Raw genomic sequence first — 117,430 nt, forward strand, 5'->3', positions numbered from 1 at the left:
GAACGGATATACAAACTTTGGCCGTTGGAATCGGCCAAATAGCCAGAGGGTAATACCTATAGCTTTTCTTTTCGCTGGAGAAAGTACAAAAATAACAATTGTTCCATGGCAATGAGTGTACCTGCATATTCAGCGAAGAATCAAAGGATTACGTCAGTTTTACTGGTCCATGTGTGTACGTGCTTCGGTAGTCAACGTGCGATGCATTACCCAAAAAGATACACGTGATTTAGTTTCCATCTGACTGAGATGTTCGTTATTTTCTATATTCTTTTTTTACTAAATTTAATTATCGTAAAAAGAGCCTAAATTATTCAAACTATCAATGAAATAGATGTCATCGCACAAGATGCTTTTTATAACTAAAAAAAGACGCGATATAATTTTGAGAATATTCATAATTAACCTTCAGAGGGATAACCAATAAAATCGAGTAACTTGTTATCAAGTTGTTCCATGATTTGTTTCATTTTTTTTTCACAATTCGTTCCATGATTAGATTATTGTTTAAAAATGCTTAAAATATTAATCAAGTTCTAATACTATGAGATATTATGATACATTGAAATTTTTAATGTACAAATGAGCGAAAATCAATGGTTTATGAAAATGAACAACTAAAATTCCTTCAGAGGACGCGTTCATTGGTTAAGAAAAATTGACTCTGAACAGGCCCTGACTTTTCGACCCACGGCTCCACGGCACGATGACTCGTGGACCATTGATCGTTTCATGTTCTTATACCTTCATCCTTCGACTCTAACATATGGCCATTCTGTTGAAACTCACTCCATTTCGCAATTCTCGTCACAGAGTATCGCGTACTTGTAGAATTCTTCGCAAATTTTTGTTTGCAATACAAATTTTACTTCACCTTCTATTAATTAAATCGTTGTTTCGTTATCTTGCTATATTATTAAAATTCATGGTATCTTTGATTTTTAGTTGATAGGGTGATATACGCACTTAAATTGCAATTGTCATAAATTATCAATTGACTAAATATTTAAAAGAAAAAGATCATTCGTATATCGCCATAGAACCCTATCCTATCAAGTTGAACTATCGTAATTGAAAACAAAAGTAAATTACTAAACAAGAGGAGCTAAGTAGTTGAAACAACATATCACATAATAGTAACATCATCGCAAGTGTAATACTGCAGGTATTCTTATGATATACGTAAGTACGATTTGTTGTTAAAACATAGTAATATAAACCATTCGATCATATTGATTAATACATTCTATGATCAAATCGATTAATTTACACGGTGATTCTATTATGAAGATTCATTATCTATATATTCGTGTTTCTTTAAAATATGTACACACATACAGTTTAGAATAAGTTAAATCTCTATGAGTAAAATGTTGCAACGTTGTAAGACACAAATAATTTTCATAAAAAATGATACTCGATTTACAGTAATTGTTATTGTTATTTGCCATGCACTCTCAACCAGGGACGGATTAGCCATCGAGCAGTTTGGGGTAATTCCCGGTGGGCCGGTCGGGTTTTTGGGGCCGTTATACGTAAAATTTAATCAATGAACTAAGAATGGATGGCCGGTCATGTCGTTAATGTCCCGGTAAAAATTTACGTTCCAGTCCACCCCTGCTCTTAACCATACATTCTTCCGATACATACATATGTATATTTGCATACTCCGCTTATCTAACTATTTAAGGATTATCTTAGTTATTAACTATTTACTTCACTGCGTACTATTCGATATATTACTTCATTATCACACAAAGATTTACAGTACAAACTATTCTCTACCTGAGAAACTAAGAACAACTAGGAAGAAGAATATGTATGTTGATATAAAGTAGAAGATGTATAAAAAAGTAACTAACTGAGAATTACAATTGTAATAGTAATTATAAAATCATTGAATAAAAATTGAATTTTGAATTATTCATTGCTTTCGAAAATCTACATACGCTTTTAAGTATCTGTTTCAATCTTCTTCCTGCGTCAATAAACTTTGTGCATAGAGGAGGCTGGGCGCTCGGAATACAAAACTTTCACGCGCGTGCCAGCGTGACCGTTACACTCACGACGTTCCACTCGCGAACGCCTAAAAGAAACTGAAAGTCCTGCTTCTTCGTCATATAAACTCGACCCATTCGAGGGTCCCATTCTATCTTTCAACGTGTTATCACGTCCGGAATCACGTAACGAATAGACAAATTATCCATTTTACCTGCTGTTTGTGTTACCTAAATTAATTAAGCAGATACATACATTATTTTGCCACCTATAGCAAAATAAAATAAAGTTACAAAAGTTTTGTTTTTTATTTGATCTGATATGTTTTATACTATAAAACTTATAAAACTTTTAAATAAGATTCATTTAAAAAATAAAAATGATGATGATATTAGTGTAAATATTGATGTAAAGAAAATTGATGTATATTTGAAATGAATTATTCAATATGCTCTACGATATCTTTTTATTGTATGTATATATAAGTTGTAATTTCATAATAAAAACACTTTTGATCCTACTTACATATTTTATGTTCTAATTAATTAAAGCACTTTATTTTATTGAAAATTAAAAATTCTTTTATATTAAAAGTATGAAGTTTTAAATACATAATTTGTTGAAATTTTAAATTAATCGATAGTCGACCACTCTTTCGATATATTTAATAGTCGACCACTTTTTCGATATATTTAATAATCGATATAGAATGTCGATAGATGTAAACAGTAAGCTTTGTAAAGAATCTATGTAAATTGTGATCAGAGTATAAATTTATATTTGTAATGGCTAATTTTACCGAAGACTTGTTTGACGTTTTTGAAGAAACAGAAGATATAGAAGTGATTCCAACTCCAATAAAGCCAAGAAATGAAGATATAAACGCATCGTTAAACGAAAAGTTAGTATAAACGTTTACATAACCTCTTCGTAATATAAGTATGTATGTACTCTGAAAGTAAATTCAAGCAATTTGTTTAATTAAAAGAAATGATATGCACACAGGGGAACCAATGCAGAAGGTGGAACTAAACGAGAACTTGAAAATAATTCTGATGCATTTATTTCTAAAAAATTACGACCTGATCCTGTATTGGATGATTTAAAGTAAGATGCAAGGTGTTAAAAATAAGGGCTTATAGTATTTATCAAGAGCACTAAAAAGTGTCTATTCAATGCTTCCGTTAACTATACATCTAAATAATAAAAGTTAAATTTACATCGTAAGAATTGTTTTTAGAGTCTATGTTGATTAAACATCTTTCTACTTCTTTCAGTGAGTACTATAAGCTCTTTAAGTATTAAATACTTTTTTGCAAACAACCTGTACTGTAGTTGTTCCTCTAACCAAAAAGTTATTTGCAAAGTTTTATTTGGTTCGCTTAATAATTATCTTTGAATAATATATTTTCAAATTTTTATAGTATAGAAGAATTAACATCACGTATCAAAATACATACGATAGAAACGATTGAGTCATGTACACACGAAGTTGCAGTTCCACCAGATTATGAATATGTATCCCTGGAAAATAAACAAGGCAAACCAGCAAAAGAGTACAAATTTGTATTGGATCCTTTTCAAAAGGAAGCAATATTATGCATCGAGAATAATCAATCTGTTTTAGTTTCCGCACATACATCAGCTGGTAAAACTGTTGTTGCAGAGTATGTATTAGAATTTGAAAAAATGATATATTTTAAATAATCTATGTATTGTTAATAATAAATAATGTGCAAAATTTTGTAGGTATGCAATAGCGTGTTCGTTGAGAGATAAACAAAGAGTTATCTATACAACACCTATAAAGGCATTAAGTAATCAAAAATACAGAGAATTTTTTGAAGAGTTTGAGGATGCAGGTTTAGTAACTGGAGATGTTACAATTAATCCAACAGCAAGTGTGCTTATCATGACTACTGAGATTTTAAGGAATATGCTTTATCGAGGATCTGAGGTTTTTTAAAATATTTTTTAAATTTACATGTAAATAATATGCTTACCATCTAGAATCTCAATAGCACATTTAATATTTAGGTAATGCGGGAAGTTGGATGGGTAATTTTTGATGAAATTCATTATATGCGTGACAAAGAAAGAGGAGTTGTTTGGGAAGAAACATTAATATTATTACCAGACAATGTGCACTATGTATTTCTTTCTGCTACTATACCTAATGCCAGACAGTTTGTAGAATGGGTTGCACATTTACATAAGCAACCATGCCATGTTGTTTATACAGATTATAGACCAACTCCTTTACAACATTATATATTCCCTGTTGGAGGTGATGGTATCCACTTGGTTTGTAGACTGTAATAAACAAGTAGCCTGTGATGAAATAACCAGCATATATTTATATATTTATATTTATATGTAGGTTGTAGATGAAACGGGACAATTTAAAGAAGAAAATTTTAACAGAGCAATGGCTTGTTTGCATCATGGTGATGCAGCTAAAGGAGATACTAAAGGACGTAAAGGAGGTATTCGTCCATCGAATGCTGGGCAAACAAATATTTTTAAAATGGTTAAAATGATTATGGAAAGAAATTTCGCACCTGTAATTATATTTAGTTTTTCAAAAAAAGATTGTGAGATATATGCAATGCAATTGGCTAAATTAGATTTGAATACATTAGAAGAAAAGAAGTTAGTAGACGAGGTATTTAATAATGCTATGGATGTTCTTAACGAAGAAGATCGACGTTTGCCACAAGTTGAAAATGTATTACCGCTCTTAAGACGAGGTATAGGTATTCATCACGGTGGACTTTTACCTATTTTGAAAGAAACTGTGGAAATATTGTTTGGAGAAGGATTAATAAAAGCGCTCTTCGCGACAGAAACTTTTGCTATGGGATTAAATATGCCAGCACGGACAGTTCTATTTACATCATCGCGAAAATTTGATGGTAAAGACTTTCGTTGGATTACATCCGGAGAATACATACAAATGTCTGGTCGAGCAGGCAGAAGAGGTTTGGACGAGAAAGGAATAGTAATATTAATGATAGATGAACAAGTTAGTCCTGTCGTTGGTAAAGCAATTGTACAAGGAAAACCAGATCCTATTAATTCAGCATTTCATTTAACTTATAACATGGTTTTGAACCTTTTGAGAGTTGAAGAAATTAATCCGGAATATATGCTTGAGAGGAGTTTTTATCAATTTCAAAATCAAGCATCTATTCCAGACCTATATAACAGTAAGTGGATTATCTTTTCGCTTATTAAATATTATGATTTAGAATAAAATATTATTTCTGCATATCATTATAGAGGCGAAGGATTTGCAAATTGCATATAATGCAGTGACTATTGATAGATATAACCATATATCTTCTTATCATGATATACGTGAGCAACTTGACCATCTTAGCACTGAATTTAGGTCATTTTTGACAAAACCAGAATATTTGCTTCCTTTTTTACAACCTGGAAGATTAGTAAAAGTATGTATTTATATATATTATTTACATTTTAAATCATTTTTTTTTCATAATTATATCGATAATTGTAGGTAAAAAATGAAAATGAAATGTTTGATTGGGGTATTATTGTGAATTTTAAAAAGAAAAACCCTAAAAACCCAATGAAAGAAAGCACTGCTATTATTATTGATATATTACTTCATGTTTCTAAAGACTCCAAGGAAGGTTGCCCTATACCTTGTCATGAAGGAGAAGAAGGTGATGTGGAAGTAGTTCCTGTTATACACACATTAATTTCTCAAATTAGTTCACTTAGATTGTATTATCCAAGGGATTTAAGACCATCTGATAACAGGAAAAGTGTCCTAAAAACGATACAGGAAGTAAAGAAAAGATTTCCTGATGGACCACCATTATTGAATCCTATTACAGATATGCATATTGAAGACGAAGCTTTCAAAGATATTGTTAAAAAAATTGAAGTATTAGAAGAAAAATTATATGCTCATCCTTTGCATAAGGTAAAATAGTCATCTTTTGTTTTTACATATTTTTTCTTAGTTTTAATTCCTCACATTAATAATGAATATTTTACCTTCTGCTAATGTAGGATCCTGATGTAAATACTCTATATGAACAATTTTTACATAAAGAAGATTTAAGTAGTCAGCTAAAACAAGCTAAGCTAGAATTAAAACAAGCCAAATCAATACTTCAAATGGATGAACTAAAATGTAGGAAACGAGTATTGCGAAGAATGGCCTATTGTACAGCATCAGATGTGATAGAACTAAAAGGCAGAGTTGCTTGTGAGCTGAATGGAGCTGATGAATTGTTAATGACAGAAATGATTTTTAATGGTTTGTTTAATTCGCTAAGTGTTCCGCAAATGGTAGCGTTAATTAGTTGTTTTGTTTGTGATGACAAATCAAATGAGATGCCTAAGTGTACTGAAGAGTTAGGTGGTCCACTCAGGCAAATGCAAGATTTAGCTCGAAGGATAGCAAAGGTATCTACAGAAGCTAATTTAGAATTAGATGAAGACGCATATGTAGAACGATTCAAGCCGTATTTAATGGACGTTGTATACGCTTGGTGTAAAGGAGCTACCTTTTTGCAAATTTGCAAAATGACAGACATATTTGAAGGTATGTTTAGAATTGTTGTTCTTTTTTACTAGATTATCAAAGGCCTTTACATGTTATTTTTAGAGGATAATGCAATTTTAATTTATTTTAGGCTCTATCATAAGATGTATGCGTCGTTCGGAAGAAGTTCTTAGACAGTTATGTCAAGCAGCAAAAAACATTGGAAATACGGATTTAGAGAATAAATTTAGCGAAGCAATTAAACTTATAAAGCGTGATATCGTTTTTGCTGCATCTTTATATTTATAATATAAATTCTTAAAAAAATTAAATATTATTCAAAATATATCTTTTTATTACAAATTCCATTCATATTTGTTACAAATTGAACTCCTTTAATATATCTTTAATGCTTTTTGCAATCATGGTAACAACAAACAAAAGGCTACTTTTGTTTGAGGTTTTTTGAAATGTAATTTATTTTTAGGAATTTAAAATATACAATGCACATGCATGGAAAGAACCTTTTTTTATAATATAAGACTACATTTGTCGTACGAATGAATAGTACGAAAAAATACAGCATAAAAATGTAGTTACACAATAAACTGAACTCATACTAACTGATAACTATTCAAAACTTGTTAAATAAATAACACTTTCAGAATATTGCGATGTTTAACTTCTACATTTTAATTTAATTACAACAAGTTACTTATCGTTCTTCTAAAATTACTGTTTCTTGAGGACAGAATTTTAGATCCATAAGAGTTAATTTCGAATCCATAGAAGTTAACTGAAACAAATAAAAAAATAACATTAAATAAATTTTAACTTCACTATTACAAAGTAATGACACATATGTAAAAAGCTCATTTATCCACGTTTAATTCAATAAAATGAGAAGCACATTTACGTAGTGAGAACTCAAGTGCTTACATCATCTACTTACATCCCTTCGAGGCCAACTACATAGAACTTTGTATTCTTCTGTTGGGTAACCTTCCACAATAAGGAAATTAAGAAGCGTTTGTAATGGTGTATCAGACTGAAATCTACGTTCCAAAAATTTCCCAGCTGGGAGCCGCACTCGTACTTTTAGCACTCCATCACCAGTACTTTGTTGTGGTTCGGGAGGTAAACTTGATTCTACTGCTTGTCTATGAGCTTCTTTTCTCGCTTCTTCAGCCAACCTTTCATTTTCTGCTTGTTCTTTTCGTTGTTTTTCTAGCTCTTCTTGCATTTGTTTCGCTTCTTCTTTCGCTCTAGAATTATATCGAAATTAAAACAATTTGGATATATATATATATTTATCAAAATATTATATGTATATTTTTAATGTACCTGTCTGCAGCTAAACTTTCTTGATATGCTCTATCTTGCTCCTGTTTTACTCTTTCTCTAGCTTGTCTTTCTTCTTCAACACCAATATCGGTACGTCTTTGTTCCTATTTTGAAAAAATGTAATGCTAGAGATTATATTAACATCATATATTAATTTTCACTTACCTGAAATACTTCAACAACGTGAATTAAATTCGTTAATAGTTCATTTACTCCGACATTGGCATGTATTACTGTAAACATTTCTGTAATTGATCTAGCTCTCATTATAATTACAAGAGCAGGTAGAGTATCAACATCTATATTTTCCATAGCTAATGTTGCAAACGATCCTAATGTTTGTTTTACAGATGAAAGAAATCTGTAAATTAAAAGCATTTTGCAAGAAAAAGTTTTGATGTTATTAAGAAATTATCTTTTGTTGTTATATATACTTTTGCTTATTGGATTCAAATGTAATATCCCAACCCCATACAATGAAATTTGCTGAGAGAACTTGGAGTACTGCTTCACAACTTAATAACTGTGTGCAAAATACATTTGCTAATACACTATTATCATGATGCAAATATACAGCTAACAATTTTCTCTGTAACATTAAAAAATGATATTTTATATAAAATATTAATTAAAGTAAATAATTCTATCAATTACAAACCTCTTTCGCAGGCTTTAAACATGATTCTTTAACGGCATCTTTAAATGTACCAGTAAAAAATTCTGGATGTGCTGGTCCATACCGTTTTTCAAATTCTTCTGCAAAATGCATTGTACCTATTGTTTCATCTGTTACATTTTCTGGCACTAAAAATAAATTAAATAAATTATTGATAATGTAAAATTAAATTTAAAAAATTTAATGTACGTACTAAGACGTTGAGTTTTTGTAGATCTGACATTATCTACAAAAACATCATCTTCTATATCATCTTCATCTATAGAACTGTCACTTTCAACTAGGTCTATAACTTCCTGTAAGTACACAAGTATTATTTTAAAGCTATATATATTTGCAATTTAATTATTACTATACCTTTCTTTCTTTTTTTATGGGGATTTCATTAACAGATAGATCATGTTCTGGATAAGAAATTCCACTCTGAGCTAACATAACATTATCATTTTTTACTGAACTTGGCCAGCCTTTCCATTGTTGATTTCGAACTGGAACAGCTGTTAATGAATAAATGCCAGATTTTACATCCAAAATTGTATTGGTTCCAGGAAATTTCAAGTTATATGTTTCCTTATTTATTTCATTTTTAATGTTCAAAGTATATGTTTGAGTCATTCGATTTGATAAACTCACTCTACAAAAGTAATAAATATGTGTAATTATACATAAAATTGAAATATTTTATAGAATTAAACAGATTATTTTTTAGAAAATTTACTTACATATCAGTTGTTAAATCAACATCTTCTGTTGCAGGAGACATATACAATGTATTTTCTTTAGGTAAATCTAATGATTGTAACGATCTATAATCTGATTTTGGCTCTTTTTTCCACCCGTACAGACGTTGTTGGCAAGGTGGCACATTTGTTTGTACCCATATAAGCTGTTTGAGATCCTCTGAAAAGATATGTATGTGTAACTCCCATTTTAATTATTGTATACAAACAATATAATAAAGTGTTAACCACTTACTTAATGATGAAAATTCAGACAAATTTATTTTATATTCATTATTAAGATGGTTAATATGGAATGTAAGAGTTCTTTCTCTTTCGCAACTTTTAGGTTTACTTGTCCCTGGTTTTGAATTTTCTGTTACTTCTACTTTGGAATTACTTTTAGGATCACAATTGGTTTGGGATGATAATGAATGTGCCTGAGGCATTCTTTCAATTTCTTCTATCATTTCTATATCTGGACTTACTTCAGAAGGTAATTGTTGTGTAGCATGAAGCATAGCTTGATTTACTGCCACCTATATGATATGATATAATATCACTTAAGTTCTAATGCATTTTTAAATATAATACATAAATGAATTTATACAAAAAGTTACCAATAAATCCCAATTTGATTCTTCTAAATATTTAATAGCATCACCAACATCATCAATTCCTGTACATGCCTAAAAGAATAGTTTACATTTATTTATAATATTCACAAATAATTAATATAAATATTAATATAAAATAGAGAAAATATTTTTTGAATTAATTAACAACAGAATTCTTTTTTAAAGTTTGTTTCTGTACTTGTAATTTTACAGTCTTTGTTATCCGTTTTTATGATCTATAAATACAATAATACAAAAACAAAAAGAGTGTGAAAAGACGTTTAACAATATACAGAATTAAACATCATAGAATATTGTTTTAATATTAATAATATATGAAAATTGACCAATTTTTAAAATCATTCTTTTTTTTCTTTTTTCTTTTTTTTTTTTTTTTTTTAATAAAACGAACTGTGAGAATTTTTTGAAAATTCTCAGAGGAGAAAACTTCATACTAAATTTTTTACGTATTTTTTCTCATAGAATCGTTTTCTTTTTGGTTGTACTACGATTTTCAGTCCACCCTATATATGTGTATGCTTATCTTTTTATATACTTTAAAATATCGCTAAAATTTTGACAGATCGAAGACAAAACAAACGAAAATATTGTTTTATATTTATGCACTTTTTTTACTACTGTCAATGTCATTAATGCATACAGCATAACCTAAAATTCTATTTTGTATTTAATATTGGCGAATAATTAATCTTTCAATATATTACCTGAAAGTTAGCTAAAATCTCATCCCGGATCCCAGCCATCGTGTCGTCGTTTACTGTCACACTTAAAAAATACTTGCGGATCGCGAAACGCTACCTCGTTACTTTTTGATCGTTACAAGCAACATGCACAACTAATGTAAGCCATTGACGTCTTAAACCTCACTCTAATTCGAAACGAACATTGAACCATCTAGGTATATAGTGTTTATACATTTTCCCTTGTAGCAGCAAATAATTGTTCGTATATTCAACGATACCAAGAAAGATATATTCATTGCACGAATAAAGGTTTCCAATATATGTGAACTATTATGATTGGTAGAATCTCAAATCGTTACAAGCGATCTCCAATCATATTTGAACAACAAGAAATGCATGCGAAATACTTTTCTATACGTTTATGCTTATGATAACGTAATATAAACATTTGACATTCTACATCTTCAAATCATAATATATCTTACTTATTATAAGCGTTTAATAATAATAATAATTGATTTTCATAAATTGCTTTGTAGTTTATGTAATATTTAATCTTCAGTCTACGCTCCTCTAAATTATGAGGCACTAAATTAATTCAAAACTGATAAAATAAATTATTAATATTCCATAATCTACATTATTATAGGTAAATATCAAAAACATAATTGCAAAAAATTTGTCTTGATCGAAAAGAACTAATTATTTAATTTTGATTTGGAACATGTCACGTGCATATATGCATAAATGAAATACAGGCTTTACTGTATGAAAAATGGTACTTTAATACCGTGATCGTAACAGAATCGAGTTCTGTTCCGTCCACGTGAAACCAGTCGTAAATTTACAGTAGTTGTTTCCATTGTCAAAAAGTTTTGTTGCGTGCATCGTAGCTGCGCGCGTGGTCGATCGAGGAAGAAGACTTTTGTGCCTTCCACGCCGGGCACCGCCACTCTATCATGATCAAATTATTCTCATTAAAACAGGCGAAAAAGGATGGCGAGTCGCCGAAAGCTGGCACCCAAAAGAAGGCATCTGCAGCACAACTGAGAATCACAAAAGGTTTATTGATGGTTACTCATAGTCTCCTTTGCAATGTCTGTTGTATTTGTTACTATAAATCCAACTTAATATATAAAGACTAAAACGTATCGATTAAAAGCTGATTAAAAGTTTTGTTAAGATTCAACGTTGTAGTTAGTTTTAAATTTTGTAACAGTCAATATTTGTCCATTTTTATTGATACCATATTACGCGTATATTATATATTTAGTTCTTTGCTTTCATTTACCTTGCGTATACATATATGCAGAATTTACAAATTGATTTATTTCCGTATTTCTTGAAGATGTTGATTTGTGGACAAAAATGTTATAACTTGTTTATAAAATATTATTTACAACGTTTCGACAAATTAAGCTAACTTTAACTTAAAAATTTTTAAATTAACTTAACTTTAAAAAGTTAACTTAATAAATAATAGAAATATATGGTTATATCCAATGAAGCAACAAAGAATTATTTACAAGATTATTATAAAGAAAATTCCTTAATAAATAAGGTAATGTGATTTGATTTGTTTTTATATTTTTTGTTATTAATATTAATATTTGCATAATATTTAAGACTATCCTAGATTAAAAATATTTTGTTCACTATTTTGACCTTTAAATAACCTTATGTAATTTGAATAATTGAAATATATTTTTTCTTCTATTCTTTAACATGTACGTTAAGAAATTTTTATTTTATGTAGATATAAATGAACTTAATCTTCCAAAAACATGTGGGACGGAGTTTCCTGATCCAGATGACCTTCTCAGCTTTAAGCTAATTATTTGTCCAGATGAGGTAAGAACATTTTTCTTTTTATATATACAACTTGGTAATGATTTAAAAATTTTTTAGGGATTTTATAGAGGTGGCAGATTTGTCTTCAGCTTTAAAGTTGGACCAAATTATCCACATGAGCCGCCTAAAGTAAAATGTGAAACACAAGTTTATCATCCTAATATTGACTTGGATGGCAATGTGTGTCTAAATATTTTAAGAGAAGATTGGAAACCAGTCCTTACAATTAATTCTATTGTCTATGGATTACAATATCTTTTCTTGGTATTTAGTGTAACATAAAATTATTACATTTTCTTTAACAAAGTAGAGAATTTTCTACATAAATGCTTAATTATTTAATTTATATCAAATTCGTTATATGTTACATCTTTGTATATAGTTGAGCAAAGAAATTTTTATGAAAAGATATTATTTGTTTAGGAACCAAATCCAGAAGATCCATTGAATAAAGATGCTGCGGAGGTCCTGCAAAATAATAGGAGAGCGTTTGAGCAGAATGTAGCAAAAGCAATGAGAGGTGGTTATGTTGGCGCGTTTTATTTCGAACGGTGTCTCAAGTGACATTAACGTTCACTTTATCCGAGGACACATTGAGAAAAGAGATCGAGAGTAGAACTCCTTCATGCTCTAAACGTGTTCCTCTCATCCATCTCATTCGTTTTAACGGGCCTCTTTGCGTCTTCATGAGTGCTTCGTACCTTTGGTCAATAAACCATCGGTAAAAAATACCACCGATGTGCTGTTTTCTCGGAGTTGTGGGATACTTTTTTCCTTTCTGTACTTTTTTTTCTTTCAAATGTAACAAAGAATTGAAATTGTATTTACACTTGCAAGCTTTTTATTCAACTGTTAATTCGTTAGTATATATAATGAAAACAGAACATATTGCTAATAACGATTATTAAAGTTGTTTTTGAAAGTACGTCCATTAATGATTAGAAGTTACTGCTTTACTAGATACGCCTTTTGCAAGATTAAACATGAAAATAAGCGTATAATTATTTTGTATTTAAAAATTTATTTTTAACTACAATCTTCTATACGCAAATGAAAATTTCGTAGGATCTCTAAAACTGGAATTGTTTTAATCTTATTTTTAAAAATGTATGTGTATATATATATATATATATATATATATATATACATTTTTATAAATTATATATATATATATATGCGTATAGGCAACAGCAAATGTATCTACAATTTCAATCATCGCAGCTCCTCTTATAAATGTATCTCCGCCCTGAGGGTTACTTCGCAGGATATAAATTATTTTCCATAAATGGATATATGTATATATCCTGCTAAGTTCTTCATTTAAAATCACGTAACTTAACTTATGTATCGATCGAAAGTGGAATATAAGGCTGTTAACGAAAAAATTTTGCATTTTAATTGTTAGTCAATTCTGTTCCTAATTATACAACTTCCATTTTTCTAGTCAGATATGATAACCAATGTTACTATGCGGAACTGTTATCAAATTTTATTTTATTCCTTTAAATAAATGAATAAAAAATGGTTAATAAAGCATTATACAATTTTTACAAAACAGGACTTAGCTTAACTAATGTCTTTAAATTAGAAACTTAGTAAGTCATAAACTTTGTACATGACTTTTACTTGTAATATAATGTACAAAGTGATATAATTCTGCATCAATTTAAAAATGCTTCTTTTGAAAATATTATTACAATTAATGTTATTGAAATTAAGGCTGTTAAGTTCTTTAAGTCTTCATTTTTAATTAGCATTAATTTATTATACTCTAGTACATTGTTTAGGAAACTTATAAACTAGAGAAGCGTCCTAGCCTCGATCCAATTTGCTTTGTTTAAGTTAGGTCCCATCCGCGTCGAGCATGTTGAAGGCACTTTTTCGAGCGCTTCAAAAGCGATCGAACTACTTTCTCCTTTTTCGTCTGCTTTCCTCTTTCAAACACACACATACATACACGCGCTCTTTCTCTCTTTTCACCCTTCCATTTTTAGTTTCATACATATCTTTTTCTTTCTCGTACAAAAAAAAAGATTCGATCGCGCTGAACGATGGATTGGCGTGAGCTCGGCGAAGAAGCACAGTGATTTGGAAATCGAGATCAGAACATATTCCCTGGAATCTGGAAATCGAAATAACAATGATCAAAAATATCTTTCATATAAAAAAATACAAATTAGTATCTTTATTTATCCTAGATGCATTTTTCTACTATGAGAATTAATTACGTTTTACTATTATGTTATGAGAAGAAGCGTGCTTCTCCGCAGATTCCATCGTGGAATGGATTTCCAAACGCTCGAAAGGATGCTACCATTGTTGTATGTACCGAGATATAGTCATGAAAAGTCAAAAACGTGGAGAGAAAAAAACAAAAATGAGAGCTTTTTTCATGTTGAATTCAACTCGTGTGCAACTCGGTTTTAACGGAGTGGGAACATGTACTGCATTGTTAAGGATACTCGACTTGGATGCTTCACAATTTATTTACTTACTTAAGCTAAGAATATAAACGATCGGGTGTCTATCGGCTTAAAAGCGTTCCACCAAAATTGAACGATGTAGGTACAGTCTGTGAATGAAAGGCATAACCTAAAACGAAAATATTAAATATATGTATATTATTTTAGTGCAATGCATCTCAAAAGCACCTATATTATACCTATATTTTATATCAATAAAAGGGAGGCTTACCACCGCTCTGTTCGATTCTTTTACTTTCAAAGGCTGCTTTACGCTGATCTGCTAAAAGAATAATTTCCTGTAATGCCTTTTGCTGTTCTGCAGTTAAATGACCAGTCAATGCTCTATACCAAACTGTATCTGTTCTTTCAATATCTGTAAATAAAAAAGAGTTTGAGTATGTACTTCATTCAACAAATAGAAGGAGGTACAAATATGTGGGAAGCACAAGAATATAGTGATTACTCACTTTGCATTACTCCTTTGAAAATAATATACTCATCTTGATTCATATCATCTGAATCTAAAGGTGTGGCATAGTATTCAAGTGGAGTTTCCTCATTAGCATCATATTCTGAGTCATCACCATCATCATCTGATCTGTGATCACCATGTCCATCTTGAATTGAAGCTGATACATTAAAACCATGTTGTGTAGATGACCTTGTCACCTTCTCCTGCAACTTTTCTAAATATTCTTGACTAGCATCGTCGATTTCGTCTTCATCGGATGATAAAACCTCTATATAAACATATTGATAGCACTATTAGTTTTTGAAAATAAAAATGAATGAAAAGAGATATAGGAGGATAAATGGAAATTCCTACCTTCATCGATATCACTATCGTCCTCCTCATTTTCTTCGTCACCGGCGTCAGATGCTTTAGCTGCATAGGCTCTTTTCAGTCCATCAAAAAGTAGAATCAAAGATGGGATGATTTGCTGGGCGCATTCATTCACTGCTGGTGGTTTTGTAGGACCCAAACTGATTAAAGTACACAATCCAAGAACACAGAGCTTTCTATCATGCAACCTAAATAATGTAAACATTGTTTTTATAAAAATGTATCAATTAATATTTATAATATTTAATTATAGAACAAAAATGCAATCACTATTGAACAATTAAAATAATTTACCCTAAAAAGCAATCTGTATCGTGAATCCATTGTTTAATAAAGTGTGAAGCAATTGGTTCTGTCGACTGTCTAAAATTTCCTTGCAATCTAGCCATTGTGTCAAGACAAAGTGCAGGGTTATAATAAAGTGCTGCAATTACTACTTGCAAGCACATTGTTCTTAACTCAGATGTTTTAACTTCACGCATCAAACGTTCTAGTACTAATTGTACAAAGGAAGGTATGCACTAAAAGAATAACATTACATATGAAATTTGTCATATTCTTATAAAATAAAGTTAGGTTAAAATGCACATTAAAATATACATCTAGAGTGTAGCTTACTTGATCAATATGATCTTTACACTGCAAGATTATGACTTCCAATAATTTTGCGGCATGACATTCTGGATCTTCTCCAGCATCCCCTGTTAATACCTAGTATGTACAAATAAAAAATGAATTTTTAACAAAATAAATTAAAAACGTCTTTTTCAATTTTTATAAAAACATGATCAACGTACAGCTTTGCACATATTAAACATAGCCAATATATGATTTTCATTTGATAAGAATGCTGGAGTATCAACTGTAATATAATTATGAAGAGCAGGCATCATATCAGTAAAGTATTCAAAGCCATCTTTCTGGAATAACTGATATATCATTTCTAAAACTTTCCACATATCTTCTGATATTGTTTTTATCGTAAGATCATAAACTAATGAAAGAGATTCTTCATAGAATTCTAAAATAAAAAAATACATTACCAGTCATTTTAATAAAGTGTATATTACATTTAGTATCTATGCCTTCATTATTATTATTTGCCTTACCCATGACACTTTCTCCAAAGATATGAGCCACAACTTGAAGCACTGTTGGTTGCAATCGTAATATGATATCTGGTCGATTTTCCATTACACTTAATAAAGACTCTATTGTATTTAATAATCCCATGGCAGTAATAGCTTTTTCGTCGCTGCCTTCATCTGTTTCGAGCACTTGGCTGAAAGTCGCAGCCTAAAAAATATCAATAAGATTTTTTTTCAATATCTTAATTTATTTTGTAAAGGGAAGAAACAAAGGAATAATACTCACAAGATGTTGACATATCTCAACTGCGATTGGCATAAGTTGGTCTGGATATATATAAACAATTTTTTGAATAACAGTTGTTAAATCATCATTTTCTGTTTCTCGTACAATAGCTAATAATTCAAGGGTTATAGGCTTAATTAGAGGTTTTACATATTTTTTTGCTTTCTCTTGAGCAGAAAGAAGCATTTGCAAAGCAATAGCAGCTTCTACCTTAACAGGTAGATCTTGGTCCGTCAGAAGAACGTTCGTCGTCAATCGAACAGCCTCAACTAATATTTGTTCTTGCTTAAATTTTATTTCGGAGAAATAATGCAATACCCAGCATGCCTGGAGTGTAATAATTATAAAAGGATTACAAATCAAATAATCAATAAATTTTAATAAATAATAATATACGGATTACTTACTCTCGCTCGCATATGTCCATGAGGACTACTAAATTCTGGAAGAACATATTGTAGTAACATTTTATCCATTTGCTCCTTATAAACTTTCTTCTTTAATAATACATCCGCTAAACTCCCAATCTAAAGAAAACTGATTTTTAGAATATTTTATATTTTTTACTTTATAAAATACTTTTTCACATAAAGATAATTACCATATGCAATGCCCCATCCTTCTGTCTAGGGTCTGCATTTGGACTAGTTAGTACTTCCACACAAAATTGTATAGTTTCCTGGAGCATATCTTTACGTTTCTTACACGCAGAATATAATAAGGTCTGTGCTGCAGTTACTGGAGACACAAAGTCTTCAAAAATGTCTAGAAAGTAATAAATTATATCATTTATTAAAATAAAATAATAAAAGACAAAGTATACGCAAAGAGGATACACTTTATTTTTAAATAAATCATCTCACCAAATTTGACCCTAATATATTCATATGGATTATTATTCCAAAGTTCTTCATCTGCTGCAGAATATGAGAGTATTGGAAAGAGTACATCACGAATTATCTCAAACATGTGTGGTTTCAAAAACTTCCATGAATATGCATGGCTTACTCTATACATTAAAACAGAGAATTTTCAAACTGTAGCTTGCAACATAATAGAATTATTGTTTGAATTTATTGCTTACCCTTGATTAATATAATTAATTGATTGTTGAATCACTCTAGGTGATACATATATCTTTCTTCGATATTGGTCCAAAATTTTCAAAAGGACTTCAAGTATCCCTCCACTAAAAGTTCTTAAATACCACCCAGAAAACTCCTTGTACTCATGAGTTACATTTCCTGGACTTCCATATCTTTCAAACATTCTGCGTAAAATATGAAGAGCCCACTTCTTACATTTCCACCATGGCAATTCAGCTCGTTCATCGTCATCCAAATCTGGATTGTTGGTCTCAGGTGGAACAGGTCTATCAGCTACTTGTCGTACCACATCCATCCATTGAGAAAAAACCTCTTTTGAAATCAAATCTAAAGGAAGTGTATACTGAAAGAAGAATCATAAATTATAATGGAAATTAAAAAAGTGATTACATATACTTTTATACAGAATAATATGTTTAACATCTATAAAAGCAAAATGTATACCTGTGTAAGGGTGAAAAATATTTTTAATATCTGCTTTTGCAGCAATACTGATTGTTCTGAAGGATCTGGTAAAAGTCGTAATATCAATTGATAAATCATAGGAAACAAGAGATTCATTGCTTCATTTAATGGCCCTCTTTCTTCTGCCTTCTTATATCTAAAAAATATACCAGTAAATGTTTCTACTATTATCACTGCAATTTGAAACATATGTAATATGTCACGTTTTGGTAATAATTTTTTCTTTGAACAAGAAAGTCCAATAAGACATACTCAAAATTTTTGACAAGTTGATGGAGTGCAAGGAGAACACCTGGCCAGCAAGAAGCATCTGAATTCTGTAAATATATTGTGATCTTGTCCACTATTTGTGTCCATCTTCCAGGAAAGTCATGTTTAACTATATTACTAACACAAACACCCAATTGTACTCTAAATCGACAAAAGAATATATTGATTAAGATTACTTATAAAGATACCATGTTACATATATATATATATTGTATATTTTCTACAATTGAAAATGTGATTGTGATAGAAAAATTTACCTAATAAGTTCTGGTGCATGTACAAGAGCATCAACAATTGCATCACGGATCATTGCACGATCTTGTTCATGAATAGTAAACTTGACTGACCCATTTTCATCTTCCCTGTCAGCCCAATTTGTTGCAATTAGATTCTTCAAATATATAACACCTAAATTGGTATTAAGTTATCATTAGTTAACTAATTTTTTCTTTTTTTTTTTTTAAGCGATTAATCTTATTAATTACCAGCTTGTCTTACAGACATTTCCTCTGCAGTCATTAAAACTTGAAGTAGTGTTGGTGCAAAACCAATAATTTTGTGAATCTGAAAACATTATGGAATCCTCTAAATTATAAATCTAGTCTAGTGTAGTTATTATTGTATGTAAACCATTATATGTAACTATAATATAATCTTTTATAATTTGAAATATAAAATAATAGTTCATTTTTATTAATGTTCAACAGAGTATATAAACACTATGATGCATACATTCAATAGTACAAATGAAGAGAAAGAGCGTTAATAAATAATAGTATTAAATTATAACAAATTAGGTGTATCTTGTAAATGAAAAAGAATGTTTTTAAGTAATAATAATTAAGTAATAAGTAAATATCTCAGAATTGATAGACAGTAAAATAATGTTTTAAAATGTTAAAAAATTTATCTATGTTACTTCATGGAAGAATATATAACAAAAATTTCTAGATCCACATAATTATGAGTTTGGTTAAATGCCGTCCTCTCGAAAATTAAAATTAATAAAAAAATGAAATTGTTAGCTAACAAAGATAAAAAAATTTATTTTCCTGAATATGTTTTAGAAGAATGAATTATATATGTATACACATATACATAGGTGAATAATAATGAAGAAAATATAAAAGATGAATAATAATGAAGGAAAATGATAGGAATGGAGCACATGTTTCTGTTGGAGTATCGGTCATTCAAGCACGTTTTCAATAAGTTGACCGACCTGATTTAGCTGCTCCTCAGCTTGCTTCTGTTGCTCTGGGTCGATCGTGGCTCGTAATAATTCTGTCACTTTTCGTACATCCATCTTGTAATTGGTTTCGTAGTAGACGGTGATGTCCAAATTTTTAACTCTTCGTCACGAATTCGACCCGGCGCATTCACCTCGCTACTCCCTCATCACGTGACACAACAATATGGCAGCCAAAACTGATGTGCGTTATATCCGGCCATTAACTGTATAAGAGTTAGAAAGGGAACTGGCAAATTCATTACGTTGCAAGATTGTAGATAGCAAACTACGTTATAAACAGATACATGTGCAATAGCTATATTTGTTTATAGGTCATCGGTCGGTCAAAACATTGTAATCGTAATTGTATGCACCATAGTTAAAGCTGCACCATTTTTATTACTATTGCATTAAATTGAAAAAGATATAATTTAATAATATTTTTAAAATTTCACTTGAGTGAAAGTGTTAAGAATTTAATTAAAACAAGAACAGTGATATGTTGCAATTAATAAACCTGCCTGACATTGTTTTAGAGACAATTTTGTCTAACCTTTCGTACGATGATATTTCTCGATATAGAATTGTAAGATTATTTTTATCTTTCTTGTGTGTTATTGTTTGCTAAGACTTATATACTAAGTTTTTAAAAAAATTGTAACAGGTTTGTAAACAATTTGATCGGATATGTAAAAAGTTATTAAACCGAGGTTTCAATTTGATGGAAAAATATCACGCACAATGTTTGCGTGCAGTAAAAAGTCAATTACCACGAAGAGAATCAGAAAGAAGGAGTCATCCTTTGGCACGTCATTGTGATATATTAACAGCTATCGAAACAAGAATATCTATGTTATCCATGACTTTTATAAAATATGTGGATCTTAATTTGTGTTGTTTTATTCCTGGAAAGGTAGAGTATTAATAATTTCAGCTCTTTTGATATATGTTTAATTAATATATATTTTTGCATCAGGTAATCGATGAAATTTTTCGAGTTCTTCGTTTAATTCGGGATTCCAAAACTCCACCCAGGGCTCATGAAATACTTCAAGAGTTAAGAGATATTAGTAGCATGGCTATGGAACATTTCGATGAAAAGATTTTACCAGATCTAAAACACAGTATTTGTACTTCAGTTGTTAGTAACGTAGGTTCTTATGAATTGCCAAGTGGAAGTTTAATGATTTCTCATCATACTACAAGTTCAAACAGTGTAACACTGCCACACAATTTTAGTTCAGAAAGATTGAATCAGACTTTCAAGAAAATTTATAGTCGTGCTAAAAAGAATAAATTATCTGTTCTGTCTATAAAAGGTCAAATTAGTAAAATGAAACTTCGAATGAAAAGACAAGGCTTCCAAATGAGATTACAAAGCTTAAAATTACAAGAGCAGGCAAAGAAAATACATGATCAAGATACACAATTAGCTGAAATGAGAAAACATCTTGAAGAGTGGGAACAAAAAATGGTTGATTTAACAGCTGAACTAAGTCGTGCAAGAGAAGAAACACAAAAACCTGATTCTATAGAAACTTGCAAAAGAAAGCATATAGATATGATTAATCAACGAGAAACTGATACATTGCAAACAAAAGAACTGCAAGCAAAGAAACGTAAATTAATTGTAGAAAGAATATCATCTAACGATGCAAAGGATGTCAAATTTAAAAAATTTATGACCGACCTTCTTGCAGGTAATGCTATAGAAGCATATCCATCAACTTCACATTAATTTACTATTTGTACATAATGAGGTTGTATATCAAAAAAAAATTATTATTCTATGTGTATTTTGCATTTTGTATGTTATAACTGAATAAACTTAAATGTTTAAGCTTCTTCCATATTTAAATCAAATCTATACAACTGCTTTTACAATATAATTTAAAATTATTTGAAAATATAATAGCGAAATATTTAATAAAAATGTAGTATGCAAAAAATGATATGTTATTTTAAAGCGATACTGTGTTTAATAAATAAACATACAACCAAATCTTTTTAATTCAGATAGATAATATTGTACAATTTATACAATAGTCCTCGTTTAATAGAAGCACACTCCGAACCGCGTCGCGTCTATTACTATACTAAGGAAAGTAGATACGTATTGCTGGCTATTATCTGATTTTGGCTTGCACGCTTCTTAGATACTTACATATTTATATTAGAAACAAGAGTGACAAACAGAGTCTGAAAATCTGAGTGAAATGAAAGGAAAGATTCGATAGTTATTTTATGTTAAATTCATTCATATATGGTCGCGTTTTCAGCTATAATTTTCGCCAAAAACACTTCAGACATTTTATTAAGATAAATACGAAGTAAAAGATATAAAAATGTCACTTTTTTTTTATTTTGACGTTTCATTGTTTGTGGAAATAGCCTGATCACAGATCAAAAATGACGCGAACGCTCGCTCTATGTAAAAAATTACAAAAACTGGTGGAATAACATTGCGTCTATGAGCGGAAAATACTGTACATACAAACACATGAAAAATGAAATGTGTGATGTTCTCTATTTTGATGCAAGCATATTATTAAACAAAAAAAATATACGTATAAATATAACGAATTGTATATTAAATTATTGTAAAAATTTAAAATACAATTAATAAACATATTAAAATATATAATTGTACGCAGCATGATATGACTCATATGTTATTTTAAATGTATCATTAAAATGTAGATATTATCAACTAAAATATTAGCCCTTAACGCTGCGACTTTTAATTGTGAATATCGACCTGCAACTCCAACTTATTCTCATCATATTTCGACTTGCAAGTTTTTAAGTGTCAGATTTTAAATGCTACAATGACGTGTAAATAATAATATTAACCCATTTGCATCATGGCTCTACTTAAGTGTACGTAATTATATTTGTTCATGTGCCTTTACTCCCTGTTAATTGTGATTGTTTTTTTATTATCTATAACAATACAAAATAATTAAAGTGTCCTGTATTGTATTTTTGTTTTGTAAATATTATGTTGTGATACGTGGTTATATGCGAAAATACACTTGAGATAATACTCTACATAATTATTACAATATCTTTTGAAGGAATTACAAGTGTTCATTTTAATTCCGTATGTGTAATGTATATTATTGAACATATTTCTAACTAAAATAATGTAATATAACATGAAATAACAAAAGATCGAAAATAAAATATTCTAAGGAATAATAATATTTACTATAATTTTTTAAGATATTTAATTCTGTGATTCAATCTTTTTGCCATGTTTTTCTTCAGATTCTTTATCTAATAAACTTTTGTCTTCAACAAGTGGTAAATTGAATATCTCTTCATAAATTACAGCATGTGCATTCTGCAAATAAACTTGTTGCTTTTCTCTTATATTTTTTCGTACAGCAGTTCTTTCCACTTCAGGTAATACAAAATTATAAATCATATTAGCAACCATTTCTTCTTCTGATAATTTTGTTGCACTGAAATATAAAGCATTAGGAAATATAATATATTAGTCACAAAAATATTTTATAAAATGTATAATATTCATCATACTTGTTCTGCGCAGCTTTTGATATAATGTCTATTTTATCACACAATTCCGAAATATATACTTTAGTTGCTTCATCAGATATCCATTCAATGCCTTCTTTTATTATATCTTCTAAATAACTTTCCACAGATTCTTGATTAACTTTCATAGTTTGCCTAAACATTTCGTCAAATTCCCTGCGACGATTATATTCTAATTGACGTCTTCCAGCTTCTGCTGCTTCTCTCGTTGCTCTTTCTCTTTCAGCCAATAATGCAAAAGCATGTATTCGACGTTCATCCTCTAATCTTATTAATTCCTTAAAAATAAGAGTGAGAAATATTATAAAAATTGTATTTAATTATTTTTAATAATCGCAACTCAAAATGAATTGTACTTTGCTAAGAAAATCTAGCATTCCCGATATAGTCATTCCTTCTAAAGAATTAAGAATTTCATATAAACGATCTTCTTGCATAGATTTTTCACTTTGTAAATGTTGCAATTCTAACGTATGCGCTTTTTCTTCTTGATGTTGTTTTTTACTATGTTCTTCTAATCCATAAGATGATTGTAATTCTTCGATTAATTCCCTACATCTATTGCGGCCTTCGAACATCTAAAACATGATCACTTTTTTATCGAAATGTTTTATCGTATTAATCGAAATATCTTATTTAGTCTCATTTCATATCATTTAGTTTCTAATTATTACCATGCATTGAATGGCTCTTCCTTTAATTATTTTTTGAATAAGTATAGACAACTGATGCAGACGTTTATTTGTTATATCTTCTGTGCTTTTTCTATATGGTGTAGAAGGTAGAGATGGCAATTTATACTTGCGTTTCAATAATAGTGGTGCCTCTATTGTCTTAGTACTTGATCTATTTGCTTTCAGGTCACTATGTAATTGACTTAGCTTTTCTTTTGTCCATCTTGTTGCTCTGATACATAAATCAGCTGACTTAGATCTTGGCTTTAATGCACTTAATTCTTCATATGTTGGAAGCCAATTTGGCAATGTATTTATTTCAGTTACATCTAAAATAATTGATAAATATAATATAAAAAATATCATATACAGATATAATATTACTTAATATTAATATATATATTCTTTTTACTTTCGATACAGCCTTCTCCTAACAACTCTTTTTCTATTACTTCATGTCTTCTTTGAGGATGTTCGCCATAACGCATTTGTGGGGCATACAATTCAGAAGATGGATCATCATGTTCTTTAATAATATCACGTTTAAAAGGTTGCGATTTTTGTTGTTGTCTTTTATATAGTTTTCTCAATTCTCTTCTAAGCTTGTGTTTAATAGAGTTTATTTCTTTATCTCTACGTATAGATAAAAAATTTGTCCATCTATCCAAACGGCCTTGAATCTTTTTTTCTTTTTCATATTCTTGTGATTTAGATATTTCATTCATTAATTCAAGCCTATAATCCACTATTGCTTGAATTTCCTAAAATTAAAAAATTGTATTTATTAAGCATTTTATTCTAGAGATGAACATAATTACAGTCTATATTTTATGAATTAAGAAATATTTACTGATTCTCTAAATGCCCATTCATCTATTTCTAATGCATTTATTATAGCTGATCGCTTTTTTATGTTTGCTGGTGTATCCATAGGAGGAAGAACACCTTCCCATGCTCTTTTTCTTCTCATTCTATTAATGATTTCTAAATCATGAATTCCAATTTGTAATCCATGATTCCAAGATAAATGTGCTATTGATAATGCTTCAGGATAATGGCCTGGAAAATAATGTTAATATTCATCAACAGGCGAAAATATGAAGTATGTCTAATATATTATACCTGATTTAATTTTATACGGTGGATCCCAAGGTGCAGTTTGTGAGTCACTATCCCGATAATCTGTTTGGGTTCCTATATTTCTAAATGGTTTTAATTTAGGTGAAAATGTATAACATTGTTCTTGTGCATTTGTTACTATGTTACTTAAAATATCATGATTGAATCGTACAGGAATATTCATATTTTGTGATTTTGATACTAAAAATGGTACAACTGGTCGATAAAAACATTTAAAACTGTTACAGTATTCAATTTTGGTTAATTTATTATGTCCAGCCATTATCCTATAAGTATCAGACATAAAGCAATTGTATGTGCTCACACTCATTTCTTAATTATAACATAATGTATAAAAATATTGATTTTTAACTTATATAAATGGTTTACCTGTAAATTAAAAATTATAACATCAGTTTATTACTCTAAATCATTATTTAATATATTAACTTGCTTAAACTCTGCAATCCAATTTTCTTTTTCACTGTTACATTGTCCCTTCAAGCTATACTCTAAATTTTTTACTTCATTTTTATATATACGCACATCATTTTTGTATATGTTCTGCAAATTTATAAGTATGAAAGTTTGTACTACTATTATTTAACAGAAAAAACAGGAATAATATCATAAAGCAACTCACATCCATAAAAATGTTTTGCATGTCGGATGTTTGAAATTTTGGTTTATTAGTACATGCAGTATATGAAGATTCTGAATATATAAATATATAGCAAGATCATAGATCTTTAATTAATAACATATGTATTATAAAATATATAACTTACGGTTCAATATTTGTCTTCTAGGCATCTTTAGAATTAAACAGTTACATACTCTATTTTAAAATAAATTATTTTAGTATCTTAATTTTAATTAATTAAATAGTTCATATAAAAAATATACTATTGTTTTTTAAAAAGAAGTTGATATTAGCTGTTTAGGAAAAACTTCTATATCAAATGGATATTGATCAAACACCTAGCTTCAGACTTTTTAGAATCATATAGTAGAGTTTTATTCCGTTACTATATCAGTAATAAACAATATTTTTAGCAAGTTTTAATAAAACTACACTGGTTGTGATATCTGTTTCATATAATACCAGTATTTTACACATAATAACAACCGATAAGTTATTTTCCATATCATTATGTTAAACATTACAAATACCTTGGAAATAGAATATATTGTACATAAATTAATATTACAACAATTGACAATCTTATAACTTATACATATGTAAGTTATATAAATTATAGACACACATACGTACATATCATTATGTGACATATCAGTTAGGCAATAACATCGTATCTTTAGAATGTTAGCACCACATTGTAGGTACTACAATCTTGTATATATAATGATTTCTTTTATTACATAATAAATATATATTAAAAAAATAATAATATATATAGTTGTAGTTCATTGAATTCTGTTTATAATGTTAGTGTTTAAAATCTAATATTTCTGATAAATTTTATATATTCCTATAAAAAAGAAATATATATTTATTATTAAAAAATAAAATATAAAATAGTATTAATATTTTAATGGATTTAATGCTCTTTATGGAAAACATAACTATCTTATTTAAAAATTTGTTTTATAAAATGATTTAAAATATCCATTTCCATCTGAACCTAAATATTCAGGCCAATTCTGATGCAAAGATATATTTTTGCAACTTTGATTGGGTAACATATCTTCTGGACACATACATTCTAATTTCATCCTATATATTGTCATTTGTCCCAGGGAAATTTTTAAATCTTTTTTGTTGCTCGTTTCCAGATTTGCTTTATAATTGATACCTCGTTCACCTAAACATTCTTTAATAATATCATCATTTTGTTTATACTGAAAATTTTTTTCGGAAAGCAATGTTTTCCAATGAATACAATTAAAATCTTCTTGAACTAATATTACAGATGCCTCAGAAGACGGTAACCAAAATGTAGAGAATACTAAATCAATAGAACTTATTCCTTCTGTTTTTAAAATAGATGGTAATAATATTCCAGTTGGTGGTTGTTTTTGTATACCATGTACTGAATACATTTGATTGTTAGCTTTTATATCCCGCTTTTTTTTTTGTTTTTTTAATTTTGATCCAGATTTATATTCTAATTTTAATTTTAAATCTATGCCAGTATCCTTTTTCTCATTCTGACCTTCCAATGATCTTTGTTTAGGAATTTTTTTTATAGCAACAGCTTCTTCTTCTTCTTCTTCTTTTAGTGCAACATTAAAAATCTGACGAGTGTAGGTTTCTACATCCTAAAAAAAATTTTTCTGTATTTTTTTCCTATAAAATATCATTTTTAATAATCTTATTACAAATTAATAGTCTTACTATAAAAGTTTGATCAGTTGTTTCTTTTGTTTTATTTGCGTCATAATGCAACAAATTAATTGTTCTTTTACTTAATATTTTAGTTTCTCCATCACTTGCATTGTTTTCAATGTCTAAGTTATGAGAGGTTTCATGTGTACTTGTCTTACTATTCGTAATGTCCGTTTCATCATTGCGCATATTTTTTCGCATAGAATTATTTATTCTCTTATCAAATTGATTAGTAAATTTGAGATTATTGTCGCTTCTTTGTTCTCGTACTTCATCTTCTTGTTGGTAATCTATTGGCTGTTCTCTTTGTATGTTAATTTTATTATTCTCATCATATAACAAATCAAAATCTTTACTTGTTTGTATAATATTCTGAGTCCATTCATTCTCATTTTTCAAAACATTGTTTTGTCTACCAATAGGAGTAAATTTTTTCTGTTGTGTGTATTGTTCGTAAGTTTCATGAGAATCTTCCTGTTCTTGTTTGGAACTATCTTTTTTATTTTTATCTTCATATATTTTTGGCGATCGTTCAGATACAAAAGGTGTATTTTCAGGTAATTCTATTCTAACATTCATAGAATTATTATATTCTAATGACTTCCAGTCTTCAGAAAAATATAATGATATACCAGGTGGTCCAACATGTTGGCTTAAAGCATATAAATTTGTAATTAAAGTAGAGTTAAACCGTAGTTTACAAACATCAGCGCGTGATTCAGATATAAAATCTTCACTTCTTAAGAACTGATAATTTTCTTTAATTCCTTCATAGTTTAGACAATCAACTGACCAATATAAAAACCAATCATTTCCAAATCCTTCAACGGTAACAGATAGGCCAGACATTTCTCTACTTAAACTATCTTCTATTGGTTTTTCTAATAAAGATTTGCCAGTTTTTCCATCTATGATTGTTGCAACTGTGTAGTAATATGTTGGAAAACCCGAACCTATCTGATGTTTTACCATAAAGTCCGGAATATTATCATCATTATAGTAACCGGGAATCGGTATACTTATTATTTCAGAATTAGGTACTGTATAATTCCAAATAGGTTCAAAAGTTAATCCATTATAAACTATTATTGTAGAGTTAAACATAGCAGCAACAATATCTTCAATTCCATCTAATGTTACATCTACCAAAATTGGAGGTAGCAAAGTTCCTTTTCCTGTGTTATGGTGAAGTTTTTGTAGTTTCTATAACATACATATAATTGTATAATAATCTATTTATAAGTTATCTTTAAATATTTAAGGAACTTACCAAGTTATTATACATTAAATTCGCTTGAGAAATTACGTACAATCCACCCGATTGTTTTTTACTACTAGTAACAACGACAAAAATATTTTCTCCATCTGGATGGACTAATTTCTGAGGTGCTAAAAACAATTGCTCTGTATCTGGTAAAACTGAACTGTGTATAATATTTCCATTGATTCCTGATATCATAAGAATTTCACTTGAATGAATTTCTCTTGATTGTATAGTGTGTGATGCAATAATATCTCCAATGTCATCTCCATCAACATCAGCAATAAATTTAGCATCATAGATATCTGAGAGTTTCCATTCTTCTGAAACTGATAAATCTCGAACTGGTGTTTTCCATATACTAGCTCCATTATAGCCATTAACTGCATGAAGTATTCCACCTCGACCACATATAATACAATCTTTAATTTTGTCATTTGTTAAGTCTATACCACAATCAACTGAAAAAATAGCATGAGTCGTCCAATGTACCCAAAGGGTATCTCCTGTTTTTCCATTTAAAGCTAGAACTCCGCCAAAACATGGAACTTGTCCATCAAAGTAGAATGCACAAATATATTCTGAAATGTCCATCATATCCAGTCCTGTATATCAAAATAATGTTACTGTTTACTATAATTAAATGTAAATATTACAACTAGATATATTACAAAAATGATATACCTCAAAAACTGAAATATTTGGCAAAATCATAAAACTATAAATCTAAGACCTGTAAATCAAAAGGTAAATATACTAAAAATTTAATACTACTAAAACACATAAAAAATTATTTTAAGAAATTAAGCTGAAATACACTTGTTCAGAGATAAGAACCTGTACTAAATCCAATAATAATATCTTCAACTCCATCACCATTAACATCATTGCTTCTTATCGGTGATTCAGATGTTAATTTTGGAAATGATCTAGTCCATAAAATCTTTGATGCAAGAGATGTGCATGGTATTTCGTTAGATTCATGTAATGAATCTTTAAGATCACGTGATAACCAAGTTTTCAAGATTGACATTCGTCCAGGAATTATATTTATGGCATATATGCATAATATAATTAAGCCTAACAATATTATTAATCCCATAAGACCAAAGCCAGTCCTATTTAATAATCCATATGTCGCAAAATTATATGACCTTTTACGTCTTCTACGAGGTGCCATTAAAGGCTGTTTAACTCCTAAATCATCATCTAATTTGAAGCCATTTTTTCCATCTCTAATGAATACCTCATCATCAATATCTGTTAAATCTTCATCATCAAAACCATCTCGTTCAACCAATTTAGGTAAAATTGGATAAACAGCAGACATATTGTTCACCTATAAAATTTTTATATTCTTAAAAAACTACTTATAAATTATATAATAAAAACGTATATTTTTTCCAAATAGATGTAATATAATTAATAAAATGATAAAAGAAAATGCATTAACAATACACAACTATTTATGTTCCTGAATATTAAAGGCAAAAGATATTTACATTCGTTATTATATTTATAAATATACGATAGGAATACACTTATTAAAATAACAAAATGTGAGATTCAGTAAGTAAAATTAAAACATACTTTTTATTTACGTATTTTTGGAAGATTCTGGTTTCAAATAACAAGCAAATAAAATTTGTTCACTAAATTTTTCAGAGACGTCGTATGAGAATGATGCAATAAATATACATATTATACTTAAGGGTTATTCATACTCATATTCGTATTGAACATTAACATTGAGATACATTTACAATTTTAGTAATTGATAACTTGAAACATTATTAAGAAGCATAATTAATTTGTTGAATATTGTAATTTATACAAATAATCTATATAAGTTATACATGAAAAAGTTTATCAGTTAAGTAACGTTAATAGAACTTGTTATATTAAGAATTTTAAGATACATAAATTTGATCTTATAAATTAGAGAATTTATTCCAAAAGATTTAATTGATTAAATTAAAAAGCAGCTCTTAAAAAAAAAAAAAAAAAAAAAGACGGAATATTATGGAGTTATATTATACATATATCTTTAAATCTGAATTTAAATGGACCAAGAGGACAACTATTCATCTTTCCTATTATACCAATATATTAAACTATAATTAAAAAATTTAATTATAGTTATCATTCGTTCCTAGGGTATTAAATCTGATATAATATTTCTCTACATTCTACATCATAAAAGAAACTTGGTTACTATTGTTACCAACTACCAACTATAACAGATTGAATTCGTGCTTCTTCCAGTGACCGGCAGCGTGTATCACCGGTGGATATTAGTTAACATAAAATGTCGTACACTAAATTCAATTTTTCATTTTATATCACATGCTGTTGCTTATCTTTGGGTCTCGTAAATGCAAATGCTCAGACATCGTCGAAGAACTTTTTCGCTGAACAACTTACCGAAGAAAATTGGGATCGTATGCTCATCGGAGAATGGATGGTGGAATTGTAAGTTGAATTGGTTCAATGTCGTTAAATTTGATGGCGTGTCGAAAGTCATATTGAAAACATTTGTATATACGTATGTTAATGTTTTATTTGAAATTGTATAAAATCTATAAGTTTTATAAAAGTATTATAAAAGACGAAAGAAAAATTTTATTAGAAGCAAATTGGAGATATAAGGAGGAAGCTATAAGAAATATTTTATTGAAACCTATTTGTATTTTAAAGTAATATATATATTTATAACTAGACTATTTTGTGATTTAGCTATGCTCCATGGTGTCCTGCTTGTAAAACATTGGAACCAATTTGGGAACATCTTGCTGCACAAAAGGAAAGTTTAAATATCAATGTAGGAAAAGTTGATGTGACTGATTCTCCAGGACTTAGCGGAAGGTTTATGGTTACAGCTTTGCCAACAATATATCAGTAAGATTTTTTATTTTGGAAAAAGAATAATATGATTTAAAGTTCTAAATATTTTTAATTACATTTTAATATTTCCTCTAGTGTTAAAAATGGTATATTTAGACAGTATAAGAGCCCTAGAGATAAAGATTCATTAATTGAATTTGTGTCTGAGAAAACTTGGGAAAAGATTGAACCAATTCCTGGCTGGAAAAGTCCAACATCTATTCAGATGTCTGTTATTGGTCAATTCTTTCAAATCTCACAAGTATTGCGGGTGAAGATTTAAATTAAATGTTAATGGGACTAATATAAATTTTAAATGCATTATAAAACAATTTGATTATTCTTATAGGGAATACACAATAGGTTTATGGAAGATTTTGGATTACCTACATGGGGAAGTTACTTGATTATTGCCATTGCTACCATTGTCTCAGGTGCAATATTGGGATTGGTAAGCTTGAATAATAAAATTGAATCATTTAAACTAAAACTAGTGAAACTAACTGTTACTTATATCTTGTAGTTTATCGTTTGCTTGATTGATTTTATATATCCACCGAAACCTGTGGTGCTTCAAAACAAAAAGAAACAAAAAGATGGATCAGGTGGATTTATGCAAGAGAAAAGTATACAGGATGAAGAAATTGTTGAACATGTTAAGGATGATTTAGTAGATGAGGAATCAGAGCAAGAGGGATCAGAGACAGAAGAAAAAGAAAAAGATGCAGATAAAGATTCCAAAACTGAACCAAGCAGTCCAAATGTTCGTAAACGTAAGCCACGTAAAGCTGATTAGACATACTAGTTTATTGTATGTAAATATCTAATGTCTGGTAAAAATGACAAATAATAGCACATTTTAATGTTAATCCATTTTGGTAAATGAGAATAGCAAGAGCAATACATAAATATTTTATGTGTGTCAAAAAATGTTAAGGGTTTGAGCAAAGATGGAAATAATCGATTGTATTAATAATTTAGAGTTATATGAAGCATACAAAATATTTTCAAATATGACAGTTGAATTTCAATATTGCATAAAAAATTTTAAATGCAAAATAACTAACCTCAGGTATCGTTTTTAACATTATAGAACATTAATCACACATAATACTAAAAAGTAAGATTCGGAATATTTTACTGTAAATTTATAATATCATCGCTTCCAAATACAAAGAATCTTTCCTTGCTTGTACGTATTAGATATTGTGTCACAATTATTATTGTATTACTATTATTTTTACTAAACTTTTGGTATTATAAAATGATAGAATGATTATTTTTTTCAACAGCATTTCATTACATTTTTTTTAAGAATTTTCACATAAAATAATCTAAATGTTTGTTAACATAGTTAATTTTAAGTAATTAATATATTTTTTCCTGTACAAATTTTTTATTTATAAATTCTATATACCATATTACAAAACAACCATGTATTATTTATACATACATACACTGTTTCTCCCATTTTTCTTATTTTTTCAGATTTCTTATATAGTTAAGGATTTATTAGATAGCTTTAACATTTTTTATATGATTGTATTGTACAATGTATTTTCTGCTTTTATAAAACTGCAAATTTTGTATACAACGCTAAATGCACTTCTTAGACGAAGAAATTCGTTCGAGTTAAATTATTTCATAAAATTATGACTGCAAGTTATAAGTTTTTGATATATTGTAAATTGTACTCATAAAATTTCGTAGTCTTAATTAATCGTTACACTTTCTTTTATATTTTCTAATACAGAAATAAAGATATTAATATAACAACAAACCTCGTAATTGTAAATAATTTTTAATAACTACATGTAACTCATTGTATTCAACTATTATAATGGTTATTTAATACGAAACAAAATTTTAGGTTATTGTACATGTGGCATATGCTAAATCAAGTCAAAAACATAAGCTTAATAAAAATATATGAGACACATTGCATTTATAATATCTATAAATAGTTTATCATACGTTGTAATTATTTTAGAAGTATTAAATGTCTTCCATGCATGTTACACATATACATGCTTCAAGAGAAAATAATATTATTGATCATAAATATATTTAATTACATTTTGTTGTATTAAATTAATTTACAATGAATATATTAACTGCAGTTTAAATTTCAGACAGATATACATATATTTAAGTAATACTGCTTACATTCTTTGCATAGGAACTACACGTTTACATAAAAACTGTTATATGAGGAAACAACTTTCAACTAGATAGTACAAAAATTGTAATGCTAACTGCCTAATAAATGCATTATGTAATAATTATGTCTTGTTTGTTAAAATTCATAGATTGAAATTTCCTGTTATGCTTATAAAATATTTAGACAAAAAAAGCAGTTGTACTTTTATAAGTACCACGTTTAAATATTAAATAATATATATACATTAAACACATTTAACAATGATATTACTAATTACATTATACATATATAAAAACACTATCTAGTTAATAGTTGCGCTAATAATTTGAAAAGAAATTATTTATGCTTTATAAAAATTGCTATTATTTATAAAAATACATATATACATATGAAACAAAACCAAACCTTTCTTATAACGGAAGTGACGTGGAAATATAAGATTTTATTTTATTTAATTACGCACTATTTAATTACATATATATCGTTATTTGCACTTTAAAAAATATTGTTTTTAAGAAATATGAATAATTTAAGAAATAAATGTCATAATATATAACAAAAGTATAATAAAATATGAACGCGCATGCGTAATTTCTGCAAATCGAAATCGGAACTGTACGCTTCTAAGCAGATATATGAGAGACGCGTGCTAAAGCTAACCTCTATAGTTGCAGGCACGACCACGTTTTGATAGGTAAGTTGGTTTAATTTCGTAAAACTAACAAAGTACGTATCTCTGTATCTTATATGTTATTTTAATCGAAGTAATTATTGATTATTAATTAAAGTAGATGTAAAAACTAAATGGATTTGCAGTAGTAATTTCAGTTTTAGTTGCAATTATATTGTTAACCATATATATATATATATACATATATATATATATATATATATATATGCATACAAGTTCATATTTTGTTAAAATATTAAGTATATATATCATGTTTTAATTAAAATGATTGAAACATAAATTATATATATACTATATGAAATATGTTGAATAGGAAATTATACATAACAAGTAGATAAAACTTTTTCTCAGTATATTTATCAGAGACAAGATTTAGCTCTTTTCTTCGTAAAAGGTGATCGCGTCCTTGATTTCTTTATTTTTCATTTACAGCAAATCAGTATTTATATCATATAGGGCAGTAATGGCTAAAGCAAATATGGTTAAAAGTATAAAAAAGCGATCAGCGAGCGTGTCTGAGATAACTGAAAAAAAAACAGAAACATCAGGATATCTCAATAAAGATTTTAAGAAGAAAAAAACAGAAAACGGAACTGTGCAAAATGGGCAACCAAATAAGCAAATTACTAAGAATTCATCTAAGAAATTTAAAAATGAAAAGAAAAATAATGATTTAGGAATTGTTCAAAATCCTAAGAAAAAGGAAACAAATGAAATTAGTTTGCAAAATAGTAAGAAGAAAACATTAAGTACAGCGGAACTATTGAAATTGAGACAAGAATACCGTAAGAAACGTAAAGAAAATAGATTGTCGCAAACACATTTGTTACCATCTAATTTATCTGTTGAAAACATAAAAAAGAGAATTGGATTAATAGAAAAACGAGAGGAACTCACAAGAAGTGCTAAGAGGAAACTAGCAGCACTTAAAAAAAGGTTACGGGTAGAGGAGGGAGTAGGCAAGGTAGAAAAGGGAAAGAATGAAAAGCCAGAAATTGTGAAACAAAAACAAATGCAAAATGCAAAGTCGATGCAGGAGAAAGTGGATGTGAAATCAAATAAAGAGGGTAAAAAGAGAAATGCTAAACAAAGTAAAACTCTTATAAAGCAAAAAAACGAGGAAAATGATGACGATGATGAAGAAGATGAGGAAAATAAAGATGATATTGAGATAGATGATGAATTAAGTGAAGATGATGGGACTGATGTAGAAGAAGGTGATGAGGATGATGACGATGATGACGACGACAATGATGATGATGAAGAAGAAGAAGAAGAAGAAGAAGAAGAAGATGATGATGATGACGACGACGACGATGGCGATGAGGAAGAAAAGGGTGAAAACAAGAATAATGAACAAGAAAAAGACAATGAAATTAAAAAAAGTAATGTACAAAAAGGAAAAGGGAAATCTGCAAATGTAGAAGAAGATGGCAAGAAGAAAAGATATGTCCTTTTTGTAGGAAATTTGCCATATAAGTAAATATATATATATATATACATATATATTTCTATTTCTCTTATGCAAAGCGTATACATATATATTCATGTACATATTCTAATAATTAAATTCTTATATTTTAGTATTACTAACGAAGAACTTAAAAAACACTTCTTAACTAAGGTCAGTGAAGTAGTCGATATTAGGATACCTAGGAAAGATGCAAACACAGCACGTGGATTCGCTTATGTTGAGCTGGCCAATAATACAGATTATGAGGTAATTTTATGTAGTAATTAATACTTCGTTTATCTTAAGTATTAGAATTAACCATCTGTATATATTTAATTACACATTATTATACTTATTTGTTAACAGAAAGCACTTTCATTAAATCATTCATTTGTTAATGGAAGAAGGATAAATGTGCAATATTCTGGACCTGACAGGAAAACAGCTGTTGCAAAGAACTTTAAATTACATGCTCTGCAAAAGGCAGGAAAATTTGCAGGTGGAAGGAACAGATATAATCAGAAATATGCAAATAACAAGGGAAAGCAAAATATGCGAACGGTGAAAACATAATTGTTAAATCAATAGAAGTAATTTGAAATAAATGTTTAAATCTATCTTCGCTATTTCCCTATTTGGACATTTAGAATTAAGTTTTTTTATGTAATCAATATCACTGATTGTAAAGACTTACATGTTGGATAATACAGATAAAAGTTTTATCTACTAGAACATGTTTAATTTGTTTATGATATTAACCCAACTTGCATGAAATTATCGTCTACTTCGGAATAAAATCATCGTACATTTATCGGGACAAAAGTTCAACTTCATATGTTAACATAAAAAGAGATTACTACAAAATTTATATCTAGTAAATATATAAAGAAATGTGGTTATTTTTTTTTATAGGAATTCTAATATTGAATATTGTAACTGAGGAACTGTAGCTTCAATTTATAATAAAGAAAGGTTAGAAACGAATTTTGACAAGTTATAAAAAATGTCTAAATCAGAAATAATAGATAAAACGTTGCAAGATGAGATAAATAATTCTCTAGATTTTGACGTAACGATTCCATGGCCCAAAGAATTAACAGAGGTACTATTTTTGAATTCGTTGCAATGAGTATTTTATAAAATAATTATAATTGTAAAATAAGTGTAAAAGGAACTTATATCTTTAACACATCACAGGAAATTTTACCTGATCACATCATATTCCCAAAAGAATTAAATTTATTTTTAAGGAATCGGATACAGGTAATTAGGATAAATACAGTTTATACATTTATCATTCTTTCAAAATGACATTTGTAGAATATATTAAATATATATATATATAAAAAAAAAATCGATTTCACCATAAAGTGAAATTAATATCGCAAAATAAATAACAGGATTTAATTGCTGAAAATGGTTGTCTGCGTCGGGCACTCGAAGAGACGGAGGAGAAAATTCACAAAAAGCAAGGAATTGCAGAATGGGGGCATTCAACAATTTTAGGAAAACCTCACGAAGTAGCAACAGCAAAGATCATCGAGCTCAGCAGAAAATGTCGAGAACAGATAGCCGAGATTGAAGTTCTTAAATCAAAGTGCAAAAATCTAGAAGTGCATTTAACTAACAAAGAAACAGAATTAGAAAATGAGCGACATGAAAGGAGACATTCGAAAACTGACGACTCCTCTCAGAAGAGTGAGTTATATTAAAGATTTTTCAGTCGTACACGACATTTTTATACTGTTACATTCTTCCATCATCGTTCCGTCGTATTATGATCGAGATACAGGATGGTATCCTTGACAAAGGTACCAAGAATAGTCAGCCGAAGGGAGACGAGGATCGAATCAAACATTTGTACGAAAAGTTACAACAGACTCAAATAAAGCTCTATGAATCCAAAAATATTTGTGCCAGTCTTAAACAAGAGATTAATAAATTGCATAAGGTATTGTTTTTAAAACTTTTATCGGAAAATTTATACATAAATAAAAAAAACATAGGACACAGACAAGCGAGCGCGCATGCAATACATAGTTTTTAAAGTTGAAAATTTAGTTATTGTACAGCGAAATTGGTGTAAATGTGAATTTGAATAATTTATTGAATCAATCTGGATGGCGAGGGAGAGCTGAACAGATTCACCTGCTACAGCAAAAAATAACGGAACTACAATCAAGATTGTCGGAATACGAAGGAACGCAAAAGACATCCATCGGTATTAAAACGAAATTCCGGAGTTGTAGGTTTTTATTTATAAGCTGTATGTCTTGTATATTAGTGTCTGTAGAACGGAAAAATTTGGCAAATCTTCGAAATGTTGAGAAAGAGAGGCGGCGACAAATAGAAGATTCAGCGAAGCAACTTCGGCAAACGGAAGTCATCGTTGAGGGATACAAGAGGAAGCTAGAGGCTTCGAAGGCAAGAATAAAAGTGCTGGAGCATGAGTTGAATGTTGCGAAAGGAAATATTGCCATATTAAATGAGAAGAGATCTCATGATAATCATTTAATCGAGACACTCAATGTATGTATACGACGATATTGAAATTGATCGTTCCTCTTAAAGTTAATGAAAACGAAATTAACAGAATCGGCTTAAAACTACCGAAATAAAACACGAAGAACGCGAGATAGATATGAAAAATAGAGCAGAGAAGTTCGAACGTGAGTACACGAACTTAAAGAACGATTTGCAGTCGGCGCAACTTCAAATCGATCGGTTGCGTAGAAGACTAGAAGAACGAGAAATCGAGATAGATAAGTTGAGGTACTTTATTCTTGGAGAAAATTAGGTATAAATACACTTTTATACAAATGTGTTATTTATTGTAGAAATGGAACAGTCCCGAACGTATGGGACATTAAATCTCGAAATATTGCACAATCTGAGGAGTTATTAAGTAATTTGAACCACAGTGGTCCTCCTCATAGCGCTCGAAGTACATGCGAACCTAACGAATATGTGACTTTGGCTTTTGCTGCTGAAGCTGAAAGAGAGAGACTGCTGGAGTTAATAACAATCCTCAACAGGCGTCTGGACAAAGAGAGAAACTATGCTGACACTCTTTCTGTGAGTCTTCAACGCTATATTGCTTTTTTTCTATCTGTTGCTTGAACTTTTAATTAGGTGAATTATATATGTAGAATACGTTACGTAATGAGAAAGATAAATCGGCGAAGTTGGAATTAAAGATACGAAAATTGGAGACAGAAAGAATAGGGATTGTTAAAATTGACACTGGCTATAAAACGAAATTACCAAAATTGTCGAAGGCTAGTGATAAAGAAATGAATGCTGAACAAATGCGGCTCAAGTAAGCTTTAAAAGCAACATTTAAAAACAAACAAAACATATAAATATATATAAATCATAGATATATTTAACAATTCCTAACGCCATGTAGAGTGGAGTTATTACAAGAAGAATGCCTCGCGTTGAAAGCTAGATTAGACACTGTGCAACAGGACAAAGCTGAGGACCTTGCAACTTATAAGCAGATGCACGAACAAGTTAGAAAAATTTTTCACGAAGCCTGCAGGTATTTAAGAACGCTACATGAGAAAACAAAAGTATCAAAAGTAGTATTAAAGAAGATCTTTCTTTTCAGAAGCAAACCACTGCCTCCCATTGGTAGTCGTTCTACCATTACAGTTTAATCAGAATTGAAAACTTTCGATAGCCTTCTAAGAGTCTAAAACATTCGATAACTTTAATGGAGCGAAACTCAACGAATTTATTACGATTGTACATCATGAATTAAAGTATAATGGTTCCACCGGTGAATCATAATTTGATCATCGACGTTTGTTAGTTCCTTCCGAATGGAATTGTGTAAGAACTACAAAACTGTGTGCGATGATGTAACTAGGACACGAGATAAGGTGCAACGCACCACGTAAACGCGCGTGACATCGTGGAAGCAACGGTTTCGTTTCTATCTCTCATTATTCTTCCTCCTTTTCCCCTTTTATAAAACCTGTGTTTGCTCTAAACCACTGTAAACGCGTCAACTCTTGCCATTGATATCGTTCGTCAATTCTACATCGGAAGATTCATACTTTTCCCTAAAAATTAGAAAAACGAGATGTTTAAAAACAATTCTTTTATTTACTTTTCTTTATTGTTTTTCTTTCAATTACAATTATCGGATGAAAGGAAAGTTTCTTAAAGAGAAAACTATAAGGAACTATAAGACTGATGCACTACTATTTCTAAGTAGTAGTATATCTTTTCCTTTCGAATGATATGATATAGTTCAAACAAAGTAATACTACCATCTTTCCCATATCTTCGTAGAAACTTTCACAAGAAAAGGAAGGGTTTGGCTCAAGCGGAACTCTTTTTTTATACTTTTCTTTAACCTTCTGAATAGAAATCCTATTCCATCAACTATATTTTATACGAAATCTCTATTCTCAAATCCAATTCTGAATCTAAATCTAAAAATGGAGTTTTTTTTTTTTTGAAAACCTAACTGACGATTGACTGCATGTTGCCACGAAGATATTTATAGAGATTCGCGTTAAGAAATCTTACAAGTAAATACATCGATCGTAGCATCTCTGGTGCAGAAATATCTTTCGTAAGAAAATTCAGTTCAGGGCGTTCCCATCGACGCTAAGCTCAAGCATACAGGTGCGAGCTTACAGGTGTTGGCGCTTCTACCTGATAAGAAGCATACCCGTGACGTCAGATCAGCGCTGGTAGAGTATATGAGTGGCACCGGAGAGACATCCACGTCACTCGTTCTTGAACCTCTTCGTTCGTTTGTTCTGCAAAGAGTTGTTTTTTGGTTATTATATTATCCGTCTCGTTGGTTCGTTGCGCGCCCCTTTCACAGCTTCGTTATTCCTCACTACGTTTTCCTCACACGATGACGTGCAACGAGAAGAAGCTGCGAGCGGAATGTATGTTCATGCGGAAGTCTAGCGTGATCATTCACGGTTTTGGGACTCAGGGGTACCGATCAGGTAAGTCTTTGAGCCGCCACAAACTTTGCCTCAAAGTAGACTAAAGATACCGGAAGTAGTTTACTTCAATGTCATTGTATTAGAAATGAAAAAGATGCGATAGAAATTGGTAAATACGTTTGAGGACTGTTTGTATAAAGAATTTCAAAGAAAAGGGAAAAAGTCTTATTTCGTCGAAGGCGCTCATGTCCATCGCTGCTGAAGTTCCTGCAACCTCAAGTACCTACAGCTGGAATTCTTCGTGCCGTGGTCTTTTCATGTGTAAATTCCAGGGATATAATTGCTACTAGAGAATACACGACGTCAGTTTCGCGCTTCAACTAATGATTATGTAACGTACGGGCATCGGTAATGAAACATTTTACAACGACCCCGATAACGTTGTTTCTCAGGCATTCAAGATATTTGTTTCGCGACATTGTCTATCGAAGAAATACTTTGATAAGCGAAAATATCGCATTGTTACGATATCACGGTTAGTGTTCGTAGATTTCGTATTTTCATCGTGATGACGGTGTTCTCGCAAAATATTGAATATAACGTCGTAGATGGATCGTACATCTGATCGAGGAATCTGGATGAATATTTGTCCGAAATAGTAATTTTAATTGATGAACACGTCAGAAGATACATTGGCGTTGATAACGATATTGTTACAATTACCGCGATAACGATGTTAAACGTGCCTCGTATTTGTTTAGATGGCTATAATATCGGAATCGAGAGAAATCTTAGAACGATGTTTTTAATATTCAATTTCTTCGAGCGAAGCACACAAATATTTTACACGTTGGCATGTTAATAAAACTATACTTTTTCGCAAATAAGCGCGCAAATAAGAGGATAACGTGAAACTCATTAAAGTCGGTAAATAGACTACGATGGAATAAAGAGAATCAGTGTATTGCTTAATTCCATCTTCTTTTATCTTTGTTGAAACTAATCTTTATTAGGATCTTCCCAGGAAAAACTGTTAATAAGTTCAGTTAATTTATTATTTCGAATAAAGTATAGAATGAAAGTAATTAAAGATTTCAATTTATTTGATCGTATTTCGAGATTACACAAGTCGCTTGCAAATTGAGCGACGAAATCCTTTTACTTGAGGATTTTTGGTAATACCTGTACTCTGTACAAGTCAACTCTTTATCGCTTTTATCGCATCGTCTACTGATAACGTGTAATCGTTGGCTTCTCTCAAAGGTGATATTCGATATTTGTCGTCAGATTTAACAAACGTGTTTTTATTGATTCTTCTTCGGCTACGCGATAGAAGAATATTTAAAAAAAGAATATGATATGTGCCTGAGCAATTATTGAAGATGCTGAACGTTTCATTATGCAACTTTGTCTAGTTTTCCTTTGTGCAACGAAATAACGAGGAAAGGCATAAATTTTGTTGTGACGTAATACAAACTTAAGACTTATGATATAATTATGAGATTTTCGCAGTTGAAGGCTGCGTGCTAAGCTACTTACCATATTATTCTGTATTATCGATTTTTTAATTATTTTAATCAAGTTCATACGAATACGGACGCTCTTTGGTAAGGTATCATAAACGTCCTAGCTATTGCATGTGATTGATTTAATGTTCATGGTTTTGCCTGTGAAAATCATGTAGATGATAAGAAAAGGAATAAAAGAAAAATATAGTATATAAATACAATTAAACTCCAGTATAATTAAATGTTTGTCTGTTTAAGCAGTTGCTCAGAATCAGTAAAAATGTCAACTGAATAAATAAAGATTTTGAGTCTATGGTGCTACCTTGGGAAAATTAACGCGTTTATTCATTTTAGTTTATTTGGAAATTAGTTATTATTCGTTAATTACAGCAAACGTACTGTTACGGTATAGTTATACGGATACTGATAATTCACGATAATTTCAATTGTAAGTGTATTTTGCAAATGTATAGTTTTCCCTCGATCTGTAGATGTTTGTTAGCTCCTTTAGGATTCTTTATATTATAGAATATCTCTAAAATAGTCACAATTGATTTTTTAACTAAGTGGTATCTGATAACAGTTATCGAAACAACGAATTATTCGAACTTATCGCGGATTGATAGAATTATCGATCAATTTAGAGTGCGACCCTGCGTATCGTACGTTTTGTTATTACTTGAAATTTATCATTAGGTTATATCGTGATCTTTGAACTGATCGCCTTAATTGAATCTTGATTTGCAGTTTAATGTATTTTTAGGTTTCAACGTTCGGCAAACGCATCGGAACGAAGAAGAAAAGGAAGTGTTAACGACTCATGGCACGAGCTAACGCACGGAGGTTATGTTTACCGCGCAATCAGGTGGCAACGCTAAAGAGGAAGAAGTTACTCGCACCTCCTTGATAACAAGCAAAGCTGCTATGCTCATGTTATATTCCATCACGGCGACACTTTCTGTCTTTCAGCGTTTTCTTGCTTAATATTGTATAAGATATAAATGCTTTATGTGAGTCAAATTTCTTTTTCTAATAGAAGCATCGTTTCAAATGTTTTATATAGTTAAGGACGATACAATTTATGAAAATCAAAATCTCTATAGCTGTAAAGAATATTGCTGATAAAATGTAAAAAAACTCTTAGGGTTTTAGGTGCCACAAGGAAGTGATTTAAACGAAGGATAACGACAAAAGGCGCGCGCTATGAAGAGAGCTATCCATCGACAGTATGGTGATAATAGACACTGTCATGGAGTTGCTCTCTTTGTGGACGCAGCTATGTTCAACGATTATCGACGATAAAAGTGGAACAAATGCACGATTAAAGAAATTTATTTACTTATGTAAATTTTATCGCTTATCGTCAACGTATCATGAACATTCTCTATACAGTATGAGATCTCTTTCTCGATTATTTCTTGCGATAAACAGAAATTAATGTTTTTTTATCATTGAGAACGATGTAAACTGTACATAATACAATTTTTAATTACCTTTTATCTTCCTACATTTATATTTTCCCCTTCTTTACCGGTTAAAACAACAGCAGTTCTTTATCCGGTTTACATGTTTCGCGTTGCCAAAAAGTTATTTGTATCGGCGCGCGCATCTATCAAATATTGGCGCGCATTTTTAGTCAAAGAGCCGAAAATTAGATGCTGTATTTAATAGCCCTCGTATAAGTCATAATTCTCTGTTATTTGTTGTGGCTTAAAATATTTTTCTGGATCTTTTAACTTTGAAATTCGATTTAAATGATCTTATCTAATTGTTCGGATTGGAGAAATTGTTAAAATTAACGCACAATGATACATAATAATTGCGAAACCGTATGCAACCGGAATATGATCTCAACATTCTAAAGAATCTGTGTACAAAATATTTAACAGGCACCAGACAGTAAACAAATGTTAAATCTGATATATTAACCGTGATAGCGCATAAGCTAATACAACGCAAAGAACCATTCGCGTTTCGAAAATGCTAATACGAAATCATAAATAACTTTATTTGAGGACTGTGATAAATGTGTACTTATGTACACAGTCTGCATAATAAGGAACAAAATTACTTTGAAAAGATTACAAATACTTATTTGATTTATTTACATTTCGAAACTCTTCTAATTTTGATTCTCAAAACGAGTAATTTTCAATATATGTATCCACGTATGTACCCAGCTCTAGTTCCCAACACTAACAATATTATAACTATGTTTTATGTTAAATCGATAATGTTGGAAGTGATACAAGAATGATAGAACATTACCACAGTTCGTATGATACAAAAACGTATTGATTATCAAATTTATTTTAATAGATGAATGCTAATATAAAGAAACCGTAATACGAATAGAATACGATCGATTGAATTTATTTAATACTAAAGAGTATAAGTAATTTAATATACTCAACTGATAATGTAGATATTTTGCTGCGAATATAGCGGCAAGTTTTATTCTAATATTATTGTCAATATTATCATAAGTCGACCATATTTTCTACTTCTTAACATTTGTGATCTATAGTAAATATAATGTTTATAACGTTTAGATATAATAGAAGTCTAATTATAGGGTTTTTGATTGAAATAATTGGAGATAATTAGAGCGTTACACCTAGGAAATTTTTGCGATATAACTTATGTATGGCTGTATTGCGATGTAATGTAGCGCTTGAAGTTGGCACAAAATGGATGCTGCTTGCAAATATATCAATTTCAACTAAACATCGATATACAAAATGGGAAATCAATTAGTCGGTATTGCGCCTAGTCAAATATTTCCAGTCGAACATTATTTGACGGACCATAGTGATTTATTATTTGATGTAAAGTGAGTATTTTAATCCAATGCTATAAAATGACTAACTTTTCACCAACTTATATTCTGTTGAAGCTTTTCATAACATATTTAATCTAAATTAAAGAATCTTGGAAATATCTTTTAATAGGAGAAATATAATATATCTCTATGCATTTTGTATAAGGCAGAATTATTGAATGTAAATGATGAATCATGTAAATGACATATAAATTATATTTATATATCCCCATTTGGTTTTTGCAATTAATCTTCATGTGTCTATAGCTTAGGAAGTACTAGATTTTTTAAAGTCGCCCGAGCCAGGAGCCAAGAGGGTCTTATAGTAGTTAAAGTTTTTGCTATTCATGATCCAACACTTCCACTCTCTTCTTATAAAGAAAAGCTTGAGGAAATTAGGTCTAAATTAGCATCTGCCGTAAATTGCCTACCTTTTCAAAGAATGATTGTAAGTATTTTTAAATAGTATTTACGTTGCACCGTATATTATAGATTAACATATAATTATAAATAAATATGTGTTTATATAAGCTCACAGAAAAATCAGGATCAATAATGAGGGAATATGTAAAGTATTCCCTTTATGACAGAATTAGTACTAGACCATTTTTAACAAGCATAGAAAAAAAATGGATTACCTTTCAAGTTTTGTATGCTTTACATCAAGCTCATAAGGTAAGATAATATCTAAAATTTCCTAAATGAACGAGTTATGTTATTTGAAACTATTACATTAGACAATTATCAAATGTCAGTTAACTATGTTTAAACAATGAACATAACTGCAATCCTGTCCTGAAAGAACATTAAACAACAAAATTAAAATATTACTTCTCATTTGACTATAGTTTGGAGTCTGTCATGGTGACATTAAACTAGAAAACATTATGATAACCAGTTGGAACTGGATTTTACTCACAGATTTTGCAAGTTTTAAGCCGACTTATCTACCTGAAGATAATCCTGCTGATTTTTCATACTTTTTTGACACCTCTAGGAGGAGGTACACGATCAAATAGCATAATCCTTGATAATCATTGTTATATTATTGTTTTAAATAATGATTCATTCACCTATTTCAGAACATGTTACATAGCTCCAGAACGGTTTGTGAAAACACTATCTTCAGAATTAAGCAATACATTATTATTATCAGAACAAGAGCTAAAAACAGGTGACTTACATCCAATGATGGATATCTTTTCTGCAGGCTGTGCATTAACAGAATTATATAATGAAGGACATCCACCGTTTGACTTTTCTCAACTATTAGGTGAGTGTAATATACATAAAGATTGTATATAAGTTGTATATATAATATTATTTCAATAAAATATTTAAGAATTTCATTATTGTGATATCTTAAGCATATAGAAACAATGAATATTCAGTGAGCAAGCATTTGGATACAATAGAAGATTCAGGAATACGTGAACTTCTTGCATCTATGTTGGAGAGGAATCCAGCAAATAGAAAAAGCGCTGAAATTTATTTAGCTCAAGCTCGTGGAACAGTATTTCCAGAATATTTTTATTTATTTCTTCAACCATATATGCTTATCTTCTCTGCTGCCCCAATTTTATCTCCTGACGAAAAAATTAATAGACTTAAAAAAGATATTGGTAATATCATTAATATTTTAAAAGCGGAGGAAAATGAAAAACTGAAGAGTGACATAAGAAAAGCAGAAGTCACACAGAATAACCATTTTGAAAACAATGTGGAATCAACTAAGGACGATTCTGGTCACAGTGAAGATAATACTATCATAGAAGTTGACAGTGATCAAAGTTTTGACAAGAGCGATTTAAATCAAAGTGATCCAAAAACTGTCCAAATTCAAAAGTCTAATTGTAACGGTCAAACAGATCAGCAATCGGACGCTATATTAGTTGAAAGTCAAAGGCGAAAAATAGATTTGAAGAGCGAGAAAAAGGTTTTGTCTTCAGAACCTGTTGAAGGATTGGTTATTATTACTCAGCTCGTTACTTCATGCATACGAGGTTTACATCATTCTCAATCTAAATTACAAAGTTTAGAAATATTACTTGAGCTTGCTGAAAACACATCAGATGAAACAATATTGGATCGAATTTTGCCTTACATCGTAAGTATTTTAATATGAAATGAATAAAACTCGAATAACTGTTAACAAAGTTTATCTAATATATTGTACAGTTTCATTTAGTTCATGATCCTGCTCCACGTGTACGGGTATCAGCAATACACACTTTGACAAAATGTTTGCATCTTGTAAAATCAATTCCACCATCAGATGTGAACATCTTTCCAGAATATATTTTACCTGGTTTAGCACATATCACACAAGATGAAGCTGTAATTGTTAGAGCCGCTTACGCAGAAAATATTGCACATTTAGCACACATTGCATTACGTTATTTAGAAAATGCTCATTTATCCAACTTAGGTAACAAAGAAGGTCCAAAACCAAGTTATGATAGTGAGCTTCAAACTTTGCACGAAATGGTAATTAATAAAATTATTTTTAACAATATTTATGTAGGATATATATATTAAAATATATATAATTATTAGGTGCAACAATCTGTGTCCATGCTATTAACGGATCCTCAGAATTTAGTAAAACAAACATTAATGGAAAGTGGAATAAATAAACTATGTGTATTTTTTGGAAAACAAAAGGCCAATGATATTCTGCTTAGTCATGTAATTACTTTTCTAAATGATAAGGAAGACAAAGAGTTAAGAGGTTCATTTTTCGAATGTATTGTTGGTGTCGCTGCTTACGTTGGTTGGCATAGTAGTCCTATTCTTATGCCTCTTCTTCAACAAGGACTAGCAGATCCTGAGGAATTCGTAACCACAAAGGCTATTAGTGCAATGGCAACTCTCACAGAATTAGGTCTCTTACACAAGTCTGCTCTTTATCAACTTTTATATGAAACCATGATCTTTTTAGTAAGTTATGTTTTAACAATACTAATAATTATAGGATTGCAATTTTTCCTATTCAATATCTTGAATTTAAACTCCTTTGTAGGTGCATCCAAATTTATGGATAAGACATGCGACTGTTGGTTTCATATCTACAGCGGCAAGAACACTTAACTTAGTAGATGTTCAGTGCAAAGTTCAATCAATAATACAGCCCTACTTAAAACATTCATTAATTCAAATAGAAAAAGAAGTTTTGTTATTAGAAGCCTTGGTATCTCCTATACCAAGAATTGTTTATGATTCCCTTGTAAAATACAACGATGTGGAGGAACTATTTCAAGTTCTTGAACAAAGACAAACTGCTCGAGCTAAAGCAGTAACAGGAATAGTACCACAATATAGTGAAATGAGTACTTCGTTACGGAATGTAAGCCAAAGATCTTCTTTGTAAATATGTTTTGCAATTTTCAAGAAATCTAATCGATGCTTCTTAGCTTTTCAGACGTTTGAGTTCGGAGTCAATGACTGAAACTGTTGAAGACCAATTATTAATAATGAAACCACATTTAATGAAAATCAATAAGTATAGAAATTCGATGGATGCGAAGCTAAGTACAGCTAAATCGATAGATGGAAAATTAGAATTAAATACTATGAAGGACAAGATACGACATCACATAGTAATATTATATCCTGATACAAAAGGTGATCTAGGTCTTCCGCCATTTAAACGATTAGATCGTAGAACATCAGATAGTGTTGGCACATATGCAACAATGAATCAAGAATGGCGTACAATGTTCGCAGCTCAGGACAATGTTCAGGTAGTTAGAAACATATGATCTATGTCCATAATTAAATTTTTATAGAATTGTAGTAAATCTTTTTTATAATACAGCACACTGTTAAAATGTCAGATATGACAGGAAGTAATGGAAGTCCTAGTCAAAGTTTACATGGAGGGGATATCCACTTATCACCACAACATAGTTTATCTGACATGAATAGTATAAATGACCATTCTCTTCATGAACGTTCATATATTCAATGTATGTGTTTTCAAAAATACTTTTGGACGTTAAAGTATTACTTACTTATTTATTTATTTTTTGCTACAAGACATACAGAAAATTTAATGTCATTTTGTAGACAGGTGTGCACCTTGTAGATTAGAAGTAAGACAACTAACGTACAGAAAACAAGAACAACATGCTGCAGCGTTAAGAGCACAGCATTGGGCTGATAACATTGCGTGGCAAGCTGGTAATTAATAATTATAGAAATATATATTTCAAGCGCAGTATCGGTACTATAACTATTTTTGATTAAAAAAAGGTTCAAGATTATTACCAAGTGGATGGAGACCTAGAGGGGTACCAATTGCACATCTCCATGAACATAGAGCTGCAGTAAATAGGCTAGTTTCTATACCGGATACTAGTTTATTTGCCAGTAGCTCTGCAGATGGATGCATAAAGATATGGGATGCAAGTAGAATGGAAGGTCGAAATATCGCTAATCGTTCTAGGTAAGAACTTTATATAATGTGCTATCGGACTAAGTGTAATGTATCTTGTATTTTAATTCCATTAGGCAAACTTACATGCATAGAGGTGGTCCTCTAGTTGGCTTAGCTATATGTGATCAGGGACAATCATTAGCAAGTTCTGCTAGCCAATCAGGCACTGTATTTGTTTTACGAATTGAATCAAATTCTAGTAAAATGAGCGTTATCGGTACCAGACAGTTAGATCTTCAGGTGATTATACGTTACTTACTTTATATTTTCGGATTTTTAAATAAATTAATACTGGAACCTTGAATTATTGTATTTAGGAAGAGGGATGTGCAGTTGATTTACAGTATTTAGACTCTGGTTCACAATCAGTCCTTGTTTATGCATCACTTTATGGTTCATTGGTAGGGTGGGATTTAAGGTGTCCTGGTACAACATGGCGTTTAGAAAATGACCTAAAACATGGAGTAATTACCTCATTTTGTGTAAACAATTATCAACAATGGTTGACCCTTGGTACAAGTTCTGGCGTACATACTTGCTGGGACTTGCGGTTTCAATTACCAATAACCAGTATTAAACACCCTACAAGTAAATTTACTATTGTTTTAAATTCGTATAGAATAAAATGTATTGCATCGAATAATCCTCGAACTTTATAAAATCTAATTGATTTTAGATGCAAGGGTGAGGAAGGTAATTACTCATCCCACAGAACATTCCTGGATTATTTCGGCTGTTCAAGGAAACAACGAAATTTCAATGTGGAATCTCGAAACTGATTTTCGTCAAATGGTTCTCTGGGCGTCAAGTGCACCTCCACTTAGTCACTCGCAAGGTGGTCATAGTGTATGTGCAATGTATTCTGGATGTATCGATCGCTCAGGCTTCTTGTTAGCTGGTGGTACTGATATGAGATTGCGTTTTTGGGACTTAAACACACCCAACGAATCGTATGTTGCATTGCCTGCTGCTAATGATGTCACTCCTCCAAATTCATTGGCATATGAGTTAGTATTTGTAATAGAATTTGTTTAAAATAACACTGTTTACATATTATGACTAATGGAATATGATTTACATATATTTTCACATTTTACAGACAACGTTTAATTGATGGAACCAATGTCGTTCAAGAAGTCTTAGCTGGAGGTGGTCCAACTCCATCATCCGGAGGAGGAAGCAGTATTAGAACAAGAAACTCCGAAGAAGGTGGCCAAGGTCCAGAAACTCCACCATCTGGACATCACGACACTATTTCCGCCGTAGCTATGTCTAACACGTGTATTCTTACTGGTAGTACAGATGGATTAATACAAGTTTGGAAATGATTGTTTTCCATTTCATCGTGTCACGTTACAAAGTTGCACGCATTGTACAAATTTTTTTAATGTATCGCAGATTTATTCTGGGGAAAACATTTTGACCAGACATCGAGATTTTTATGACCGAACTTGCGTGCTACAGTAATACTGTGATTTTATTTGTACATAATATGTAATATATAGATAACGTATATAAGCTCATCGATAGTGATAATTATAATATATAATGCATTTCTTAAATGGAACGTAAGATTTAAGTTACTTTAATACAGCGATGATTCTTGTGAGATATAAATGATTTATTTTTCTACGTAAAATAGAAAGGAGAAAGAGAGCTTGTTGTACTGTAATATACAAAGGCGGTAAATCAATGACATTTAGTTTTACATAGCGTAATAACAACAACTAATCATGTGGACATAATACAAAGGAAGATGTACTAACGCATACGATTAATGTACAAAAAAGTATCGTTAACAGGAATCCCTTGATATATAATTTATACCGGCAGGTATATACGACTGCGTACTTTCATGTCATTGGTTATACATAGTAAACTTGTATACCGACTGAAATACTCATAACCAGTGAATATCTTCGTATTCCCTGATATATTGTTACAATAAATTCATATTTTTAATGGATTTGTATATGATGTAGTTCAATCGTTCATGCTTCATACCTTCGTTGAACGAATTTATCTGGTTACCAAGGACAAACTGGTGCAGAAGGATAGGGAACTTGACCCGGAAATGCGTAAGGATTGGGATTTATCGTCCTACAAATCTCTTTCCACCTTTCCTTCCCTCCTTTCCCTTGTCGCCGTCTGTATTGTTGATTCTTGTAACTCGGTGGTAGTTGATAATCATAATCTGGTTGTTTACCGAAAAGAATTTCAACCCAAGGGGCTGCAGACCCAGCGGCAATCAACAATAAAAATACGAACAAAATTTTCATTTTGTTTGCGCTATTTCGAAATTCTTCGCTTTAAGGGCTAACGGATATCTGGAAAGAATATAAATGAGTGAACATATACGCGAATACGTACTAATGGAGAACATAGGATCGGTGCTATGGATTCTCATCTTAAAAAGTTAAATGACAAACAATTACCACGTATAATGTGTATTCGGTAGTCTTGTATTTTTACTTTCGAAATTCACACTTTCTGAACAAATTGATTAGCGACACTTCCTCCTTCAACTTTTCTTCGCTGTTCAAACGTAATTGACTGAACCGGCAAGAATTTATTTTTACGCAATATCCAACTATTTACATTTTTCTTTTCTTTTTTTTTTTTTTTTTCAGACTTACGAAAGAATTTGAGCTGTACTCGCGGTAAGAAGTACACTCTCGCAATGAAGTGATGCTGGATGCTTGCTGCTGTTTTATAGACCAACACGATCCTACCACCCGGCAAAAAAATATATTGAATGGTATACTTGTAAACACGTATACATTTACACATTTACTTCTCATTGTTTCATATTATACTGTCCACAGAAATTGACGAGTTCCGTTTGATTTTTTTTTTTTTTCCTATTTTTCAAACGAAGCAATTGGACCAAATTCGTTGCTTTAAAAAGCTGTATTCAAATTTAACGAAGTTTTCGTTTTACTAACGTTTCTAATCTTTCGCGCGAGAAAAGCAAATGTCAAAGTAAAGATTATACTTATCGCGTCATGATTTATCGAAAATATTATTTTTCACTGATTAGTTCATGTCACCATAGAATTTTCGTATACAAACGACATGCGTCTTACCGTCGCATTGAACTTGGAGAAGGCTTCATCTGTTTATTGTTTGATGTGAATTACAACAAATTTCGCATTCACGGCTCGTATCATCTTTTTTCGTATTCTACGTGTGTACAAATTCTTTCACAATAAAATACGAGATAATATAAGGGATACCGACTAATTATAGATACTCGTTTACGTGGAATGTCAATGCGCAGCAAATGCAATTGCACATTTCTCTAAGTACAGGCACTCAATGTTTAAATTACCATTATAAAAGAATCATTAAAAGTCGATCTATTATTGCGTCCGTTTATTTGTTCCAACTTGTTAATTAGGCACAATTATTCCACGAAGACGTTATAAGCTTATCATTGACTCGTTCGTGAAACTGTACTGAGATTATATTACAGACCAGATGATAATTTCGTTGATTGTGAACTGTCCTACATTTGTTGTGTTCCTATGTCAAGGTTAACGCTTTTGAGTACAATATTGATATAATATCGTTACAAGTACAATGGCATAGGTACATTGATAGAAATGCACTAATATGTTTATATGCATATTCTTGTAATAATTTTAATATATTCGAGAAAAACAATAATCATTATTCTATTAATAAAGAAATGGTAGTTTAGTCGCATGTGACAGTTTTGAAGTGCATCGGTTGCCCCTGATAGATAGCAAATTACCATGCAAACACGTAGTTCTTTGACTGAACCGAGTTGCACGTAATCGTTCTTATTAAGGTTCACCATGACTAGCCGTTACTATTTCCTATTACCGTAATAGCTGGTTTCCAAGCTGTCGATCTATTAATAGCATTTGGCAGAGAAAGTAAGTACGCTCAAGTTTTGCGCTAAGAAATTCGTGACCCTCGAATGATTTCCTCGTCTCCGAGCGAGTCTGATTCAACTTTCGCGCTTGTTACCGATTTTCTAAATTAGAACAAACGATAAACGAATGCGGGTCACGGTGAACCGTATCTGATTACGTCAATTGTATTTTGATAAATTAAGTGCGTTTAATTTTTTACGCGAATGATAAATTACGCGTCTATTCCGCATTTCCGCGTATTTCCTTCTTAGATGATTCTATTTCGCTGACAAGAAAAGTATACCTTTCCATAGGAATAGATGAATCACAAAACGTGAATGTTGAGTGGAATAAGGTGTATTTTATGCATGTTCGTTCATTAGTATTCCGCGCGTAATGCGCGCTTGAATATACATGAATAAATAGCTTCTATAATAAGACATAAGACAGAGAGAAATAGGATGTGTTCGATGATCCAATGTACACATCATTTTTCGTAAATGAATTACGTTTTGTTGCGTTTAGGATAGGAGATAGATGTTACTCTTTCGAGTTCGAATCCTGGAGTATCATTGCCGTAATCTGCACTTTTGAATTTCTACAATAACATAAACCGGCGATACAGTCAGTGCAACTGTTAATGGTTAAGAATTATTTTTAACGCAATGTTCGAAGAATTCGCGATTCATTTATTAGGTTTAGAGCTATTGATATGCCAAATTGTCTAAATATTTTGAACAGCAGTTTCCTCGAACCAACTCCTGTTAACTCAGTTGCACTATGTGCGTCAGTTCTGTTTTACTTCTGATCGAGAAAGCTTCTGCATTTTGACTTTCTCGTGAATTTCATTAATCGGGCAATTTTTCCTCCCTTTCAAGTCATCTCTGTAGTTGATATGGAAGCTATTAAAGATTTAGTAGGCCAAGTAATACATCTATCTTCATTCTGAAATAAACAAATCTCTTTTTCCTCATTGCAAACATTTTTTCTATCCTAGAAATTTTTAACGACCATATTCGTATCACGATAATGTCTAATAGTCTCAATATTGATAATAAGAGTATCGAGCAGATTAGAGATCGTATAAGCCTCTCGTTAAAAATGCAACGGAGCTTCAAGAAGATGAAGAGGAGTATCCGAAAGATAACTGGTATGTCATTGAAAATTTGGACATACGATAAAGAAGCGCGATATAAAGTTAATAATTTCTCGACGTAAATTTATATATAGAAAATACTTCGATTGATTACATCGCGGCACTGTTACCTCGTTGACACTTTGATACTAGAATACCAATCACAATTTTAACAGAGTAGAAAAATTATCGTATAAGAGTATTTTCAATACTTTTAGAAACTTCGACGAGTGTTCAACCTCACTGCGTTTTCGTAGAGAACATGCAAGACGATGAGAAACAACCGCTGTACGTATTTCCGGAACGGCTCTCTTATTTAACGTACCAAACGGGATTTTCGAAGGATGAGATACGAAAGCTGTATCGAGTCTTTAAACAGCATTGTCCGAAAGGGGCCGTAACCACGAACGATCTGAAACCAGCGTACGCAAAACTATTTCCTTTAGGAGACCCGGCGAAATACGCGCAAATCGTTTTTAACGCTTTTGATAAGGATAGAGATGGTATCGTTAGCTTCGCGGATCTCCTTAATGAAGTTGCTTTAATTATTAATGGCGACGTAGATCAAAAACTCTCCTGGATTTTCAGGTGATCATTCAGTCGGATTAATATAGTTTACGACACATTTAATGCTACTTTCTACTTTTACCTCTCATTAGATTTTATGACTTAAACGGAGACGGTTATATCACAAGAAAGGAAATGCTAGTTATAATGTCCGCAATTTACGAGATGCTACATAACGGACAGATTATTCAACGGATGGCAAACAGACACGTGGACAAAGTTTTCGAAAAGATGGATGTTGATAAGGATGGAGTTATATCTCAGGAAGAATTTATGAGTATTTGTAAAAATGTACAGTCAACTATATAATGTTCGCTGCTTAATTTCATAAAACATATCACAGAAATATTGGTTTCAAGCTTTTATAATATATTTTCATTGCAGGATAGTGTAATTCAAAAACAGCTGGCAATATTTAATCAGTTCTGGTGATGACATATATGTATACATTGAAATTTCCAAGTTATGCTAATACTAAAAAAGAAGGTAGCTTGAAAAGTTTTCTGTTTCATAAATATTCCTATTTGCATGATAAAATGGTGCAGTTACAAAACAGCTTCCCCAAAAGTTGGATAACAACGTTATACATAATTATACATAAAGTTATTAATAATTCAACAATACTTCAGAAGAGACAACTTTCCTCTTTCCCCATGAAAGATATATATCTTCGCTTTCCTATGTACAATAGTTCGTACTTTCAAAATATTCTTTTCTGTAAAATGTAAAAAACGCAGGCAAGGAAAAATGCAAATGCCAATGTTACTAAAGCTTTATCGGTGACTTCCCTTCTACCGTATTTGCCTAAAAGTTTTCCAGATTGAACTATAACTTGTTGTTGATGTTCTAACTCGTCTTTGGTAGTGGTAACTTTATCCGATGATATTACTAAAGAGGTTTAAAGTAATATGAATTAAAAATTATATCTTAATACTTAAAATACATTGAAAGAAATAAACTACATACTCAGTGTATCCAATGTATCCGCACTTTTTTGAGTCGTTTCAGCTAAATGTCTAGATATACTTAAAAGTTTGTCAGAAAGTTGACTCGATGTATTTGCTAGATTTCGCTTGTCATGCCTCCTACGAATAGCAGCTTGCTCCTCTTCGGGTATGGAAAGCATTTCTTGCTGCTCCTTAGACATGGAGAGCAGTTCTTTTTTAGCGAGCTTATCTATCACACATACGCTAACAACATTGGCTTTACGAAATGCAGCTAAAGAAGTATTGAGTTGCTGCCTGTAAGTATCTATCTCTGCCAGCAATTCTACTTTCTTTTTCTCCAAGGATTCTCTCTCTGCTAGTGATATTAATTTATCTATACATGACTTTAAAGCTGCTATATTTGCTCTGCCTTCTGCATTTAATTTATTAAGTAATTCCAAAGGGCCAATACATTGTTGGATATCCTGAAAAATTCATATTAATCAATGAATTTTCTTAATTAAATTACAATAAAAATATAGCCATAACTGGCCTTTTATTTAACCTCAAATAATGTTATTGTTAGCGTATTACAGTAAAAATTTGTATCAATGAATTATTTATAATTAATTTGATGGTAATTACAAACATAAACATAATTACGACGAATTTGTCAATGTTATAGGTGTATATATATATATATATCTCATTGATATTATTTGACGTTATATTACAAATCAGGTTATGCTGTGACTACTACAAAAAAAGATTTTGTTTTAAATAATATTTACTTGTATTACAGCTGTAACTTGAAGGTGATTTTTTACGATATCTTGACGAATAAATTCTATTGCATGGTGCTCGGTGTCCATCGAGGCACGTGTTTTTTGACAGTTCCTTTACGTGACACTTACTATATGTAAAAGAGAAATGTGACTTTAATACTGATTAACATATGAACGAAAAATGAAAATTTCATACATGGGCCATTTTTTAGCGTAAAACTTTTTACTCGAAAGATATATATGGGCTTAATGTACTTAACTGTGATGATCTTAATATTACCAGAATTAATTTGTAAACATTAAATTAACATCTTTTTGTTTCTTCTACGTGCGCAATATTATAAATTTCTATATCTTACCTACATAAAGTAATGCAAATAAAGATACATAATAAAGCTATATTGTAAAATGCATAAAAGTAATATGAGGTAGTATAATTTATTAATGTACAATTTGAGTATTACACTATTATCATACAACTGGCATTATCTGTTCACAAACACAATCTCGGTTATAAATATAGCGTCGACACAAAAATGTTATACTTTTCTATTTATAACATATAACCCTCTCTAAATAAGATTCTAACTTATATCCAAAGCAGTTAAGTTACATAAAATTTGCGATGAGATAATACTATGCAATTTAACATAGTTATATTAAATACTTCTGACAACATGAAATGAGCACAATGCCTCTATTGTATGTGATTCTATTTTACACAGGTCTTTTCAAATTTAATATGGATTAAAAATTAACGAAGGCAGTTTATTACAGCAGTTGTAAAGTCTGTTGTAGAACTTTGTCCGCCCAAATCCTTTGTCAATACTTTTCCATCATTTAAAACACGATTTAATGCATCCTTAATTTGTTCACCGTAACGTTTTAAATTCACGTGGCGCAGAAGTTTAACAGCACACAAAAGCATGGCAGTAGGATTTGCAACGTTTTTACCAACAGCTTCTGAATATGTGTGTCTTGCACCCTACGTAATGAACCAAATTTCACAATACCTCTAATTTTTCTTAAATTTAATCATTTCTACATGTTATACCCATGACCTTACCGGTTCAAAGACAACACACTCGGGGCTATAACTAGCACCTGCAACCACCCCGGCACCACCGACCAGTCCAGATGCCACATTGTCCAAGATATTACCATATAAATTTGGTAGTACCATTACATCAAACTGATGTGGATTAGATACCATTTGCATCGTACAATTATCCACAATCATTGTTTCAAATGTAATTCTAAAGTTGGATTGAACATATGACAATTATAAGTGATTAATGATAATTTATGAAGTGAAAGATGTTTATAATTACCTAGGATACATCTTAGCAATTTCTTGGCATGATTTTAAGAAAAGACCATCACCAAGCTTCATGATATTAGCTTTGTGAACACAAGTGACTTTCTTACGATTATGTTTCACTGCATAATCAAATGCAAATTTTGCAATCCTTTGGCTTTTAACTGCAGTTACTATTTTTAAACATTCCACTACTCCCTTTACAGATTCATGTTCTAATGCAGAATATTCTCCTTCTGTTTGTTCTCTAATAATAATACAATCTACATTTTTATGCCGGCACGTAACACCAGGCAAAGATTTTACATGTACGACATTTGAGTATAAATCTAAACTTTTACGTAATTTCATGTTCAGAGTTTGAAGTTCCCCAGTCATAGAATGATCCGGTGTTGCTAAAATACCCTGTGAAACATAATTGATATTAAAACCTATATCTCTGTTACCATTAATTACTAATATTTTTATTAATGTATCAAATATAAAACTACCTTCAGGCATACTCGATTTCTTGCAATACTATTGGATACTTGTTCAAGGGGTGCACTTAGAGTTGGATTTACTTCTGAGAGAAAATAAGGTTCAAATTCAACCGGCACATTTGCAGCTTTGAAAACACTTTGAACGGACACTACTAATTCTGGCCCTACACCGTCTCCTGGTATAAGCGTGCATTTCACCTTTCCCTCCTGTTCAACTGCCTAAAAAAAAAGATCATTAATATTGTATACATACGATAAACATTTTTGAAAGGTTACTTAATACATACAGATTCTTGTCGATGTACTGTTCCTACATGCAAACATCTGACAGCTCCTTTTTGAGCAGTCTGTAAATAATATTTTATGCTGTAATCAATAAAAGGTATAAACAAAGTCAGATGAATATAATTTAATGATGCAAACAAAATTTGTTATCTCCGTGTAATTAAGGTACATATATTCCATTGAGAAGTTATATTTATAACAATATAGACGTGAACGTAGTGATTAAATAACACGGTTATTAAAGTCAATCATTTAGCCGACTTTGTGAATTGAATTTCGAACTAGTCCATTTATCTTAATATTTTCCACCTACAAGCTACTTATTTAGTTTTTCAAATTGCATTTACCATTAAAGAATATCTTCAGGTATCTTTGAGAGAAGTTATGTATTTTGTATGAAATGTCCTTGCAATAGTCATTGGTAACTGATTAAATGAATGAACAATATTCAACGATATTTTGATATAGTTGTAATATTATAAAATGTCATTGATCTTGTAAAAGGAGAAATCGTGATAGTTTAATTGAACGTTCACATTACCTGTGAAAATACTTTGCAGAAATTCCTCGCGAGTAGAGCCATTTTTCACGATGGACCCTAGTTGTCTAGTCTATTTTACTCTTATCGTCATGCGCCAGTAATGTATCAAACTAGAAAATTATTATGGAAATTTAATGAAAAACAAAACAAAAAATATATAAATGTATTTCTAATTATACTGTACAACAAGATTATTAAAAAAAGTACAATTTATATATTTCGATTTTTCATTGAAAATATTAATATTAAGTTAATATTAAGCAATTTATGAATGGTGCCCAGGAAGTGTAATATATGTGTTGTGTGTACGACCCTGCCATTTGAAATCGTTTTAATTCGTGTTTTATCGCAGTACGAGTGTATGTAATAAACGTTTCATGAATATTAAACTTAACGGACAATGCTAGTAATTTTAAACAATTTCTCTAGTTTGCTTATATATTCTACATTGGTTTGTTTATTTTATAAACTTACTGCATTCGACATTTTTATTACGGCAATATGTTAATGGAATTATCAACTCATGTATCGTGCACAAACTTTTTGTGTGCATTGTACAATAGGACAGAAAAGGATAAATATTCTTTCTTCGCGATAGTCCAATGTTTCGCGCCTGACATGTTTGTGTAGTTATATCAGCTGTATCTGTTCTCTTTCCTGTAATCGGAAATGTCAAATACGATAACCTATTTTGCTGTTTCACAAAATTATATAAGATTCGTTTGTTGAAATGTATATGCATGAAATTTTTCGATGAGGTTGAAATTTCATACGTACAAAAAAATTCTGGTGGATTTCATTACGACAAGTTTGCCGACATGATTTTCCATAGAAATAAATACAAGAATAAAAGGGACTGCAGATAAATCATATAATCTATTTTTACAATATAGGTTTTTATAAAAAAAAAAGTGTTACTATAATTTACAATCGATATTCGGTGAAAGTTCATTAAAAATATTTTACGAAAATGACTGAAGAACAATTGCGTGAGTAATTCTTTGATGTATTATAAATATTTATTTATTATATATATATATGTTTTAATTTCATCATATTAGTAACAATATTAAATGATTTTAGAAATAGGAATTTATGATACATTAATTTGAGTCATGAATAATAAATTTTGCTTTGAATTCATGAATTGTTAGTCTTAATTTCTAGAGAAATAGTAGTAAGAATGAATATGTGTAATATTGTAAAAATCATTAATGTGATAAATTTTTAGCACCAGAAGTAACTAAGCATAGTTTTCGTCAAAAAGTATGGGATTATTTGATGAAGAATGATTTAGTCAATTTTCCTCTTACTGTTTATGATCGTATACCGAATTTCAAAGGTGCTGCCGAAGCAGCACAGCGCTTGGCAGATTTGGAATTTTTCAAAGAGGCAAAAATTATAAAGATAAATCCAGACAAACCCCAAGAACCTGTAAGATTCTTAGCATTAGAAGCTAATAAGGAAATATTAGTTCCAATTCCCAGACTGAGAACTGGTTTGTTTCTTCATGTTACACCAATCGCCGGTTGCTCGAAAAATGAATTGAGGACATTATCAAAAATTCATGGCTTGACAGAAGCTGGTAAACCACTTGGCGTAGATTCTAAAATAAAGGTATATGATTTATTATTGTAACAGAAATTTGCTATTAGTTAGATCTGTTTTCATCGTTTTATACATTATCCTTATTTATCGTCAGATAGACCTTGTGATATTGGGATCAGTGTGTGTAAGCCGTGATGGATACAGACTTGGTAAAGGCAAAGGATTTGCAGATTTAGAATTTGCTACGATGATGAGGATGGGTGCAGTCACACAGGATACTATAGTTATTACGACTGTGCATGACTGTCAAGTCTTTGATAGTCTTCCAGCTGAAATATTTAAAGAATACGATGTACCTGTTGATGTAATCGTTACACCTACGCAAACAATAATAGTAAATCCAAAGTTAAAGAAGCCTAGTTGTATTATGTGGCATATGCTTAGCGAAAGAAGAATTAAATCTATGCCGGTATTACAACAATTAAAAGAAATGGATGAAAAGTACGCGTTGAAAGATGTAATTGATACTATATGTTTACGCGTAAATATACTAAATTGCTGTGTTTTTTTTTTTTTTTTAGAGAAGGCAAAATAGTAACTCTGAAGGAGGAGGATTCAGACATAGAAATACAAAAGTCTTATCGTTCTCATTACATAAAAAATAAGAGACGTTTCAAAACAAAAAAAGTTGCGTCAAGTGGTGACAACGTTAATGAAGAAAGAGGGAAACAAGTAAAACCACATTTTCCTAAAAAACGTGCATTCAATAAGTTCGAATCAGGGGGCGATAATGTATTTTCCGATGTTGCAGAAGTAATAAATATTTGTAATCGATGTATACATATATTTAATTAGTAAATTATACATATATCATACATATTTATTGCAATATTCTAGGAGAAAGTGGAAAGAAACGATAGGAATATGCAGCAACATCGTAAAAATCTAAGACTGAAGTCTAGATCTCAGTTTGAATTTTCCTTAAAATTGTCAAATATTTCATCTGGTGCCAGAATACGTGATTTGAAAAATGCATTATTGGAGCGTGGTATAAAACCAAATGAAATAACCTGGCTAGGATATCGCGGGATTTGTTATCTTCACTTCAATAAACTTAGAAAGAATAATAGTTTATCGGAACAACCGATACAGGTTGATTCAATAATGGCAAATTTGCAACAGCTATGTATTGGGATGAAATCTAGCGGAAATGTGAACGATTTCATAGTAGTAGAACCCGCTAAACCAATATCTAGAATCGAAGTCACGGACGTGACTTCGGTTTAGAAAACAATTGAATACATTTTAGAAAATGTGCAGTTACTTAGAATAACACTTACTATTCCAAGTAATTGTACAATCTCTGTCGGCATTCGACGCATATTTTTTTTATAAATGCGTTTGCTCTGTCAGCGACTACTAACTCTGTAAATTGATGGTTGACTACAAGTTCAAAGTGTACAAAGCTTTATAAATAATTTATAATGTATTTTCTATACATAATAAGTGCAAAATAATCGTACGTGTTGTATATAACAAATTAAGTATGTATAATTATCGTTAAGATATCTAATTTATAACAGCCTATTTTTGATAGTTTGCATCGGATAAAAATTCATAGGAAAATTAGTGGTTCGTTCGGAAGTCGAGCCAGATTTGCTCAACTGAATCCAAATTTGAAGTGTGTATTATATTTATACGGGTGAACTACTTTTCGATAAAAATTGCATGTGTATTATTTTTATCGATAAGCTTATGATAATCATTAATAATTAATAATTCGAATTACGTTTACTGTGATCATATAAAAGATATTCAACGCTAAAGATAGCGGATTTAAACGTTTTCTTGTAAAATATATTACACGAAGATAAACAATCATGTAAGATGCATATCTAGCACTTGATAACGCTTATCTGACATTACAGACTGACAAATATAGTTTAGCTAATCTGTAGGTAACATGCGAGGCATACGAAAGTAAAGCCAATACTTTTTGTTTATGTATTTATTAGATATTCTATTTTTCTGAAAGAATATTTTGATATTGCTGTACGTTGTAGGCATATATGCTTTGCCAAAAATTGGATAATGAAGAGAGGTAACTAGCGATAACGTGAGTGTGGTAGCCGAGAAAATGGCAATATTTTTGTGATATTAACAGATATGATTAATTATACTTAGAACACAAATACATATAGGCAATTATTATTTTTACCAGCGTTATTGATAATTCTTTTATTACTAATGCTTTTATAGAAATCATTAGTACGCAAATAGATGGAAAGAGAAGCAGAGATTTTTTTTTATACGATTATCTCAGTTATACGATACGATATAAAAAATCCGCTAGTCAAACTTTTTTTTCGAATTTCTTATTGGATAATAAATAAATGAAATTTTTGAATAACAAGAAAGCGATGAAATTTCGTTTTTCTTTATTTCATCTGTCCCGTTTTCTAAACTCGAATCTAATGGTTTGTGACTATCGGGAAAGACATGTACAAATAAATAGAAAATGTGAAGTTATTTTGTCGATTGCGACGACTCTACAGAATTTTCATCTTATCCATCGATTGGAAAAAGAAGAAGTCTGTTCGTACTGTCGATAAAAATTTTCCACTCTCAAATCAAATTAATCTTGATTAATGTTTGCTTTGTAATTTTTCTTTCGATCTCGTCCCGATAACACGTACTTACTTTTACCTTTTCTATCGCTGTATTTCCCATAATACCTTGTCAAGTAAACGTAATTGTTTGTCCCTTATGATCACGACATTTATCAGTATCGATCTTTCCTTATCGTTATCTTCCTATAAACGTTCTTAAGATCTTATTTTTATTTGAACGCTACAAATTAAGAACTCGAATCGTTCTTTTCGCATTTATACAACACAGCTTTTTACAGATTGTTTAAACTGGTCGTAGACCAAAGGCCTCTTTCGTCGGAAACGGAAAGTGGTAAAACTAGCTTTGTTGTTTCACTTTTCGCTCTCTTCCTTTCCGCGGAACGGTGCTGCCTCTATCGATTATTTGACACTCCTTCCTTCGGTGGTCGTGCTCTACTTTAATATCAAATGTCCATTGAGAATTCTTTCTTTCTGTCAAATACCAATTACCAGCAGCGTCGAGAACCTCATGACGTAACGTACACTTTATTTTTCCTTATCGTCGATTCATTTTTCAAGCGTGTACCCTGTGCGACGAGAGATCGTGTACCAAGAGAAGCGATCGTATTTCCTCGTTTGATCGTTCCAACAAAGAGAAAAATATTTTCGTTGGTCGCGATTGTATAATCGATACACCATGCCGAGAAAACAGGGATAGACAAGATTCGAGTGGTTCGATCGTTCAATCATCGTTTAATTTCACGTTACAGCGTAGGATTCTTTCTTAACGACTATTTATAAAATTACATTGTTCTTGGTGTTCGTCGGTTGATTATCAGAGGAGCGATCGTTGATCTGTTGTTATACAAGACACGAGGTATACGCGAAATGGTGTGGCAGGTATGTATCATTGGACAAGGATACGAATCGAGAAAGAACGCGCGATCCTCGTAACGTTAATCGTAAATTGCTAAAACATTCGAACGATACGAGTCTTCGTGTGTATATCGCTACTATCTTACGATGTTAACTTCATTTAACGTTATAAAATTTATGGGAATCGAGACTACACGAACTTCCGTAACATTCTACGAGGGAAGTTAAACAGCACGTAGGTAGAAACTATGGATTAAAACGATTTGGATTAAAACGTGCGAGTCGTACGAAGATTGTTCCGAGTATTTCTTGGACCGTGCGTTTGCTCGAAATTTGTCCCTTTCCAAGGGAAAGATGAGTTCGAGGAAGAAGAAAGACCATGTCCCCAGTACCTGCTTATATCTTTGCGCTAAGTTTTCGGTTTGGCAAAATGGTCCTTGAAAGGCTTTACTTTTGGTCGGGAGTGTTTCTTCTTTCGTTCTTTACAAAAATAAACGATACGCTTTTCCTTATGAGAGACGAAGAAGAGGCGTGAGATCAATCGTTCGAGGTACGAGTTAAGTTTCTCCGAAAAAGAAATCTTATCTGTAGAGAAACGTTGATTTCTTTGTAATTCTTTTCTATATTTTATCATAAACTTCGAGTATATCGTTTCTTCTACGAAGATCGGAACGAAACGAAAAGACGACGGAAAGTTGGATCTGCGATCATTTTACTCTTATCGATTATCACGTTACTTTCTAACCAGTCATCGAACCGAACAAATCCATAGTTCGGACGACTAGATCAATTTACCACGATCGAGAACTTTTCAAATTCTTCGATACGCTACAAATCGGCAACCGAATGTGATTTCCAACGACGATCACTTTGTCGCAGAATGTTCTTCCCGAGAATACGCGTCGGCGTTTATTTTTCGCGCACAACAGATTGTTCGGGAGAAATTTACGACGTGGAAGGTTCAGGACTCGCATCGATGTAGTCGATATCCGACGATGTTGCGGTGCTGGCGCGTCTTCCTTGCCTAGGGGATGCGTTTATGCGTGTCTTTACGCTGGTCGTAGAGACGCTCAGTCGGTTTCCGGTTCGATGTACCGGCTCTTGTTTCGCCCTGTAATTATCAAATGAAAATTGTCCTTCGAATAATTACAAATACGAAAAGATACAAAATGGTAACACGGCGAAAGGAGCGTCGCTTAATTTTTCTCGAATAAGAGGGACAATTTTTCAGATTTCCGAGTTATGATTCTTGCAATTTTAAAAACAAAGGGAAAGCAGCTTTTGTGTCGCGAAATTGAAAAGCATATCGGTCGAACGGTTCGAGCTTTGTACACCAGAAAGCTTCGCTCCTTTCGCAGCTGGCCACGTTCCAAATGTATCGTAGAAAGCGAAATCGAAACTTTCGAGGTACAGGCAGATATAGGGTGCTTTCGATCGATGCATTTCCTCCTATGTCGACTTTAAATTTGCAAAGATCGCCACAAGCATCGATCGTTTATTCGGTAACATTGTACGGTAGTCGAGCTCCCTGATCACGGTGACTAATTCGAAATGTACCATTCATCGACACATAGCGAAACTATAAAACTCGAGACTATAAAAAAAAAAAAAGCAGAATTTCGCAACGAATTATTCGCTGTTAGTCTTTCTTATTACATTACGAAGGGAAGTAATAATATCTAATCTCCCAAGATCTAATCTGGCATTCTTTTCCATTTCAATCGATAAACGAAAATTAAACTGGTCCACGTGTACGTTGCAATTCGTCTTTCTGCTACGCGATTATTTCTCTCCGCGGCTTATACGGGCCATCATCTTCAATCACGAAACCCCATTTATCCCTCTTATTAAATTCTCTCCTAACTACCTCGGAATTACCTCCATCCTTCGTCTCTTAGGAGAGTAAAAAGAAACGACAATCGCGACGGAGTAGTGCGGTAATTAGCGGCTTAACTCACTTCAGTCTCTCTTCGGCACCCTTCATGGCAGTGTTCAAATCCTCCTCCCACTGTTTCTCCTTCCTTTCCCTCTCCTGTCTCTCCATCTCGCGTTCCCGATTATACACTCGGTACTCCGGGATGAATGCCAATCGTCTGAAATCGACGCTCGGTCCGGCGCCTTCCGCGAGCCCGATCGCCGTGTCCTCGGGCAGATGATCGACCTTCAGAGATCTGTGCACCAAACGTCAGAAATCACAAGCACTCTGCTGGTCCATTCGTCAACCGGAAAGTCGTCAATGCGATCGAACTATCATCTCGTTCGTTCGATTATAGGCATTCACGATCGGACCGATCCTTGGGAAAGATATTTTACTCCAGCGAGATCGAACTTGTTCGGATCCGTCCGATTACGAGTTTATCGTCGATCGGTTCAGATTGTTCAGAGACAGATTTTTTCGCCATTGTCACGACGCACTGTGTCGCAACAACATATGGCGATTCTAGCTAATAAAGAATAATTTCTTGGTCGTTTCCTGTTACTCGATTTTCAGTTTGCTCGAATTTCTAAAAGAGACACCGTTTCGCGTTTGATGTTTCTGCTTGTTGCGATAAATGGCGATAGGAATCATCCGGCGTATCGTGAATTTCGTACAGGAAAGTACGTACTGTGCGTAAGTTGGGAGCACAGCGTACAGGGGCAAGGTAACCGCTCTCTATCGCTCACTATCGCGTCTTGCTATATATTGTTACGTACTGCTGTGTATTATTTTATAGACTTTCGGCCAATACGCGTGTTTATTGGACCGCGCAATCGGACCGTGACCGGAAACCGGAAATCTGACGCTCACCGACACACGTGTGAACACGTACGGTCAGTTATTTCTGACAAATTCGACACAGTTGTAAAGATAAGTAAGCGTATTGGCCAAAAGCGACTAAAAAATAACTTTTTATCGCTTCGAATCGCTGTTCGGCTTACCGCGCGGCTTGCCGAACGACACTGGGAAAATCGCGGGTTGTAAATAAACGTAACGGTTGACGGTAAATGGAGAAACGCGTTCACGCTACCGTTTCAGTCTCGGACCAGTTCGATCTCGCTTCGGTAAAATATTTTGTTACGTAAGAATCGAAACCATGGGACAATAATTAGTTCGATCGAATCGAGAACGAGCCGATACGACAACGCGGATCGAATTTAAGGATATCGCGCTCGTTCGTTCGTTTCGAGCGAATTTGGTTCCAGCGAATTACAATCGTAATTACAACCGGGGAAGAGATTTTAGAGTGAAACTGGAAATGGATTTGTGAACGATCAATGTGGTTACGAGGGATTATTATTTCGATTACCACTATTACTATCGTCGGTAACATTACTACGAGGCATTGATACTATTCTAATAGAGTTCTGCGAGAAACGTTGTTACCGTTACCGAAATAAATATTATCGCGAGGGATCTGCTGCGAAAATGATCGATTTCCAATAAAAAAAAGACGAATATCGGAACGCAGTAAGAGACACACACCGTGATCGATATTCTTGAAGTTAATCTCCTTTCGGCAAGGGGCACGATCACGCGACATCGACTAGAATCCGACGATCAACCTCCTCTTCTTTGCGACGCGCTTACCTTTGTTTCGCCAGACGCTTCTTCTTCTTGTGCAACGGCTTCGTCTCGATGATCATCTCCTCCAGCTCGAACGTCGGATCGCAGTTCAGGTGATCTTTCGGCGGCGTGAACGAGGGTTTGATCTGCTTGTTCAACACTTTGTCAAAGTCGAGTTCCCTCATCGCGTTCACTTGCTTCAGCTCCTTGAGCGTCGATATTCGCGCGCCTGGTGCCACGACTAACAGTCTGTTCAGAAGCTCGCAGATCGCGGAGCTCCAGTCAACGGGCGTCGGTCTTTCTTTCTGAAGAACGTTCCTTTCGTTTCAACGTATGCTCGATATACTCGAGCTGAGAAGCTTATCGAATATCCACGTACAACGGAATAACGTTTCAAGTTTTTCCTTTTAATCGCTTTCGAACGTAGTCGTTTTCGCGAACGCGTTTGTTTTTAAAGGAACGCGAATAGTTTCGATACTCTCGATCCGACAGACATTTTCTCTTTTCAAGACGAGGCGACGTTCGACACGGAGAAGCGTCGAAAATACGATTTATTTCGCGTATGTATAAATTTCAGAAGAGAAGATGCGCAACACCACGGAACAATGATATTTCGCGATGTTAAAGAACGGATACCAAAGGACGAGGCAGAGAGAAGGAAAGATTTGATCGGCAATTTTACCTGCATGATCTGCAAAGCCTCTCTGTGCGTCGTAGTGGAGCAGAGAGGGTAAGGACGTTCTCCTGCGAGAGTTTCCCAAGCAAGAATTCCCAGGCTCCACCAGTCTACGGCAAAACCGTAGCCAAGAACGCCGTATTCCTCGCAGGAACACATGTAAATTTCCGGAGCTGTCTCGGAATAACGTTCGAAGAAATATTATCCAAGCGACACGAAGGTAACGACGATAGAAAAATCGTTATCTCGGTCGTTCGTAGTTCGTAGAGTTCGCCACGAATTATTCATCGTCGCGTTTTACCACGTTTGATTAACCGAATCCATCTATCGATCGGAATACGTATAATCGATTCATACCTATGTACGGTTTTGTTCCCGACATCGACGTAGCCAATTCTCCATCCTCCAATACCGTTGCGATGTTGAAGTCCGTCACGTGCGCGTGTCCTAAGCAGAACAATAAACCTATAATCGCAGCATCTACGTCTAACAGAGACCGGGCCAATCGAGCAACGTTCGATATAGCCTCGTGGCGCCACTACATCGTCGTCTTTCCTTTCCCGGTCGATTTTACTATTCCCCTTTTAGCTCTTCGAATTAGCCGAGCAATAATAGCGCGAATCCGATTAGTCGGTGAGCCGTTGATCGTTAGCGATCGTTCGTTATCCGTCGTATGACATCTGACGCGAACGATGCCATATGCTTGACTCGGAGGACCAGCTTGGAGGGTCGAATATCCGGAATTCTTTACGCGTGGAATCATTATGTTAGCCGAGTTTCGTGTTTTACCACCTACGAGAAGAAATATGAAGTTTCAGAGTAAACACGTGTAAAATATCGTTGAAAGCGTACGAGACAGTCGAGACTGTCGCCTATTTTTAACAGCGCGGCACACGAACCACATCTTTCTATTCGTTTCTCTTCCTTTCGTTCTTTATCTTCTTTCTTACCTTCTCGCCAATTTCCAATTTACCATTCTTTTTCCTGGCTCGAACGTTAACGCGAACGATCGTACGTTACGATTAAGAATCGATTTACAGATGGTTTTACAAAATTAAAGAAATTGCCGGGACGAACAGGCGAAGATAAATTTCGCGTTTCTGCGAACGAATGAAACGCGATCTACGGAGAATTTTTAACAGCCTGGTTCACCGGCTCGGTCATTGATCGATGAAAGAGTTAAAAGGCGGCGGGATAACGCGCCTCGCGCGTAGAGGACGTTTTCACGAACAATAGGGGCGGGAATGGCGCGAGCGAGATGAAACGCGAGCCGGGTCGACAGCCGGCCCCGGTAATTTTAAATGATGCAGAAGCAATTCCGAGGCACAAACAGCTGTCGGATAAATGCAGCAGGAAATTAGGGTTACCCTTCTACGGGGAATACGAGTGTCCTTGGACCAGTCGTTTTCAACTCGACGCCATCGTACGCTTCTTTCTTCGGGCCTGGCCTTTGCATTATAAATCTAGCTATGCCAACAACCGAGAAACGATCCCTTGAAACTTTAAAATACAATTTCTTTCGATCGCGATAAAAGGCATACGTCGTTTAATATTTAATATTTAATACTAAGTTATAGGCGAAGGATTGGCAACTTTGAAAATTCTTTTAGAGTATTTCTCGAGTGCCGGTTCGTGGCGAAAAGTTTAAGTAAGTAGGTAGTAGATTCTCTTTTTCCGTTAACGTAGATTATTGCTAGATAGACGGATGCCTGAAAAACCGAGTCGCATGATTGCTTCGTAACGGAGAAGAAAATTTCCCCGGTGGACGAGAAAACCTTTCGCGACAAAATCGAACTTCGTTTAAATCGAATCGTCCGTCTTTCGAACCTTTAGCGGGACGCGCGTAGTTAGGTTCTCGCGATAGTCGCGGAGCTCTTTTTCCGGCGTCGTACCGAACGGTCAAAGGGTGAAAGGTAAAATTTCCGAAGCACATGGCCTCGGAGGTCGAATGGAAAGCGTAAAATTATTTATGGGCTGAGTCAGCCTGTCCGTGGTCGCGACTAATAGACAGAGAGAAAGAGGGAGAAAGAGAGGAAAATGACCGGATCTGCGGCCTGCTACGTCACCGGAATATAACGCGGTTCTCTATTGTAGGCGTTCTTTGACCTTTGCTGAGAAATCAGAAGCGGTTCTCCATCGTGGAATTCAACGAGTTTGTAACGAAACTCGATGGACAAACGCTAATTGATCGAAGATCTATTCGTCGTTATGCTACAAGTCGCTCGATCGTTTAACTTTAGCGCATACGAATATCGACGTCGAATCCGAAATTGAACGGATCCCGACGAGTCGAGCATCGGCGGATTGGTATTAACGGAACGACGATTTTAATTAGTTTGTTCGCTTTTGTAAATTGTCCGTCTACCGAAAGGGGAATAAGCTACCGAACGTTCATTTAGACGCGAAATATATTTTGTTCGGTGAGCACGAGGTTAAACGAACCTTCGTGCGAGCAACTTCTTTCCAGACTTTGTTAGAATCCCGTGACCGTTTCCCTCTTTCACGAACCGCTTTTAAACTTTGATTTTCGAGTTTCATCCAACTCGTTCAACTCCTGTCTCTTTCCTTATCGTTCCAAAGAAGAAATATTAGTCGACGGTTTAATAAAAAGATGAATTTTCGCGAAGGATCGGCGATTCGCCAACTCGGCGCGAAGAATCGTCATCGAATTTGAAAACTGCGCGATACTCGTCGAAGTAAGACGATAGAAGCTTGGTAATGCGACGTTCTTCTTCAAATTATTTACCGCTGTTGCATCGTTGTCAGAGAATCCAATGGTTCTAACGTGTAACGATCGTGCTATTTGTCAACGATTCATCGTCAAAGATATGTCAAAGTTGCGTCAAGTTCGGTGAAATTCGTTCGGTCGCAGATTTTTCGTTTTAAATCGCGCCCTTCCACCGAAGCTGAAATTGCAAAACACGACAAAATACAATTCCGAATCGTCAACGATAAACTAGTTGTCCAGTCGAACATTATCATGCAGCGTTATAGAGGTAAATGCTATTGATTTTTGTACCGCGGGTCGGTGCCACGTCGGTCGACGACGAAATATCAAAACACAGAGGCTGGTTCCTTCACTCAGCGTGGAATATCATGAATTTATGTTTCCATTGAAATCATCGTACGAAAGGGTAGACGCGTTTGTTGTAATCAAGCAACTTCGAGGTGAGTTAACTAACAAGGTGCTTCTTGTTTATCTGTAACATCTCCGAGACGAAGCCACGGATATCGTCTAAAATCTGAATCATCTTCAACGTTGCTTTTAAGGGCAAATATCATTCGGATTTCGATATGTAAGTTCTAAACTTCAGCCCAGTCGTCGTTATTCGACGGTAATTTGTTAGCCTTAGTATGTTTCGAGGATGCTCGTAGGAAACGCTGTAAACGGGGAAATTGAAAAATTTGGATTTTTCATTGGAAACTGTTTTACGTACCGACGAGAATGCCGCAGTATAGAATTTAAGAATGGAATTTTCCCCTTCTAAATAGCCATTAATAATGCTAGAAGATGGTCGCCTCTGTAGAAGAAAATCTAAGTGCCAATAAACATTCCTCGATTTTCGTTTATGTCATTCATTTTAAAGGAATGGCTTTTTTAAACGAGTTTTCTTTACAACTAAGAGGCAACACATACACGCATATTCTCTATAGTTACCATATATTTTTCTTCCACGTGAATTTCCCAAAGTTCGATGAAAATTCGATCGATCAGCTGCGGAATCATCGACGAAGCAATCCAATGTTCGCGATCTGCTTCGATCGAACGTACGGATTGTTCGAACGATGCATTTGTCATCGACGAACGTGGAAACGAAGCGTAAACGGTTCGGTTGACGAGCAAACGAAGCGTACGTTCGCTTACGATGCTGGCACTTGATTTACGGAATTTCGAATACCGATCGTCAGCGTCGTAGGTAACTCGACGTTGAATATATTCAACGAACGCGTGGCGTTAAATGTTGCTAATTAAAAAGAAGCACGGTGCCGCGTTTCGAGCGTGGCAAATTCTTTTCGCTTAATCCGACGTTCCTCCCTTTCTTTTCGATGGCATTTATTTAAAAAGAGAGTGGCTATGTTTCCGCGTTTACCGCTTGTAATTCGCCGTGTATCCGAGCCAACTTTCATCCACATTTTTGCCCCTTTATTTCGCTTTCGTTCGTACGAAACGTAACTTGTATCCCGTTCGAGGGACGCGAGAGTCTTAAGGCAAATTTGCGCTCTTTTCAGGGCTTTTCGATGGATCTTCGGTCGAGTTACACGTATACGGGACCTCGTTCCAGGAAACGTTCACGGGAAATTTTCATCCTGGTTATCGCGCGCGTGTCTTTGCTCGAAATCGTTCGACGATTTTCGCTCTCGACGAGTTTCAAAGCATTAAACGCAAATGCAATGAAAAAGACTGGAGAAGAAACGCGTTAGAGCTTCCGCGAGCCGGGAATCGTCGTTTGGCCCTGTTTTGCAGTTACACGGTCTTGTCTTTAAACAAAGGTGCGGAACGAACGCGGTGTATACGCGCGGATATCCGAGCGTCGACATTTTTGTCGCGAGCCCGGCGATCGTGAGTAAATCTAGCGGTCTTAATCGCGAGTAGATCGATGGAGTTAATCCCGCGTGGTTCGTGTAACTGTTTGCCTTTCGTCGTCCGTCGACGCGACGAATTCGTTTCGCGAGGCGTATTCCGACGATGACGAAACACCGTCCGTAGTTCTATACGCGGAAGCTTCTAAGAATATTGGACACCTCGATGAACGACAAAGTCATTCGAGTAGTCGATCATCTAATTATTTCGAGCGACAAATTGGATCGTCGGACGGGCCATTTTCCACTACGCTGATATACAAAGTTTGCCGGCGCCGACACTGTTTACCGTTGTAAGCTCTTAACTTTCTCGCTATCGAGTTCTATCCCTGTTCTTATCTATTCTTTGTACCGGCCGTTATATCGATTTTTCTTCTTTCTTCTGGGAACGAACGGTGTCCCCGGTTTTCTTATACTTTTCGTTGGTATGTCTCGAAGAAACTCGCACGTACCGAAGCTTTGCTTTACCGAGATGCAGAGATACCGCGGAGTCTCGTCTAGACTGGAAATAAAGATTAGAGGTACTTGGTGTTGTAAAAAATTGCGCGAAAGACTGTCGAGTCAAGCACGTAATTTCGTTGATACGACCACGAATTTATATTTCAACGAGACGTCAACGAACGCAAATAAAACATTATCTTTGCGCGTTACGTTTCTTCGTTTATGTTCGTTTCGTGCTGGCGATCATCGGCAAAGTTAACGAATACCAACGATGATACGTCGTAATTTTCGGTTACGTGCTAAATTCTTTAGTCCCTTGACATCGCGTACCCGTGTTGCGCGGTAATTCCTTGTCGGTTAATAGCCCGTGGACACGTTAAATCGGTAGAAAGCCGGTTGGTCGCGGTTTAAGTACGTATCGGGGAATTTGCACACAGAGCGACGTATTTGTAGTCCGTAGGAATAGAACGAGCATAACGTAATTCGTGTTATCTCGGGAACGTGATTTGATCGGCTTGCGGGCGTGGCCGTCGTTTTAACAATAAACCCTACGTCAGTCGATAATACGATAGTTTCGGAATTGCGTGTAATTTACGTGGTGAACGACCAACATTCGCTATTGACTCGATCGGAAAGAAAAGAATGGACTTTCGCGTGCTTGAAATTGATTAAATTCGGTCACGACTCGCTTCGATTCGATCTGGCTGGTTCGAGGTTCAACGATAAATCATCGAATACAGTTGCCGATCGTCGAGCGAGAACGCGGATGCAAAAATTACGCGTACGTATTACGGCTCGAGTGATTAATAAACTTTACCGTTGCGTGTATAGCGTTCGCTCGCACCTTTCAATTTTATTAAAAAAATCGAGGAACGTTGGAAGTTTTGAGTGGTCCTAATTCGGTGACCTAGGTAGAATTAGAGCACTCTGTGAAATTTCCCTTAAAAGCGATCGACGTCCTATTAAACCGTTCCCGGCTTGTCGGCAATTTTGAAATTGTCCGTTGTTAAAAGGGGATTAAAGCGTGGAAACGATATCGTTCCTATTTTACAAATTGCCGCGATTCCTGCGAAGAAGGAGAGAAGCGAAATAGTCGGCCCCTCGACGAGCATTTTCTCTCGAAAATCGATGTTCGCAAATCGGTTGGCTTCTCGTTGGTTCCTGCCTTTGGACGTTCCTCGCGACTCTGCGCGAGATTCCCTCTTTCGAGAAGCGAAAGATCCCGCAGCGAATCGCTGAATTATTTGGCGCAGCCAACGGCGGATGTACGGAATAGAGAGGCGAGATCCGTCGGTTCGTCGAGGTTCGCGCGAAGGAAACCTGGCACTCGGCTAATGTCTTTTATACGACGACTGCCACGTACCTTCTTCGTCCAACAGAATGTTATCGGGTTTTATGTCGCGATGTACGATTTTGTGACTCTGCAAATAATCGAGGGCCAGAGCGATCTCGGCGACGAAGAGCACTATGCTTTCCTCGGAGAAGACCACCTCTTGCTGGATGTGATACCTGAGATCGCCGCCAAGCAGTAAATCGGAGACCATGAACAAGTCTTCCTCGTCTGAAACAGAGAAAAGAGCGAGTCTCCTCTTTCATCTTCCTTTTTACGCCGATTAACGTTTATCGGAGCAATTATTCGTAACAGATTTTCTTTTTTAGCCCGATTGTCGTCTACGCGAGAGATAATATAATCGACGAGGGAAAATTCAATCTCGATAAAACGACACGATGAAAGAAACTCGGAGACCTCCGTAAATTATCCTCTTAACCGTCGTACTTGCGTCCTCTTAACCGTGATTTTCTGGTTAATAGCGGAATTTCGTGGTTAATAGCGGAAGCGAGGAAAACAAGCGTGAAACAAGCGGAAACCAAGGGAGAAAGATCGTCGATCGAGTTAGTTCGCCTAATGTCCTTAGTACCGTTCGTCGTGGGAAAATCGATATTAACGATGGAAGGACGTTGACGGTATTCGAGAGACGGACGGACGATCGGCTTACCTTGAAAGCTGAACCACAGGTTCACCAAACAGGGGTGTTCCAGCTGCGAGAGGATCTCCACTTCCCGTGCGACATTCTTCAACGCACCCCGCATCGCGCACTCACCCTTGTGCACGTACTTCATCGCGTACATGTTTCCAGTACGATCTCGTTTTTGCACTATGCACACCTATCAAGGAATAATTGATTGCCCGTTACCGGATGAGCGGTGAATTACGAGGCCGCTTCCGGCCGATTCTCGCATCAGACGATAAAGCGCGCGTTAATTGGAGTAGGATGGATACTTTTGGGAGAAAGAGAAGCGACATCGACGATGGGTGGAAATTTTGTTACGGTTGAAAATGAACGGTGGACGAGTTACGACGACGTTTCTTCATCGCGAACGGTCTGCACGAGTAAGAGGCGTAGTAGGGTAGAGACGTTTTCGCGGGCGAAATTTCGCGGTCGATAGGAAAACATGGAAGTAGGTGCAGTTTGCAATGCTGATTCGTCGTAACGCGATTCGATGACAAACGTATTGCGGTACACGTGTGGTGGATGTAAGTAACGATAAATTACGAGAGGAAGAGACGTTTACAGGCAGTTGCGCTACAACTCTATTTATCTAAATCTGTCGGAGACAATTGATCCGCGTAACGCGAGTTCGCTCACTCTTCTCGTTATCATCTATGATTTCTACTTATCCAAACTTGCGACTCGGTCGGCGGAAGTTCGTTTACATAATCGAGCGTTAATCGAAATTTTTCTCCGATAAATGAAATTCGGATGAATAGAATTTTGCCGTATAATTGGCATGGATATAAGATAGCTTGGGTGGGGGGAGGGGGGCAGAGCGTTATCTCGTCCGCAGATCAAGTGCATCGTATTTTTTCCAGCGATCGGGTTCGATTTACGCGAGTACGCACAGGTATAAAATTTTTAACGGAAATTTATTCGCATCGAAACATTTTCGTTTGGCAAATTTCAACGTGAAAATTTCAATACGTACATTGAAATTTAAACGGTCGAATTTCAAATAACGATACAAGTTGAACGATGTATATTAATCGGATATCGGCTCGGTAACCGATGCAGGTATCATCGCGGTGTTATTATCTCTACGTTAATTCGATTATTCGAGGGGACGATTTCGAAATTATGGATTCCGTGAACAAAAACGGACTTTTACGATTCGGAAGAAAAGGAACGAACCCATCGTGCTAGGAGCGTGCCAATGACTTTAGTCGGAGTTATGTTTGTCTCTCGTACCTTTCCGAAGCTTCCTTTCCCGATGGCTCGCAGGATCTGAAAGTGATCGAAGTTCACTGAAACGAGAAACGGCGTGGAATTAATAATAAAAGACCGTATCCTGTGCTCGAAGAAAAAGGAACGAACAAAACGGTTTCGCGAAATCTCGTTTCATCGATAGAACCGGCGAATCGTATCGAACGTTTGCAGCGTCTACGTAGCATCGTAGTACAAAGCGATGTTGTTCACAAAGGACCGATGGAGCGAAAAGTTGCGCACACGAGCACCGGAACTTGCGGTGGCTGTGTAAACTAGGCGAAAAACCGTCACAGGAAGTTTATAGTCGTTGACGTAGCGACCAGGCGGTCTCCTCCTAAAATCGTGTCGGCGTATCCTGTCATCTGTCGTTTCCCGGCTAAATATCCGGCGACGGGAGAAATTTGAACAACTTTCGACCTTCTGCGTCGCCGACACGCCAACGATCCAATGCCTAAATGCTAAGTAGATGGTCGACGTCCGACGTACCAGACGCGATTAGCGTACCGCATTTGACGGTAAAACGACTTTCTTCGTTTCCCTAGTTCCTCTAATTAGATCCGCGGAGGCAATCGTCTTATGAAAATTCGTTCAGAGCGATCTTAAAAGCTACCCCAAAGTCGAGAAGCTTAGAAAGCAGGCGGTGGTTTTAATAAAACCGTTCTTTAACGGGGCTATTCCACGTTAAACTCGCGAATCTAGCGTGATTTCATTTTTTAATTTCACTAATTCGAACGCAAAGACAAGGTCTATTTCCCCACCTTCCTATTTCTCTCCGGAGACCTTGCTCCCGGAGCAAGTTGCCTTTTTCGCCCGCATCTCGCGCGCGTGTGCGTGTCGTACGACTGCACGGTTTCCGTTCGTTGCGATATAACGGTTATTACGAATATCGAATCGAACGAAGGAGAGATTTCTCGACGTATAGCGATCCACTGGCAAAGTTTAACGATTTGATGCAAATCGATTCGATCGAACGTAACAGTTTCGTTGACTTTCTGCCCTGGCGGAACCGGAAACGTCGATAAAACGTTATCGCGAACTCTGCAAGTGGTATTTCGATAAATATTCGACGTTTATCCGTTACGTTGACGATTTTTCGCCGCGTAGTTAACGACAGACGCACGTTCAACGGAAAAAAGTCGAAGACTTACCTTCTTCCCCAGGAGTAGGCTCGTTCCGTGTCGACTGGTTGGCACCCATTTTTGCCCCTCAGTGGATCTGGATACGTGACGCGAGTGCCGGTGGCCTGTGTAACGTGTAGCCGAATACTTTGATCGGGCCGAGAAAAGACATCCACTTAGAATTCTCATGCTTCCACCCACTCACGGCTCGGTTATTCATTTGATCGAACGTCTTCTTTTTTCCACCGTCGATTTCTTGTCTTTATTCGCTCCTCCGCCTCTGCCGCCGCCCCCTTGTCGTCGTTTCGTTGCCCCAACCACTTAATCTTGTTTCTTTTTCTTCGTATTCCCTCCAGCCTACTGTCTCCCTGTTATTAGATCTCTAGCCCGAAGGTCGTTTCTCTCCGTCGAGATTCTTTCGTTGCTCTTAACTCGTCACCTTGTTTCTTCCACTCGGTTTTCACGGCTTTCACGGCTTTCACGGCTTTCACTCCCCGCACAGGGCTGTTTACTTTTTTCACTACCGTTGCGCTTTTCCTTCGATTCGATATCGTCGCTTTTCGACGTTCGCCTTTTATTCCTCCCCGCCCTCGTCTTCCCTCCGAGTTCGTCAGATACAGCCGCGTCGCTGAAATATGTCACCGCTCTGACGACCCTTTCAGCGTCGCCTCTCAAACTTCCTATCCCGTTACCTGTCTCTGCCGGTTCGTCGTCGCTTTACGTCCAATTTCGCCGAGTTTAGACACTTGGCGAAACTTCTTGCTCGATTTTCGAACCCTACTTCTCTCGCTTTCGCGCTCTTCCACCGCCTCCGCTTTGATTTGTCTGTCGCCGTTTCGTCCTCGTCCCTCCTAATACGTATATACGTCTTCGCACCCTTTTATCGCTAACTGCCTCCACTTCGGACTTTCCGTTCGAGATTTCGCAATTTCTGGTTGCCGGTCTCGAAGGGATTCGTCGAGAAGTCGCGTAGATCTTGGGCGATCGATCGACCGATCCAAGCGACGAAGGCTGCGGCGTTAATTACCGCTGCGCCGATTCGTGGATTAATTAACGGTGACCTGCCGTTAATTCACGGAATAACAAGCGGCGGAAGCGCGATGGCTGTTCCGTGATGACGGTCGATGGCTCGTGGATGGTGGCCTGCAAGCGAGTAGACGTTTATCGGTGGGACGGATTCCGTAGAAACCGGTTAATCGGCCAAGTAATCGGTAATTTGCGGATTCGCGGAACGAAAATCGCGATTTCATTGATCCTTGCGCGAGAGAACTGGCCGTTTCCAACTGGAAATCGTTCGAAATATCGTTCCCCGGGACTTTATCGCCAATTACAGCCTGCTTTTTCACAACGACCGACGAATACAGCGCGCGAGTGTGGGATCGCGAGAGAAGACGATTGCGTTTAAAGGCAACGAGTGTTCGGAAGCTGAATTTCGTTTATTACGATCCTTCGACGCTTGGAAAATAAGCGAACGAACCATGCTGGTTCGAGAGAAATCCCCTGCGAATAAAGGATCGCGAAATCCTGTAATACGGACAAAATTTTACAAACGACGAGAATTTTCCGCCTTTCCGGCGGTTGGAACGCTCTGCTTTTCGAAAATCTCGTTAATTCGCGTCGTTTTTATCGCGGTATAGCGGACGAACGAACAAGGCGAATCGAAGAACGTTCCGCCGAATATCCTTGCTTATGTTTCAGACAGAAGCTCGCGCAATTTTTTCCGAATTTTCCAGTGAAAAGAAGAAGCATCGTAAACGCAATTACTCGGTCCAACGGGAACGAAAGGGACGAAAGGACGAGTATATATAATTTGCATACTCCCTTAATTTTCGTTTGACAAACTACCGTTTCTCCTCTACTTTGTTTCTCCCGTCGGTGAAGCAACAGACTAACGGAAGTTCCGTGTATCGTGAAATTCAAAGGGAGATTTCCAAGGACATAGGGGAAAGTTCCCTAACTCGGATCCCATCTTAAATTGGATCACATAGTCTTTGTTCGCATAGAAATTGTCGGCCAACATTTCTTAGCACGAAGTTACAGTTTACACGCTGTTTAGTAACAGCATTGAAACGAAACGCTCGAGATAATAGATAGTACCTTTAACGCGACGAATGCTTTGCTTCGACGTCGGCTGATGCGGTTCTGCCATTGATTTCCAGAAACTGTAACTTTTGACTCGTACGTAACTTTCCCCTACCGCAAAAACCATCCCTTTGTCGTATCCTTTCAACGTTTTCTCGTTGCCTGTCTTTCCGAAAGATAACGCTCGATACCCGACACCGAACGTATCTCAAACTCCTTTCATCCAGGCTACGCGGTCAACGTTAATTCCGTTGCAACCCTAGCGAGTACGAAACAAAGCTTTTCTTTCGTCTCCTTTGATCCAACGAAAGAATCGTAGCATCCTTGCGCTAATTATTTCTTTCTTACCGAGAAAACGATCCGAGTATCCTCGCTCTGGTCGATTGAAATTTTTGATAATTGGCCAATTATCGAAAACTTCGATTTCCAGCCGATTCACTCCCTTGCTTCGCTTTCTTCTTCGACTTTTATTTATTTCCCTCCGCTTCTCCACTCCAGAGTCCAATTATTCTGCCAATTTTAATGGAACTGATCAAAGGGCGTCGCCGAATACACGAAGAAACGAAGATCTCCGTCGAATCATCGATTTATACGACGATTTTGAACAGCAACGTTTACAGCTTCGAGCAATCTATTCCTTTAGGAAGGAATCGATGTGACCACGAAACACCGTCGCAATTCCCGACGTTATGACACGTAGAATCGATGCAATTCCTTTCGTCCTTTCGTTCCAGAACGAGTTTGTTCCCTTCGTGTTTCAGATTCATTGTTCGTTGTTCTGGCAAATAAAAATTTATTGACCACGGTATATTACGGTGCTTCCACATGCGACGCGCATGTACGTTATTCTTTTTCTTTCTCATCGTTTGCTCGACGGTGAAACGCGTTTCCTCGAGATCGTAATAAACCGGAGATTGACGAAACAGGGAAAAAGCAGCAACCTTATGATTTCTTATCGCGAACTTTTCTTTCGATGACCACCGTGTTTCGTAGGTCTCGTCGTTGGACTACGTCGAACGAGTCTCTTTATTCGAGAAGACGCGCCACCCCCGTAACGTTTCGCGTATGAATAGAAATTTTGATTTTGATTCGCAAAAATTTTGGAAATATAATCTTTCAAATGGAGCTATATTTTCCTTCGATTGCATATACGCGCACGATGCACGTACGCACGTTGACGTTGTTCGATATTCAATCGTTCGAAGGCTTTGTTTCTTCGTAAAACTCGCGTCCTCTGATCAATTCCCGCGTTATTTCTGCCACGGGATTATAACGAGCGTGGACGAAATGTCCGACGGCTCGATAATTTACAGGATATCGTGGAACGTAAACGGCAGTTGTCAATTCACGATCGTCCTAGTTTTACCCTTTGTCCCGCCTGTTTCTGATCTATTCACGAGCAAGTTGCGGTACGAAGACAGGCCAACGTGAAAACGCGTGTAACTGTCCATGCCATTCTATTATCTAATTAAACGCTCTGCTTGTTTACGGTTGATCGATAAATGCACGCGATTGTGATTTCACGAGATACAAGCAATTAATATCGAAACTATCGCGGCTATTTAATTGGTCACGGACATTTTTTTAAATATAATAGATCGTTCGTGAAATACACGCGGATACAGCTTCGTTTCAATTACGTATTTCCCACGTACACGTCGACCTTTTCCTAATTCCAAGAGATACCAGCGTTGATCCGATCGGCCGACGATCAACCACCCTCTCTCGCGGTGTCTCGTAAAAAACTTCGACACTATCTTCGCGCGGCTATCTAAACGCGTTCTTGCGAAGCAACGTTTTCCCGCTACCTTTCGTCCTCGCTTATCCGCCCAACGTATTCTCGCGAATCAGAGGCAAAGGAAAGCGAAACGGAGAGCGAAAGAGGCAGCCGAAGGAAGCGCGTATCGTAAGCGGGACGAACGAGTCTCGCGGCGTCGGAAGCGCGGACTGGCAATTTGTTCGTACGGCTAACGAACGCGACGTTGGTCGTGCTAATGCCGACGATCACGTACCGTGCTCGGTGCATATCGTTCGAAAAGCCAGCTGAAGACAAAAAGACGGCGAAAAAAGAGGGTTAGGTCTGACCCCGTTTCCAAGTTACAGTCACTTTTGAGGTTCGCCGGGCTCGGAACCCAGCAAAATCAATTTCATCTCGCGAGCCGCGGTACTCGTCTTTTCGAATTTTCCTGCTTTTCTTTAATTTACCCTTCTAAGCCGCTACCGTCCGTACTCGCGGTTTTCACTCACGTTCCAAGCATCCTGTGACAACGTCTTCGGCTGAATTTTTCTCTTTTTCCACGTTCGTTCTTTTAGAGCAATAGGCACATCGTTTTATTCCCGGCCTGGTCACTGATTCGTTGTTATTTAACGCGATCGTTACAGCCTCGTTCGCGTTACTTGTAACGGTTATCCTTCCGCGTTTCCAATTGCACGCGATCCTTCTATTCTTTCGAAACGTCGAATATTACTCGCAATTATCGCGTTTCGTTCCATCGGCGAGCTAATTAATCGTTTATGTTCGTTCGTCCACTCGCAATATAGTACGGGATGTAGCACGCGGATGCGATAGAACGGAATTTTTTTCTAGCTCGTACACTGTCTCGAACGGGCGAGATTTTTGAAAATCCTGCACGTCGAAAACATCGTGGCCGATGTGGGGAAAAAAAATTGTCGCCGATTCGTTTTTATTTCGCGGTGTCTAGATTTTCTGTTTTTTCCGCTTTCCTTGCTTTCGCGTGGTTGCGCGTTTGTGCGTGTCCCTTTTTATGCGAGGACTGCCAGATACACGTTTGAACCTTTTTTCCTACGTGCTGCTATTAAAGCAACGACGGTTATTTACGTTCATACCGACGTAAAATCTCCGACTCGTATACGTCTTTCCTTTTTTTCTTTCACCGGTCTTGGTGCCGTTCCTCGTTTTATCACGCGATACAAAAAGAACCAAGATGCTCTTTAATGCCATTGAACGGTTAACTCGTTTCATTCGCTGGAAAATACGTTGGCGAGTATTTTTTACGAAGTATCGCGCGAACCTTGTTTCACCGCTAATATCCTTTGCCTTCGCATCCTCCTGGATGCACCATGATACGCGAAATACGGAACGATGTTACGTCGTAAACGAGGCAACGTGTAATAACGTGGTGTAACGATGAAAACATAATGAAAACATTCGAATAGCGCGTAATTATCCGCGCGATAATATTATGATAATATCGTGTAAATATATTCGCGAGAAAGGACGGGACGATATCGATCGATCATGTTCGACAAGGAAGAAGGGAATTGATACGAACGTGGATCGATCCCGTTTTCTCAGCAAGTTGCCGCTAAACGAACCGTTCGGCGAACGTAAATTTAAGACGATAGGAAACGTGAAAACGCGAAATGAAAGAATTTTCGATACCTGAATCGCGACGTTGGCGAGTTGGTTCGAGACGCGACGGAATAATCGAGCGGAATGGTAAAACAGGTAAAACGCACCGATTCCGATCGAATAAATTTGTCGAAACGAACAGATCTAATCGGATTCCATCGACCACCGTCGATTATGTAACTCGCGCAACGTTCATTCGAATTTCGATCGCGCGATTCTGGCATCAAGTTTTCAACTTAATTCGTTATCGACGCGTATTCTCGTTCGATCGGCTATCTTCAGTCTTTCTTCAAACTTTCCTTGCGCGACTTTCGTACGTGTCCGAACCGCGTTACGAATATCAACGGCATTCGTTTCTGCCAGCAGCACGCCCGAATTCTATAATCGAAGCGAAAGAAAAGACAAATGGAAATAACGTTCACTCACTGATTCGTCTACGACTTCTTAATCGTGAGAAACAGATTCACCGACATCTTCCTGCGGAAGAACTTTTTCCCCCGTACCAAAGAGGCATTCGAGACAGCTGCCGAGGCTGACTCGAACGAAACGAGCAACCGGAACAACGATGTCAGCGGTGGCGCGCACAAGACGACTTTCGCGGCTGATTCTTCGTGGCAGCGTAGAAAATCGCGCGCTGACGATCGAGCGTGGTTCGTTCGCGAGCCGGTGGCGCGCGATGGATCATCGTAGACAAGGAGGCAGCCGAACTACGACGATGACGAGGAGGATCGACGCAACGATCGATGGCGAAACCGCGCGTGAAAGAATCGCCAAGGTCCGTAAAATCGCGACGGTGGCGATCGCGGTCGCGGTCGCGGTCGCCGCACGAGTGTCGATGTTCCTAGACGGTTCAACGGAACGACGCTCGAGTACGCGAATCTACTGCGGCGTCTGCGCCGAGACGCCGCCTTCGTGGCTGCGTTTCGCGCGTGCTGTGCGTGTTTCGGCGGCGCGGTGCGGCGCGTCCTCTCGCGCGTATCATCTCCGTGTAGTCGTGACATCGTAGATAGAATCCGTGGGTAATTGATCGATGGAAATTGGTGGAAACTGTCGTGTGCACGGGAACATTGAAAGGGTGATTTGGCGAGATCGTTCGAGGGGTCCTTTGATGTATTGCGAGAAATATAACGAGGGATATCGAGAGGGAGAAAGCTACGGGCTCTTCGGCAAGAGTAGATCATAGTTTTATATAGACGATAGCCTGTATAAGGTCGAGCTTTGTTTTACGAGAAACGGGCTCTTTTGCGAGTGAGAGATAACGATTCCTGCCTGTCGATAACGATTCCTCGGTGGCCGCAGGTATTTCCTCGTTACGGGGTCACCTTTCTGTCTTTTTAAACGAGTCTGTATGTTTTTGCTCGGCGACTTGATAGATGAGTCCAAAGACCCATCGGCCACAGCTCCGCGATGGATATTAATAGTCAGAAAAACATTGGAATTCGTGTTTCACATTTAATGCGAATTTCTCCTCGGTTCTTTTCTCAGTGATAGCGTCGATGAAAGAAATGTAGCGAAGTCTCGAATTAAGCAAATAGCGGCATTGATAGACGTTGGAACGTGCCGATTTCCATGCAACGTTCTTCGTTCGTTGGATAAGGTCGGAGCACGGGTATGGATCATCGGCCGTGTATATCGTGTCTCGTGTTCGCATCGCCGATCGTTGCTAAACTTCTAGCCAACTCGAACTCGCCACTCCCAGATTTCTGTGATATACGTTTTCGCTCGAGCACGCGTTCTTCCTGCTTTCACCTGTCCTTTTGTCCATTTTATTCGCCTTTTCTTATCTCTTCGCTACTTTTTATTCGTGCATTCGCTAAAACCTCATGTCGGTGGTTCGGCAAGACGCGATGCTTTTCATTCCTGAAATTGCCACCGCTGATAGATCGGCTTCGCATCTGGCGATTCTTGCACGGTAGGATTTCATGCTTGCGGTTGCGTTGTAGGAGAAAGAAAATCTCGGAAACGTCCGCTATAAATCAGGAAATAGGATACGGGAAGGATTTTGAAGGAAACGTAAAGGCGAATAGTAGATCGCGAGTCGGTTGGACAGCACAGACCGACCAGCTATCGGCATCTCGATGTTCGCAAAAATCGAAAACGTAGGAACGAGTTTGATCTAAAGTGCCAAATGGTGGTGGCCACCTCGTCCTTTTATAAATTTGGACGAGCGACGCTCAACTTGGAGTAGCACCTGATTGCCGGTAAGTGGTCCGTACTACTTTTACGCTCAAGTCGATATATAATTCTTCGATAAGCTAAAGTAACGTAGTAAGCCCTTAAGGATTTTACGTGCTAACCTACTTGTAAGATGTGCAATAGTTATTATCGCCTCCTTAGTGTTAAAAGGATAATCGATAAATAATTAACACGATGTAAGGCTGTATGTTCGAAAGTCTAGATACTCGCGAGTCCGACATATATAAAGAAAATGGTAAAATACGGCTGCGGCCCTGAGCGTCGCTGCATCAATTGGTAGCACCGCTGCATTAATTCACAGCTATATACTTCCTTTGGCCTCTTTCGTAGGACTTCGATCATATTCCCTCCGTCGACCGTGCTAACTCGCAGAAATATCCATTGAGAATGAAAGCGACTGAAAAATTGAATAGAACCGAAAATAAAAGGCGCGCGATAGAAAGTAACGCCGAAGATCGCTGTAAGTCCGAATAACCGGCAAGACGTCGGTCTTAATAACTTTCGAGGCCGGATAACTCGCCGAAGAATCGAACTCTCTTACCAGGACCCTATTCTTCCTTCGATTCGATCTGCATCCTCGAGATCGAACCGAGGGTGAGCTACGTACGATAGAACGACGCGACTCTTCCGTTCGGTTTTCATCGGACTGTTCCGCTTCGAACGCGACGGCACGCGATTATTCGTCGCTTTTGTTTCAATGTCATAAACGATCGAAACGAATCTCTCTAGTTTTCCAGTCGCGATATATCGTTCGAATACGTTTTAACCTGACGCAGCGTTACGTTCGAGGTTCGCCTATCCGATACTGGTATCAAGATACTGGTGAAAAAAAAAAAAAAAAAAAAAATTCTGGTCGTTAATAAACGACAAAAAGTAATTTTACCTTCGACCTTATCCCCCAGAGTGTGAAATATTCGATATTCGAGTTGAACGCTAATCCGAGTTCAGCCTTTTTTCCATCATTATCTTTAATATCGCTAAGGCCATATATTCTGCTGTCATAAAATAAAATATTTCCCTTCGATAATAAGAAAAAGCCTGGATGAAAGCGCAACCGTATTTCATTGTTCGTTCCGTGGTCGCGAGAAGGAGTTGTTAAGACGCTGAAAGGCGTAACAGCGCCCATATTTTTCTCTCGTTATCACAAGAGGCTATTGTCTCGTCCGGAGATCTCGCTACTTGGTTTTTCGCTTCGCTTCGCTTCTTTTCCCGTACGACGTGGAAGAGACGACGAAAACGCGGCGCGAAGCAACGGTGATGTTCGAGCGACGTTCGAGCGGTGTTGAGATCGGCCAGGCGTTTCCACGCTACGATAAACAGCGCCCAAGAAACAACGACGTGGTTTGCTTCTGTTCGGTTTCATCGAAACGGGGAATCTGGTCGAAGCTATCGGAAACCCGACATCCAACTTTCTCGTTGTTATCGCAGCTGCCGTTGCCGCTTCCGTTATACGTACACACGCGTGTCCTGTCCGGTCAATAGTAATTCGCGTTTTGCATGCGCCCACACGCGGTCGTCTACGCTCGAACCGTATAACTCGACGACGTTGTTTCTTCCTTTCACTTCGATCGGCCGTTGTTTTCACGCTGTGGAACGCCTGACTTTTCCTCTTCGACGTGCATGCTCGCGCACATAACTCGCACCCTCTTTACGTCGTGCCTCGATGAACATCGTGCTCCGGCTACCTCTGCCAACGATTAAACCGTTATTTCCACGAAATGTTGTTCTCGCGATTAACCTCTGGCTGCCTCCCTTCTCCGGATATGCCGATAAGCTGACGCGTAATCTTCATACACGACGCGTATATAAAGTCGATTTTTATATCGCAGACTATTACTCGTTCGTCGTGAAATTTATAGGCAACAAAACTTTTATTCGAAACGTTGTGAAATCCTCTCTTCCGAAGTTCGTAGCTTTTAATTCGTATTCTACACGGTGAAAGGGCTGTGTGTCAACTAGGAACGACAAGCACGCGGTGGACGCGTTAAAGATGGGTTCTGCGAGGCGATAGATCTTTATTTAACCTTCCGTTGTACGCGGTTATTCGATGAGCGAACGTACGTAGAAGAATTTCAGATTTCACCGCAGACACGTTTCTTCGTTAGGGCTACCAGGTGTTCCATGGATCAGCCCTGCGCGTTGCTCCGGTTTGCCATCGTCGAATAAACGATAGCTTTTACCACTTTCGTATAAATTCTGTTTTCCTATTTTCTTGTCGAAAAGCGGCCGAGTTTCTTATTTCTCGTCGAATCTTACATCGACCTTCGAGGCATTTTCCGAGAAAATGTTGCAACTTTTGAAACGTGCTGTACATCGGTATAAAAGACGGCGTTGCACAGCAAGGACCCGAAGAAGGTTTCTATTTTAAAGAGGAGTCTGCGGCCGAGAAATTATTTACGGCGCGGCCCATTTATTTTTGCAGTTACGCCTCGAGTGGAACTCGGTGAAGGTGGCCGTTCCTCTGCCGTTCAATCAACCGGGATGGTTAATTTAGAATAGTCTCCGACTCGTGAGAAATGGGTTTTATCGAAATACCGTCCGAAAGGTACAGCCGCGCTTCGATAAAAATGCTTCGAGTCGGAATGCATCGGCGATCGGCCGTGTACGGAGCCGTGCCTTGACGGATATCCTCCGTCCGGAGAAAACAGTGACTCGGAGCAAGATGTTTCGGTCGAATCGATCCGAAAACGAAGCCGTTTCTCGACGGCACGAAGAGAAATACCGTCTCTTAAGCGCCCTTCTACGTGTATTTCTTCCCGGCGATTTAAATCGTAAGCCTAGCAGCGGGCAAACGTACTTTCCAGTCGCTTTGTTTACAAAACGAAGATCGCACGGTGGAAAGCAAAAGAGTCCTTCGAGAGTCGCTTGAAAAAAAGGAAATTTGGTCTTGCAGCTTTGCTATTTAACGTGCAAGGAGAATTCACGGACGTACGTACGCCGAACGAAACGTTCTTTACAAAAAAAAAAAAAAAAAAAAAAAAACTACTGTTATCTTTCCATTATCCAGAAAAGTTACTCTTAAAAGGGATATCGTAGCGTAAAAAATAAACACCGAGCTAAAATGCCGAATGGCAAACTTGCTCTTCCATCGGAGTAACTTAATATTCCACAACCGCAAACCCTACGACCTCAAAGTGAACCTGCCGTCTCTATAGTATTCTCCTTATCAACGTCAAAGGTACAAGGGAAATCACGAAAAACTGTTTCAACCTTCCATTGACCGAAACTGTCGCGCGATCCCATTGAAACGATCTTTCGTCCGAGCGATCGTTCAAACTTGCCTTCGCGTTTCGAAGAACGATTCGAGCCTCGCGAATCGTAGACGAGTGTGGAACCGGCTGCGATCGAATCGGTGTCTGCACACGGGTCTCTCTATCGTTACTCGAGAGCGTTAACGATCGTTGGCAAAGCCACGAGACGCGTTGCTATCCGATCGATCGAGAAACCAAGCGACCGTTCTCGTCGGCGCGACGGTCGGGATTGCGGCCGTCGAGCGTGTAACACAAAGGCGGCTACGAGTACGAGTCGCAGGATCGATAACGCCTTTAGAACGCTACCGGACATGTACGTGGAACGAGGCGTAGAACGCGATGACCAACGGCGTAGAGGCTGGCCGCGTGACCCTTCGACGCGAGCTACACCGGAGTCGCTACACCCCGTGCGGACAGAAGGCAGCGTAGAGGGAAAGACTCGCTTAGTGTTGGATCTGGCAGATCCAATACGTATCCGTGTTTACCTACGTACGTAATTACGCAGAACCGAAGAACACCGTAGGAGAAACACCGTCGTATGGGATTATTGAGCACCACTGGCTTCTACCTGGTCGTTAATAGGAGAGCGGAGAGCACGGAATGTCCTCGTAAAAGCGAGCGAGAGGGACGGCGAGATTGAAGGGGATAGACGAGGAGGACACGGATGGCGGGCTGGTGTTTAAAGAAGGACACTCGATATAGGAGGCATTGTACCCGGTTACCGTCAGCCGTTCCAGGTGCTGGAGGGCAGTCGGCTCTCGCCACGGGACGGGCATATACGCTTGCATTTCCTTCTCCGTGCGAACGAAAGGAATCGTCGTCGTGCCTCGTCGATCGCACGCAGCGACGGCCGCGTGTTTCTTCAAGAGGAGAACGCCGCAGAAGACAGAAGAGAAGCGACGCGCTGCTTTTGCCGAGTTTCTCTAGCCACTAGCCAGCGAAACGGACCGATCGTCATCGCGGTCGTGGTCGTGGTCGTGGTCGTCGTCGTGGTCGTCGTGTGTCTGCACCGGGAATCGGGACGCACAGCCGGCGAAACGCGCGCGAGTGGGAGAGGATTGACGACGGGAAAGAGAGAGAGAAAGAGAGAGAGAGAGAGAGAGAGAGTGAGTGAGTGAGAGAGTGAGAGAGTGAGAGAGTGAGAGAGCGAAGGGGGGAGAAGAGAGCGAGACCGAGTAAAAGGCAACAGGGGGGAAAGAGAGTCGAGGAGAGAAAGAGAACGAAAGAAAGAAAGGAAAATAAGGAGGGAAGAAGCGACAGGGACGGCTGTGGATCGTGTGCCGCTCTGCAGTGCGACATTCGACGACAACACACGCTCGTTGCTTCCCGTCCCTTCTACGGCACACCGAGTGCTAATCAACTTTCGTACACACGCGCGCTCCTCCGCGTCTCCTTCGCTGATTCCGCTTACGGACCCGTGCTCTCTTCGCCGCCTTAAAAACGCCGTTTCTCTTTGTTCCCGCGACTCCTTCGACCTCGACGCTGCTCGAATCCGCGAGTCGATCGGGCGCCGCACGCTCGTCGATACGCTCGCGCGAGCTTGTCTCGCGTATACGTATATCATATACGTAGAAGAAAGTTACGTGACTGTACAAGGATCGTGGGGAACGTTCGTAAGGGCCGGTTTCTAACGACGCGGTTTTCACTCCGATCGAGACGGTAGTTGCTTTCGCGATGATCGATGTGGTGAAGAAGTGAAACGATCGCGCGTTCCAAGTACGATAGGCGGTGGTATTTCAGGATTTCGTGAATCGATTTGCGAGAGAAAGGGAAAAAGTAGAGCGACGGTCGACGCGTTTTTCCCCGCACGTCAGAAAATCCGGCGGTTTGTAAACAGAGAGAGAGAGAGAGAGAGAGTTTCGACGAGTCACGAAACGAGCAGACGCTCCTACTCGCTTTTATCGACGATCGTTTCAACGTGCGAATCTTGCGCGAAGAACAACGTAATCCGACCGGCCGAGTGCAGTGTTGGCGAGACGTGGAGGCATCGACGGAGGAGGATGTGCAGGAGGTCGGCCTGGTGATACAGCCTGGTCGATGTCTTCCGGGCGACGGTCACGTTACGTACGGGATGCGAGACACGAGCCACGCGAATGTTGTACCTCGTTGAATCTTCCTTCCCGCCAGGCGAATTATTCTGGACCGGCATGGAACCTGTGAAAGCCAAGTACGTAGTTTACATACGTCAGCTAACTGCGGGAAATTTCGCAGAGTCGGAGAAACTCGTCGACGATGCGCGTGTCTCGGCTCTTTGTCCGCCGCCTTTCGTCCACGATCTACGTTGGTTTCCGCTCGATATTAAATTGCCGCGACGCTTCGTCGACCAGTTCGCATCTCCGGACTAACTTCGAGATCGTCGTTTTCAGTTTGTGCGCGTTATACGCACGATTCAGAGACTGGAACGGAGACGAGCGATATCGTAGAAAGCCGCGTTTTCGCCGACGTCGACGTCGTTTTTTCGTGCTTTTCTTTTGTTCGCTATGTGCTGTACTTCCTTTTGATTAAACAAGTTCCGTTAGGTCCTTCCTTTACCGACGCACCGACGTACCATATCGATATATCTCGTTTACTCGCGCAAATATCTCTTCGTTACAATTATCAACGATAATAAGTCGCTTTTCCCTTTCCTCTCATCCTCTCTACTTTTTAAGCTCAAAGTTTTCGCTCGAATATTTACAACGAGATCTTCCAGTTCGTAAATTCCCGGATTCTTATTCCCGTGCTTCTCGAACGATTCTCCTCTTTACACGAACAATTTCCTTCCAATTTGTTCCTTCTACCATGATTTTATTTCTCTCCGCGTCGCGCTTAACTAATCGTTTCGACCGAGCAGGAATCTCTGGATGAGAAATGGCGCCAAACGTTCCTCGTAGCCTTCACCTTCGACGGGTTTTTCAATCGACGCGCTTTGCGTCGCACGCACGCCTGTCCGATTTCCAAATTTCTATTTATTACTATCTTCGACGCGACATTACCGTTTCGAGCGCGGACAACCGTGAAATGGAGTTTACTCCGGTCGCGACGAATGGAGCTGACGTCGATACCATTGCCAGGCAAACTCGCAAGAAACGTCGTTTTCCCGATATCTCCCCTCGCGAAGAAATTCGTAAATATTTCGTGACTCGGTTCGACGACCATCGATCCACCGGAACTGGGGAATACGCGGAAAAAGTCGATCGGGAACGAGTCGGCCAAATAGAAAGGGGGGAAATGGGAAAAATAATCGTCGTTGTTCGACGTTTTCTTCGCGATGGCGGAGTTGCTCCGTCGGAGGATAGAGTCTTCTTCGTGCTCGAATAAATTTCTTTCTTCTCTCTCCAATGACAACGCAGTACGAAAGGGTCTTCCGAAGTGAATCTTCCGTATCGTTTCGGATTTTTATATCTATCATTTTCCATAAACGTGGCGCGCGTCACGGAACGTACTTTGTCGTCTTTGTCGTCTGATGCGTCTCGCGATCTTTGCGAAGGTCGCAAGGCGTAGTAGGAGCGAAAACGAGGACGCGCGTCTAATGGCTCGAATCTACGTAATTCGTCGCTCTAGCCATCTACGCGAGTCGCCAAATTCCCATTCACGATTGACTTACGTGCGAACAGGCTTGATAAAATTACCGTCGCGATCGTTATTATCGCGTTTGTAAAGCGCGGTAGCAAAACGTCATCTCTGATCGGATATTGTGCGCGTAACGGCAATCGAATACGGTCACGCGTTCGTACGGCTGAATCGAGCTCGGCAAATTCGCCGCGCAACATCCCCGCGATACTTTGGAAAATTGAGTTTTCCACGACGCGTTGATAATCGAAATGTCGCCGCTCCAATTTTCGTCGCAATCGCGTCAGTTCCGCGAATGGGCGTCGACTTTTGTACGCGTTTCGACGACACTTCCTCCGTCGAAGGACTCCATCTGCGATTAACCGAGGTCTCGTTTACGATATTCTTCTTTGAAACGGTAACTTTGTCTCTTTTTTGCCGTGCGACTATCACGGCAGAAACAACTCGGATTTCGCGTACGTTGGATCGACCACGACCACGGGACGATGCACGTTGCTAACGGTATTCAAACAGACCTGGGTACATACTCGTATTTGCTTACACCTCACCGTCGGAGTAACGATCGCAGGCTGACCGATCGATCCGACGATCAAAGCGCAAAGCTGCCGTCGAAAACGCACTTTCGATGCGATCCGCCGCTTCCAGCCTCGTCTACCTTTTATATTCCGTCCATTCGCGCGTCTTTCGTCGTCGCCCTAAGCGCTAGAACTCGCAACTCGGTACGTCCATCGACGATCGGAACGAAGAAGTCGAGACGCGATGCACGGAATATGCGAAGATCGAAGCAAGGCGCTCGAGCTTCGGCAATAAAATTGGGTCGTTTAATTCAGGGAGCGTTCAACGCGTAAAACGCTCTCTGACGTGTCAACTACCGTCGCGTTGTGGAAATTAGGCCGCGACAAAGCGCGTGGTTTTACGCGATGCGCGCTACTTCGAATCGATTCATCGATGACATCTTGTCCAAAGATTCGGAGGAAAAATCGGTTTGCGAGGGTTGACGATACGAGACGTAGGATAAATACGGAAATAAATTTCTTTCTATCGTCTTTCGTACGAAACAAGGTTTACTCGCAAATATCGAAATACGTGGCTTTCGGAGATATGGAAGGGTTGGTATTCTTCTGGCGGAATATCGTATCCAAAGGTTTGCGCGTGGCAAGTTGGTTCCGATCGGTGGCTACCGGAGTTGCGGAAACTCGCTTAGAAAGCGCACGGTTACTCGAATGTCCGCGCTTCTGTTTCACGATTGCCGGAATATGGAACGTTTGGTAGTTGGAAGACTTCTCCGGTGGGAGGAACGTAACTTTTGTAATATTCGCTACAGTTCCGTAGTTACTTCGAAGACGAGCTTCCGTCTAAAACAACGGATTTAAAAATTCAGTTTGTTCCGCGTTCTGGTCGAATAACGTTGCCTACGACGACTTTCCAGTCCGTTCAAACAATAGGGAACGTTCGTCGCTACTCGCAACTTACTTTCCCCCCATTAGTCTCTTTCATTTTGCAACGCGAGGTAACACCGTTTCCGCGTTAACATCCTTCCGCGTAACGAGGCTCGCTTCGACCGACCGTCGTCCTTCCCTCGGTGCTCTCGCTCGAACAGACGAGAAGAAAATTGCTGAAACGAAGTCTGAATGGAGTAAACGAGACGCGTAATCTGTTACGAAGGAACGGAACATCGCTAGGAAGAAACGACAACCGATAACCGAGCGTATTGTTGCTGTCGTCCTTTCGGATTTCTGGCACTTCGTTGATCGTTCCGACGGTAGATTCCAAATTCCCTCGATAAGTCTCTCTGTACGACAAACCGATTTCTCCGTACAAATCTTCGCACAACGACGCGTGACATTTTCATTGGCAAAATTCGTATCGAGATCGCGAGCGAGGACCAAAATTGTTAGTTTCTTGGACGATAACCTTGGAATTTTTACTTTTCTTCGTATTCAACGGCCAAAGGCTTGTCCGTGGTAAGCTTCGCCGACGAAGATATCGCGTGATTTTGCGCACGTTGCAGGATGGAACGAATTGATTGCCATTTTCTCGCAGTTAGAACGGCTCTATAGCGCCTTATAACGAAGTCGTAACGATATTATATCGTGATATCACGTGGATCGATGGAGAAACGGGGCCACGTTGCGAGGGAAAGATAGTTGCATCAGCTAAGATGCGGTTGCGTTACGGCATCGTGTGAAAGTTTAGCTATTCGCACGGTGAGCGTAACACGGATGACATCAGAAACCGGATCGTCTCGAATCTCGATCGAAAAAGTCGATTTCACTTCCGCGTAGATGAATATCCTCCGTGCAGATCGTCTGGTTTGTTCTTTCGTCCCGCGTCCGCGTCGACCATGTACACTCGTGCGTAGTCGATAAGTACGATCGCCCATCGATCGCACTTTTATGCAGCGGGACGATCCTTCGGATTATATTTGCGACTATGGCGTGTGTCGACTGGGTACGTCTTGCGTTATAATAATCGTTCGAGGCACGATGCATCGCGTGAAACTCCAAGCAACGACACTCGTCGCCGCCATGGAGAATGAAAAAAACGAAGAGACGCAGATATATCGTGCTACGCTGGCAGGGTAAATTTACTTTGAATTTACTCGTCCGGCGGATAGAACGATTTCTCTGAGAGTACACCCGGCTAGAATTTTCCACTCTTAGAAACGATTCTCGTTTTAAAGTCGTCGAGCTTGACGTTACGGTAATAACTGGAATTACAGACAGACGGAATACTTCGCTTACCGCGGATATAACGCGGCGAATGAGTTAACTCTTCGAGAATCTTACCTTCTGCCCGGTCGGTGTTCGTCCTTTCCCGCGCTCGGATCGAGTTCCCTTTCGAATTCGAATTGCAACAGGATCTCGTGCCCGTTATCTGGTTATTACAGCGCTGCGAGGTACGTACCTATGCAAGCAGCTGGTTCCCCGGTGAATTTAAACACGGCATTAAGTCAAATTGCAACGAAGCCTCGTGCACGCGACGATCGTAGCGCGGTCCGAACTAACGTAAGGCGGCACGCGTTGCGAGTGGTTCGCAAGTGGCTCCGTAACTCCGTAGACTAGAGACGAATAGAGCGTGTCGAGAGACTTCGTTGAAACGTTATCCTTTGCTCTGGTCTTCCTTCGCTTCCGCGTCTCCTGTTTTCTATTTTCTATTTCTTTCTTTTCGTCGCATTTCTTCCCTCGCTGCATCCTCCCGCGTTGTGTACATTTATGTTTCTTTTAAATTCGTCCGAGCGCCGAAAGTCCTTAGACGTTGGAACGTTAAAGAGTAGGTATATTTGGGAAGAAAACGGCAAACGAACTTCGAATAGTACTCTTAAATAGAGGCTTGGCGAGGATCGAGTGACATCGAAGCCCTCGAGGCTTCCTTTCGTAGATGGGAAACGACAAACCGAAAGGTCGATGCCGCGGGCTCTGCGGCACAGTCGTTTACGACGGTAAACTCTCGTGGAATTTAAAGGGACGTAAAATTTTTACGAACCGCCACGCGTACGATTCGACGAATCGTCCTTCCCCCTAGGTACGAAATAAGCATCGAATTATACCACGGTTTACGACGTTGAATTATCAGCACCGTTACGGACCGTTGGCTCGATTCGATCGAACTCTTCCTTTCGGTCGACTCGATTTTTCTGATCGAACGTACCTTGCTCGATCGGAAGTACCATTCGCGAATATATTCCAGCGAACGATCGTTCGTAAGCGGATTTTTATCGTTTCTCGAGCTTTTTTCTTTGCGTTGCGGTACGATATAATCGAGCATCGAGGGTAAACGGTCTTATGGTTGCAGAATGGCTCCTACAGGGATTCCTCCGGTCACCGGTGTTCTACAGTCATCCACGGGATCGACTCTGTCAGGGAGCACGATAGCAAACTACAAGAAAAGCTGCTGGAGAAGAGTGGCCTCCTGCTTGGCGTTTCTCGCTGCTTTTTCCACTGCCATGACCTTGCTCCTCCTTTGGAGCGAGGCCACGACCATGAGGTAAGTTTCTTCGTACACGAAGCTAAAAACAGGAGGAAAGGAGTATCCGGTCGTTGCTCGTTTTCTGCGAATGCTTTAATCTCGTTTGTCGCTCCGTTTAGTACGTTTAAGAAATATGAAAGTTGATCTTCAAAATTTAAATACGGTTCCTTTCTTACCCTCGTTGTCCCGTACCTTGAAAGCGTACATGTAGCTGCGTACAAATTTTACAACGCCGTAAAATGGAAAACTCCGATGCTTCTGAAGCTATCGTCGCTCATCCCCGTTAGTCCAGCGAGAATGTTTAGTGTCCCTTTTTGTTGCTCTCCCCCTGTCTCTCTCTCTCTCTCTCTCTTATTCCGTATCCCGTTCGTTGAAATTTACAGTAATCCACGTGTCAATTTATGGCAATCAGGGAAAAACGAACGACAAATCGCGGACCGTATCGCTGATTTCGATTGATGTCTACCACAATTACGCATGCGTGTTGGTCCATCGCGAAACCGACCGGTCGTCTGGCCATTTTTCGAGCTCGTTTATCGTAGAAAGTTAAATATTTGATCGCAGGCTTTCATCGAGATTCGAGTGACAAAACACGGGTAATCCGGATAATTGATAAAGATCGTTTCAACTGTTATCAACGCCGATTGACGAGGTATTTGTGCAATTTCGCTCGTAATTTATACTTTTATGACGCGATTCGTCTCGCAGGCAAAAAAAAAAAAGAGAAAAAAAATATACTTTACAAGCGCGATGTACAAGTTGTTGTTTGCCTTCGAGCGAGATTCGATTAATTGCGTCGTTTCGTTTTGACGACGTTGCATCGTTTTCGATACAAAAAGTAATATTAGCGTGTAAATGCCAGAGTAGATAAAAAAGAAAGCGTGGAAACACCTTTGATACCTCGCGAGTAGTCGATACCTCGTTCGAGACGCGTGAAACAGCCAGTCCCTTATCTCCGGAGATCTGCAAAGAGCACGTTTCCAGTCGCGTTAAAGAAATACGATTGTTAAACGAAGTTAATTACTAGGTCGCTCGAGACGATTATCCTTTCCCTCGGACCCTCGTGACAAAGGCCGCTCGACACGGGTCTTTCAAAGAAAGAACGTTCAACGTTTACTCGAAACAGGATCGCTATTAATATCGAACGTTGTTAATTAATCGACGTAATTAATTCGCTGTACTCGTTTGAATTTTAATCTCGAGCGTCCACGAGTTACGTAGCCGCGTCGTACTCGAAAATATTTGCATATTAAAGAGCTCGCATTCTTGGCGATCGTCTACGTATACTCGGGTCGTTTTATCGTTGACTCGATGCAACGGCGGAACGTAACAACGGTGAAATAAAGATAGACGCGGATGACGCGAATAACGTGGCCCACGCGAATCGCGATTCATCGTCGGATCTCCGAGTTCCAGCAAATCAGATTTTACGCTAAATTCGACAAGTACGAACAGATAAATTGCGCCCTCGACTTCCGCGCAAGAATCGAACGATCCGTCCAACGATACGTTCGACCGATGGTTCGAAACTTTTCGACGTCCGTGTAGTCGCTTCCCCGATAAACAAACGGGTATAGACGCATTCGCGGAGGCGTTCGAACGTCCGTCAATAGAACGTACACACGGCCTAAACGAGAAACAGTTCATCAACCACGTGTGTACATGCCGGGCTTAATAAGAGCTCGGCCGTCCATGTGTACTTACGTTAAAGCGGACGTTTCGTTGCAGGAGGCAGGCGTTCGACGCCAACATGACCAGGGACTACGTGTTGAACAGCGTCTCGATGGACAATCCTGAATTAGTCGCGTACATCAGAGAGGTTCAATTGAAGCCGACCACGCAGCAGGATCCGTCGAACGCCACTCAAACCACGCAGGAGAGGTACGTGGCGGGTCTGATCGAGGGAAAACGCGAGGGCGTGTACGTGGAGTACATCAGCAGGGTAAGGAGAGATCTTTCTCGTTCGTTCGGCCGACGACGGCCACGAGTGCCGTCAGCTAATTTACCTCCGAGGTTGATTTCCTCCCGAGTTTTAATAAGCAGCGAATATCAGTCAAAGTAGGAAAATTTGTTTCCCCGTCGAGCTTCGTCTCGTAGACATCTTATTATCTTATTATACGAGTCAGCGAGGAATTCAAGCGGTTTCGCGTACTTTTTGATTATTTTAACGCGATATTTCGATTCGCCACTCGGCTAACTAGAATAATATTTAAGTAGCGCGTATATTTAAACGGGACTATATTTATCGAGTCGAAATTTCAGTCGGAGCACTCGACGACTAATTGAATTTCTGCCGAATAGAACTACCGTTAACAAGGAGATGGCACGAAGCAGTTGGCTGCGCGCGCGTTCGATGCTTCAGGTTGACGATAAGAGAGCCCGAAAAGGATTCGAACGCGTCGATGCGACCTTTTTAATTTCTTTTATTTTTATCGACTTCTTACGTCCGAAGCATTTTCGTTGGAATTTTCGCTCTTAAAGTCGGAGAAGGGAGTAGGCGGAGAAAAGATCGCCTGTCTAGAATTCGGATACGCAGATAATATGTTATCGCGAGATTTATTTAAGAATTATACGAATTATTTCGTTTCGCAGATAGGTGCCATTTCCAGTACGGGCTGGTTGGAACGTAACTTAAGTTGGAAAGGCGTTCTGATCCTGACTGATCCCAGAAGCTTCTTCGAGGCGCACAGAAGCACCAGAAATCCAAAGACCAGAGTTCTTCACGCTTGCCTCAGTACCGACAAGGATACCAAAGAAGTGAGCGTATATTCGAAATGTTCTTTGATTCGTATCCGCTCCGCCGATCCAGACAAATCTCGTTAATTCTAATCTACCTACGACGACGCTTTTGTCTCTATGCGAGCTCGTTCGAATTTGTAGATTACCTATCATCAAGAATCCGAGGTTCAAGTTACCAAATTGGGCGAAGGGCCGAACAGCCTCGTGCCGTCGGACGATGGTTTCCCGACCACGAGATTGAAATGCTTCCCTTTGTACAGCGTTTTATTGGCGTACAGTGCCACTACCTTGGATTACCTGAGTCTAGATAGTCCGGATGCGCAAGACAGTCAGGTAAATATCGTTAGGGATTTCCGAAATTCCGTATCCAATACGTTTTACGATATTTTCTCCTGTTTTCGTACGACTGTCCGTTCCTTAACTTTTCCGTCGTCCAGCGTGGATCGTTACCGTCCAAAGAAAATATTTTCTTTTCACGTTGATCGTGTTTGTGCAGGTTCTGGATACGATCCCCTGGGAGACCACCAGGATATCCGTAGTGTCTATTCGCTGGAGTCCTCATCATAGCGAAACCGAGACGAAAAGCCTGATCGATAAGATGACTAGCAGACGATACAAGCTGATGTACACGACCGACACGGGGAACTTGATCTTCTTGTACAACGCGTTGCTTAAGATTTGAACATGCTTGACTAGGCTTGTTTTCCACCGACGCAGCACCGTTTTACGTTTCTTCGTGCGTTTTTAAACGAACACGGGCCCCAACAGCGACGAGAAATATCTTTCTTTCGAGTAAATGAAAAATCGTTGGCGGAACGGCGTTCGTGACTTTCCTTTAACGATCGAACGAAATCTGGGTCGCCGGAACGATTCTCGCTTCGTCGTCGAATCAAAGGAGACGCGAACTCCGTCGTCGAACGTACCTTTTATTTTCTATAAAAACATGTTTCTTACCGAGCGTGCGCGTATCGGATCGTAGAACGACCAAGATTTTTCGTTTTCCTCCGTTTATATACATCGATACGCGTCTAGTATCGACGAATAGACTAGCCGTTTCTTCGTTCTTCGTTTATCTTTTTTTCCGCGACAAAGACTGAGTCGAGAGTTATTTCCCCGAAGTATAGTTATCCACAACGACGCTGATCGACCAGAGTCTCCGGCGTCGAATCTTCTTCGTACGAACGTACGATTCAACGATCGATCGATCGTCGTTTTTGGTGTGGACAAGCTCGTACGCGCTTTGCTTTACGGCGAACGAAGGAAAAGAATCGAGAGAAACAAGCGTATTTAGTTTCGTATTTTCGTATTTTAGCGTAGATTCGTTTTAATCTAACGTGGAGCCAGCGTCGGATCAAGACGATACTGGCACGTTTTACGAATAACGTAGACTTTATTTTGTCAAAGATCGACAGCATCGTGACCTACTAGTAGTACCCACCAAAAACGATCGTTACTCGCGATTTAACGAGCTCTGTCACAGTGATAACGGATTTGATTACCTACACCACGGGCCTTATTAGCACGTAAGTCGATACTTAATTAAGCTATACTAGGATACGATAAACTTGTTGTCCTCTGCTCCTTACCAAGGGCTGCTCTGCCGTGCCCCTTTATCGAGTCTTTCGTAGGATCCCAGCAGTCGTTGCTTTTACGACCAGGATAAAGTAGGTTCTTTATCGTAGGGCGGGAGCGGGGGGTAGAAGCGGGGGCGGGCAGGGTTTCCAAGTTACTCGACACCAATCATATTCGAGCTCAAAATTGCCATCTGCTCGCTTTCTTTATTGATTTTTCACGATGGTCGTTGCCGTTCTTGGCCTACGGCTTATTCTCCGACCCGCAAGCAAGCGATCGCTTTCGTTCTATTTTCTCTTAGGACAGGGATACGATCGTTGGCCACCTTTTGCCATTTTGTACGAAAGACCTTCGTACGACAGATCTCGAGAAGTTTGCCGTTCCGAGAAACGAAAGAACTCCACCTAGATAGGAAGGTTCTTCGAGTTGAAACGATTTCTTACGCTTCTTGCGAAGACCACCGTAGGAGCGGAGGAAATCCGATGGTACGAACGCGTCCAGCGTGGCGCTTCGAGCAAAACGATAGCCGATTACAGGGAGCGCGATTACTTAATTACGCTGTTCTCGCGATAAACTTAGCAGGGTTTATCGGTCGTCTGGCCATGGTCACCGGTGTCGAGCAAATGGCAATTTATTTTCGACCAGCGTCTCGTCCGATGGTTTCGATCGAAGGAAACGGATCGTTCCTATTTCGACGGAACGTTCGTTGTTCGCGATGTTCGGCTCGTATTCGGCCAGATACGACAGACGGTATACGATAATACGCCTTACGACCTACGACCCGTCGCTGTCGGTCTGGTCGAGAATTACGAGCTGCGCTTGCAATTATCCGACACATAGACGCACGTACGCACTCGTACACGCACTCGTACGGGTTTCGCTCGTTTGTACTTACGTTATCGGAGGTCTGCCAACCACCGCCTCCCTGATCGTCCAGTCGAGAGACGCGTCCTCTTCAGCTGTTTTTTTTTTCTCTCACCTCGAAAGCACCCCGAGAACAAGATGTTTGTAACGCGTGTTATTTCGTTCCGAGAGAAGCGGGCCGATTCTTTCGGAGAAGAATACGCGTAGATATTTTGGAAATTCGTGTTTTTTTTATATTCCAATGAAGAAAAGTGTATTTTTGTTTTTTAAAATAAAATCAGTAATTTTGAAAAACGGTCTTCGTTAAGCTTTTTTTACCCGTCCTCCGCTACTCGTGGAAAATTTCATTCGATAGACGGCGCTAATTGCTCCATTCTATGGCCCGAACCACGCAAATTCTCGCTTCTTTGTCTTCCGTGGGAAAAGTTTACAAGGTCCGTTCTAATAGTAAAGTGGCAAACCACTAAAGTAAAGTTAACAGAGACGCTACTTGTACCGTTCTTCTTTGCACGTTCAAGGACCGAACTCCTATCGCACGCGGCGAATACATCGGAGAAAATATGGCAATTTAGCGACAACTCGCGCGGGTTATATTTTTAATACGTCTCCTACCGCACCGCGTTTTCATCGACGAAGCGTCTCGACGCGATGGTCGCCTCGAGCGTTCTGCGAGGAAGATGGGACGACGTAGCTCGCGAATATCTCTACGGTTTGCGATTCTTGTACGTACGCTTGAAAGGTAGTGGAAGAAAACGGAGAACCGTCTTGGAAACGGTATACTCGACTTTTCCCAGCGATTTCTTTTTCACCGAAGGAACGATTACGATTCGACGTGGACGGTTTTCGAGTCGTTGAAAACTCGGATCGAAGATTACGATCCTTCTTTGACGATAGTCCTCCGTGTGCTTTACGAACGATTTATAATCGTTGGGAGTTCGATCGTCCAAACAAGACTTCGGGAAGAAATTTCGGGAAGAGAAATTCTCATTGCGAGAAATTTCCTGGGAAACGTGGAATGTTCCAGCGATCCGTCATCCTGATGAAATACTTGTCAGAGGGAAAGGACGTTTTGCCGGTTGTTTCGTTAAAATTTTCTTATCACTCACCGTATTATTACACATTTATCTACGTGGTGGATCGTCGTGAAATTTTATACGTTGCCTCTCGCGACACAAGCGGAGAAAATTACCGTCGGATGCAGCATCATCCAGGTCAGCTGGGATCGCGTCATTCAACGTATAATTCTTTTTCATTAGCCACGCAGAGAACGTGGAACGGAAGAGGTTCTATCTCGCCGGCATCATCCTCGTTGCCTTTCCTGCGTTTTAATTAATTAACTTTTCGCCAGACCACGCGCTACTTCTCATTTTGACTTTTCGTTACCTTGTTGCGGCACGCGATCCGAATCGATCACCGGCAAGTGGGTCAGCCCACGAAATAACACGGTTTTCCCTGGAAGCGCGCAACAAGGCAATAAAAACTGGCCAGTCGTTCGTTCGCGATAAATTCCGAGTTAGCGAACACGAACTCCGAGACGGGAAGCTGTTACATTCTGCCGGGATCGATCATTCCGCCGCTTCTCCGTAAAACTGAAAATAATAAATCGACGTAAACGAAGAAAGACTGGCGGCGAGACGCGTCAGCGATAACGAGGAAAATTTGATTCGTATCGCGAACGTATCTCGCGATTGAGCGTTCGCGATCGATCGCGAACTTGATCGATACCCGAGTACTTTTTTCTCGAGGACGTTGCCACTGAATTATTCTATTGCGAGGCTTTTTCGCGCTTCGACGCAAATTTTCCGACGAGAGTGTCGCAACAAGTACGATGAAACGATCCGATCGAACCGAAGTCGGAAACCAGTTTTTACAGTTTTTTAAAGCGGCAAGGTGAGATCTGGCGAAGGTGAACTTAACGGTAGCGGTTACCGCGGTTCGTTCCACTTCAAAATCGTTTAAAGGCTCGCGATATTCGATTTCCGGATTTCCGTATAATGGCGTACGTTTAAGAGCGTAATTCGCGAGTCTATCGCGTTCTCAGAGTAGTTTGTTACCACTTTGTTTATACGTATGTCAGTAGGATATGTATACAGCTTCGGTAATGAACGATTAAACGAATCACAGAGGAGAAAAGCCGCGTAATCGATGTTACGAAAGGTAAAAATAAAGGAAAATAAATTGGCGAGTGTTCGATGTTATCCTTGGCTCGATTCTACGCTAGGAAAAGCAAATGCGAAACGATCGATGCAACTCCGTCGATCTGTCCGTTAATCGATCGACGTCGCTGCAGGGTGCTTTAATTTAGATCGTGACCAGATCGTAGCGACTACCGTATATTATAGTTTAACGCAAGATCATGGTTGGACGTTTAATCACGGAGGGAAAATCCGATGTCGCTGATAAGTCGTCGGTTTATCTCGGAAAGTTTGCCTTCGGTAGTTTCTTTTCTTTTCTTCGGCCGTATCATCGCCGTGATAAAGATTGCAAACGGCGCGCGCAAGTGTTTGTTATCGTTTGGGATCAAACCGAGATTTATCGACGGTGCTCCTTCCCCGTTCTTTTAACGAATTCCAAACGAATTAAGATAAAGTTTCATTGTCAACCGTTTGATTTATCGCGCTGCTCGTATATCACTCGCGACTTCGCCGCTCGCTACCGACGATCAGAGTTCTTTAATTACATCGAAGAGTCTTATTTTTCACGCCTTCCGATTTACTTCGCTTCCGTTTGTTTCTCTCATTTTTTCGCGGATCCGCTCGAGAAAAGGGAATGAGTATCGAGTAATGGCGATGATTCGTCGCCAAGGTGCGACGCGAGTTCCTGATTTCCGATTTTCGAGCACTGTGAGAAGCCGATAACGGTGATTCGACGGCGAAGCAAGCACGTTCTAACCGATGAAATCGAATCGGACCGCTTGATAAATCGACCCATTTAATCGCTTTTGTTCGCGTTTGGGCTGATTATAACGCTGCAATTATATTTCGATTAGAACGCTCTTTTCAAATATCGATAGCGGGCTTACGCTTAACGATTACGCGCCGTTTTATCATCGATGAAACATCCATGAAATAATTTACTTTGGCCGTTTCTGCTTCTCTCGGGTATAATCGGTTTCTTCGAAATGAACTTTATCGTAAAACGGTGCCGAGAATTACGTCTTCCCGTTAACGTGCAGCGGTATCCGGAAGCGGAGCACGTCCACGTTGACGAGCTTCGTTCGAATAATTAAATTCCTGCGGTGGCTCGACCAACCTCGATCTACGGAGATAACGTATCGCTCGTCGTTGCTACACGTGCCAGCGAACCAATTTATAATTGCCGAATAACGAGGTCTGCGCGGTCACCGTTCGTCGGAATTACAGTCCCTACGCGTAACGGTCGCGTTGCGGCCAGGTCGAAGTACCTTTTCGTTTCGAATTTCCCTGCAATTATGTCCAGGATGGATGTTCGGATCTTCTTTAGACTCTCTATTTTCGGAGTTCCTTTCGGCGTAAGATCATCGCGGACGGGTCGTTTGACGTTTTTCCACTCGCTCGCTTCGCTTCGTGCGTTTAAACGCGTCAAAGGGCTGACATTCTTACAGCTGTTCCTGGTTTCCTGATTGGAAAATTTTAAGCTCGTTATTTAAATTTCATTTTAAGATTATCATCGGTATAGGGTCTAGCAAATATACACGAACAAAAATGTAGAAGAAGAATGATCGAACGTAAATTGGTTCGTAAGTCGAAGATCAAAACCGAGCTGTAAAGTTAAAGACGGCTATATGTATAGGAAAAAGTTAACATTAAAGGACAATATATTTGGAAATAATTGGAGATTCCACCGGTGAAGGTTTGAGTTTCGGCCTGGCACGGTCTTAACGTTACTCGCGAAAATAAGAAGCAGGGGAAAAGTTGCGAGAAACACGACGGAAGAAACTAAAATTTCTGTCGATGGTCGAATTGCGATTAGATCGACGACGATTCGAAACGCGATCGAGAGATAACGTTGATCCATGAGGATTTTAGAGGAATCGATCGAAGAGGCGCGTTTAAAAATTGTTTACCGACCGATTTACTCGGATTAGTGGAAATTAAGCGCAAGCTTATGGAAAAGCGGCGATTTAAACGACACGGTAGCTATGTTTGATATTTTAACGTTTAACGAAAAGGAACGTAATTTTATCGATCAAAGAGGGAGGAATCACCTGTTACTTGCAAAAAGAAGAAGATAAGCGTAGAAAGAATTTTTACACTTTGGTTTATGTTTTATTTTGTATTTTACAAACGACGTAAAAAGCACGATAACGCATTTCTTTCGAATCAAGAGCACGAGAAGGACGAAAATGACAAACATGTTATGCGATGCAATTGAAACGATCGTCGCTTTGATCGCGATCGATACGAACAGATATCGACGAGCAACGCGCCGTTGCATCGGTAATTATCGTTCGGCTAATGTCGTACGTTTTTCGAATCGTAGGCTTTTAGTTAAATCGGGATTTAATTGGAACCCCCTAGCCAAACCGAGAGTCGAATATACTCTGTACGTATCGATAAACCGTCCGTGTACACGTTTGTTCGTCGAATGCAAATGAAATTGCGAATTACATCGTATGCTAGTTAACCAATGGCACAATAGTATAATCCATCGATCCAACGTCGTGTTTCCGATGAATTCAAGCAGAAGTTTCCATAAAGGGTACCACACCTTGTGCCTAGATAAACGTTGCTCGTCGACGGTTGATGTTTCGAAACAGCGGCTCGCAATTTTATTTTGCGTATAATGGAAGACGGTGGAGATTATCGTGGAATTTTCACCTGCACCACCTCGCACGACGTTTCTCTGAAAATTCAACGTATAGAAGGTACCAGCGAAATTAAGCGAGAAGCGCACCACCGGCTCTTAATTCCTCTCTGAAAAATCTTCCTCGCCGATTCGGCGTATGAGACAGCCGAATTTTAATTCGTCAGGATTGCACGCATCGTCCTTACCTTCTCCTTCTTCTGACGGAAATTTCGGCTCTTGGAAATCGACGAACGTAACCCGTGCTCACGCTCCGATTCATTGTAAACATCGATACGTCGTCGTGATTTCTACGGCTGTTTTTTTTTTCACTTTGATCGTAAGCGATAATAAACGAGACTAGTGATAATGATGGTCAGATAGTGGCGGGTGCGATATATGCTGGCCCCTCGCTGTCACCGAGATCATTCGGTTTCACTCGATCGTCTCTGCTCTATCCGAAATATGCGGTTTACCTAAAGTGTTCGTCGCGTCGATTCCAACATCGATAAACGGTGCTCGTTTTACGCGTCGAAGGATTCGAATCTTCTCGCAGCAGAGAGGTAGAAAGAAAGAATCGAGAGAAAGAGGAGGTAAAGGAAGAAGCTCGTCACCGATTACGATTCGATACGGTCGAACGGCCGCTCAATCGTCGAATCGCTGATTTTTCAGTAAATCGTCTCGGTCTGGTGGTGGTGGTGGTACGTGGCGTTCTTCGAGTGCAGATTCACCGATCGACCAGGGGAACGCTAATTCGAAGGAAATGGAAGGCACGGGAATGATTAACGACGCGGCCGTCCGCCAGGAGAGCAGGAAGCTGTGGCAGTACCTCGCTTCTATTTCCGGTATTTCCACGGAAACGGCCAATCCACCTTAACCTTTTCCGTTTTCTTCTTCTTTTACGATTTCTCGCAGCTTCGTTACGCTCGTCGTAACTCGGAGTTTATCGAGATGCCAGACGTTTCGATGGAACGAGAGCGGGGTAGTTGGTAAGGCAGAGTGACGGTCTCGTCGGAGCGTCGATGTAATTAACGAAGTTAGTTCGTGGTATATAATTATAAAATATAAAATATAAAATATAAAGAAGAAGGTAGGTAACGTACGCGTTAGCCATTCGTTTTGACCGTTTTGAAACTTTCCATTAAAAAGTTTCAAGATTCGAAAGCTGCTCGTTTTTATCGTTCCATTTACCTTCGATTTCTGTTTGCTTCGAACTAACTTACTTGAAAATCGATTGTGTATACTCGTGGAAAAAATGACGCGATACTGATAAAACGTAGAGTGGAAAAACACAGGTTCTCGTTGGAACCGATCGCGAGACAACGGGGTTAATGTTCCGCGGAGTCGGCGATTCGCGACTCGAAGATATCCTGGAAATCGTTCGGTCGGAACAACGCGTCTCTTCGATGTCGGTCGTAAGGTCGATCGATTATCGCGATATTTTATTTTACACGTACGAGTTGCCTGCTTCGTATTCGCCACGCACGTTCGTGATACGAATTTTCTGGCAACTACTCGACGTTATCTGGCCGTGCCTCGTCGTATCCTCGACGTGACGCAATTTTATAATTGAATTTAAGTGTAATACACGAGTGTCGGTAGAAGGTACAATTATCGGCAGATAATTGCGTAGTTACGTAAACCGTGAGATCGATGGACGAGCGTCAGGTGGGCGAAATAAAAGTTGCGAGTGAAAATCGGGCAGACGGTTTCGAAGAATTTTTTGAACTTGCTTGCGATCGTTTTAACGGAAGCTTTGTTTTCCAGCGTGTATACTGGTGGTCGGTGTGGGCACGGCTCTGGCATGGACCTCGCCGGTGCTTCCACAGCTGTACGCAGCCGATTCGTGGCTGGTCATCACCAAGGAACAAGGTTCCTGGATCAGCTCTCTGCTGGCACTGGGAGCCATCGCTGGTGCTCTAGGTTCGGGATCGATGGCCGACAAAATGGGACGAAAAAAGTCTCTTCTTCTGCTATCCGTTCCGTTCTTGGCCTCCTGGGGTATCATCCTTGTGGCGACCGAGGTAAAGCTTCTCTACATCGCCAGATTTTTGGTCGGTATCGGCGTTGGCGCAGGATGCGTCCTCGGACCAACCTACATTTCCGAAATCTCCGAAGTCTCGACCAGAGGAACGCTGGGCGCGCTGTTTCAGCTGTTCCTCACCGTTGGAATTTTTGTCGCGTTTATCCTCGGAAGCGTTCTCAACTACACCATGTTAGCCCTCGTATGCGCTCTCATCGTCGTTTTCTTCTTGGCTACCTTCTATTGGATGCCCGAATCTCCCGTCTGGTTGGTGGTTAGTAACGAAGAATTTCTATCTTCGCGGCTTTCGCGGCTACGACGTTCAGACGTCGACTTTCGCTGACGATCCGTCGATGCTTTTAGAATCAAAACAGAAAGCAAGAAGCCACGTCGGCCATGTCGGTGCTCAGAGGAGAGGACTACGATCCGAAACAGGAACTGAACGAGATGCAAAAGGAAGCGGAGGCCAGCGCGGGCAAAAAGCCCAGCCTGAGCGACATGGCGAAAGACCCGATTAACAAGAAGGCTATGATCGCTTCCTTCGGTATGATGTTCTTTCAGCAGGCTTCCGGCGTAAACGCCGTCATCTTCTACACGGTGATGATCTTCGAGGCATCCGGAAGCTCGATGGCGCCGGAACTGGCGTCCATTCTCGTCGCGTTGGTTCAGGTTTGTTCGCTTTAACGTATTTCCTCGATCGATCTTCGTATCGTACGACAACTCTTGGGAAACTCGGTAAAATACGGTTCTCGGAGGTTCGCGCCGCTTGCAACAAACGGAGAAGGGAACTTTTCGTCGCAGCGACCCGGTTGCCCGACGAGATTCGATTCCAGTTTGCCGCAAGAGACTCGTGTGATCGCGTTCCAGCCGCGAATCGACGAAGCGATCTGTTCGCGAGAGACGTTGACGGTGTAAACGTTGTTCTATGCGCAGTTGGTAATGTCAGGCGTCGCGGCGTTGATCGTGGATCGAGCAGGAAGGAAGCCGCTGCTCATGATTTCCACCAGCATTATGTCGGTCAGCCTGATCGCGCTTGGATATTACTTCCAGCAGAAAGACGGCGGAAACGACGTGAGCTCGCTGGGCTGGCTGCCGCTAGCCTCCTTGATCGTCTTCATGGTCGCCTTCTCCATCGGGTAAGTCGATTTTTCTAATTGGACGAGTTCGGATCGAAAGTTCGAAGTATCGACGAAAGACTTTTAAACGTCGGTCCGATGAAACGGATCTGTTATTTTTAGATTGGGTCCGGTACCATGGATGTTGATGGGTGAGCTGTTCGCCGCGGAAACGAAAGCAGTCGCCTCCAGCGTCGCGGTCATGTTAAACTGGTTGTTGGTGTTCATCGTGACGAAAACGTTTCCGATGATGAACAAGGAGTTAGGTACCGACATGACGTTCTGGATCTTCGCCGTGGTGATGGCCTGCGCCACGGCGTTTACGCACGTCCTGGTCCCGGAAACCAAGGGCAAAACCTACCAACAGATCCACGACGAACTTCAAGGCGGCCCTACCGTGGATAAATCGGTTCAACAGTTGAAAGCTATCGCCTGAAAGCGATATCGACGACGATCTTAACGTTAGAAAAATATTTCCAACCTTTTCGTACATTCATCCACTCGAAGCGTTCGAATCGTCTTTCCATCGCTTTTAAACGTATTATCGTCGATCTCGTTTATCGATGGCGCACGACCGTCGCCTAAAATCGATTTGTTGTTATTTTTTCCGACAAAATCACCATCAGAATGGTACGGAGTTTCGTAACATCTCGACTCGTCCGACGGATCCGATCGATTTAATTATTTCGTTTATCGATCTCAAGCGCTCGAGATGCTTTCGCGCGAAACGAACGCGGACGTCGTGGTAGAGAACGCGATCGATCGAATATGTCCTACGACCGTAATTTCTAGTCGATCGAATTACCGACGTCCGAAAAAGCTCCGACATCGCCTCTGCCAACCGTCGACGCTTTGCCTCTTGCAATTTTTATCACGTCCCCGTATTTATTGCCCGTATGAAAGCGTATCCGTTCGATACGGTGCTCCATCGTCGATTCATATTTGATCGTTGTTCTCGTAAGCGATTTATTTTCGTTCGGGCGAATCAATCGCGACGATTCGCTGTGACCCCAGCGACAAGGAGCAACGCCGAGTTTCTCGTTTTTCGGTCGTTTAATTTCGTAATGTCGATTTCGCGGTCGTGAAACGTGCCCACGCCCGACATCGTTATCGCCAGTGGACGATTATCTGAATGACGTTCACGATGGAAAGATTCGCCGTTGCATCGTCGGGCGTTCCACGTATCTCGCGCTATCGTCTTTTATTTTACATTTTCCTCGAGAGATCGAGGATACGGATACGGCGACCGCGGGACGAGTGTCTCGTGCCGATAACCACGATAACCGCTGCGAGGCTATCGTCTAGTCTGCTAATCGAGCGATCGACGCGTGATTCTTTATAGCCTCTGTTTCTCTCTCTCCCATTTCTCCTTTTTCCACCTTTACGATACATTTTCCGACACGATCGTATCGACGAATCGTACACGACGTCGCTCTCACGGTCGTAGCACACAGGTGTCCGTTCTAAGTATCAAACTCGACGTCACGATTCGGTGACTTTTTCGACTTTTTTTTTACCTTCTTACGTATAAGAAGATTTATAACATTAAAAATGTAAGAAGACAGTCACGCTGCGTACAATAAAGCGTAAATATTAAACTCGTATGCGAGCTATTGTTCCTTTGTGATCGTTCCTCTTCGTTGTATTCGTCGATCTTCCTTCTGTCGCGGAAAACGGAAAAAGGATAATTGCGAGTTAATCGCCGCCAAGCAACGTAATCGAAATAAACGAACGAAATCACGGATATGCTCGCGAATATTTTCATACAGCGATCGTTAGATCGAGTAATTCTCGATGTCGTTAAAACGCAATCACGGCTAGATGTATAGATAATCACGATAAAAGAAATTTGAAAACGCGAATTTTATCCGAACTAATCGAACGGCGGCCACTTTTCTTTCGAACCAAGGTTGTTCGTGGTACTCGAGAAAGTTGGATAATGACGTCAGGTACTCGACAATCGTCCCGTTAGTCCGTGCAATTGCCTCCGTGTCTGTGCAAATATTCCAAGCAATCGGATTGACGACGAAAAGTCGAGAAACCATCGATCGCTTACGTTACTCGTTACTTCGTGTTCCTCGATCGCGAGATATAGTTTGCGCTCCCAATTTTTGCGATTTTTAGCACCTATCCACGCGATTATAGCGGCGCGTTTATTTGTTTCACGCGGTAAAACCGCGATACCGCGAGTCTCGCAAAAGTTACGATTCGCACGGCGACGTAATTGCAACGATCGAAATTTTCCGATGAAAACGTAAACGAAGAGGAACAAAGAAAGCAGATCGCCAGTTATCGTTATCGGAGTCGGCGGTGACCGGTGGTCTACGTCACCGCGTACACCAACTACCGATCGCGCCTAAAAACTGGAACTGGTTTCAATTTCCTAGAGAAAGCGTGTCATCGAGAAATTTTCCGCTCCGCGGTTTACGCGTTGTCAGGCTGTTCCTAAATGTTCTCCGCTTCTGTTCCACGCTACGCGACGTGGAGCATCGCTGCGTCGAAGTACCTTCGATCGACCAATTAGAAAGTCTCTACCGGGACTTTAACACGTTTCGTTGCTGCGCTCTGGCGATCGAAATCGATTTCGGTATTTTATTCCGATAAATACGAAGCAACGCCGTCGTATACGACGCATATCCAACGTAGCATCTTTCGACGGGAATCCTCGAAGAAATCCGGCATGGTTTCGATGGCGTAACGTCGGTTACGGGAAACGTCGGTCGTCGAAACCAGTCCCGTAACGTCTAATGGCGTTTTGGAGAGGATTACCGAATCGAAGGAGTCCCCGAGTGACTCAAGTACCCGGTACTTGGATTTCCCTCGCTTTCACTCTGCTATTCTTCGCTTCCTTTGCCATTATTCCCCTCCCTCTCCTCTTCGTTCTTTTCAAAGGAATCCCCGAAAAGATCAACCTACCTTAATTACCATGCGCGGTCACGAGTTCGAGGATCGTTGCCAACGAAAATAGACCAGGCAGAGAAGAAACTTTCCACGCAACGTGACGATTTTCGCACATGCGGACTCGTTAGCCGCTGTATATGTAGCGAGGATCGAGCTTGCGCGTGTCGAAAAACGAGCAATTGCCGAAACATTCGGCTCGATACCGCGTAGTAGATCGTCGTCCTTCTCCGTAACCGTCCGTGTAACCTGATCGTAAGTATGTTCCGGATCGGGCTGGCTTTGGATTACCTTTAGCTTAGCTTTGGACTAACTTTCGATCGAGTTTGTATTAGATTCGAATCGAGGATCGAGCTGCCGCGAAATTTCGTGATGCGAATGGAACGGGCATGCGGAGGTACGAGGTACCTCCGTGGAATTGTACGTGATCGAGTACGCGTACTCGAGAAGCATCGAGAGTTTGACACGACGAAATTTTCGGGTCAAGCGTTTCGCGTGTGTTCGATCGGTTGGCGCTTTCGGCGGATTTTTTAGAGATCGCTTTGGAACACGGTTTGCGAATGGAATTCTTAATTCGGGAATAGAAATCGGAGAATCGTTTTTCTTTTTTTTAGAGAAATGCACTCAGCCGAGAGCGTTTTACGTAGAGGTAATTTCCTTTCCAGGGAATAAGTATTCTTGCTTCCACGTAAATATTCTCGATCCTAAAGTTTCAAGCTTCTTAAGTAACGTGGCGATTTTTAAATTATTCGCAAAATATTCCATCGAGCTAGGTTAATGTTACACGGAACGCAAACTGTGATACGTCGTTAAAAGGCTATACCTCTTCTTTAAAAGACTTTATTTTTAAAGTTAAACGGTTTTTTCTGTCGTCCTCCTACTCCTCCTCCTCCTCCTCCGGTATCTTCCTTATTACGCTCTTCGTTGAAGCAAAAAGTCATTTAAACGCTGGTCTCGTCCAAGACGAACGTTACGGGGACGGCGGAGTAACCGTCGGCACGAACGATAACTGGGAATGAAAAAACGCGGTGGCAAGAAAATACGCGCGTGTCGATTAATTTCGAGGTGTCGTCTTCGTTCGGTTCCGAAACGGTCGAGGGCACCGTTTGCGTTGTAAATGCACGTAGACGCCTCGTAGGTATCCGCCTCGATAAAAGTGGCTACGCGAGGGCAGAAGGGAACGCGATTCGCGATATAACGCTTTCTCGTTGAAAACAGCGGACGCAATTTTCAGATGTTCCTCGTTCCAACGATTCTTGATCCAACGAAAGAAAGAATTGGACGAAACTTCGTTGGAGGGGAAGGGAGACGAGATACGTCGATTCCCGATAGATAATAGCTAATTGCTACTTGCCACTTGCGTAGTTTTATTTTCCTCGTTCGAATCAGCTCGTACTTTCTTACTTCGCAGTTGTTATTACAATCTTTTCAGCCTCATTTTTTATCGCGATCGAATCGTCGATTTATCGACACTCGACGCCAAAGTACTCGAAGGACTAAAAAAGCAATATCGTATCGATCCAACATTCTTCGCTAGATACGAAGTAACCGTTAATTATCGAAATTCACGTGTTTCCCGCAACGCCGAGCGAACCTCGTTGCTCGCGTGGAAGCTTATTACGCTGTATGGTAGTTCGCGGAAGGGCAGGGCCGCGGATATCCGCGACGATATTCGCGAGAAAGTCAACGGAGAAGAAGCTTTTGCGACGACGGAGAGATGTTTATGCAAATTCCGTTGCACCGACTTTTCGATCCATCGTCCTATATCGCTGGCCGCCGTAAATAGCGTGCCAACGGTTACCATCCGACCATGAAAACCGAGACCTATTAATTTTTCGAAATATTTTTCGAATACGCGGAAACGAAACTAATTTACGAAAGTCGAGAGAGTACGCGAAATGTTCGATTAGCTCGTCGAGCGCGTTACCGAAAAACGTTTAACATCGTTTAGCGAGTAAATTACCGCTTCGTTCCGATCGGTGTTAAGCGATTTGCAACGAAAAGCGAGAATAATTACGAAAATACGAGTTTAGGAAGTTGCGAATTCGATAGAGATCGCGATTAAAATTTTGGAAGAGTCGAAAACTGGATATAGATACTGGCTGCTCGGTGAATATATCGTTTAATATGCAGCAGGAACTTCGTCTACCTGTCCTATTATACTCTCGAGTTTACAGTCTCGTTATAACTTCCCTTAATTCTCTTCTAATTTATTCACCCCTCTGACGGTGCCTTTGTCGCCTCATCGTCGTGCGTTATTTCTTCCCAAAGAACAAATTTTCATGAATATAAAGAGGATAAGGAAGGCGATATCGAAGTTCGTTGTCATCGAGTCAACGTTCACGAAGTCACGTCGTCCGACGAGTCTCCAGCTGGACGCAGCGGTCGGAAAACGCGATCCTCTTGTTCGCCCATCGTATCGCCACAGTCACAGTCTCTATGTTTATTCGAAAGAGGCCCGAAGATGGCAAGAGCTTTGATCGTTGGCAACGACTAGGAATTTTTCGCGAGTGAATTTTTAGCCGGTGAACCAGACGCCGTCGACGTTAAAGAAACGTAAGTAGAGATCCTCTTCGTTTGCTTCTCTCGAGACTCGACGTTCGACGTTCGACGGATCGACGTAGCTTGTCGGCACTTCGCCGGCCAACGTAATCATTGGCACGAGTCTCTCGTCGAACGATAGGAAAAATTTCTTAAATCGTTTAGCGGCTGAATATAGTCGATCGATCGTCGCACGAGGGACTCTAGTGACGTCTCGAGCAAGGACAAAGAGTAAACGGCGACGGACGATTCATCGGCGTCGCGTCGCTTTTACCATTCGCGTATGTTGGCTGATTAGGAGGCAAGGTTCGCGTATCGATCGATGTCCGTAAACGCCCGCCCTTTCCTACGGTTTTCAGCGTCTCGGAGACGTTTCTCGATCCGTAGATTAGATTATATAATTCGCCACCGAGTCGCCACCGTACTTTGCGCGACGTTTTCAGCTTGAGATTTTACATTTCGTCGTTCGATCCTCTTCGTTTCGAGTTCGCGTTGTATGGCGGTCGAAACGCTCGAACGTATTCCGAAATCTAGTAAAACCTATTCCAAATCTAATATCGTTGAAGTTTTAAGGAATATTTCGTATATTTCACGTATTTCGACAAAATCGTGATGTTAGATAGGTATTCGACGACTTTGAAACTACTATGACTAACGCTCAGATAAGCTCGATACTTTTTCGTATTTACGACGTTTCGAATCGGATGGAAAGCTCGAATTGGAAAGCAACAACGCCGTAGAGGCGAAGAGGACGGCGAACGGTTGCAACGATTCTCTCGGTTCGTGCGATAGGTTGGCGTCGCCATGGAGCGAGTCGCGTAGAACGAACGACGATCTTCGATCGAATCGAAACAACGATCCGCTCGATTATTCGTCGTCTTTGTCGTCTTCGTCGTTGGACATTTTAAATCCAAACGGCGCTTTCGAAGCTTTGAGAGCAGATACGATTGACACGATCGATCGTACGTAACCGATTTTATCCGCGGACGATGTTATCTCGCTTGTGTGTACGAAGAAATTCGTAGCACGAGCCGTTTTACAAATTTAAACAGCGATATCGCGCGAATTTCATTAAAATCTCTCGTGGAGAATCGCTCGTTTCGAGTGGTCGACGCGAATTAATCCATCAATTTCAAAACAAAACGCGCGATTGATCTACTATGATCGATACGACGATTTTGTTTTCGTAGTTGTCGTTGATCGGCAGAATTCGTGTCAACACGCGTGGTTGACGTTTAATGATCTCGATTCGATTACAATCTGCCAGCCGTTTCGTACGCTCGTTCGTTTACTCCTTCGCCGAAACTGACGTTGGATCGAGGTCGTAATTCCGTACGATTATCGATAAGATTACGTTTGTTCGCGGTTCTGTTATAATTCAGGATGGCAATGGTGTAAATGGTTGATAAACGCGTTGCGTTCTTAGCGGCTGATCGCCGATCGGAAAGGCTAAGAATAAGAACAAGAACGGTGTCGCGATCTTTGGGAACGGGGCTCTAATTAAGCGATCTGGGACTGTGGATCGAATGGTGGTTGTACGGCGTCGAATTTCACGACGTTGCAGAGAGGAAGCTGCGTGGGATACGCGCAGGCGATAACTAGACTTTATTTTTATCGAAGAACACGCGTTCGATCTATCCTTCGTTCCCTTCTTTTTTCTTTTTAAATAATAGAGCTACAAATAAGCTTCTGCTGCGACACGTACGATACCGTTAAAAACGAATTGCAAAACGAAATTCTACCGATGTTTCGAGGATTGCGTCTCTCGGTGTGCATAGGCAAAATACCGATTGCAACGAGAGGAGAAGACGCGCCGTGTCACGAGATTCGACGCCGGCATCATCCGCTTCTCTCGTGTATCGAAATTTCTTCGTGCATGCGTAATTAAAAATA

General features: G+C 37.8%; 17 protein-coding genes and 1 long non-coding RNA gene across 35 annotated transcripts; 10 read left to right on the forward strand and 8 right to left on the reverse strand.

Annotated features, from left to right (window-relative positions):
* Positions 1 to 2,708: 2,708 nt before the first annotated feature.
* Positions 2,709 to 6,866, forward strand: LOC117236224 (exosome RNA helicase MTR4). The gene is made up of 10 exons (XM_033498975.1): positions 2,709 to 2,899; positions 3,004 to 3,105; positions 3,423 to 3,665; positions 3,748 to 3,955; positions 4,036 to 4,302; positions 4,379 to 5,207; positions 5,281 to 5,453; positions 5,522 to 5,953; positions 6,043 to 6,580; positions 6,672 to 6,866. Exons 1-10 carry the CDS (start codon positions 2,784 to 2,786, stop codon positions 6,827 to 6,829), a joined length of 3,066 nt encoding a protein of 1,021 aa, XP_033354866.1. The 5' UTR covers positions 2,709 to 2,783; the 3' UTR covers positions 6,830 to 6,866.
* A 166-nt stretch (positions 6,867 to 7,032) lies between these two features.
* LOC117236231 (FAS-associated factor 1) lies at positions 7,033 to 10,878 on the reverse strand. Of its 2 annotated transcripts, none has more exons than XM_033498988.1 (12): positions 10,602 to 10,878; positions 9,880 to 9,948; positions 9,516 to 9,798; positions 9,263 to 9,440; positions 8,898 to 9,174; positions 8,734 to 8,836; positions 8,523 to 8,668; positions 8,299 to 8,453; positions 8,030 to 8,225; positions 7,865 to 7,968; positions 7,473 to 7,785; positions 7,033 to 7,316 (listed from the first exon to the last, which is right to left on the reverse strand). In XM_033498988.1, the coding sequence occupies exons 1-12, from the start codon at positions 10,638 to 10,640 to the stop codon at positions 7,236 to 7,238; spliced, it is 1,944 nt and encodes a 647-aa protein (XP_033354879.1). In that variant the 5' UTR covers positions 10,641 to 10,878; the 3' UTR covers positions 7,033 to 7,235. The 2 variants fall into 2 exon arrangements, with proteins under 2 accessions (XP_033354879.1, XP_033354888.1); XM_033498997.1 differs by having other exon boundaries at positions 7,035 to 7,316; positions 7,460 to 7,785.
* A 504-nt stretch (positions 10,879 to 11,382) lies between these two features.
* On the forward strand, positions 11,383 to 13,356 carry LOC117236239 (NEDD8-conjugating enzyme Ubc12). 2 transcript variants are annotated; one of them, XM_033499012.1, is made up of 4 exons: positions 11,383 to 11,642; positions 12,337 to 12,431; positions 12,489 to 12,695; positions 12,855 to 13,356. In XM_033499012.1, the coding sequence occupies exons 1-4, from the start codon at positions 11,540 to 11,542 to the stop codon at positions 12,993 to 12,995; spliced, it is 546 nt and encodes a 181-aa protein (XP_033354903.1). In that variant the 5' UTR covers positions 11,383 to 11,539; the 3' UTR covers positions 12,996 to 13,356. The 2 variants fall into 2 exon arrangements, with proteins under 2 accessions (XP_033354903.1, XP_033354913.1); XM_033499022.1 differs by lacking the exon at positions 11,383 to 11,642 and adding an exon at positions 11,914 to 11,938.
* Positions 13,357 to 14,159: 803 nt separating this feature from the next.
* LOC117240596 (importin-7) lies at positions 14,160 to 20,392 on the reverse strand. Of its 5 annotated transcripts, XR_004494753.1 has the most exons (20): positions 20,178 to 20,261; positions 19,441 to 19,519; positions 19,213 to 19,363; positions 18,938 to 19,096; positions 18,665 to 18,821; positions 18,199 to 18,563; positions 17,978 to 18,123; positions 17,716 to 17,879; positions 17,522 to 17,641; positions 17,115 to 17,441; positions 16,850 to 17,036; positions 16,538 to 16,761; positions 16,359 to 16,451; positions 16,035 to 16,261; positions 15,723 to 15,928; positions 15,364 to 15,636; positions 15,126 to 15,269; positions 14,927 to 15,023; positions 14,660 to 14,741; positions 14,160 to 14,553 (listed from the first exon to the last, which is right to left on the reverse strand). XR_004494753.1 is itself a non-coding variant. In XM_033506629.1 (19 exons), the coding sequence occupies exons 1-18, from the start codon at positions 20,259 to 20,261 to the stop codon at positions 14,956 to 14,958; spliced, it is 3,174 nt and encodes a 1,057-aa protein (XP_033362520.1). In that variant the 3' UTR covers positions 14,160 to 14,553; positions 14,927 to 14,955. The 5 variants fall into 5 exon arrangements, 3 of the variants coding, with proteins under 3 accessions (XP_033362520.1, XP_033362511.1, XP_033362501.1); XR_004494750.1 differs by having other exon boundaries at positions 14,660 to 15,023; XM_033506629.1 differs by lacking the exon at positions 14,660 to 14,741.
* Positions 20,393 to 20,523: 131 nt separating this feature from the next.
* LOC117240648 (F-box only protein 28) lies at positions 20,524 to 22,031 on the forward strand. The gene is made up of 3 exons (XM_033506673.1): positions 20,524 to 20,772; positions 20,851 to 21,099; positions 21,163 to 22,031. The coding sequence occupies exons 1-3, from the start codon at positions 20,686 to 20,688 to the stop codon at positions 21,922 to 21,924; spliced, it is 1,098 nt and encodes a 365-aa protein (XP_033362564.1). The 5' UTR covers positions 20,524 to 20,685; the 3' UTR covers positions 21,925 to 22,031.
* Positions 22,032 to 23,399: 1,368 nt separating this feature from the next.
* Positions 23,400 to 26,068, reverse strand: LOC117240634 (cilia- and flagella-associated protein 91-like). 2 transcript variants are annotated; one of them, XM_033506661.1, is made up of 8 exons: positions 25,931 to 26,068; positions 25,544 to 25,827; positions 25,272 to 25,480; positions 24,834 to 25,182; positions 24,422 to 24,750; positions 24,104 to 24,325; positions 23,730 to 24,025; positions 23,400 to 23,653 (listed from the first exon to the last, which is right to left on the reverse strand). In XM_033506661.1, the coding sequence occupies exons 2-8, from the start codon at positions 25,821 to 25,823 to the stop codon at positions 23,416 to 23,418; spliced, it is 1,923 nt and encodes a 640-aa protein (XP_033362552.1). In that variant the 5' UTR covers positions 25,824 to 25,827; positions 25,931 to 26,068; the 3' UTR covers positions 23,400 to 23,415. The 2 variants fall into 2 exon arrangements, with proteins under 2 accessions (XP_033362552.1, XP_033362545.1); XM_033506654.1 differs by lacking the exon at positions 25,931 to 26,068 and having other exon boundaries at positions 25,544 to 25,898.
* Positions 26,069 to 26,619: 551 nt separating this feature from the next.
* On the reverse strand, positions 26,620 to 30,876 carry LOC117240621. Of its 2 annotated transcripts, none has more exons than XM_033506636.1 (5): positions 30,742 to 30,876; positions 29,989 to 30,490; positions 29,161 to 29,756; positions 27,900 to 29,093; positions 26,620 to 27,823 (listed from the first exon to the last, which is right to left on the reverse strand). In XM_033506636.1, the coding sequence occupies exons 2-5, from the start codon at positions 30,479 to 30,481 to the stop codon at positions 27,137 to 27,139; spliced, it is 2,970 nt and encodes a 989-aa protein (XP_033362527.1). In that variant the 5' UTR covers positions 30,482 to 30,490; positions 30,742 to 30,876; the 3' UTR covers positions 26,620 to 27,136. The 2 variants fall into 2 exon arrangements, with proteins under 2 accessions (XP_033362527.1, XP_033362535.1); XM_033506644.1 differs by lacking the exon at positions 30,742 to 30,876 and adding an exon at positions 29,836 to 29,884 and having other exon boundaries at positions 29,989 to 30,066.
* Positions 30,877 to 31,369: 493 nt separating this feature from the next.
* On the forward strand, positions 31,370 to 37,071 carry LOC117238541 (glutamic acid-rich protein-like). Its single transcript, XM_033503544.1, has 9 exons — positions 31,370 to 31,623; positions 31,888 to 32,049; positions 32,131 to 32,305; positions 32,384 to 32,485; positions 32,558 to 32,827; positions 34,864 to 34,889; positions 35,319 to 36,365; positions 36,471 to 36,606; positions 36,706 to 37,071. The coding sequence occupies exons 1-9, from the start codon at positions 31,460 to 31,462 to the stop codon at positions 36,910 to 36,912; spliced, it is 2,289 nt and encodes a 762-aa protein (XP_033359435.1). The 5' UTR covers positions 31,370 to 31,459; the 3' UTR covers positions 36,913 to 37,071.
* A 622-nt stretch (positions 37,072 to 37,693) lies between these two features.
* LOC117239157 (tropomyosin-2-like) lies at positions 37,694 to 40,299 on the forward strand. The gene is made up of 7 exons (XM_033504534.1): positions 37,694 to 38,290; positions 38,401 to 38,868; positions 38,933 to 39,131; positions 39,227 to 39,414; positions 39,489 to 39,658; positions 39,749 to 39,883; positions 39,953 to 40,299. The coding sequence occupies exons 1-7, from the start codon at positions 38,117 to 38,119 to the stop codon at positions 39,999 to 40,001; spliced, it is 1,383 nt and encodes a 460-aa protein (XP_033360425.1). The 5' UTR covers positions 37,694 to 38,116; the 3' UTR covers positions 40,002 to 40,299.
* A 5,127-nt stretch (positions 40,300 to 45,426) lies between these two features.
* LOC117240134 (phosphoinositide 3-kinase regulatory subunit 4) lies at positions 45,427 to 51,988 on the forward strand. The gene is made up of 17 exons (XM_033506013.1): positions 45,427 to 45,596; positions 45,852 to 46,032; positions 46,116 to 46,259; positions 46,433 to 46,587; positions 46,667 to 46,857; positions 46,952 to 47,691; positions 47,763 to 48,071; positions 48,141 to 48,524; positions 48,607 to 48,930; positions 48,998 to 49,327; positions 49,402 to 49,552; positions 49,653 to 49,766; positions 49,839 to 50,031; positions 50,097 to 50,262; positions 50,340 to 50,610; positions 50,699 to 51,029; positions 51,122 to 51,988. Exons 1-17 carry the CDS (start codon positions 45,505 to 45,507, stop codon positions 51,348 to 51,350), a joined length of 4,305 nt encoding a protein of 1,434 aa, XP_033361904.1. The 5' UTR covers positions 45,427 to 45,504; the 3' UTR covers positions 51,351 to 51,988.
* On the reverse strand, positions 51,626 to 53,243 carry LOC117240207. Its single transcript, XR_004494638.1, has 3 exons — positions 53,109 to 53,243; positions 52,458 to 52,750; positions 51,626 to 52,349 (listed from the first exon to the last, which is right to left on the reverse strand). It is a non-coding gene; the product is annotated as an uncharacterized LOC117240207 (long non-coding RNA).
* Positions 53,244 to 53,411: 168 nt separating this feature from the next.
* LOC117240167 (hippocalcin-like protein 4) lies at positions 53,412 to 56,339 on the forward strand. Of its 9 annotated transcripts, none has more exons than XM_033506144.1 (5): positions 53,412 to 53,557; positions 54,901 to 55,053; positions 55,257 to 55,461; positions 55,698 to 55,896; positions 55,990 to 56,131. In XM_033506144.1, the coding sequence occupies exons 1-5, from the start codon at positions 53,503 to 53,505 to the stop codon at positions 56,035 to 56,037; spliced, it is 660 nt and encodes a 219-aa protein (XP_033362035.1). In that variant the 5' UTR covers positions 53,412 to 53,502; the 3' UTR covers positions 56,038 to 56,131. The 9 variants fall into 9 exon arrangements, with proteins under 9 accessions (XP_033362035.1, XP_033361970.1, XP_033361961.1 ...); XM_033506079.1 differs by having other exon boundaries at positions 53,415 to 53,557; positions 55,296 to 55,626; XM_033506070.1 differs by having other exon boundaries at positions 53,416 to 53,557; positions 55,257 to 55,626; positions 55,990 to 56,339.
* LOC117240200 (vesicle transport protein SEC20) lies at positions 56,257 to 57,490 on the reverse strand. The gene is made up of 3 exons (XM_033506157.1): positions 57,323 to 57,490; positions 56,572 to 57,016; positions 56,257 to 56,493 (listed from the first exon to the last, which is right to left on the reverse strand). The coding sequence occupies exons 1-3, from the start codon at positions 57,401 to 57,403 to the stop codon at positions 56,306 to 56,308; spliced, it is 714 nt and encodes a 237-aa protein (XP_033362048.1). The 5' UTR covers positions 57,404 to 57,490; the 3' UTR covers positions 56,257 to 56,305.
* A 465-nt stretch (positions 57,491 to 57,955) lies between these two features.
* On the reverse strand, positions 57,956 to 60,219 carry LOC117240153 (isocitrate dehydrogenase [NAD] subunit beta, mitochondrial). Of its 2 annotated transcripts, none has more exons than XM_033506053.1 (6): positions 59,943 to 60,219; positions 59,404 to 59,463; positions 59,126 to 59,335; positions 58,648 to 59,039; positions 58,383 to 58,572; positions 57,956 to 58,301 (listed from the first exon to the last, which is right to left on the reverse strand). In XM_033506053.1, exons 1-6 carry the CDS (start codon positions 59,982 to 59,984, stop codon positions 58,071 to 58,073), a joined length of 1,125 nt encoding a protein of 374 aa, XP_033361944.1. In that variant the 5' UTR covers positions 59,985 to 60,219; the 3' UTR covers positions 57,956 to 58,070. The 2 variants fall into 2 exon arrangements, with proteins under 2 accessions (XP_033361944.1, XP_033361951.1); XM_033506060.1 differs by lacking the exon at positions 59,943 to 60,219 and adding an exon at positions 59,749 to 59,767.
* Positions 60,220 to 60,372: 153 nt separating this feature from the next.
* On the forward strand, positions 60,373 to 63,823 carry LOC117240146 (methenyltetrahydrofolate synthase domain-containing protein). The gene is made up of 5 exons (XM_033506039.1): positions 60,373 to 60,931; positions 61,174 to 61,559; positions 61,645 to 61,991; positions 62,072 to 62,303; positions 62,388 to 63,823. The coding sequence occupies exons 1-5, from the start codon at positions 60,913 to 60,915 to the stop codon at positions 62,775 to 62,777; spliced, it is 1,374 nt and encodes a 457-aa protein (XP_033361930.1). The 5' UTR covers positions 60,373 to 60,912; the 3' UTR covers positions 62,778 to 63,823.
* A 690-nt stretch (positions 63,824 to 64,513) lies between these two features.
* LOC117240141 (serine/threonine-protein kinase 32A) lies at positions 64,514 to 79,203 on the reverse strand. The gene is made up of 9 exons (XM_033506025.1): positions 78,629 to 79,203; positions 77,463 to 77,518; positions 76,215 to 76,383; positions 75,581 to 75,778; positions 69,553 to 69,642; positions 69,202 to 69,368; positions 68,544 to 68,824; positions 66,934 to 67,146; positions 64,514 to 66,086 (listed from the first exon to the last, which is right to left on the reverse strand). The coding sequence occupies exons 1-9, from the start codon at positions 78,675 to 78,677 to the stop codon at positions 65,921 to 65,923; spliced, it is 1,389 nt and encodes a 462-aa protein (XP_033361916.1). The 5' UTR covers positions 78,678 to 79,203; the 3' UTR covers positions 64,514 to 65,920.
* A 12,390-nt stretch (positions 79,204 to 91,593) lies between these two features.
* LOC117237627 (protein Star-like) lies at positions 91,594 to 101,450 on the forward strand. Its single transcript, XM_033501785.1, has 6 exons — positions 91,594 to 91,667; positions 96,848 to 97,039; positions 98,750 to 98,963; positions 99,614 to 99,778; positions 99,902 to 100,093; positions 100,257 to 101,450. The coding sequence occupies exons 1-6, from the start codon at positions 91,594 to 91,596 to the stop codon at positions 100,440 to 100,442; spliced, it is 1,023 nt and encodes a 340-aa protein (XP_033357676.1). The 3' UTR covers positions 100,443 to 101,450.
* A 5,915-nt stretch (positions 101,451 to 107,365) lies between these two features.
* Positions 107,366 to 110,801, forward strand: LOC117239514 (facilitated trehalose transporter Tret1-like). The gene is made up of 6 exons (XM_033505144.1): positions 107,366 to 107,805; positions 108,728 to 109,257; positions 109,347 to 109,652; positions 109,917 to 110,119; positions 110,222 to 110,549; positions 110,785 to 110,801. The coding sequence occupies exons 1-5, from the start codon at positions 107,724 to 107,726 to the stop codon at positions 110,532 to 110,534; spliced, it is 1,434 nt and encodes a 477-aa protein (XP_033361035.1). The 5' UTR covers positions 107,366 to 107,723; the 3' UTR covers positions 110,535 to 110,549; positions 110,785 to 110,801.
* Positions 110,802 to 117,430: the final 6,629 nt, after the last annotated feature.

This window comes from Bombus vosnesenskii, unplaced genomic scaffold (genome assembly GCF_011952255.1).
Source record: "Bombus vosnesenskii isolate JDL3184/JDL3185 unplaced genomic scaffold, Bvos_JDL3184-5_v1.1 scf7180000013264, whole genome shotgun sequence".
NCBI classification, from domain to species: domain Eukaryota; kingdom Metazoa; phylum Arthropoda; class Insecta; order Hymenoptera; family Apidae; genus Bombus; species Bombus vosnesenskii.

Excerpts from the sequence above, each read along its gene's own strand:
- LOC117236224 (XM_033498975.1), top strand. The coding sequence starts at position 2,784 with ATGGCTAATTTTACCGAAGACTTGTTTGACGTTTTTGAAGAAACAGAA. Across the intron at positions 3,106-3,422 it reads CCTGTATTGGATGATTTAAA|TATAGAAGAATTAACATCAC; the intron begins GTAAGATGCAAG and ends AAATTTTTATAG. Across the intron at positions 6,581-6,671 it reads AATGACAGACATATTTGAAG|GCTCTATCATAAGATGTATG; the intron begins GTATGTTTAGAA and ends AATTTATTTTAG.
- LOC117236231 (XM_033498988.1), bottom strand. The coding sequence starts at position 10,640 with ATGGCTGGGATCCGGGATGAGATTTTAGCTAACTTTCAG. Across the intron at positions 9,175-9,262 it reads GTTGATTTAACAACTGATAT|AGTGAGTTTATCAAATCGAA; the intron begins GTAAGTAAATTT and ends TTACTTTTGTAG. Across the intron at positions 8,837-8,897 it reads CCATAAAAAAAGAAAGAAAG|GAAGTTATAGACCTAGTTGA; the intron begins GTATAGTAATAA and ends GTGTACTTACAG.
- LOC117236239 (XM_033499012.1), top strand. The coding sequence starts at position 11,540 with ATGATCAAATTATTCTCATTAAAACAGGCGAAAAAGGATGGCGAGTCG. Across the intron at positions 12,432-12,488 it reads TAATTATTTGTCCAGATGAG|GGATTTTATAGAGGTGGCAG; the intron begins GTAAGAACATTT and ends AAAATTTTTTAG. Across the intron at positions 12,696-12,854 it reads GATTACAATATCTTTTCTTG|GAACCAAATCCAGAAGATCC; the intron begins GTATTTAGTGTA and ends TTATTTGTTTAG.
- LOC117240596 (XM_033506610.1), bottom strand. The coding sequence starts at position 20,261 with ATGGATGTACGAAAAGTGACAGAATTATTACGAGCCACGATCGACCCA. Across the intron at positions 18,564-18,664 it reads TATTTTTCACCCTTACACAG|TATACACTTCCTTTAGATTT; the intron begins GTATACATTTTG and ends TTCTTCTTTCAG. Across the intron at positions 15,270-15,363 it reads TTTCAAAGGAGTAATGCAAA|ATATTGAAAGAACAGATACA; the intron begins GTGAGTAATCAC and ends TTTTATTTACAG.
- LOC117240648 (XM_033506673.1), top strand. The coding sequence starts at position 20,686 with ATGTTGCAATTAATAAACCTGCCTGACATTGTTTTAGAGACAATTTTG. Across the intron at positions 20,773-20,850 it reads ATATTTCTCGATATAGAATT|GTTTGTAAACAATTTGATCG; the intron begins GTAAGATTATTT and ends AAATTGTAACAG. Across the intron at positions 21,100-21,162 it reads GTTGTTTTATTCCTGGAAAG|GTAATCGATGAAATTTTTCG; the intron begins GTAGAGTATTAA and ends TTTTTGCATCAG.
- LOC117240634 (XM_033506654.1), bottom strand. The coding sequence starts at position 25,871 with ATGAGTGTGAGCACATACAATTGCTTTATGTCTGATACTTATAGGATA. Across the intron at positions 24,326-24,421 it reads GAAGAGCCATTCAATGCATG|ATGTTCGAAGGCCGCAATAG; the intron begins GTAATAATTAGA and ends ATCATGTTTTAG. Across the intron at positions 24,026-24,103 it reads TGCTAGATTTTCTTAGCAAA|GAATTAATAAGATTAGAGGA; the intron begins GTACAATTCATT and ends CTTATTTTTAAG.
- LOC117240621 (XM_033506636.1), bottom strand. The coding sequence starts at position 30,481 with ATGTCTGCTGTTTATCCAATTTTACCTAAATTGGTTGAACGAGATGGT. Across the intron at positions 29,757-29,988 it reads TATTATTGGATTTAGTACAG|GACTGGATATGATGGACATT; the intron begins GTTCTTATCTCT and ends TTTGATATACAG. Across the intron at positions 27,824-27,899 it reads CAACTGATCAAACTTTTATA|GATGTAGAAACCTACACTCG; the intron begins GTAAGACTATTA and ends AATTTTTTTTAG.
- LOC117238541 (XM_033503544.1), top strand. The coding sequence starts at position 31,460 with ATGTCGTACACTAAATTCAATTTTTCATTTTATATCACATGCTGTTGC. Across the intron at positions 32,486-32,557 it reads CAGGTGCAATATTGGGATTG|TTTATCGTTTGCTTGATTGA; the intron begins GTAAGCTTGAAT and ends TATATCTTGTAG. Across the intron at positions 36,366-36,470 it reads GTAGGAAATTTGCCATATAA|TATTACTAACGAAGAACTTA; the intron begins GTAAATATATAT and ends CTTATATTTTAG.
- LOC117239157 (XM_033504534.1), top strand. The coding sequence starts at position 38,117 with ATGATCGAGATACAGGATGGTATCCTTGACAAAGGTACCAAGAATAGT. Across the intron at positions 38,869-38,932 it reads ATTTAATCGAGACACTCAAT|AATCGGCTTAAAACTACCGA; the intron begins GTATGTATACGA and ends CGAAATTAACAG. Across the intron at positions 39,132-39,226 it reads GTACTTTATTCTTGGAGAAA|AATCTGAGGAGTTATTAAGT; the intron begins ATTAGGTATAAA and ends GAAATATTGCAC.
- LOC117240134 (XM_033506013.1), top strand. The coding sequence starts at position 45,505 with ATGGGAAATCAATTAGTCGGTATTGCGCCTAGTCAAATATTTCCAGTC. Across the intron at positions 49,553-49,652 it reads TGAACGTTCATATATTCAAT|ACAGGTGTGCACCTTGTAGA; the intron begins GTATGTGTTTTC and ends GTCATTTTGTAG. Across the intron at positions 51,030-51,121 it reads CCAAATTCATTGGCATATGA|ACAACGTTTAATTGATGGAA; the intron begins GTTAGTATTTGT and ends CACATTTTACAG.
- LOC117240167 (XM_033506070.1), top strand. The coding sequence starts at position 53,503 with ATGATAATTTCGTTGATTGTGAACTGTCCTACATTTGTTGTGTTCCTA. Across the intron at positions 55,054-55,256 it reads GAGTATCCGAAAGATAACTG|AAACTTCGACGAGTGTTCAA; the intron begins GTATGTCATTGA and ends CAATACTTTTAG. Across the intron at positions 55,897-55,989 it reads TTATGAGTATTTGTAAAAAT|GATAGTGTAATTCAAAAACA; the intron begins GTACAGTCAACT and ends TTTTCATTGCAG.
- LOC117240200 (XM_033506157.1), bottom strand. The coding sequence starts at position 57,403 with ATGGACACCGAGCACCATGCAATAGAATTTATTCGTCAAGATATCGTA. Across the intron at positions 57,017-57,322 it reads AAGTTACAGCTGTAATACAA|GATATCCAACAATGTATTGG; the intron begins GTAAATATTATT and ends TGAATTTTTCAG. Across the intron at positions 56,494-56,571 it reads GGATACATTGGATACACTGA|TAATATCATCGGATAAAGTT; the intron begins GTATGTAGTTTA and ends AAACCTCTTTAG.
- LOC117240153 (XM_033506053.1), bottom strand. The coding sequence starts at position 59,984 with ATGGCTCTACTCGCGAGGAATTTCTGCAAAGTATTTTCACAG. Across the intron at positions 59,336-59,403 it reads CAGTACATCGACAAGAATCT|GCAGTTGAACAGGAGGGAAA; the intron begins GTATGTATTAAG and ends CTTTTTTTTTAG. Across the intron at positions 59,040-59,125 it reads GAAATCGAGTATGCCTGAAG|GGTATTTTAGCAACACCGGA; the intron begins GTAGTTTTATAT and ends TATGTTTCACAG.
- LOC117240146 (XM_033506039.1), top strand. Across the intron at positions 61,992-62,071 it reads TTAAAAGAAATGGATGAAAA|AGAAGGCAAAATAGTAACTC; the intron begins GTACGCGTTGAA and ends TTTTTTTTTTAG. Across the intron at positions 62,304-62,387 it reads TATTTTCCGATGTTGCAGAA|GAGAAAGTGGAAAGAAACGA; the intron begins GTAATAAATATT and ends GCAATATTCTAG.
- LOC117240141 (XM_033506025.1), bottom strand. The coding sequence starts at position 78,677 with ATGGGTGCCAACCAGTCGACACGGAACGAGCCTACTCCTGGGGAAGAA. Across the intron at positions 69,643-75,580 it reads CATTCTGTTGGACGAAGAAG|GACACGCGCACGTGACGGAC; the intron begins GTACGTGGCAGT and ends TGTTCTGCTTAG. Across the intron at positions 68,825-69,201 it reads AGGCTTTGCAGATCATGCAG|AAAGAAAGACCGACGCCCGT; the intron begins GTAAAATTGCCG and ends AACGTTCTTCAG.
- LOC117237627 (XM_033501785.1), top strand. The coding sequence starts at position 91,594 with ATGTTGTACCTCGTTGAATCTTCCTTCCCGCCAGGCGAATTATTCTGG. Across the intron at positions 97,040-98,749 it reads AGCGAGGCCACGACCATGAG|GAGGCAGGCGTTCGACGCCA; the intron begins GTAAGTTTCTTC and ends GTTTCGTTGCAG. Across the intron at positions 98,964-99,613 it reads ACGTGGAGTACATCAGCAGG|ATAGGTGCCATTTCCAGTAC; the intron begins GTAAGGAGAGAT and ends TTCGTTTCGCAG.
- LOC117239514 (XM_033505144.1), top strand. The coding sequence starts at position 107,724 with ATGGAAGGCACGGGAATGATTAACGACGCGGCCGTCCGCCAGGAGAGC. Across the intron at positions 109,258-109,346 it reads AATCTCCCGTCTGGTTGGTG|AATCAAAACAGAAAGCAAGA; the intron begins GTTAGTAACGAA and ends CGATGCTTTTAG. Across the intron at positions 110,120-110,221 it reads ATGGTCGCCTTCTCCATCGG|ATTGGGTCCGGTACCATGGA; the intron begins GTAAGTCGATTT and ends TGTTATTTTTAG.